This window comes from Haliotis rubra, unplaced genomic scaffold (assembly GCF_003918875.1).
Source record: "Haliotis rubra isolate DU_JTF1 unplaced genomic scaffold, ASM391887v1 Scf294, whole genome shotgun sequence".
Lineage (NCBI taxonomy): Eukaryota > Metazoa > Mollusca > Gastropoda > Lepetellida > Haliotidae > Haliotis > Haliotis rubra.
In genome coordinates, this window is record NW_025766962.1 from 1,075,679 (window position 1) to 1,219,857 (window position 144,179).

General features: G+C 40.0%; 5 protein-coding genes and 1 long non-coding RNA gene across 7 annotated transcripts; 3 read left to right on the plus strand and 3 right to left on the minus strand.

Annotated features, from left to right (window-relative positions):
- Positions 1–7,994: 7,994 nt before the first annotated feature.
- LOC124282187 lies at positions 7,995–25,974 on the minus strand. The gene is made up of 3 exons (XR_006900085.1): positions 25,964–25,974; positions 14,352–14,359; positions 7,995–8,098 (listed from the first exon to the last, which is right to left on the minus strand). It is a non-coding gene; the product is annotated as an uncharacterized LOC124282187 (long non-coding RNA).
- Positions 25,975–36,037: 10,063 nt separating this feature from the next.
- On the minus strand, positions 36,038–47,151 carry LOC124282180. Of its 2 annotated transcripts, XM_046718148.1 has the most exons (3): positions 47,012–47,151; positions 40,581–41,115; positions 36,038–39,408 (listed from the first exon to the last, which is right to left on the minus strand). In XM_046718148.1, the coding sequence occupies exons 1-3, from the start codon at positions 47,014–47,016 to the stop codon at positions 39,121–39,123; spliced, it is 828 nt and encodes a 275-aa protein (XP_046574104.1). In that variant the 5' UTR covers positions 47,017–47,151; the 3' UTR covers positions 36,038–39,120. The 2 variants fall into 2 exon arrangements, with proteins under 2 accessions (XP_046574104.1, XP_046574103.1); XM_046718147.1 differs by lacking the exon at positions 47,012–47,151 and having other exon boundaries at positions 40,581–40,822.
- Positions 47,152–51,705: 4,554 nt separating this feature from the next.
- On the plus strand, positions 51,706–55,999 carry LOC124282162. The gene is made up of 4 exons (XM_046718122.1): positions 51,706–51,983; positions 53,471–53,801; positions 55,069–55,917; positions 55,986–55,999. The coding sequence occupies exons 1-4, from the start codon at positions 51,774–51,776 to the stop codon at positions 55,997–55,999; spliced, it is 1,404 nt and encodes a 467-aa protein (XP_046574078.1). The 5' UTR covers positions 51,706–51,773.
- LOC124282179 (sterile alpha motif domain-containing protein 9-like) lies at positions 55,876–62,617 on the plus strand. Its single transcript, XM_046718146.1, has 2 exons — positions 55,876–60,896; positions 61,115–62,617. The coding sequence occupies exons 1-2, from the start codon at positions 56,058–56,060 to the stop codon at positions 61,190–61,192; spliced, it is 4,917 nt and encodes a 1,638-aa protein (XP_046574102.1). The 5' UTR covers positions 55,876–56,057; the 3' UTR covers positions 61,193–62,617.
- Positions 61,360–91,230, minus strand: LOC124282163 (von Willebrand factor A domain-containing protein 5A-like). The gene is made up of 21 exons (XM_046718123.1): positions 91,152–91,230; positions 89,720–89,922; positions 88,863–89,091; positions 87,449–87,606; positions 86,621–86,723; positions 85,907–86,014; positions 84,925–85,051; positions 84,403–84,547; positions 83,911–83,990; positions 83,474–83,588; positions 82,388–82,549; positions 81,413–81,590; positions 78,932–79,082; positions 78,269–78,306; positions 77,137–77,300; positions 76,547–76,909; positions 70,367–71,076; positions 69,876–70,001; positions 69,425–69,556; positions 68,808–68,925; positions 61,360–61,701 (listed from the first exon to the last, which is right to left on the minus strand). The coding sequence occupies exons 1-21, from the start codon at positions 91,198–91,200 to the stop codon at positions 61,360–61,362; spliced, it is 3,801 nt and encodes a 1,266-aa protein (XP_046574079.1). The 5' UTR covers positions 91,201–91,230.
- A 5,247-nt stretch (positions 91,231–96,477) lies between these two features.
- On the plus strand, positions 96,478–103,953 carry LOC124282188 (sulfotransferase 1B1-like). The gene is made up of 7 exons (XM_046718153.1): positions 96,478–96,634; positions 100,123–100,293; positions 101,224–101,380; positions 101,924–102,105; positions 102,481–102,584; positions 103,195–103,375; positions 103,771–103,953. Exons 2-7 carry the CDS (start codon positions 100,131–100,133, stop codon positions 103,866–103,868), a joined length of 885 nt encoding a protein of 294 aa, XP_046574109.1. The 5' UTR covers positions 96,478–96,634; positions 100,123–100,130; the 3' UTR covers positions 103,869–103,953.
- Positions 103,954–144,179: the final 40,226 nt, after the last annotated feature.

A 144,179-nucleotide genomic window follows, 5' to 3' on the forward strand; every position in this document is an offset into this window, starting at 1 on the left:
AGGTGGTACCATGTAGGCTACTGTAGCCTGGGTGTAGGTGGTACCATGTAGGCTACTGTAGGCTGGGTGTAGGTGGTACTTTGTAGGCTACTGTAGCCTGGGTGTAGGTGGTACCATGTAGGTCACTACAGCCTGGGTGTAGGTGGTACCATGTAGGCTACTGTAGGCTGGGTGAATGTGGTACCATGTAGATCACTGCAGCCTGGGTGTAGGTGATACCATGTAGGCTACTGCAGCCTGGGTGTAGGTGATACCATGTAGGCTACTGCAGCCTGGGTGTAGGTGCTACTTTGTAGGCTACTGTAGCCTGGGTGTAGGTGGTACCATGTGCTAGCCTGGGTGTAGGTGGTACCATGTAGGCTACTGTAGCCTGGGTGTGGGGTGGTACCATGTAGGCTACTGTAGCCTGGGTGTAGGTGGTACCATGTAGGCTACTGCAGCCTGGGTGTAGGGAGGTACCAGGTATACTGCAGCCTGGGTGTAGGTGGTACCATGTAGGCTACTGCAGCCTGGGTGTAGGTGTACCATGTAGGCTACTGCAGCCTGGGTGTAGGTGGTACCATGTAGGCTACTGTAGCCTGGGTGTAGGTGGTACCATGTAGGCTACTGCAGCCTGGGTGTAGGTGGTACCATGTAGGCTACTGCAGCCTGGGTGTAGGTGGTACCATGTAGGCTACTGTAGCCTGGGTGGTGGTACCATTGCTGCAGGCCTACTGTAGGCTACTGGGTGTAGGTGGTACCATGTAGGCTACCTGCAGCCTGGGTGTAGGTGTTACTTTGTAGGCTACTGCAGCCTGGGTGTAGGCAGCCAGGGTAGCCTAGGTGGTACCATGTAGGCTACTGTGCCAGGCCTGGGTGTGGTAGTTACAGGCTAGCTGCAGCCTGGGTGTAGGTGGTACCATGTAGGCTACTGTAGCCTGGGTGTAGGTGGTACCATGTGTAGGCTACTGTAGCCTGGTACCATGTAGGTACCATGTAGGTTACTGCAGCCTGGGTGTAGGTGGTACCATGTAGGCTACTGTAGCCTGGGTGTAGGTGGTACCATGTAGGCTACTGTAGCCTGGGTGTGGGCATGTAGGCAACTGCAGGTACTTTGTGTGGCTACTGTAGCCTGGGTGTAGGAGGTACCATGTAGGTTACTGCAGCCTGGGTGTAGGTGTACCATGTGGGCTCCTGCAGCCAGGGTGTAGGTGTTACTTTGTAGGCTACTGCAGCCAGGGTGTAGGTGGTACTTTGTAGGCTACTGTAGCCTGGGTGTAGGTGGTACGATGTAGGCTACTGTAGCCTGGGTGTAGGAGGTACCATGTAGGCTACTGCAGCCTGGGCGTAGGTGGTACTTTGTAGGCTACTGTAGCCTGAGTGTAGGTGGTACCATGTAGGCTACTGCAGCCTGGGCGTAGGTGGTACTTTGTAGGCTACTGTAGCCTGGGTGTAGGAGGTACCATGTAGGTTACTGCAGCCTGGGTGTAGGTGTACCATGTGGGCTCCTGAAGCCTGGGTGTAGGTGGTACTTTGTAGGCTACTGCAGCCTGGGTGTTGGTGGTACCGTGTGGGTTACTGCAGCCTGGGTGTCGGTGGTACCTAGCAGACCAAACCAGTAAAAACAACGTATCGGTACTATATGCAATGTATATTAGGAGCAGCAACATAATGTAGTGTCTTTGTAGTTTAAACAAGACAGAGAATCACTTCTCATTATAATATTCAATCATGATAAAGAATGTAGGAACGTTTATGAAAGGGAACAATGTTTCATAAAGTTTACCAAGAACTATATTAGGAAAACAATTTCGAAGATCTGTTATCATAACTACAACTTTAAACACATTAATTTTGTTACATTACCCCACATTTGAACACTTCTGTTGTTTTGATCCACATTACGCTCGTGTCTAATTCAGATTGTTACAAGTACCCCTTTGTACCAGGACTGTACCTGTAGGTTTTGTACATATAATTTGAAGTTTGTATTTCTATTCCATTCACTATAGCTAAATATTTAGAATCAAGGACACAAACTCATGTGAACTAAAGGATTTTACATTCTCTGACATTGTCTCAGTGTCTTTAGTGTAGTCATGTGATGTCCTCACCTACCATCACACCTTTAAATGGAAATGAAAGGAAATGAGCTGATAATACCCATTGATCTCAATGTTTACCGAAATTCAAAATCTTAAGAACCTTTCTACAGACAGTGAATTTGGGTAAAAATATATCTGAAAAAGCCTTTTAATTTCCACGTAAGTCCCCATGCATCGGGGTCGCTAGACCACAGACTGTCATTGTGGTAACGTCCTCACGTAAGAGATGACACGCGGAACTACATTTTAATTCCGCCGACAATTCACCTGCGGCCCTGTCAACTCCGGGGACAAGTTGGCAAGGCAAGATACTGTTTACCCAGCGACAGACTCAAGCACCCTGATTGCGCACAGGAAATCATCAGTGTGACCTTTCAATTGACACCCTGACCTTTGAAAGAAAACAGCAATTTGCACCTGTCGGGCGTTCCATTCACCATCTCGACGGCAACACAATGGGGCCCAGGGGGGAGACGGGAGGGGAAGGGGGAGGTGGTGAACACTCAACTGACGGCGCGTGGGAGCGGGATGAGACAGGGGAAGTGTCGCACGAGGGGTGGATGTGTTTGATTCTGAGGGTGTTTATTCAGTTTATTGAGGGTATACGGTCACGTGTTGACGGGTTGTTAGGTAAGGGTGCAACAACGCTCATTCAAATGTTTGTTATCAACAGAGGTAAATGCCAGAGACGGATCCAGTATTTTAAAAGGGGTGCTTCACATTTACGAATTCTTTCTTAACTTCAGCATGTGAGGGACGAACTCTGGCAAACACATGCGAGCAGCTGCAGCTGTTCCCCTTCTTCTTCCCATGAGTATATTGAGCCTGTATGTTAAGCCGTGCATTCAATGTCGTCAATAAATTGTCATTCCTGACCCGCTTCAAAATTTAATAGGAACTGCCTGTTATTCAGAAACTGACTCACATACCGATTTACCAACATATTTACCATCGTTATTGGTTAACACGAAAATTTAAAAAATGTATATACTATATATGTTTATGAACAAATCCATAATTAGTTTACTTTTTTTTCAGACACTGCCACATCAAGGAGAGCTGTTCTGATTATGGAGGAAAACCAAGTTATATGGATAGTCAACTTCTTTATTGCAATGAATGCCACGTTTCGGTGTAGATACTAACACCGTTATCAAGCATGTGCCTCTCAAAGACGTTATTATGATTCTGTTAAAAAAATCACAAGGAGGCCACAGCAACTTATTGAAACACTGTGAATCACTCTTTGAGTGAGTGAGGTTGCAAATGGTAAACGTGGTGGTGAGTTGCGTCGTAAGGTAGTCGAGTGTATAAAGCTTTGGCTCCTGAAGGTGAGGAACCGTGTTTAACTTGGACTGTTTCTGTATGGGTTTGCACAATAAAATTTGATTTGGGTGCAATTTCTTAAATACATAAAGCGTGGCTGAAAACCCCTACCTATTATTTTGGAGAATAATATAAGCTCCACGCATTGTAATAAGCTCCACACACTGTAATAATGTGGGGAAAAGAGTATGAAAAACTAGTTAATCCCTGTTAACAATTTGATAAGATGTCGTTCCGAACTTTCATTTGTATATGTTAATTATTCTAAAAAATGTGATTACTGAAACAGTTTATTTTACTTGAAATCAGATGCATTTTTGGTACAAATTTCTATCACATGTGGTTTAAATGAATCTATTACTTTTACTGCATCTGGTTATAGAATTGTTTCACTCAAATAACTTCATTTAAAGTAACTTTAACAGGAGACAGGAAATCAAGAAACCCATACCTTGCACATGAGATGGTTGAATATCAATCTACTGCATCATTGATACCAATCTGTATATTCGGAAATACCTACGACCCTCAACAGCACTGAGTTCGTCAGAACCAAACACGCCCTATTGACAGGCTGTTTGATTGATGGACACGGTGCAACAGGTAGGCAACAGGTGGGAGGATGGAGAAATGGGGAGAGGAGCGTTACAAAGGGAGGGGAAGGGGAATCGGACAGAAAAACATACCACCTGTCTTCCGGACGCGCTCCTGGCTTTGTGATACCTGGGAACAACCCTTGACTACTGTATCGAATAGTTGCACTTCATTCTTGCATAAGTTCCTTGCTTCTTTTCGCGAAATAGATCATTACAATGTAAGTCTACAACGGGAAATGTTGCATGCTCATGTAGTCTTCCTGGTGTAATAAAATATATTAACGATTCATTTTAAGGTGTAACGTCTTATGAATTATTCATGTGGAGAATTGTTATTTATTTGTCTGGTATTTAGACACATGCTGTGTGCCTCAGCCTGATTCCAGACGTGTATTGCCCGGGGGAACCTACACCCAACAGGAGGAGAAGGAGTGACGTCTTCTTCACACCTTTTGTTGACGTAGAGCAGGGATTTCATTCTTATACACAAGTGTGAGAATCTGAGAAATAGTTTAGAAAATATATTCTGACCGATATTACTCTGTAATGTTTCCCTTTCTATAAGGAAGCATTGTTTAGCAGGGTTTGTCTTGCAAACATCTCCAATCGTGTACCAAAGTCGCCCAATTAGGTTAGTCTGTCTCACAGTCCCTGAATCACATTAGTTTCCCTTCATAGTGCATATGTGAAGTCCAAAGGATAACATACATATATTAGATAATTTGGTGCATTATTGTTTAAATTTGTACACACGGCTGGGGGTCTTGGGCGTCTTACTAATTCTATGTTTAGTTTGGGGTCACTTGGACGTAGTTCAGCAAAATGAAGAGGTTAAAGTGTTGACAATGTCTGAGATACGGGTCTGTTTCATGTTTCACTAATCTGCATTGCCTTTAGAAGCTGGTGCTGGATCCTGACGTGAGTTTACAAATAGTCTGAATTGATTATTGACTCTGATATTAATGAGGCAAATGCTGATAAGGGCAAGTGTCGAGTTATGCATCCAGCCTCTTCCTTTCTTCACCATTGCTTTACTTTAAGTGAATGCATTTTTGAGTATCATATTGTTTGATGAGGTGACATGTTGGTAAACATTTATCACATTTGACTACTGTGTATAACAGAGGATATATCCCTAATTCAGCTCTCCTTGCCAAGGTATGAATAGTTTTGCCTTCACGTAACATAGTTGAAGTTTTCGGGCGCATACAAATCAGTGACTGTAATAAAGAAAGGAGTCAGTTCCCCAAATTTCGCTGTTGTGTAAAAGTTTAAACATACGGTGAAGGCAAGGCAAGGAGGTTTATTGTACAAAAGGCCTCCGGCCCATATACGAGAGAGTGTTATACATACATATAAATATCATACTCTTCCTCACAGGAATATACGTTCTTTTAACAGTTAGTTCCTTTTGGCTATTGCATGTTTAACGTATAGTGAACGACGTAATTCTTTGTCGTTAAAATATACACGAAGACTTCCATCGGTGGCATCAGTATAAAAAATGTTTTAATTGAAAGTTTTCTCCCTTCATTTACAAATAGGTCTAATAAACACGCCGATATTTAATTCAATGTTACCTTAAAATGTCTGTCGTGAGTACTGATAAATAAATGTCTGGTTGCAGTAAGGAAGTTTTGTAATAAACATATCGTGAACTATCTTCTTAAGTGGAATGCCATTCCTGGTAGAACATATTTACAATCCGATTTCTAAATTCTTTCAGAAACATGTCTACACTTCCAACTGACTGACATAACCATACAAAACCAATAGGAAAATAGATTTCGTATATACAATGACCATACATTTTTCCATGTTATCTAAATGTAAAATGTTATATGCTATTTTGGGAAGACATTGTTGACGCATATGAAGAATTGTTAACCAGTATTTTAAACATCTAATTTGAGAATAAATATATAATGGATATCTAACGAATTCAACATATACTATACAATTTGGGGTAGAGGATCCAACACAAAGGAATTTGTTAAGGTGGTTAGCGGAGCTGTTGTCATCTGTAAGACCGGAATCACAAACAGTGTCAGTGATCAACAACACAGGGAAGTCTTAAACTGCACGGGCCGGGGATAGCGAAGCTGTTGCTCTTCTCAGACCAATGAGACCTCTCTGTTATATTAGCAGTGAATGCCGTATGGTACGGAAAGTCCAGGTTTCAGGACTTTTCTGTTACTCCTTTACACAATAGACATGGCGCCTGTACGATATCATTCGTTCGTTTGGAGTGTTAATATTAATTATGTATCGTCCTGATTAAAGGGATAAAAAACTATATTATTTTGTGTACTCAGGTTTAGGGTTAGGTTAATAGAATATGATATGGCTTTACGCCTTGCCGTATACCGAATGATAGTATGTCGTACAGACCCTGAAGCAAATATATCCAAGAAAGCCAACGCAAGTCTAGAAAATGTGGCAAGTCTAGATTTCCTCAGCTTCAGGAAAGTCTCAGGGCTCCTTTTCATTATATTTATTTTATTTTACTATGAACTTTTTTCAGTAAAATATGTTCATTTCAGAGACTAGTTGTTAGTCTAACCGAATGACTAAGTCTATGGCCAGTCCCAACATTTCTTGTTATACATACAGCCTTCATGGAGTGGTTTGTGGGAGTTTGTCATGTGAACACGGGAACCTAATAAACCGGAGAGGCTATCCAATACAATATGTGAGTATCCCAGCCCTTCGTAACAGCGGTCGACATGCAACAAGACTCGAGCACATGGTGTTCTCGTAGCTTGGCTTCCGGAGGTGCGTGGAGTTCACAGCTCTGTATCCACATAGTGATCAGACAGGCGTTCTGTGTACTCTCCACATCGCCGCACTCCGCATTCCGCGCATCCTCACGTAAATATGAAAATGCCAAGTGGCTGGAGAGATATGGCCCCCCATAGAGCGGTGGCCAGGCTGGCGGATATATATGTTTCCGGTTTAATATAAGCGTGTAAATGGGATTTAGGAAGGTATATATAGTACGGAAGTCATAAAAGGTCTTGTCAGGAGTTGAGTTGGTTTGTTCTGACTCAATGAGGATTAGAGGCATGTGTGATTTCACACTGGTCAGTGGACAAATGGGTTTGCAGTCACAGATGTGTATAGGTGATCTGTGACCAGAATAGCTCCGGTATACTGAACCATGTTTGGGCGTTCTGTCGTGCGTGCGCGCGTGTGTGTGATCATGTGCATCTGTGTTTTGTGTGTGTGCGCGCGTGCGTGCGATATAAAAGCGTTCAGCGAGGTTGGCCACCCGACCCATCAGGTCCGCCTCTTTTCTTTCCAGATAGGTCGCTTGTGACCAATACCAACATGGTATGGAATGGAATGGAATGGAAATAAATATAAGACTGATGTATAGGCGACCCCTGGATCCGACAGTAATTATGAGCAAGGGAATACCCAGTTGATCCTATACTGGTATCTTACGCTTGCATTGAATAATACCGATGATCTTAAGATCTATACTAGACTAACAACTAGTCTCTGAAATGAACATATTTTACTGAAAAAAACGTTCATAGTAAAAAAATATATATATAATGAAAAGGAGCTCTGAGACTTTCTTCATTTTTGCAGCCAGAAGCTGAGGAAATCTAGACTTGCCACATTTTCTAGACTTGCATGGGCTTTCTTGGATATATTTGCTTCAGGGTCTGTACGAGAGACTAGATCTATACATTAGGTGTATGAGATCAGAAACAGATTTGGGCAGAAACAGATGACATCGAGATGACATCGAGATGACGTTACTGAATGTAGGTTTCTAGACTGTGAGGTTATATCATCATTCCGAGTAGCTGTAGCCCGTGGCTAGTAAAAATCCAGTCGGGCCAGTAAATCTCCACAGTCACTGGTCCGACTGGCGACTGAATTTTCATGGGGTCATTTTGTAAATATATCACTCTCTCCGACTTGTTAAGTTATAACACTTTTAATCATGCAAGATTATGGCCTGATATTAATGTTCATCATATTAGCAGCTTAACAACGAAACCCGTGTCTACATTCAAATTTCGGACTCGTGAATTATTTTGTGGGCTAGTAAATTTCAGGCAAAGCTAGCCCGACTTACTAACAACTAGTCTCTGAAATGAACATATTTTACAGAAAAAAAGCTCATAGTGAAAAAAATATATAATAAAAAGGAGCCCTGAGACTTTCTTCATTTTCAGAAGCTGAAGGAAATCTAGACCACATTTTCTAGACTTGAGTGGGCTTTCTTGGGTATATTTGCTTCAGGGTCTGTATGACAGACTAGCACACTGGCTGTCGGGTCTATAGTCCACGGCATGGCTATAGCGTGCGTCTACAGATGTGGCTATGGTGTCGGTGAGACACTTGTGGGTGAGACCCATGGATCAACAGATCAACAGACATACTGGTCGGATGGCCCTATAGGTCCTAGGACTATGTTCCTGTGGGTTTGCGTCCGTTAGGCCTGGGACCTTTGGATGTTTGTTCGAATCCAATATTGGTTCCGATTGTTGTTCTACAGACGTATTGAGTGTCCGATTGGATGAGTGAGTATGGTTTTAAACCGATTTTAGTATAGCGGTTACATCAGTCGCTTATCTCACAGGAGGCCCGTGTTCGATTCCCTACATGTATGTAATATTGGAGGACCATATCTACTGTGGAGCCCACCAGGGTAGCAACAAGTAGCTCCCCACAGTATAGCAATGGGGGAATCGAACCCATGATGGAGACGTGACCGCCCCGTTCAGGGTTGATCTGTATTTCATCCATAGTCTACCGTGGGATATAAGTAACGTTTAACAAAACATTAGCAAAGCCTCTGTATGTGGGATTACATAAAACAGAACACTGATTTGAAAGAAATGCCAGTCCGCCTATTTTTAGCAATATTCCAGCAATATCATGACGGGTGACACCAGAAATGGGCTTCACAAATTGTACCCATGTGGAGAATCGAACCCGGGCCTTCGGCGTGACGAGCGAACGCTTTAACCACTAGTCTACCCCACCGCCCCTGATACATAACTACATGTGTTGGGATTCTGGAGGACGATACCTTCTGGGTGACCAATGTTAGAAGATTTACATGTCGCCGCTACAGAAATAACTGCGGTGTAAAATAATATTCGCCCACTCATCGTAAGTACCACTGTTGGAGGGGCGGTGGGGTAGCTTAGTGGTTAAAGCGTTGGCTCGTCACGCCGAAGACCCGGGTTCGAATCCCCACATGGGTACAATGTGTGAAGCCCATTTCAGGTGTCCCCCGCCGTGATGTTGCTGAAATATTGCTAAAAGCGGCGTAAAACTAAACTCAGTCAGTCAGTGAGACCACTGCTGGACCAATACAATAATTCTGTACTACTTTTCTAAGACGTGTCACTATTTACAATTCGAAGTGAAAATACGTCTTTTTTCCAACTAAAATAAAACAAAATGTTTCTTCAGATGTGCGTATTATTTATCTGTACGCAACAACCAATGCAAAAAGGTTCCCACATCTATTGCTACTAAACAGAGCGTGTTTTCTGGAAGGCCTTACAAATAACTTTGTTCGCGCCACCCACGAATGGTCCGTATCATCTTCAACGCTGACATTAGAGGGCCACCCCCAAGACAGTGCTCCCCCTTCCCCACACCCCCATGATTGACAACATGACGGAAGTTGTGAGCGGTGAAACAACATCTTGTTAGTGCGTCGATAAAACACTGTTTCTCTGACGCCAGGTTTTGACATTTTTCTCCCCAAATTTGACAGAGGAGTGTGGAAACATTCAACGCGGGGGAGTCGTGTATTTGCACTTAGCATCTTCCAAACAACGAATCTTTACTCTCTATCCAGGCTGTCGCGAGTGGATTTGAACTGCAATATTTGTGTAATTGATTGTTATGGGGGTCTCTCTTAAACAACATAATCTTGTGAGGGTGACATATTTGTGTTGTTCGGCCTACAACACACTTAGAATGTAAAGACAATTCATTTTCCCCAAATTAAAATCTATACACTCTAAATGTCCCAGATGTGAGAGAAGACTTCAAGTATGGGAGAATTTGTGGAAACTGAGTTTTACCGGTTGCAAGCAGATTGTATAAATTCAGCTCCTAATTCATCAAAATGACTGAGTGATTAATCATTGGTTCACTTCGAGTGCAGATTCGAACTCGGATCTTTATCATATGAAGCGAACGCTTCACCTGCTGTATTGGTTTTCCGCACAGCTTAGCCTTTCAAACTGAATTACATAACAATTTAAAAAAGATGAATTGCATATTTTGTACAATTTGATCAGAGCCTTTTGTCAGCCTTTGCATAGCTGCATTGTGATGATGTTTAAACTGTTGTGCATGTTGCAGCGTTGCCTACTTTATTGTTAAATCTGACGTTCCCATCACGTGTATCTTGGTTTTTGTGTGTTAGTTTTGTTGTTGTTTGTTTGTTTGCTGCTGTTGTTGTTGTTTTTTCCCCATACACCCATCAACGCTTGCTCTCACGGTGAGTGTTGGGGCCAGAACAGCAGCCCTAAGACATTGACCCTCATCGTGGTTCTCGCTTGTACTGTTTTATGTGAACCCGACACCACGTAATACCACCACTGTGTCTGGTGATCAATGGTGTTGGTTCCTTTTGAAACCACTACTACATAATACCATCTCTCGGTGTGGTGCTGGATGGTAGCATATTACCGATGACGTTCTATCCAGGCTTGATACTTTGAGCTAAATAACGGCGGCAGCTGAGGCTGTGAGCGAGTGAGTGAGTGAGTAAGTACTGTGGAAGGATGACCCAATGATGCTACACGAAGATCATCCTCGATAATCTCCAGGGTATACGTTCCGATATGTCTCCACTATTACCCTGGATCCATCTCGATTCGGCTCGATAATTGTATTACTTCCCTTTGCCGACACCAGTAGCCAATCAGATAAGCCGTTACAACCGAGCATTCATACCTACATGTAGTTATTACTTAATCCCTGTTGATGTGTATAAGTCCGTTCTGTGCTACAGTACTTCACTCTTGCTTGACAACGGTATAAGTAATACTGTATCAATACCGAAACGTCGCATCATATATACTAAGGGAGTTGTTATCCATAAAGTATCTTAGATTCATATTTCTCACCAACCTCAAAACTGCCAATCAAACAGATCAGTGTCAACAAAGATGGCGGCGAAGGTTTGCTCGCTGTGCAAATGTTTCAGTGATTTTTCCTGAGGGTCAACTTTTCTATGTTGAAGCAAGAACAGACCCTGTCGAAGTCTACGCCATTGCTGCTTACCGAAGAAACGGAAGTGAGTTATAATAGAAGCTTTGTGATTGGTACTGTCAACTTCCTAGTGTAGACACCTGATTGGATAAAAAGACAGCAAAGGGAGGTAATACAATTATCGGATGCCGTACATGCATCCAGGGTACTAGTGGAGATTTATCGGAACGTATGCCCAGGAGATTATCTAGGATGAACGTAGATGAAACTCGTGTATATCATACTGAATTTCCTAGGCCCACAGTAAAGGCGAATATAGATTTGAATAACGATCAGCAGAGCCTTCTTGGTCATTACGTCTAATGATCTGCAGAGCCTTCTTGGTCATTATGTCTAGCGATCTGCAGAGCCTAAGAATGGCGGTGCTACCTTTTCGCGAAAACTCACGTGGTCACCACATCATCAGTGGTCCATTCACCTACTTTTCATTTCAACCAGATGGAATATTGTTTGAGGATAGCTTTGTTTTCTCTTACACTGATGTTCCATATACACCAGGCCTGCGTGTACTGCCACAACCACTATCACAATGCATTTCATCATAAAACAACACGTGAAAATCCGTGTTAGAATTGATCTTCAGTAACTCATGCTTGTCGTAAGAAGCGACTAACGGGATCGGATTGGTAGTGATCACTGGATTGTCTAATCTATACTCGATCATTTACAGACCACCGCCATATAGCTGGATGTTTGCTGAGTGCGCCATAAAACACCATGAAACATTATGTAACGCCATGAAAGTCTGCGAAACAGCATGAAACGTCATGGAAGACATTGAAGCCGGATGAAACGGGTCTACCTCAAATAACACGATACTACATAATGCATATTCTGTCAGACCATAAACACACTGTACGACCTTGACACATGATGGACCAGTCTGAAGTCCTTGGATTAGAATCGTCGGACCTGGGACAGAACACCAAGAGCATGCAATGTCAGCACGTACCCAAAACATACCTGTGTTTTTTAACACCACAGCTAATGTTAGTTTTGTGCACGTGTCTATTTACTACTACAAAATAATCACCAGGACAAATCTCCCGATAGAGCGGCGATTGTACGTGCGTTAGTCCACGCTCCTGTCCGACGCCCCTGCATTACACTGGGAGTGGCAGGTCCCGCCGCGATAACGACACCTATTTGTTATTTTTTCTTTATTGAAATTTAAAATATTTACTGTTGTCTGTCTCGCCATATGATGCATTGCACACCACCGGGAAGATAGGCTATAGGGATTATGTGTCGTCCTTCCGCCCGCTTATCATATCTGACGGCTCGTTCAACATTACAAGGCTGAGATGTCATGTCTTTCAAGCAGATGTATGATGATTATGGGCCATTCTAATTCTCAATCATATTGTATGGAAGAACGCCGATATATGTGGGTTCGAACCCAGATCCTCACAGATTACGTTTCTAGTTATGTCAGCACAGTACCCATTCTCTAGTGTTTCACTAAAGTGGCAAACATCTGAACATTCACTGGCCCTCCTCCCATTTCAAGCTGACAGGCTGTTACAGTACAACAGTGTCTCAAGAGCAGCTCAGCCAAACTCACTGATGTCGCCAGTCTCTCTCACAGTCCCTGAACCATATTACTTTCCCTTGTGCTACCTCTCTCTGCAGTGCTAAAGCCCTAAATGAAGCAAGTCTAGATTTCATCAGGTTCTAAATCTGTGGTCTCCCTGGCTCCTTTTCAATTTAACATATATTCAGAGACCAAGCGCCTATCGCCTACATTGAGCACGGTGGTATTACACGGACTGTTTGAGTCCGTAGTGAGTTAATATCCGGACCGGCATATATTTTTTAATTTACATGTCGAAATGACATTTTAGATTACTAATTGAACGCCTTATAAATAAGGCGAAAACGTTCCCTAACGCGGGACGTCGACAGAGGTTGAAACGCTTCGTAAGGGAACAAAATCTACGAGTGTGTCAGGATCAGGGCCCTGTTCCTCAAAGCGATCGTAGCGCTACGACAGTCGTAAGTCTATGTTAAAGTATGGGAGTTACGATCACCTTAGCGCTACGACAGTCGTAAGTCAATGTTAAAGTATGGGAGTTACGATCACCTTAGCGCTACAACAGTCGTAATGACATTGTTTATACAATACAATACAATTTGTACAATACCAGTACAGATTTGTACTTTTGTACAGTGGCACTCACGGAAACTGTTTCGTCTGTAGGTCTGTGGAATTAAGGTGTCCATTTGCAGAATTCACGCGACACACGTGTCCTTCGAAGCCGAACAATGACCCACTTTTAATCCAGGAAATTGATTCAGATATTATAGCTTGGTTGCTAATGTGAATAAATGTACCGAGTCTAGAATGGAATCCCTATCTCCAGGGAATATATAAATAACACATGTTCTTTTCTATAATGTTCTTAGAGTATCAGATGCATCAAGATATTTTCTTTGTTTAGCAAATCTGCCCTCCACAGTTACGCATTAATCTGAGCACGGTTTCGAGTATGTATTGACAAGTTATCTGTCAGCTGGGATAATCAAATATCTGTTTCATACAGATAAAAGATAAAAAGAAATACTCAACTTAATCCCCTCTTCTCAGAGAGAATAATGTCCACCCGTAAATACCTTTGTCGATAAAGACACCCGCGACAAAAGGTGATCTTCACTCTATCGCGAGACCTTGTGAATTCTCGCGTGATTTGAAAGTTAATCCTCTTACTGATCCTCAAAGTAGTGTGGCCATTTGAACATGTTTTTGAAAGGAAGCGCAGCTTTACGTGTTTAAAACAAGTGGTTTAACGTCATGGCGTGTGAATGATTCGATAAGAGGTGCAGATTTAGCGGCTTCAATTAGAAAAGCGAATTAGGTCGCTGGCAATCGTTGCTGAACTCTGTGAAAATGGTGAAAATATGGTATTCATGCATCGTTCACGGCTAAGGACAAAACATAATCTTATAATAAAAAAGATTGATTAAAATTTTGCTAATGAAATGGCTAACTAAATGTTCTTTTTATCGTTTAGGCTAAACAGAACATAATGGAAAATGCAGCTTGCTAAAATTTAACGAGGAAACAAGCAAGTCAGATTATGACATGGAAAACTGAATGTGCAAGTGTGATGTATATGTAATGTGTAAGTGTGAAGTATATGTAATGTGTAAGTGTGATGTATATGTAATATGTAAGTGTGATGTATATGTAATATGTAAGTGTGATGTATATGTAATGTGTAAGTGTGATGTATATGTAATGTGTATGTAAAAGTGTGATGTATATGTAATGTGTAAGTGTGATGTATATGTAATGTGTAAGTGTGATGTGATGTATGTAAGTGTGATGTATATGTAATATGTGATGTGATGTATATGTAATGTGTATATGTAATATGTAAGTGTGATGTGTATGTATGTGTGATGTATATGTAATGTGTAAGTGTGAAGTACATGTAATATGTAAGTGTGATGTATATGTAATGTGTAAGTGTGATGTATATGTAATGTGTAAGTGTGAGTACATGTAATGTGTAAGTGTGAAGTATATGTAATGTGTAAGTGTGATGTACATGTAATGTGTAAGTGTGAAGTATATGTAATGTGTAAGTGTGAGTATATGTAATGTGAAGTATATGTAAGTGTGAAGTATATGTAATGTGTATATGTAATGTGTAAGTGTGTGTAATGTATATGTAATGTGTAAGTGTGAAGTATGTAATGTGTGTAAGTGTGAAGTATATGTAATGTGTAAGTGTGAAGTATATGTAATGTGTAAGTGTGTGTAATGTGTAAGTGTGATGTATGTATGTGTAAGTGTGAAGTAATGTAATGTGTAAGTGTGAAGTGTATGTAATGTGTAGTAAGTGTGAATGTATGTAATGTAATGTGTAAGTGTGTGTATATGTAATGTGTAAGTGTGTGATGTGTGTGTAATGTGTATGTGTGTAAGTGTGATGTGTAATGTGTAATGTATATGTGTGAAGTGTATGTAAATGTGTAAGTGTGTATATGTAATGTGTAAGTGTGAAGTATATGTAATGTGTAAGTGTGATGTATATGTAATGTGTAAGTATAATGTAATGTTATGTGTAAGTGTGATGTGTATGTAATGTGTAAGTAATGATAGTAACTACTCATACACTCACAGACACTGACTCAGTGAAACCGTTTCTTTCCGAAAACAAATCGCATTAACTCGATATCCAATATCTCGATGTTTTCGTTTAGGATGATGCTACCATACATGTTCATTATCGGCCTTGTAGAGGTCCGACTAACAAAATGAGTTGCCATGAATAATCAATGAGTCTGGAAGGAGTTTGATTCTGGGAATCCTCTGCTGCATGTTGTGCTGATTCCTGTGTTTGGTCCAACTGAATGGCACCTGGTTGACAGGTGCAGGTGGGTGTGGACCGGTCAGTAGAGGCTGGTGATGGTTCAGTTTGTTTGTTGATCATGCCGCACATATTGTATGTTATGGACAATGGAGTCCAGTAAACCATCGAGTCTGGACAGGCAAACCAATGATTGATATTATGAGGAACTTTCGACACCGCCAGGGCACGATGGCCATCTTCGGCCATGTCATCGATTATGGCTAAGTGATCAAAGTAAATCTTATGGACAGGGGTTGTGAGGTTCCTGTCTTATTCCCATAGTGCCCCGACAGGTTGCCGTAACGTGCAGCTGTCCAGAGAGATATCTATTACTGATGGTGCTCACGTTATTGACCACAGGTTAACTACACTCAAGGTGAGTGAGTGTGAGTGAGTGAGTGTTTGAGTGAGTGAGTGTTTGAGTGAGTGTGAGTGAGTGAGTGAGTGTTCGAGTGAGTGAGTGAGTGTGAGTGAATGTGAGTGTGAGTTTGAGTGAGTGAGTGAGTGTTTGAGTGAGTGAGTGTGAGAGTGTTTGAGTGAGTGTTTGAGTGAGTGAGTGTTTGAGTGAGTGTGAGTGAGTGAGTGAGTGTTTGAGTGAGTGAGTGTGTGAGTGAATGTGAGTGAGTGAGTGTGAGTGTGAGTGAGTGTTTGAGTGAGTGAGAGTGAGTGAGTGAGTGAGTGTTTGAGTGAGTGTGAGTGTGAGTGAGTGAGTGTTTGAGTGAGTGAGTGTGAGTGAGTGAATGTTTGAGTGAGTGAGTGTTTGAGTGAGTGTGAGTGAGTGAGTGTTTGAGTGAGTGAGTGAGTGTGAGTGAATGTTAGTTTGAGTGAGTGTGAGTGAGTGTTTGAGTGAGTGAGTGTGAGTGAGTGAGTGTTTGAGTGAGTGAGTGTGAGTGAGTATGAGAGTGAGTGTGAGAGTGAGAGTGAGTGTTTGAGTGAGTGAGTGTGAGTGTTTGAGTGAGTGAGTGTGAGTGTGAGTGACTATGAGAGTGAGTGTGAGAGTGAGTGAGTAAGTGATTGAATGAGTGACATGTTGGTTCTATCACAACGTGTCATTTCAGTGTGGGAGGAAACAGGCGTTAGGTAGGTTGCAGATATTTACAGGTTTGGTGAAATGTTGAACGCTCACAGGCCAAGGATGCTAATCAGGGCATGTTCAGCTACTGGCGCGACCACTGCACGCAACACGGCACATCGAATTGATGCCCTTTAAATAACCCCAAGCATTTTATACTGCATAATTAGTTAAAAACAACAAAGAGAAATAGTATATGATTACAGCAACATACATATGGAAAAAGAAACGTTATCTAACTTTATATAACTTATGTAACCAAATCAGAGAGAGTTCAACCACAACTCGTCCTGACGGGAGGACACAAAGCGTTTATAGTGAGCTTCCCGCACCGAAGGCAGCGACAGCCTACCTATGACTTATCGTGCTATGAACTCAGAAACTGTACTGGGATAAACACACTGAGTCGTGGCTGGGTCATAACACAACCAACATCAAAGGCCGCCTCTTCCCAGGTGTTCCCAGGTGTGAGGAAGGTTGATTGTAATCAGCACTGGTCTGTGAGTACCCCTGGCCTGGTCGTGTCTCAGCCGATGTAGCGTACAGATCAAAGCGGAAATTGACGTGTTATAGGTATACTTGTATTTGATGGACAGTCAGTGACAAGAAATATGCGACCTCTGTTTTAGTACTGTTTTGAAGTTTGGCACACTTGTGTGGGTTCTTGTGAAATATTCTGGTGGAGTGGTTTGCAAACACTTGAACGCGTTGGTTATGGTTGCCGGATTATGTGTTTTTTTGCAGACACAACGGGAAGGGACCCCCCGTTTCATCAAGGGGGTCTTATTAGTTTTAGACATACAAGGGTCTGTGACGTCAGCAAGATGATGAGGTGTTCTTGTTCACAGAATGCTGAACAAGCGAAATCTTGAGTCTGTCCTCTTAGTTCCGCTGATTACAACCTTGATGGGTGAAACCACTTGGGTAAACTTGCGTTATATGAGCGATCCAAGTTTCAAAACTGTTTGTTTAAAACTGTATTTTCTCGCTTCCATTTCCCTACAACCAGCAATGTTTTTTCGTCCACATAACGTTAACATGGCCGTATTTCTACAGGTAACTGTCACGTACCTGTCGAGGAAACAATGCTGATTAAATAAAACATTCAGCAGCATAAAATTATCCCAGCTTCAGTTTGATGCTCTAACATGTTCAATGCTTCTCACATCGGGCGTAGCCTGACGGGAAGCGAAGAATCATACCAGTTCCCGGAGTGAGCGAATATTGCTTTGCCTAATATTTGCGCCAGAACATTTCCATCTATTCACGTTGCTGAACACAATGGCTTCAATTGTTCAATATGCTTCAATGACACAGTGACACCTATGTAGGGCTGGGACGGGTACGAAAAAATGGAATCGAGTACCCGCATGTACTTACCCGAATCGGAATCGAGTACCCGGAAATGTAAGGAATACAGCGCTTCTGTCAACTTTCTGAATATTCAATCACGAGTTGACAGAGATTATTATTGAAACCTTAAAAGGATGGCAATAAGACACTGAAACTGAACTTAGGCTATTTAATTTACGTCTATTTAACAAATATAGAGAGTAACACCATTACATGCATTCCTCGTTAAAACACAGGACTTTTCGTTACCTCTGTTACTGTAACTTGACTCCTCACTGCTCATGCTCAGATATAAACAGTCGTTAATAATGACCTCCATTAATCGGACAATACCAAGGATGCAAATGTGTGTTACATCAATAATGAAAAAGACAAGTTATTGTCTGCCCTTGCCATTACAGAGTTCTCTCCTTTTCCGGGTACTCGATTCCTAGAAATAGTACTCGATTCCAGTTGTACCCGACCCGGATTCGAGTACCCGAGTACCCGTCCCAGCCCTACACCAATGTCCAGATGATCTCTCGATAAGTCCATGTTCTACATTGTATATCATCTAGTAAAGGTAGAAGCACACCCTGAGGCAGTTGACCCTCAAACTACTCCTCTATCTCGATCTCTCATCTATCTCGAATTAGTATCTGGTCTTAACAGCACTTGGTTAATGTTTTTATTACTATTCCCAGTTATTGATACCAGCAAATGTGGATTAATTCTGAGGTGTTAACATGACTCCCTCTGTCATGAGTTAACATAACGTTCTGAAGTGGTTAATCAGCAGGAAAGCGGAAGGTAACAGAAAGTGTTTAAATAACTCTGATGTGTTAATCAGAATGCCTCTGTCAGAGTCAACAGGAAGTAGTCAGTTGGTTGCCCAGGAGATAACGGAAGGTAACAGAAAGTGTTAAAATAAATACTGAGGTGTTAATCAGAACTCAGATAAAATATATCACACACAGCTAAATAACAGGATATCGATTCGAAAGTTAGGAATCTTATCAGGTTTAAAGTGAAATATTCCTATCTTGAACTTGAACAAATCAAATACACACCAACACTCCAGATCGTTCATTTCATACCCCGACTTCTTATCTTTTCAGCAAAGGCATCATATCATTCTAAAGGAAACACTCACTTAAATATTTTCCCAGTTGGGATAAAAACATATATAATCATAAATATCTCACCGCCTCGTGGCTCCATCCCTCTTCAAAACTGAACCAAATACACTCAGACATATTAATTCCAGTTTAGCATATCTTTACCAAAAAATAAACTCACGTTTAAAAATTATTTAATCTAAGCCTAATCAGTTTTAACATTATTCTATGATATAAAAATCAGTCTCATGGCAAGTACAATGTTAAGACCGATGTCCTGCCCGCACTACACCTTTGATCAACGATCAAGATGAGGTTTTTTATCTTTCTCCGTACTATCTCCCTGACAGTATATCTACACTAATAGATTGTCTCTTCCGGTCGTTGCCAAATTGATAGACATTTTGTAGGGACTACACCCATGGTGGGTCTCGGTGCACTGGAAACCACGATGTGGATTATTTCTTTTTCGCGTCCAGACACTAACCCATGAAGAGGGAGGCTCTTAAAAGGTATCGTTTGCCTGAAAGTCTTTTTCATGTTTTGTAAAGCCCACATAAAGTGGGAATCGGGTTGTGGTGTGTGTGAATGTGTGCGTGTGCGTGTGTGTGTGTGTGCGCGTGCGTGCGTGCGTGTGTGTGCCTGTCTCTCTCTGTGTGCGTGCGTGTGAGTTCTTGTACCAGTCTGGGCGATTGCCGATGTGATAGTGGTAACCAAATCAGATACTATGCAGCAGTCTTAACAGAGATAGCCCAGTCAGCGGACTTAAAGCCAGCCTTGTTTGATCCCCTTCATGCTGAGCGCCAGGCACGGCAACAACAACTACCATTCTACCGTGAATCGAGACACCGACAGTCTCCTCTCCGGGTACAATGAAGTGAGATGTAGCTATGTCACACTTAAAGCAAACCACTTGTATTCAGTCGTGAAGGCTATGGTACCCGAGCTGCGTATGAACTGATAGTGAGACAGTGGGTGAATAATGTTTTACGCCGCATTCAGGAATGTGTCATCAAAATCACTGTGGTGGACACACGAAATGGTCATGCATCACATCCATGTAGAGAGTAGAACCCGATGTGACAAGCGAACGCATTAACCACTAGGCCAGCACATCGCCAGCATGGATACAACGCGTTTGGGTGGCCTCATGGCGAGTGTCGCGATACAGAGTGCACAAGTTCAAATCCTCATGTGTCGCAATAATGTTATAGAGATCCCAAGCTGCTGAATAGCCACAGTGCACATTCGAATAGCGAAACTGGCGATTCTCATGCACGATCTGTCGATTATGAGTTTGCAGAATGGGTTTTAACCTCACTTTGAATATGATGGCCGTCTTAAGACAGATAGCGGAAGAATGCCCCAAAATAACGCTAGTCGCAGACTCGTTCGTAAAGCACAAGAGCACAGGTATGGTGCTCATATTCACATAGCCAGAATCCTGAGAATCGAACCCATCTCACATCAGCGGATCCCGCTGCAGACCAAGATAAGTTGCGTTTTTACGTTAAACACGCAAAATATATTACCATTACCCAATTTGTGAGCTTCATACCATGCTTTCATATTATTATGCATGGCAAAATTGAAAACTAGATGATTACATCAACAATCTGTGTATTTTACTAATGCATCCTTTTCAAGAATATCTCGTTACAGATCTTCAGTGACAGGAATCTTACATCTCAACACACGACCGATGGATCCCGTTTCGACGAAAAGGGACAACAGTCCGGCAGCTCAGACCACTGGACCATCTGTGCACCACCCATGGTAATGCCGGATTTATTCAATTTATCATCCGGAAATGATGAACTCTCCTGCTTCTGACGTCAATTGCAACTTCCAATGAAATATATAATGCTCAATGTCATGCCAGCCTCTGTACCACGTGTAGTATCTGAAAGTCTGCGTGTAATGTCTATGCAATACAACCACCACTATATTTCATCCTCAATCACATACATGTTTCGGTACTCTTTATAAAAAAATACACTTCATAATAATTTTTACCAACAGTATTTAGACAAAATTTCAAAATATTATTTTATAAAGTTCCCGTAACACTTTACGACATTGCTCAGTTGTCCTATTGTTTCCGTTTCATCATACAACATTTGGACTAAAACAACTTTGTGAGAACATACCTTCTTTGCGTCTGTGATAAATCTGTGGGTCTTTACTGTACATACATGTTGTAGTTTGTAGAATATGGTCGCCATACGCCACTACGCATTAAGTATCTGATCTTAAGGCTTATATTACCTTAATGCTTTGCTATTTACAATACACTTATTGACAATTACGAATACTGACAGAGTAATGTGTCCTGGGACTCAACTGTCGATTGACAATCAAAGGGAGGTAACTCTACTTTAGAAAGGCGTTACATGCTGCATGAGTTACCTTTCTTTGTATGCAATACTCCTTATTTAATTCATTTTCCTCTCAAACTGGTTACTTTCATGCACTTAATGCACACAACATTAAACATCGAAATTTGGAAACAAACAGAACATTTACCGGTAAGAAACACCTGGACAATCAAGGGCAGATAACTCCGTTTTGGGAAACCAAGGGCCAAACGAGTTATCTCTCTAATCATTTCTCGAATATTCCTTTGAGAAAATATCCATGTTCGTGCCTATCATCTAAGAGATTCAGTTGCAGAGATATTTTGTTTCTAAAACCAAAAGGTTGTATGTTAAAATGACATAATAGCACACAAAAACGAACAAACACCCCTTCCCCTAAACCGAAAGAAACCAAACAACAAAACCAAACAAAACCATAGAAACAACTAAAGAGCAACTATATATGGTCATTGACACGACTGATAGCACTATGGGCATTCAAGCAAATATCTAACACTTCTCAAATAAACATCACTGAATGTATGCAAGAGCCACATTAGCACATTTCATGAACATACTGAACCAATAGAAGTATTGGATGCCATTACCATTCATGACATACCATTACCATTCATGACATACCATTACTATTCATGACATACCATTACCATTCATGACATTTCTGCTAAGGTCAAACTAATATTTGGAATATTATTACTGTCCAGCAATGAACTCTGAACATAGAACAATATGTTTCCGGTCTAATGTACCAAAACAAAAACAATTTGAGTTAATAAAATAATTTTCGATAACGTGCATTCATTATGTTATCTGAATGTGTAAATGGTCGATTCCAGCGAAAAGTGTACACAGCATGTTTGGGCCTATAACATTTTAGCATTACTACCTTCATTTATTTCAGGGTGCCCATCACATCGGCACAAGTGAGACGATTCGGGCCATATATAACATGACTATTTTTAATTACGAATTAGGCTTATGGGAGACAAAAACAGGACATTTTTATTCATTTTGACTTTTATTTTTTTTACAAATGTTTTGTTGAAAACATGTTGTGTGTTAAATACTTGTCAAACTGGATGAACAGAAGTTTATTAATCTGATTGCCAAATATGAATAAATCCCCTGAAATGATTTTGTCTAGGGCTTAATTCGTAATTTTATGTAATTTGTATTCAAGTGGTATTTTTTAGCGTTACCTACAAATACAGTTTTCAATGACACTGCCAATTTATGTAAATGCAACACAAGGTTATGTTTTGTATTACTTTTTACAGCATTAATATGTAAAGTACTCAAATGCAATGGCGTTACATAATATTTCTTACAGGTGAACACATTAGTGAATGATATCCTAAGGTCAAGTGCGAAGGGCCACAATATATACATGTGCTACATCTGAACACTTTCTGTGCTGTTTTTATGAAGATATCACACAAAATAACCTGTATTCGTAAGTAAATTTTAACTCCTAAATGTTACCTACAAGTACCAACAACTGATCACATTCAAATAGATTGGTGGAATGACAACACGTGACATGTGTTCCATTTGGAAGTCATCATAGATGAGACCAGACAACATATTGGTGATTAGTAAGTGTATTTTACATTTTCTGCAAGAATGTTATATAAATAAACCCATGTCACAATAACATAGGATGCATATGACACCTGTTACAGCTAACCAACTTTAATTTTAGTGAGGTTTTAAGTCTTATTATTGTAAAAAAAGACCTGAGACTCAAGTGGAATTGACATGAGGGCTTAGACTAACAACTAGTCTCTGAAATGAACATATTTTACTGAAAAAAGTTCATAGTAAAGAAAAAAAATATAATGAAAAGGAGCCCTGAGACTTTCTTCATTTCCTGAGGCTGAGGAAATCTAGACTTGCCACATTTTCTAGACTTGCGTGGGCTTTCTTGGATATATTTGCTTCAGGGTCTGTACGACAGACTAATGGGGGCTCAAATTGGTAAGACATGGTGTCCCGCTGGGATTTCCCGGTTGTGGCTCACGGCATTTGTAGACAACATGTATTCGTTTTTAACAAAATGAAATAGAGAACACAATACGCTACTATAACATAATTCATACTGAGGACAATTATTGCAGATCATAAAACTGATTAGGTACGCAGTATTGCATATTAATAGATTGAAATGATTCCTTGGAATTCCAAATGGCTACATAACTGAGCGTTCAATAAAATGTTCTATTCAGGGATGCAATGCAGTTCGTGGTATTGACTTTATTATAGTGATATATATAATGAATTCTTTTTGATTGAAATGTCAGAAAACAAGTTGATCTTGGTGATAAAAGTAAAAGTTTGCATGATATCACGGGGTAAACGGTAGATTCGTAGGTAACGTGTGTATTCGTTGGTAACATTCCGAATTTGTAGGTAACACCAGTCAATGTGTTTGAAGTTGAGGACTGTCACCGATGCACTTGCAAACATAGGAGAATTGAGACTATAGTAGAAGTAAGTTGCATGGGTTTAGTAATTAGATTTGTCAAAGGTATGTCCTATTCGTAGGTAGCTCGTTTTTGTAGTTAAAACTTTCTGTAAATGTCTATCTAATAGCAATTGTCATTGCAAAATATGGGTATTTAAAGCAGAGTTATAGTTCAGTAAGACGTATAAGGTATTGATTGTTTTAGTGACATGTTTATCTGTACATAATTGTATGTGGTATATGGTAATAGTTCAAGCGTTTTGAACATTTGAGATGTGCTTTCCTTGAATACAAATGTCAGTTGAAACATTTGGTAAATAAAATTTCAGATGCAATGATTTTAGTTCAATTTCTATACTTCTCATGAACAGTTTAGACTCACTAGTGTAAATATAGCCACTTACTTCAGCGGACTGTTTTGAACTAAATTTTGCGAAATATTGCATACTGTTTGAAGTACTGTTTACACATGAACTGATGTATTGTAAAACAAAATCGCAACGTTGAAAAGATTATTGTCATGAGTTCAATAAATGATAAAAATCAGTGAAAACGGGCGAATTCTGAACAAAACTTTACACCAAAACGAAGCTGTTCACATGTACGATATTTGCACATGCTTTTCAGCAATTTGATGCATGTTACTCGTGCAATTCATCTGCATAAGGTTTGCAGTTGGTTCCCCCAAGTTAGTGGAGAAATCAGTTTTCGATATATATATACACACACACACACACATAACATATAGTGAGTGTTTCTAGTGAGTCTAAAGCTTTGATGAGAAGTATATTTCCATCAGTTAAAATGACATTGCTACTTTCCGACATACACTGACACTGGTTGTAAACAATCTTCATTCACATGTCCTATGCATTTAGAAAATAATTTCCAAACTGTTCGATGTTTTAATAAACCAGCTACGATTTAGTTTGACACATATAAACATTTATGAAACACAAGGGATTACGTGATATTTGTTACCTACAAGTATATTCTTTTCTTTCAACAAAAATTTACTTATAGATGCATTATCAAATTTGTTGTACTTACCGAAAGTTCCACCCGTTGTCTCTCAGATCAATAAGAAAGATATGTAATAATGATTTGTTTGTGAAAAGAACATTAAGTGGTGCTATCTCACTTACATCAAACAAAGGTACCAAAATGGTTCTATTTTCGTAAAGCTTGAGGTTATAAAACATGAAAGAAACCATGATATGGCTTCAGAGTTTCTATAGTCATTAACATATTGTGCATGCAGAACAACAGTGAATTGGATGTTAGGCAACATATAACCCATATAATCACAGGATATACAACGTATGATGTTGATATTTGTAGGTAATTTAGAAAATGAGCCTTTAACTTCACTGATCCACCAACTTGTCACTTTTAGAGATTAGTCATGGCAACTGATTTTCATAAGAGGCAAATATGTTGACTTTACATTGGTAAAAAGAATTACAAGGTGCAAGCAATTCTATTTTGGACACCTTGTACCCAGCTGTGTACACTTTTCGTTGGAATCGACCAATTATGTTTTGTTTTTCAAAGTGATTCAGTTAAACTAGTTATTGTGTATCAGTGAGAGTCGTACAGTTCCTGAAACTGTGTAAATGGTCAGTAGCCCATACAAGTCAGTGATACTCCGTCGGGACACAGATCCAGAATCATTCGGATCATGTTGAAACCCCACAGGTTTTGTGGACGTTTGGTAGTTGTACTGTGGCCGTACATTGTCACGGACTCCCTACAGCGCCTACATCACGGTATGAAGGTAGACCACATTGTTGTAGTATATGGCGATGTCTGTTCGAGGTATTCATGTCTGTCGCTAAGAGGCAACTGATGTTGGTGTTTTACAAGTTTATTATGAAACATCTGCAAGAAAAAACCGCAGAGTTGTGGGTTGTATTTTACACTGTTAGGAATATTGTTTTAGTAACATCATAACAATGTGAGAGGAAAACACATTTGTAAACTCGGATACTGTGCTAACAAAGCAAGATCATGACGTAAAGTAGTAAAGTAGGATTCGAACCCAATATACACGGATCCTGAACAAAGGGACATAACTCTGAAAACGTATTTAAGCAATGGATCACCATTGGTCCAAGCAGGTAGATATTGATGTACGTAAGGAAAATGTAATACTTATGTACACTCAGTACTTAGCATATTTTAAACTACTTACTTGTGTGTAAAATGATAAGAATATTGGGGGCGGTACTATTGATCCAGCTCATAATTTGTTTTCTTATTGGGATATGGACCATTTGCCTCCTAACCCTTTAATATTTTCGAAAAAGCATACACGAGTTACTCCCCTTGCTTCCTGCGGTACAGTTTGCTACTCATATAAGCGTGGACACATAGTATACCATTTCAAACTTTTATCGTCGTTGATAGCCTGTTGTGTTTAGAGCTTTGGAAGATCTAATGTGTACAAAATGTTCGGCGTATACGTAATTTCTGGTACATTTTTGCCTGTACCGTTGCTTCTTGCGGTAAGGTCTTATACACAGAGGAAATGATGATGACATAAAATCCTTCCATGTGACAAAGAGAAAATAGGACATTAGAAAAATATTCAACGGCCATGGCAGTAAAACATCACCATAATAAGTAATACTTTAGCAAGAATGTATGACGAAATCGTTATTTCTTTTTTGCTACTTTTAAAGAAAACTTTAAAAGATTCTCTCAATCTACGTTCACAAATAATCAACATACAAATGAACAACAATGTATTTGTCCAATGCTCACATACACTGTATTAAAGCAAAGCCTTCCCCAAACCACCAGTTCACGCGTCCTATTTACCCATAGATATAACTTCAGTCCTCAACAAATCGTAAATCAGGTTGTGTGTACAAACATATGAAATACTTACTTGTCATTTGAAGTCACCCTGTCTGCTGCCCCAATACTAAATGCATTATCTGGATGGTCCATATATTTAGCACAGTAGGCCGTACGTTACCTGTGCAACATGATATGTTATCAGCTATTTCCGAGAAGCCAGCCGGTCAGGTTACAAGCTGTCGGGTAAACATAGCGACAGGGTGTTTCAGGTAGGTGTCTGCAGTAGCTGATAATGTTCATTACGATATTAACGTGTTGTTTTATTACTGTTTTTCTTTCGACATGCAGGTTTTACGTACTACGACATAAACAGCTACAATCTTGATAAAGTGTCATTATCGAGGAATCTGTCTCAGATATAGTCCCTTGCCAGTAGTGTTAGCAACACAGTGGGTGAAATTTATTACTTCAGATAAAGGTGACGCCTTCTTCGTTAAACTGTCCACATTGCTACTTCGGCCATTTTGAATTGATATTACGGGACACTAGGACTAAATACTGTATGGCCTAGCTTGTGTAAGCTGACATGTAGTTTCGGACCAATGTATTAGCTACGCTGACAAATTTTTGAATGGGGATTCCCATGTTAAATTTTTCGATAAAAAGAGGTACCCCAATTAGCGAGCTCTGCCGCGGCGAGCGACCGTCGCCCACTAATTAAACACCTCGCCGCGTAGGGTAAACACCAGTCCCGGGAAGCTAGCGAGAAAAGTACACAGACGTCGAGTCGAAAGTAAACAATATACGTACTCGCGAGAACCATAAAACATACACACATACAAACACCGAACTCATTGTATATTTCGCGATGGATACGAAACAATATCAGTGGGTTATTGTCGCCAAGCCACCACAACGGTATAGAGCGCATTTCGACGACGAAGTCGTGTTGGGATGTAGTCAACGTTGGTATTATTCAAAAGGAGAGTGTGTGCGCCATCTGGAAGAGAAGCTGCGATATCGACCCGTGGACATTCCGGACTCATGGGGAAGCCCGTGCACATTTATATATTCTCGGACAGCGTACAATCACCGTAGTCCTTACATCATAGCGGACAGGAAATGAACTTACCAACAGAAGTGGACGAAATAGACTCTGAGAGAGTAACGGCATATTTGGAATACTATCTATCGTGCGCATATGCCTTGGTGGTATGGAAATTCATAAAAAAAGTATGAGAGGGAGACAGAGCACGATTTCGATACATTTTTTTCTTACGTCTATGAAAGCGATTGACGAAGACGCGGTTATTCTGAAGTGGCGTCAGTACGTGGATGGTGATCCGTATCTACGCGTCATCTCTCCATTATATTTTCTGAAATATCAATGTAGAGACTACCGAGACACCAGTATCAAAACCGACCAATGGATGAACCATATCAAACGCACGGTTAAACGTTGGTGTGTGAAAGTATAGTCATGCAGGTTGATTATCATCAGGAATACTACGATCCCAGGAAACCAGGCGCTTTTGCGGGTGAACAAAAATTTTATGCCGCTCTGAAGCATCGTAACCCTAATGTCTCTTCTCATGGCGTACGAAGATGGATGAGAACGCAAGACGCCTACAACCTACATCGTTTACCAAAGAAACGATTTTCAAGAAATAAAGTCATCGTGGGAGGAATGTACGTACAAGCAGACGGAGACTTATGCGACGTTTCTAGGTTAGCGCAAGACAACGATGGAATTAAGTATATTCTCATCGTAATCGACTGCTTTTCGAGGTATGTCTGGGTCCGACCTATGGTAAATAAAGAATCAAACACGACTGCCAAAGCGATGAGGGAACTATTGTCATCCATGGAGAAACCGCCATACACACTAAGAACGGACAAAGGAAAGGAATTTAATAATCAAACAGTGCGACGGATTTACACTCTATTTAACGTCAAACATTTTGTTACGCAAAACTCAGACATTAAAGCGAACTACGCCGAACGTTTCATTCGTACTTTGAGATCTATGATGTATAGATTCCTCACGTACAAGCATACCCATAGGTACATCGACGTATTACAAGACCTTGTTTATAATTACAACCATCGCCCGCACAGGAGCCTGAGAGGAAGAGCACCTGTGGAAGTGAAACCATCAAACGAAGCTAGCATATGGTTGGATATATACGCGGACAAAGCGAATATCAAACCTCTACGAAACAGCAACTTTGCATTTAAAGTAGGAGACCACGTCAGAGCATCATTGGTCAAGAGAACGTTCGAGAAGGAATACGAACAGAAATGGTCGGAAGAAGTGTTTAGGATACGTCAGCGACAACTCAGAGACAATATACACGTATATTGGATAGAAGACCTTCAATCCGATCCCATTAAAGGATCCTTTTATCAAAACGAGTTGCAGAAATATCCTCACGATCCCAACGAAGTGAATTGGCGTGTTGAACAAATACTCAAAACGAAATACGTCGGTAAGAAAGGGAGTAAGAAAAGGACCAAACGTGTTTTAGTGAAGTGGTTGGGATATCCAAAGAAATTCAATTCATGGATCGACGCTGACCAAATCAAGAACGTACAAGTAGTGAGAGAATGATGTCAACGGAATGGATTGTGACTAAGAGCGACGATAGCGTCGAGTATTTTCCTGAAAATAAACCTTATAAATTTTCCGTGTACCTGAAACAACCACTCAGACTGAACGGACATTGGACCATATCACTACGAGAAGTATACGCCAGAAGGAAGAACGCCAATAAGAAAAGAGATGTTTTGAATGGAATGTTGTATATATTCTGTTCCATTTGCGAACCGATCATAGTACACGGTCAACGTCAACCTCTGTTGAGACGAGTGCAACAGTCAACAGCATCGACGTGGAAGGCTACGTTCTCCGAACCCTACGACATCGGCGTGAGAGTGATTAACGATACCGTGGAGCGGTTGGATGTTTATATAACGGACGCCTGGGGCAAACCAGCCACTTTTCTGACGGACATTTCCTCTATCACTCTACAGTTGACACCATATCCTTTAATTACATAACATTTTAGTGTTATGGACGTCGACGACGCACTACCAAACGCAGCAGACAGGATGTATGTTCCGAATCCAAACACGTGGAAGAAATATTACGGCGATGTAGCGCACGGGAAAATAAACCCCTATTTTCACCAAAACAATAACTCCAGAAACAATGTCACGACTATGTCACCAGTATCCGCAGCAAAACCGATGATTATCAACTCACCACGTGACATGTCATCTCTCCCGAAGGCGCGCGTCGAACGAGTGGTAGACGTCACAAGGGATATAAACCTCGTGAGTCCGGTAGAACAGGCAGTAGAACAGGCCAAGTCGGAGATCGAACACAACCCAGACATCGTCTCCAAGGTAGCCATAAACGAAGGTATGATGATTAAAAAAAAGAGGTCGCAAGCACGGAGGAGGCAGTTGGAAGAAGACCCTTACGACAGACAGACGTACGAACAAAAATCCGCGCAAGAAGAAAACGAAGAAAGCTCCGAGCAGAAAAAACGGGAAGACGAGGAAAATATCCACATACGGGAAAAAAGCGAAAACAGGGAAATCGCTCTCATACAGAGATATATTTAGCTAATTATGTCTACCATATTCTCTTCAGAGTCCGGGTTTTTTCAGCGAAACCCAACCACCAGAACTGGATCTATTTAGTCTACCCCCGACGCAAACGGCAGTAGAAAGAACGTATCTACAAGACTGTCGCCCTATTTCTCCCCTGTCCGGATCAGCTCCTATCGAATTTCACATTAGCGGACAAAACAGTCTAGATTACATAGATCTCAGGCGCTCGTCCTTGTACGTCAAATGTCACGTGACCAAAGCAGACGGGACCAACCTGACCCTCGGGGACGAATGCTCTCCGGTCAATCATTTTCTGCACTCACTATTCTCTCAAGTGGACGTCTGGTTACAGGGACGCCTTATCAATTCCACAAACAATCATTATCCGTACAAAGCCATCATTAAAACGTTGTTAAATACAAACGAAGTCGACGCCAATTCCAAGCTGACATCGCAATTATTCGTCAAGGACACGGCAGAAAGCATGGACGTTACAAAGCCAAACTCGACTAACAGAGGAATGTTCGAAAGACACAAGCTTATATCGGAGAGTAAGAGTTTCGACATGGAAGGTCCTATTATGCACGATCTCTTTCAGCTGAGACGCTACATCATGAACCAGATCGACGTGCAAGTGAAACTATACAGATCCCCTCCGAGCTTTCTCTTGATGGCCACCAAACCGGATGAAAATTACACGGTACACATAGACGACATCGTCCTTCGCATCATGAGAGTCGAGGTGAACCCCGGTGTCATATACGGACACAACACCGCTCTTTCTACGACAACGGCTAAGTATTTTTACCCTCGCACGGAAGTGAAAATGATGTCCATACCCAGAGGTCAAGTGGCGTTCACGTACGATAATATCTTTCAAGGCGTGCGACCCAATAAAGTGGTCGTAGGCTTCGTACCTTCCAACGCAGTAGCTGGAGATTATAGTCGAAATCCCTTCAACTTCGCCAACTACGATCTATCTCAGATAGCGCTCTACTGCGACGGTCGAAACGTTGGAGAATCGGGACCTATGAAACTTCAATTCGACAAAACGCAAGGTCAAAACATGATGATGGCATTCGCTAATCTCTTCCGGTTCAATGGGTGTTGGACGGCTGACGGAGGAGGTATCGATTCACAAAGCAGCGTCTATCTAGATAGGACGGATTTCGACGGGGGATACGCCCTATACGTCTTCCCATTGGAACCCGTCTTCGGGCGAAGCCACGAACAATCCTATCTAAATCTACAAAAACAAGGCAACCTCCGCCTAGAAGCTCAATTCGCCACTGCTCTTCCGGAAACGGTCACGTGTATCGTGTACGCGGAATTCGGGGATGGATTTCAGGTCGATAAAACCAGGAATGTCATAGTGCGATAGAGAGAATGAACAGACAGAAGGAATGTTATGTAAACCGATATATACTGAGACATTAGCTGTATTATCTCACTACTGTGTCTACCATTAAACCGTGTGCAACACAACGTCGATATGACGAGTACCGCGCGAGACAGAGGCGTCGTACGCGGTACTACAGATGATGACGTTGAAGCGACGTCGACGACCTTACCTCTACTCGCCCCGACCACTATTTTCATTAGCGGTGCTACGCAAGCGGGGAAGTCGACCTTCACCAAGAGATTGATAGAAAATGTTGACGCCATGTTCGAAAGAAAAGTAACGAAAATACTATATTGTTATTCCGTGTGGCAAGATATCTACGACTCATTGGAAAGAAATGCCCGAGAAAATGCACATCATCCGCTCTTAGAATTCCACAAAGGATTACCATGCGAAGAGAGTCTAAACGAATGGGCGAATTCTACTGAACATAAGCTAATGATAGCCGACGATCTGATCGACCAAGCATCACGTGACCCGACAATGTGTAAAGTCTATACGACTCTCGGCCATCATAAAGACATAACGGTGTGTCTTCTCAGCCAAACACTCTTTCCCTCCGTCGCGTATGGAAAGTACGCCAGGACCATATCTTTAAATTCACATTACATCGTACTGTTCAAAAATAGACGCGATACCTCTCAAATATCAACGATTGGACGACAGATCCTACCCGGGAAGGTGAAGTTTTTTCTAGATGCGTATGAAAAGGCAACGAGTAAACCGTTTGGGTATTTGATCATAGATCTGTCACCGAGAGGCGACCCGCGCTACCAGCTCAGAACCAACATATTCCCGGGCGAGGTGTTGACGGTATACGAAGCGTCCTGATAATCACCATGAACCATCCGATATCATCGGCGAGCGCGTTTCTGCATTTTATCAAAGATGCGCCGACGGACAGACAGCGGAAGTCGATACTGAACCTGATGACCAATGAGCAAATGGACGTACTGAGCGAAGTGTGTGTAAACATCTTATGCGGAAACATCCCAATTCCACCCTATCTTAAGGAGAAGCTCAGACGCAAGAAAAGTCAGTTGAGGAAAATCGCCGACAGGAGAATAGGCCGCTCTATCACCAAACGCCTCTTGTTACAACTCAGACATTTGTTGCCATTAATAATCAATCTATTGAAGCTTAAATCTGAATCTACACTCGAAGACGAGGCTTCAGAACAAGACGGGCACTATGGCACAGGAGATGGTTCTGATTCCGAAGGAGAAATATGAACGAGCGCTCAATGAGCGATGCGTTCATCAGCACGAGGAAAGAGCGAAGGATAACAACGTTCGAGTCGACGACAATGACAACTCAACGCCATCAAGTCAATACGACGAGACTACAACGGAACAACAGCGAACTGGGAAAAAAACGCAAACTCCCCGCATGTCAATCGACTATGTATTACCACGCAAAAGCGAAAAGAATGAAGACTCATAGCACCATCTACCCCGATAGCGTTGGGCATCAACAGTGGATACGGTATTGAAGGAATACTACACCACGAGCCGAACGGAGACATTATATCAGTGACTATCCTCGCACGTATCACGAATCGAATATGAGAATACAGTTTGTAAATAGTTCCGTGTACAATCGTAGCGCTACTTCACTATATGTGTATATGTATATGTATGTATTCTGTTTGCGCTATCTATGTATCCATCGTATATAGTTCTCTTGATTATATATATTTTATCCATAACCGACCTCTCAATGATAGTGAATCGAGGTTATGAGAATACAATTTGTAATTAGCTTCACGTAAAATCGTAGCATTACTTCTCTGTTTGTGTATATGTATGTATTCTGTTTCGCGCTATCTATGTATATATATATATAGTTCTCTTGAATATACGTAATTACTGGTGTTTTGTGACTATGTTGTTTCGACCTCTCAATGATAGTGAATCGAGGTTATGAAAATACAATTTGTAATTAGCTTCACGTAAAATCGTAGCATTACTTCTCTGTTTGCGTATATGGGTGGTGTACAAGTATCACGAATCCGCCGTGTGAATAGAGTTTGTAAATAGGACGATGTGAAAATCGTAGCACTATTTCTCCGTTTGTGTATATGTATGTATTCTGTTTCACGCTATCTATGTATCCGATAAATATATATATATATATATATAATATATAGTTCTCTTGAATATACGTAATTACTGGTGTTTTGTGACTATGTTGTTATATTGACGAATTAAAAACTCATGAACACAGAAGTACATAATAGTTGTATTTTATTTATATAGATATACACCAATACCAAGGATATATAGATATATATGAATCCACATTTCTGCCCAGACCAACACGTGAGATTACAGATCAACATTATCTGGACACGGGTTTCAAAGTCAAACGTAACGGTCGAGTCGTCACTCCGTCAGACATCACTGCTCGTTTCGCGTAGAAATAAGACAGTCCCGAGCGCCTTTGCTGATATGTATACATGGTATTATTTCTACTTCTGAAACCGGTATTGACAATCGATCTCGACATTCCATCGCGCAAGACAGAGCGATAGAGATTCATTGGGTCGTGAACCTTTCTCTTGTTCAACCCCCTTGCAGCTCAATTTCACACTATTATCGCTCTGACGAAGGGCATACGTTTTGGAATTCAGCGATACCATCTCATCACCCACGCTCTCAACTTTGAAAAGCCCCGGCGTGCGCTTGTCTCGCATGGCGTGTTTGACGCAACATTCACGAGGTAGAAAATGCATTTTATCGTCCGCCTCGATGTCGTCTTTGTCGCAAAACCCGTATAGCATCCTGTCATACTCTGTTAGTTTTTCGGGTTTAATCGCCAGCCGAAGGGTCTTTTCCGATAATGCGAAGTAACAGCTATCAGTATCGCATTGCAACAACTCGAACGCACTCTTGTCTAGGAATTTCAGTAGGAATTCATAATGGAACTGTAACATGCGTAGCTTGGCGTACTGTAACACGAAGTAGCCGAGGACGGATGGCATATCGACCGAGATAGACCTTTTAAGCGATATGACCTCGAAGTCATCGTCATCTAAAGCGCACAAGGACAAAAAAAATGTCTTTTATTGACCTGAGCCAAGACCGAGTTCTCTCCGTGAACGTACTTACACGTGGTATGACGCGTCTTGTCCATCAAAAGACTACCGTACGCGCTGTTGCCTATCAGTTTCCACACCTCTCCCATGATAGCGAAATCTTTGTCGGAGTCACCTAGACGGCGACTCGCGGTCACCTTTTCCACGAAGGGTTTGAAGCATTTCATTCCCTTGTATTCGACCGCGTGGTAAATTTTGGTTACCACGAGACCCTGCTGTAAATACCATCTAAGTAACGGCGTGGCTAGTAGTATTCTGCTCGCTTTCATTCCTCCCACCAACAAAGTGCGATCGCGTTGACTAAGTTTCTTTTCTCTGACAAAGTCGCGCATATGATTTCCCATTTCAGCGAAGGGAACTTTACACGTAGCAAATATTGGTGCCATTTCAGAAAAATGTTCGTACAGTTCGTCCGGAACGTGAATATCGACCTCTACCAATCCGAACAAGGATCCGGTGATCACGGCATCGAGTAGGGTCTCCTGGCTTACGGCGGTATTCGCGTGAGCACTCGTGAAAGGATACTGTCTCGTCTTAAGAAAATCTTGCAGTTCAACATCCGTTTCGCACATCTTACGGAAATCGCATTCCCACATGCAAATAATCTCGTATCCCAAACCCCCTGAGGTAGCGCGTTCTCTCTACGGTTCTGTTATATCGGAGTTTTGCTTTCTCGTTCTGCTCGACGCACGAATGACCGTGAAAATAACACCCCATAAATTCGTAACAGGTTCGAGATACGGGATCGTACCCATCCACCAGAAAAGGACCTATTCTTTTTTCGCGCCCCGAATTCAATCGATGCATCAACGATATTCCTTTCCGGTGACTTTCCCAATCTAACCAATCGTAGCTCATGGTATACTTTTCAGATTTCTTGCGATAAAACCTGTTTTTACGCCGCGTGTCCGGCAACCAGCGCACGAAATAACCAGTAGGCATCTCGAGTCCCAAACAGTAGAGATACAAGGCGTTGCAATCTAGACCGATGCACTTTTGACAGACTCTGTCCTTATCCCCGCGCAAAAATGTCTCACCAGCGCTGTGATAACGACAAAAGATAATAGAAGGCCCTCCCACTATACCGCGTCTCACCGTCTCCCACAGATCACTATCCCCCCCGGTCCGAATAGGGCAAAGTGAGCGCATTCTTTAAGCGCTGTCCTGAACAGTAATCGTCTCGCGATACCCGGTGTTGACACGGCATCTTTGAAAATATCTATGCGTGTCTCACGCCAATAGAAGCGTTTTAGTCTGTCAACAGCCTCCACGCCGGGTGACACGTCTAGATTATTATACCAAATCAAAAAGTCCCTCAGCGTTTGCATGTAATTCTCATTCCATATTTTTTGTATGTAAGCATAGTTCTCCTCCGCGCTTCTGGGGACGGTTTTTTAATTTCAAATGTGATAGTATCTCTTGGGTTGACTTATTCTTCGCGGTCTCGGTGCGCAGGAAGTCGACATATTTTTGCCAATTCACATCCTCCAGGGTATTAATACCCTTTAGGTTAGACCAAAACGCCTCTATGGAAGGGAGCTTCGTTTCCTCTAGCTTCTCGAAACTATCGAGGTACTCGTAACAAAAGAAACCCTTAGACTGAGAAACGTTGAACGTTAATAGAAACTGGTCATAGCTTACTCCGGGAGGCATAAAATTCGAGATATCTAAAATTTTCAGTCTTTGGGAAACGATGCTAATGTACTGATTGTTTCTCTTGATGATGAAATTATTATCGTCATCGATGATGTTCAATGCCCTGGCTAATTTGCTCTTCCATAAATTCAAATCGTATTTGGAACTATTGAATCCCAAAAGAGGGAGCTGATTACAATAGTCGGTCACTTTTCGTAACAAAGAAACCAGTCCCTCGAGCGTCCATTCATCACCCGGTGTCCACACCCCGCGGGGCGAGGTGGCGCGTGCTTGAACATCCGCTTCGTTGATATCTTCCCATTCATTGTAGTTGATTTTTACTGCCGTTGAGTCATCTCGCAGACCCTGCAACATGTCTCTGTACACATTCGGTTTTGATAGTCTATTGACCGTGCTCGGAGATGGTCCATCGACATCATCATCATGTCCTCGTTTTGGTGCAACGCTGTTGTTTTTCCTACCCCGTAAATGATCAATTTGCTTCCGCAATTCGACCAAGGCCGGTTGTAATTTCAATTCGGTTAATCTTTTCGCCTCCGTGGCAATCTCCGTGACATAGTCCACGACCTGAGCGAGTAAACTCTCCGTTTCTTCCGTGACAATACACTTGGGTTCTTTGTAACCGGGAACGTTGGAGCACACGGAAATGGAAACGGGATGATGACGTGTCGTCCACGACGTAGACGAAGTTTTTTGGCTCTCATCAACGCTCTCACGTATCAGGAGAGATTCACCGTCAAACATAGCGTGATATTCATAAAGTCTGTCATCCAGCGGAACGTAAATACCGCATCTTTCCTCGAGTTGATCAAATATTGTCTGCGGCGGCGAAAAGTAACCACCGGGGAATCTAAGCACGCTTTTCTGACAACAACCGCTCTTTTCGTGATTCCTCGCGTAAGTCCTCCTGCCGAAGCACATATCGCAATGTCGGCACTTGAATCGCTTAGCATAGGCTTCGAGATCGACGATGTAGGACAAGTGGTTCTCGTAACAGTCCATATTCAGAGTGGATTTGTCATTGCCTTGTTTATTCGACAGATAGACGGGTACGCAAGAATGACCTTCGTCTTGCATTTTGAATATATTGACACGAACGTTAAAAGTCCTCTCGAACAAAGGAACATCATCCGGGACGTTCAATCCTTTAAACGATAGTGGACTGATTTCCTTTCTTCCCTTAGCACGCATAAATGTTCGAAATAGCTTTAAAATGGTACTTTTCTTGGGTGTTTGTTTTAATCTACACCCTCCCGCTTCACGATACAGTTGATGATATGCTAGACATCTAAAAGCACATAGTGAATCCACTTCATGATCCCCCACTGTCATAACGCACCTTTTGTTCTTTAACCATGTAGGTAGAGAGAGGATTTTCTTGCCGAGAACGTAATTAGTACGGTACACCCTGTATGCGACATTGGTGATGAATACGGGCTTCCACTTCGTGTTCGGACGTTGTTGGAAGATGAGCTCGTCTAGGTTTTTCCTGTGAATTCTTTTCACTACGCGGTTCAGCGAATCACGCTTATGAATTAAAGGAGGTCTGTCAAAAACGAAAGTGTTCTCGTATGGAATAAAGTATCTGTATTCACCCGTTTCAATGTGACGTAAAATCATCCCAAATGATAAGTTCACTTTAAACGAATTTTCTTCGTGCTGGAAAATGTAATCCAGCTGATTTCGGAATTCGATTGCGTCCGTGTTGACGGGTTCGGTCAATGGGAAATTGAACGTGTGCACAATATTATCTCCGCCATATTTATGCGGACGCAGTATGATATCTCTGTGGGTGATGTATACGTCTTTAAGAGTTTCGTTCACCACCGAAGCTCCGTCGACTTGGTCCGTCCACGGTCTTCTCGCATCTCCTTCTGGCCATGGCTCGGGTTGTAAGAGTTCGCCATTAGCGCCGTAATGGCTTCGACGTTGATGACGCCACAATAATTTACGACTTTCAAATCGTTGGTGACATTGACGGCACGTTACCTTCTTAGTCGTTGCTCCGGAAGACGACGTCGTTGATAGATCATTGTTGTTGCGACATTGCGACGAGTGGTCGTGAAACGATCGTTGGCTTTGGAATATCTTGCCACAGGATTCGCACGAATACAAACTCCTTCTACAACATTTCTTGATATGTGCGTTGAATTTGGTGCGAGTCCGGAAGAGTTTATCGCACTTGGGACACGTGTACGTAATACCGGATCGTTTCCCCGCCGATAACATTTCACGTGCGTGTGAACACTCGTGACCGGCACCATTGTCACAAACGAGTCCGCAGGACTCGCACAAATAAACGTTGCTGGGAGTACGTTGATTACCGTCCTCTCTATCATTAGTTTGCAGGTTACTACACGCGTCAATATGACGAATAAGATGATTGCGCGTGTCAAATCGAGTCTGACACAGTCTACACTCGAAACAACGTCTTTGCGCACAGGCACAATCTACGACATGTTGGTTAAATGCTTGACCCTTCACCCGCTGATTACAAAGTCTACACCGCCGATGTTTATCTTTTCTGTTCGTATTGTTGCTAGCGTACATCCTACTCTCTCTGTTTGATGTTTAGTTTTCTTTTCAAATATTTGTTCACTTTCAGGAGATCCTCGACGGGGAAGCATATGCCGTTATCTTTTTGGTAGAGCGTACCCTCTTGTCCCTTAAAGCGACGAACATCCGCGTACCAGTAGTTATCAATCTTGGTGAAAGTACAACGGTAGAACGGTTTCCTGGACACGAGCAGTTGAGCCGCCTCTCTCACGTCGTGATCTGATTTGTGTTGCTTCACTACCACGCTGTACGTGTGTTTGATGTCCCCGATCTTCTCAAACAACTGTAAATAAAGAAACATAATAATTAAAAAAAAAAAAAAAAAAAAATATTTGTGCAATCATCCAATGTTCCTTTAACACGTGCCTAAGAGATAATTGCCCTGATAAAAATGAACAATTGCTGCGAGCGGCGAGCGTTTGTGTTTCATATACCGTTAAATATAAAGCTAATATATATATATATATACATATGTCATACATCTTAAGTTTTCCCCTACCCATGCCCGCGCAATGCACACACACACACACACACGCACGCATTACGCACACACACATTAAATGGAGAGAAAAAAAAGTTAATAAAATACTTGGGCAACCCGTATTCGTATTCGTTTGTTTAGATACGGCTTTGGATTTGTTTGGCTATCCCAAACCCTGGGCGACGTTAATGCATTTATCAAACTCTTTCGTACCAGGGCTATTGATGACTTTAAAACAAGACTGGTATTCATCTTTATAGGAAAAGTTCAAGTTATGAATGTTATCGTGAGTTTAAATCTTTACTTGAACCCGAGTCGTATCTATACAACTTACGTAGTAAAAGCTTCGTAATGTTTTCATGCGCCTGAGACTTAACCTAAATGTTTTATACATCAATCAAGGAAGATATTCATCTATTATAAAATCACAAAGGTTCTGTCCATTTTGTAATACTGTAGAGAATGAATTACACTTTCTATTTCTTTGACCTGCATATAATGATTTAAGGCAACTGTATTTTCCACAACGGCTAGAAATCAAATATTAATGCTACAAAACTGTATTCAATACTTTCATGTAAAGCATTCCTATTACAATATAAGGTAGCTCCATTTATTTTATCACGCGCTTATATTGAGAAGAGATTCAATGTAACGTGTGTGTGTGTGTGTGTGTGTGTGTGTGTGTTACATGTTGTACATATCATACATATTTATTCTGTATACGGGCCTCTGGCCTTCATGCAATAAACTGATATATACGTCAAGCACGCTCCCCCCCCACACACATTCGTGCGAAACATAGGAAAATAGTGACATTTCATATACCGTTAAATAAAGCTACAATATAATTATTACATCATAAGTTTCCCCCCTACGCATGCCCACACACACACACACACACACACACACACACACACACGCACGCGCGCGCATTAAATGTAGAGAAAAGTTACATCTTAAGTTGTACCTACCTTTCTCGCTACATTTTCCGGGAAGCGCAGGTTTCTCGCTGATGCAAATGTATATTTTTGGATGTAGATGATACCTCCATCGATCTTGATTGAAATCTTTCTGGAGATAGTGTCCTTTAAAGTGACATAGGACACGTTTGGGTTGCCGAACCCGTCGTAGTCATCGTCGCTGTCATCGCTTAACAGGATAACATCGCTTTCGGTTTCGCTGGTAGCGTCATCGTCGAGTTCTGATCTCTGTTTTTGAGTAAGATTACTCAGCGCGTAGACATCGTCATCATCATCATCGTCGTCACAGATCACGATATCAGTATCTTGTGAGGAGCATTCGGGTTCGTTCTTCCAGTTCACCGCTGGTCGCTTTTTCGTTTTCTTCGAAGAAGAACTCGATTCAGCTACTTGGGATGCCTTACGTTTCACACCCCTCTTCTCGACTTCGGCGACGTCGGCATTGCTGCTAGTGTTGATAGTCTTCTTCTTCTTCAAGATGTCCATGTCGGCGGTGGCGGCGTGTTGGGGTGGTTGGCTGTGTGGTCTGAAGAGAGAATCGGATAGCTTTTATATCGTTACACATAATACAAACACATGAAAAGAATAACAATTAGCGGTGGGACGCGAGAGAGAGAATAACAATAAGCGACGGGGATGCGCGGTGCAGGAAAACATAATTGTTACTAGGGTGGACGGTTTCGGGTCAATAAGGAGGAGCTTATGGGACGTAGGTGTTTGCACGTGTCTACAGAAAGGAACATAACGAATACACTTACTCGCGCACGATGTAGATATATTCGGGAAAGATCAATATCCTTTCTCATTACACGTCTCGGTATCTCTTCTCCATAAACAACTGAGGTTTAACGATGTGTATCGTCAAAAAATACAAGTCCTCTCGAGGGTTTGAGTTAAAGAACCACTAAACTTTGTTTTTTGTTACTCTTTTAACCATTACATATGAAAGATTTGTGGTTAATCTTATGCGGAACACCAAATTTATTCTTTAAAAACTTGTGGTTAATTAATACCGAGCGATTAAAAGTGGCCAAAAAGTCGCCTGCTTCCCTCTCGCCCGCCAACGAAACCACAGACAGGTTACGTAACTCTGTCGCCAGAGCACTGCAGTGACGTCATATGAGGAACGATTTTCAGTTAGGTGTATAGAAAGTGTGTAGCACGCTCATCATTTTGATGATTTCTCGACATGAACGACGACATGCCGAATCGTTGCTTTGTCGTCAATTGCTCCTAGGGGTCGGGTGATGGTGTCCCCATGCACAGATTTCCACAGGACCCCGCAGTTCGTGCTAAATGGGTTATGTTTGTGAGTGCGAAGCGAGCGTTGTGGAAGACTGAAACGATATCTTACTTGTGTTCAGATCGCTTCACGGAAGTTAAAGAATCAAAACTACTTACTAGTTATAGTAAAATATGTATATGATTGATGACCATAAAGATTTTCCATAACACAACTTGTAACATAACGATTTCTTCCTCGGAAGTGAGGTTGTGGTCGAAGTAACAATAATATTGTAAGTAGTATTATATTGACACCCACCTCGCTGCCAGGAGAGAAATTGTTATGTTATACGCTATCATCATGCAAAATCCTATTGGCCATCAATAAAATACATATTTACTACCAGTAGAAAGTAGTTTTGATTTTGTAACTCGGTGAAAACAAACCTAAATAGCATTTATCCACAGACTGGCGGATGTTCCCGACAGGGCGCCGCCATTTTTGAAAATTGTAGAGTCTGTTAGAATTAATGAGATTACAGTTTGTTTTCATCAAGTTAGAAAATCAAAACTACTTTCTACTCGTAGTTAAATATGTATTGGAATCATAACCAAAAGGATTTTGCATGACACAAGTTATAACATAACGATTTCTTCCACGGAAGCGAGGTGGGGGTCGAAGTCACAATACTGCGCGCTAAATTTCTTGCTACATTCACATGGTTAATGTCCACTCACCAGTATGTAGATACTAGTCAATGTGCGTCTTTATATTTGGTCTTATAATCCTAATTAGTTTATTATCATACTTTTATGCATTTTGAAACTAAATAAAAAGCTGACGATCTGCTGATACTTATAGTGAATTTATAACAGAACTGTAATATCTACACATTTGATAGTTTGCCAATGTGAATCATAATTCGCACACACACCCTAGTGTATGTTGTCTGTCTCATTACACTTCACGGCGAAAACAATGATTCTGTTGAATGCTACGACAAATGAATAAAAACAAAATGCAAATATTAAAATTAAAACAGATTAAAGTTATAGGAACAATATCAGGCCATTACCTTGTTTGAGGAATGTATCCATCAATATCCACAAAACTGTTCCAAATGATGTGTCTTTTAACAGTTTAATATACGAAAAAGTGATAAATCTTTTCAGGTATTGGTGTATAGTCTCATTGGTCACCCAAGATAGCACACCTGGCAACTAATTGCATAATGTCCGCCTTTCTTTAAAAACAGTAATTTAGTTAGCCAATAATGGGCAATCAATCAATGTATTGCCGGTTAATCCTTTGAAAGAAGGACGTTGTTTTTACGCAGACACCGACACGGCAGAGTGTATTCAGTATAGATTAGTAAATCTACATACATAAACACTACCTTTTGACAATTCCGCTGTGTAAGATAAAAGTAATTAATCAATCAGCGTGTTATCGGTTAATCCTTTGATCGATGTTTATAATGTTGAATATTTACTCCAGACACAAGAAATGCCAAATGGGAACCTTTGTCGGGTAATCTAAGTGTGTTACCACTAATTATACCTGTTATAAATTCTTTAACTGACCATCAAGTGAATGATGACAAATAACATGTGTAGGTTTATACCACCGAACACGGGTTACAACAAGGGAGTATTAATTGCTGTATTGCATGTGAAAACTTATGGGCCGACACTGTTTTGAGAATACAAACAGATTTTTACATGACATGATTAAATATCGAGGTAAAAAAACACAGAAATGGGATCAATTTGGATCAGTCATTATACAAATAGTATAACGACACCAATCAATTGTGACAGAAGCGTCTATGGAAACAAGTTGTAACTCTGAAACTAGGCAAAGCAGGAGACAAAATTAAATGCCAGTAGATTGTGAGAACATATAGCTTTCATTTTCCACAACAATTGTCACGATTTCAGGTTTATACAAGCCTGTAAACAAGATAATTTACCCCCTAAAATGTAGATGAATTCTGCATCGGCCCTCAAAGCTATTCCTCATATGACGTCACAGAGTCGCGCCGCTCTGATTGGTTGAAATTTCGTTCGCGGGTGAGAATTGTGCACTGTTGTCAAAAAGGTCGATTTAAGTCAATTAAAGGTCGAAATGAGTAGTTTTAATGACGGGGTTTCATTTATAACGATGCCAGTTAGTGATTTATGTATGTTTACCCCCTAGGGTTTATGTGACCTTTAATTAATGCACGTGGTCACTTCAACGCCTCTAGATGTATCGTCAAAAAACACGAATCTACGGGTGTGTATGTGATAACTATACTTCCATGGTTTACTCTAGTTCGAGCAAGGTGGGTGAGCGTTATTAGACGCTACATCAGAGTAACCAGCAATTTGCTAGTAATTAACAGTGATTTCCATGACTGACCGTGTTCTCTCTCCAAGCGCGCGATGATCCCTAATTTGTTGATTGATGCGCATCCGAGGGATGACAATCAAAACCGGGAGACGGCTGTATTTACACACCCTCAGTTAAATACTCGTTAACGACGTATTTTCAAAATTCGTACAATTAACCCCGACAAGTGTTGATAAAATACTACTAGATCCACCTCTCGTCACTGAGCATAGACGATCTCGCACTGGTGCAGCACGCCGCCATCCCCAAAGACTCCATCGATCTACTCGACAAAGTGTACCGCCAGTGCGTCTTACGTACTATTAACATCAACCAGCATTACCTAGCTCTGTTTTCCTAACGTCGTGTTTATAATACGTGTGTGTGTGGGAGAGGGAGGGAGAGAGAGGATGTGTGTGTGTGTGCGTGAGTGTGTGAGTGAGAGAGAGAGTTGCGCGCGTGAAAACTAGATTCGTCTACATTCATGTATAATTATCTTATGAGTGTTTATTCATGAATCATTATGTGCGTGTGTATACTAGATTCATGTTTATTCATGTATAATTATGTGATGAGTGATTATTCATATATCATTGTGTGTGTGTGTGTGTGTGTGTGCGTGCTCGCGCGTGAGTATGTGGATGTGATTTATAAGTAAAACAAAGTAAATAATAATAATAATAAATGTGAATTCTTACCTTCAGACGATGTTGTTGTTATTGTAGAATATATGGTTACACATCCTGTATTAGTATCGCTTACATTAGATGAATACACACCCTCACCGTCTATTATAATCTACGACTGCTACTTGATTCCATGTATATCTACAGTTCATCGCGAGCGATGCGGTGTTGTATTGTATGTACCCACTCTGATAGCTGCTCCTTTAATTTGTTCAGATTTGTTTCCACTGATATTGTTAAAGGATTCGTCTCCTTTTTCTCTTTTAAAGTCCTGTATGAATGCCGAGTATTCATCGCGTGAGCGATATTGATATAGTTCGAATTGCTTAATGTTTCGATCTTCAACTTGATCTGTGAGAGTTTTCATGTTGGTCCATACTGACAGCGGAGTATCCAAAAAGAATACGTAGTTACAGTTCCATTGTGGAAAGTTTAGTTTAGCTTCCTCTGCTTTACTCAAGACGTAACGCTCACTGAATGGTGTCATGTTGAGCATTTTGTATAGGGTTTTGGTGAATACCTTAGCCTAATGGATACCTTTCTCCATCAAAACGACATCATAATCCTCTATGGGATTCTCACGATATGCTTTACCGATGGAATCCAGTACGTGCAATTGAAATGCAGTGGAGTTCAGTTGAGGGTGTGTGTAGAACTGTTCCAATGGATTCCATTCACTTCCCGAAACAAATATAAAAAATCCCGAAATGTTGAAAAATAGTCTCTACTGGTTCGAACAGACATAATGTTCTATTCGTGCCTTGACTGATATCATCCGTGTAGTTGCGTAGAAGAGTGCTTTTACCGCTTGAAATAATGCCGTCGAGAGAAATAACTATAGGTCGCGACATGGTGAATCGCATAAGTGTATTGAACTTTTCAGTCAGTGTCCCTTTCCAATGACATCAAATTCAACTTCTTCATTGAGATAGCGAACGTGTTGATTTCGGTGATAATCGGTCTCGTCTTCATTATACAATTTAAACCCACACTACCTGCACTTATGGGATGTTTTTTGTTTTGTTTTTTCGCACTGGTCGATGTAATACTCTGCGGTATTGTAGGGGGCGTATTGTTATGAACTCATTGAATGCCACAAACCACGTCTTCTGAGGATGAATCGTCTTGCGTAGATGATATTTTATCCGATTGTTGTTGTGTCTTCTCCTTGTAGTTTTCATTCAACATGATGAACGTATATATCTTAGGTTTTGATTTTGTTTTACGTTCGGTGTAGTCTTTATTTTTTTTTTTTTTTTTAATAAATACTTTCTTAAACGCGTTAATATTCATAAAGTCCAAAAACTAATCATCACACGAAAGTGGGGATTGCTATCTTGTGTGTTAGTAGGGTTCTCCACTCGACATTTGTCATTCGATTGAGAACAACGAATTCTATACAACACTCGCTGAGAGATGGGTAACCATGTGGGGATGTGTTTGTCTTCGTTACTTGGTTTACTATGGTGTTTGTCGTTTACCATGACTAGCAGTGTTTGTATTTACTCAATACTACTTCTCTTCAACGCGCGAATGTTCTTTGAAATCTAACTAATGTCGATTCGGGTTGAAGTGCGTGAGGTGTGACAACAGAGACATAATGTGTTTGTAATTAACCGCAAGTAGGAAATTGGACCTTGAAGTTTTAGCGGGAGTAATGTTACCCATTCCATTGTTGTACTGATTAGTACGCGTGGGGGTTTATAAGTCGTGATTAGCTCGATACTCTTCCTTCGCTTCATTCTTGTTGTGATATTCGTACAAATCATGGACCACAATCTCTACGCCAGCGACATTTTTCATCTGTTTGACAGAGAGCTCATTTTGTCAAACGCGTACCTGTGTTCTCAGATGGGGGAATATCTACGTATAGGATTTAATTATTCATGTAACATAATGCTCGATTCAACTCACACGTCTTACACACACACACACACATAAACACACCGATTATCATCTCTTCTACTACAGAGGTTGGTGATATTAATATATCTAATAAGGTAGTGATTAACGCGATTATTCGAATATTGAATATATCACCTTCCCTTGCATCGAACATTTCTTCTACTATACAGACTAATGATATTAATATGACAAACGAAACTTCTCACATTGCGTATTGATAAAATATGTCTTACCTCATCTTTTTTCCTGTGTCCCATTTTCAAAGCTTTTGTGATTTTGATGAGCGCTCAATCCCGTACTCTGGTATTCGTCGTAGGGTTCGGTTTTCCCTGCGATCTGGTTAGGATCCGTGTGTATATAGGACATTGCTTCAGTTGATGGCTTTGTGGGAACCCATGCATGATAAGACCTTTGAACCTGTTTCTTGTTTCCTTACAGCGTCCCTGATGAAGACCCTGCTTGGCGTTCTTGACGCTTTGAGATGTTATAAAGCATAGTTAAATGCGTCAATATGTCAGTCTATTGTCTCAGTTCCGACACAAAAATTTCTTGTATATCAGGATTAGTCCGTGTAGTGCACTCTCTTACACGTGCATGAGTGAATCTTAGAAGATACTTTTTTTTTCTTCACGGTACACTTTCCGCTATGCGTCAGAAAACGATGGTACGTGTATTTCAATTTGGTTTTGCAATACACACAAGTAAATAGTCCTTGGTAATCTTCACCGTTAGCGTCCACTGGTAGCAGACCAGAACACGTATCACACAGGTAGGTCATTTTAAACTAAAGTGTAAGCGCTCTAGAATGACATTGGCGCACGCACAACACTCCTTGACGAGATGTTCAAACTCATATGACTCGACTTTGTCAGTGCTAACGCATGTTCCATCAACGGTGCCGATCTGTACGACTTAAGCTAATTAACTGCCATTATCATTCACATTTAATTGTCGTTTTCAAATTCTACAGTTTGGATGTTCTGTTCATACTATAAGAGCACGTGTATATGTAATTAATTAACTGCGGTCTCATTAGAATACTTTTAACTACGTCTCGATGCCGGACGTCTGTGTACTTTTCTCGTTCGTTTCCCGGGGGTAGGTGATTGTCATAAGCAGCGATGTGTTTATTGTACGACCGGACATCTGTGTACTTTTCTCGCTAGCTTCCCGGGACTGGTGTTTACCCTACGCGGCGAGGTGTTTAATTAGTGGGCGACGGTCGCTCGCCGCAAAATTTGGCAGAACTCGCTAATTGGGGTATATTCTCTTTTATCGAAAAATTTAACATGGGAATCCCCATTCTAAAAAATTTGTCAGCGTAGCTAATACATAACTACTCAGCCACTAAAGTCTGGAAATCTCTGCCCCAGTACCTGAGAGACTGTGAATCATTGTCATCTTCTAAGACCCAACTCAAAACCTTCCTGTTCGGACTTGCCTTCTCTATGTATCGTTTCCCCAGAAATTACTGAGAAAATCTATGTTTCCTAATGCTGATAATGGAATTTATAATAGGTGTTACATGATGTAGTGAGATACTCAATATGGGAGGCAACTCTTGTAGGCTTAAGAGTGAATCTTACAACATAAAGAGTTATCTCCCCTGGCGCAGCAGACGGCTTCCTTTGTTGACATGGCAGATTTGACAGTAGGAGAGAAAAGAAAATGGTTCTAGATGCTTTTGAAAGGTGTGAGACTAATGCAAAAAGAGTTAGATGGTAGACATGACATTCCTCTGTCTACAGTATGCAGAACATCGAAGAATATTCAGTCAGGAGTTGGGATTGAGCACAAGACAGGGACAGGGAGGTAAAAAGTTCAGTATTACGGGTCGCCGACGACTTGGTCAAATTGTGACATCTTAAATGATCACATCCTTCCAACGGCCTGAACACTGTATGAACATAATTGGATTTTGCAATAATAATTGAACGATCCAAAACACATTTCGAGCCACACAAAACAGTGGTTGTCGGAAGAAAATGTTCACGTTTTAGGCTGGCCCAGCAATAGCCAAGATCTAAACCCTATTGAGAATGTGTGGGGACTAATGAAGGACAGAATAAACCAAAAAGAACGTATTGAGGATATGAAGAAAGAAGTGGTTGAATATTGAGATGCGATGTCAGCTATTTGCTGCAAACTTTAATTGGTTGTGTCCCTAGGCAGATTCAGTCGTGTATTGCAGGGCAAGGAGGTCTCACAAAGTACTTAAAAGACACTTGGACTGTAAGAGAATCATATCTCAACATATTCATTTAAGTAAAACTTCTATAGTTTATATACATGTATTAGATATTTGCCAGAACCACTTTCTCTTTCTGGTAAGGCTCATCATTAGCTCAGGACCCTTGCCCCCTCAGGACCCTTGCCCAGACAGCGAATGGACGCTTCCCAGTCGAACCCACCAAAAACTTTCCGGAGAATATGTAGGTTCCCCAACACTGCAGCCTTCTGCATTACCCAGAGTGTCAGAAGGGCTGTGCTCCCGGTGGAGAACCCGGGCAATATCCTGATCTGCAGCAAGAGTTCAGGAAGTACCAAACCAAGGGCACCGAGAACAATGGGGAGTCTGACAACAGTATACTTGGACATTTCAAATGCACATATTTAGCATGCTTTTCCCGATCTTGCCAATCACGTTGCTTTCAAAAGGGACAGAAAATTCAATGACATAGATAAATTCTTTATCTTCATCAAAAAGGCCAAGATCAGTTTTTGGGGCTGGAATTCTTCCTAGGCTGTATATGGGCTTATTCCAAAGACGTTTAAAAGCATCAGCTTCCATGACGCCCTGGACGTGTTTAGGGTCGTATCATGGATGGACCTCGGAGTCAAAGCAATGGCCACAAGCATGGCGAAGACGATAGCAGAAGCATGTCGGAAACGGCCCCATCGCTAAATTCCATGAGAAGCTAATTGATGCTACTAAAATGGAATGGATGTTCCGATTCTGCAATTGGAAATTATGCACTCAACTAGTACAAAACTTAGTGCGCTCTATTACGTGTAAATTTGTTTTGAATTGAAAGTGTATCAGTTTATTCACGTTTTTGATCAACAAAAACACAGAATATGTTTAAATTAGAGATTTATAGAAAACTCAATTTCCGCATTAACTATGAAGTAAAGCCGAACAATTATTTCGGATTACTCACATTTCTTCGGATTACTCCAAATTTTCCACAGCCATGTTTATTAGCCATTTTGAATTGCCAAAAGAGGCTAAGTACCATTGGCTGAAAGTTCATTTAATTCTAACCCGGATCTTCACGAGATAAATAAATGGGAGTGGTGTAAGACAATAAATATCAACGGCTGGCTAGAACCACACAAATCCATTCACATCAATTCACGCAGAGAGTCATTTTGTGCACATGCGAATGTCCATTCCAAGTCGAGTTTAACATGTCCCAGCATCACAACACTATCCACATAAACAAGTATGTAGAATCGCAGATGAAGGTTTTATCCGTCTTACTAACAGATATCCTATTACTGGATTCCGTGGTATCGATATGCTGTTACTTATAATGAAAACATGGTCTAAGAAGATATTCCTTGGGTCGTACTAAGTAGTCATTTATCCTACAGTGGAATCGGTCAAATCCAGACTCTGTGTAATCCGGTGTTCTCCATAATCCGGACTACTCTCTGAGTTACGCCAAAATTGTTCTTAATTTATCATTTAAGCGTGCTTTATAATCCGGACCCTCTCAATTACGGATTACAGACTAAAATAACAGTACCGACAATCAACTTGCAATGAGAACAATGCTTTGTGACCCGGACGTAGCTGACTAAAATAACAGTACCGACAATCAACTTGCTATGAAAACAATGCTTTTGTGACCCGGACGTAGCTGACTAAAATAACAGTCCCGACACTTTTTAAACTTGCTATGAGAACAATGCTTTGTAATCCTGTCGCAGCTGAATAAAAAATAACAGTCCGTTGAATAAACATCTCTGTTACTTCTGTTCACAATGGTTGACTAAAAACATTGTATTACGTGGACATTTACAGAGGCAGAAGCAGTTCATGTTAACAGACTTCTTCCAATGAAAGTATAAATAATATATTGAGTATAAATAAAAAACAAAACACAACGATTCAAATTGTTGAATGTCCTTAACAAAGGGAGGTAACTCATCGTGGCAGAGAACACGGTAACGGACAAAAGTAACTGTTGTCTAATCCGGACTGCTTTACAATTCCAGATTTCACCGTAATAGACAGATTCCAGTGTATTTCTGTACTGTTTATATTGGTATAAATTAAGCTTTAAAGAAACCGTACTACTGTTTTGACAAATATTGATTTTTGAAGTTATATTTAGAATATTAATATAGATACTGTTCAAGCATTAATAGGGATCGTGGAATGTTTCAAGTTAAACGTTTGAGGCTTGAATGACATAAAATCATGAATAACGAATGACAGAAAGCACATGCAGTGATTGAGTCAACCGTGATGCTTGAGAGCATGGCGGGCAGGTGCACTTGCATGTTTCGAAGGTTGTCAGTATTGTAGCTGCAGTGTGCTAGGGATTCACAGACACGCTACTGAGCCCATAGTTGTGACTGCTGTTGTCTCACCACCTGTATGTTCAGGCGTGGCCCTCAACGACCACCTAGGTTTAACGTAAAGGCACTTCAGGGACAAATCCATTGTTATCAGATCAACTGTCTCTCTAACAGTACTATGTGATTCGTTGTAAAGCATCATGTTACTTATGTCATTAAAAACGCAATGGTCCTTGGCAAATATTGTACAGTATTCACAGATACATACATTAATATTATGACACTGGCACTCGAGCAACAGAAGGGTCGACAATCGAAATCTCCGTAAATACAGTTATGTGGGCACTGTATTGACCTGTATTAGTGGTATTGTCACCTACATATAGCTGTTCATATCTTCCAGATTACCTGGTTCAGTGCGTGGACTCCCCCTATGAGACTCGTGAATCTACTGTTAACCGTAACATGGAGATGACATATGAGAAGTACAGATCAGAAAAAGACCTGTTTTGGTCTGATATACCTCACGAAAAGGCCACAATGGTGACCAAGAAGAAGAAAACTAAACGCAAGAACATGCACTTGCGGACACCTAAACTGTGGGGCAGTTTAATGCAAACACCACGACATGCATTCAGGAAGAAGAAAAAAGTCACAAGTCACCATGTCCCAAAGGTACACACACACACACACGCACGCACGCACGCACGCACGCACGCACGCGCACTCACACACACACACACATACATACATACATACTTCAATTCATCCGTGCAGGTGGATATGGGGTTGAAACGACGGCGAGTCGTCAAATTGCACTTAGCTGTTGATATGTGTTATGTCGACAGTAGTGAGTGAGTGAATTAATATTTAACGTCACATCGACAATATTTCAGCCATACCGTGACGTGAACAATCTATACATTAAACCTAAATAAACCTTTACCATAAAACGCTGTCGTCAAAGGACAGTTGTAATTCCTCAGTATGAATTCATTTTTCAACATATTTGATGTAAAAAGATATTCTATTCTTCATATGGCGCAGAAATTTGGGGTTTACATACACTTGGAAAATTAGAAATGGTACATTTGTATGCCTCTACAAAGTTTTTGGGTGTTAAACAAAACACTCCAAATATCATGATCTATGTAGAATGTGGCAGGTTTCCTTAATATCTATATATACTCTTATTGGAAAGCAATTCGGTATTGGATACATTTATTAAACATGCCAACCTATCGCTTACCCAAAAAATGTTATAGAAAGATGCTTTTATATGATAGAAATGGACAAAAAACTGTATGACTGATATAAAACAATTATTATTTTCTACTGGATTGGGATATATTTGGCATAACCAAGAAATTGGAACACATCCGGAATTCATCAAATCATTTACTCAAAGACTAAAAGATATGTATTTTCAAAACTGGCAAAAAAGATTATCTACTTCAAGCAATATCCATACCGAATTCTATCTGTCATGTTTAAATGTAAAAAAGCATAGGGTAAGTTTAAGATGCTCATCTCATGAACTTTTAATTGAGAAAGGTAGATATGTAAATACGAACAGAGAACATAGAACTTGTCAGTTATGTTATTCAAATGCAATTGAAGACGAGTATCATTTTCCTCTTGTAGGCCCTAACAACAATAATCTTCTAAGCAAATATATATATGCCCATCAAAACAGGCTTAAGTTTTCACTACTTCTAAACAGTTCAAATACTGAAGAAATTGAAAACCTGTCCATGTATATTTTCTACGCATTTGTACATAGAAAAGCGAATTTGTTCATTGAACGTGTATAAAGCAATTGTACATAGTGTACTATAGGCCTGAGGCCTTTTGAGTACCAGAATAAAAGATTGACCACCAGAGTATAACATTTGGTTTAAAACCATGTCATAATAAAATGTATCATCCAATTCAACCTATGCCTTTCCGTATGAGGCGACGTAGCAGATCGATGGTGACTTGGGAACGTTTGTTCTTTTTGTGACTGACCGTGTTTGTTGTTTAACGCGCCCCTACCTCATGATCATTGAAATAGCCTGTTGAGATTTGATTAATTCTTGTCATATAGCTGACATATTGCGCGATGAGGAGTTAGCCAAACATTTGTGTCAAACGTTGTGAAATTACCATTCACATTTCAGAAAATCTGTTCAGAAGAAGACACATCATTCCTCGGTCATGTTAGGGATGTGGTATATAGACCAACTGATGATGACACATTCCCTTTGTATGTGAAATCAAGAAACACATACAAAATATGTCTGAAAGGAAAACTGAATATGGTTCAGCTCAAAGAGGCTATTGAATACAAAGACAGCATTCCTGCAGATCTACAGATGCTGACTCATCATGGCAAACTGATACGGCCATCCACACTGAAGAACGTGCAGCCAAATGACACAATCCATGTCATTGTAAGGAACAAAGGAGGAACGAAAGGCGCTGAAAAGAAACCATTACTTAAGAAAAAAGGTGATTGATGCACTTCTTCATGGCTGAAATTTCAAATGCTTTTTCGACCAATGAACTCCAACATAAAATTTGTTTCTGAAATTCCATTTCATTTAAATACCTTTAAACGATTTGGATTTTTTTCTTATTCAAATGGAATAGATGTAAACGTTGCTTAGAAAGTACGAGGGTCAATCAAAAAGTACCTAGCCTAACTATATTCTCGATGTCCAATGTTTGAAAAGCTTCCATTATATTTCGAAGGAATCGTTACCAAAGCCATATCCAAACTTGAGTAATGTGTGGGTAATGTGGTTAACCAGATATTTGTCATCACAACACATTGGTGTACAGTATTTCTAACAATATTGCAGAAAATGAAAAACGGTAAGCCCTCAGATAATGCCAGATAAAATATGTTCAGTATAGTATTGGATGACTTCCCGTCATGATCAACAATCAAAGATTTGGACTGCCTGATTTATACTTTGTCGGGGGCTATCTCTTAAGGACACACCCATTTTAATCTTCAAAAACATTGTGTCCAGATATTCAAGCTGGCACTTTTTACAATGTATTGTGAGCTGACACTTGAGTGACCATTCAGTATTTAGTTTGAACCCTTGTCATCATGTATGCATAAGTGAAAACATTAGAATAATGTCCTTATGATTACGTCATCTGAAAGGTAGTGTCTCCAAAACAAGCTCTTTCGGTCAACATGAAGGGGGGTGGGGGTGTCACTTAAACCAGCGATTGTATTTTCAAATTGCTTATTTATGAACTTTAATATCTAAGTGTCATTCTAGGGGACTTCTATCAATCTCAAACACACAACATATTTCCTGCATATTTTGTTTCCTGAAGTTTTTCATGCATTTATTGTAGATTTTGCGGTTTTTGAGGGTACCAAGGGAAAAGGTCAACCAAAATGGGGATCGTGAGACTGGAACATAGCAAAACAAAATTGCTTGTGCTTGACAGATAATATGTAGAAAAATAAAACATAAAAATAACTGCATTTGTATCGTTTTCTTGGTGATTCTACATACGTTTTGATCGCCCCTCGTACATGAAGTTTTCTACAGTTATATATTAATTCTTGCACATTTATATAATGCGAAAGAGTATGGAAAATTAGGTACTTATTATACATAACAGTTACTACTATTGTCCCTAAATTCACTTTTTGTTAAGTGTCCAATTTGCATATTGGAGGTGTACTGCCGTGACACTTTTATATTTAATTCATATATAATATTTTTCACTACTTCTGTTTATGTTAAAGGACCAGGCTTGCCCAATACTGCAACAGAGGAAGAGGTCCAGGAGTGGCTATTACGCAGCGTGAAAGTACCTAAACAGTTGATTAAGGATGAAGTGAAATACGTAAATGGGGACATGCTCAATGAATACACAGATTCCAATGAAATGAGAGAAGAACTTGGACTTCCCATGGGACTTTGTAGGAAAATTCTATATTTGAACACCAAAGAATTTGATGATAAAACATTTGGATTGAGTAGGGAACAACTGGAATCCTTTACACCAAATCACATATGTGATTTTGCAAGAGATTCTTTTGCGGAAGACAAAAACCTCGGTAAGATTATTGAGGCTATTAAAACTGAACATATTGATGGTTTTGTAATAATGTTATATGAGAATCATGAAATGCTTGCTAAGGACTTGAATATTAAAAAGGTTTTAGGTAGGAAATTATTACTGTATGTAAAGAAGAGGATGAAGGATAGCTCAATGACTACCACAACAACAATGCACTTAAATGAAGCAAGTGACACACGACATATTCCATCCCTTGGTTTGAATCAGAGGAAGATTCCATCAGCAGCTGATACAACAAGAGAACCTTTCGCAGAACTACCTAGTCATACCCCTAATGCTTCTTCAAGTACTTCCTCACCAACTGTGGAAAGTCCTTCCATTACCTTCATACAGGAACACTTAGGATTAGATATTAAAGAATACGTTGGTGAAGATAATCCGAATGAGTACCAACTACTTGCAATTCACAGTTCCTGGGAACCAAGTCATGAACTGGCTCAAATGTTTTTATTCTGGATTTTATGCAAAGGAAACGACTTTGAGGACACGTCTAAGAGAAGGAAACTTTGGAGTTTGATTGTCCAGAATACATCGACTTGGTTACAAACTTTACCTGATAAAGTACAATCTGATTTCAAGAAAGGGAAAGGTGAATATCAATTTCAGTTCAAAGGACGAAAATCGATCCGTCTGAGCCAAGTTGGGGAAAAGATGATCAAATATGAAAACATAACTCTCAAACAAAGAGATCACTACAAAAATCATATTCTTATTTTGCCTGGAAGTACTGCTCCAGTCCAAGACCATGTGTATAGAATATATGATGGAAATTACCATTTGGAAGCTTCAATAAAGGATATCACAAACAAAATGTTTTGTATTGACGATACATTGACATGTATCAAACCTTTGAGTTTTGACCCCACTCCCTCAGAAGAAGGTGAACACCAAGAGAAGGATCTTGGTCTAACTTATTATGGTGAAATGAAGGAAAAGTATGGAATATCAACACATGTTTCTAAAACAACTGCTAATACAAAAGCCCAGGATGGAGTGTCATTTCAGAGACCAAGGCCATTTAAACTGGACAGTCTTTGCACAGTATATTTCAAGGATTATGTTATGGATGTGACAGAAAGTGGAAGTGGAATGATAACACCGTCCTTAGAATTCAAATACTTTCGATCAAGTCTTGATACTGGTAACGAAAACAGTCCAATAGAAAAATTTCTCACAGAGACTTTGCGTTTTGCCTGTGGTTGCCTTAACAGACGTCGAAATGGAACCATCTATTTTGGAATTGCTGATGAGAAACCTGTTGGTGGAATTACACGCAGGCATGGTCAGATAGTGGGGTTCCCCATCATAGAAGTTGACATTGACAGTAAAATAAAGTACGCAGATGAACTGAATGAGGCCAAATCAAAATGTTTTGACTCACCATTAGCAAACAGCGCTGCAAAGGAATGTATCAAAGCACCCGTTTTTGTGAAGGTTGCCCCTTCACCAGACCAGGTTCCATTGTTTGTTATGGAGGTTGACATAGAGCCTGATTCACGTTTTTGCGAAGGCATAATTTTCAAACTGGATTTATCGAAAATATGTGGGAAGAAACAGAGACCATTCCTGTTTGTTCGTGATGGACCCGAAACAAAAAAGATTGGTACTGATGCAGAAGAACTACACTTTGTAGACAAATTGAAGGAATGGGACAATAAGCGCAAATTTGAAGAAGAACGGTCAGTTGATAGACATTGGTCCGATCAAAATGATCACAAATATTTGGCTGAAAAACTCTGTCGTAAATTATGCAAAACTAGCAACCAAATTGATTCTTCACTCTGGCCAATTCTAATTTCTAGCAAGCCACCAGATGCATTAAAGTCATCACTGTTTACTTCTCTTAGTTTCATCTCAAGCATTCCTTGGTGTGCAGTTTTTGATTTTGATGAGGAATCGTTTAGAAATGGGATGTGCAAGCATTTTTTCAACAGTACACAAACAACTCTAACAAACGGAGACATATTCCGAGATGTTGAGAACAACAACATTTTGAGAGAACGATTAAAACTCCCAGAAAACAATGTGCTGATATTTTGCAATGGGCGATCTGAATTTCGAATGCCTCACCTCACAAAACATGAGTGGAAAAAAGAATACTCCCCAAACGTTAAAGGAGCAATAAACTTTTTTCAGCAAAAATCAGTTATTCCACCTGGAAGAACTATTGCGGTGTTTTTACTCTTTGCAACGGATTTTCATGGTTTCTTGGATATCTTTGGAGAGATGACAACATTCTTTGGAAGTGAAAACATTGTACTTATTTGTGAAGAAATAGGCGTATTTCAAGAATTTCAACGCATGGCTTTAGTTCAAGAAATTGTCGAGAAAGAAGACATTGAACGGAATTGTGTTGTTGGCATGACGTGGGAGCAGACCAGTACTTCTATCAACAATCTAATAGGTGTTGACAAACAAACTGTAACATCTATACCAACCAGCAGTGGAGCACCTGTAACAGCTGAACTAAAATTTCTAGAAAGCATCGACAGTTTACAACTTTTGAGTTACTCACAATGCGAGGACAAAACATTTGAAAAACTATCTGATAGACAAACATTTAGTAGAATGAAGGAATTGAAGTTTTATCAAGGTAACAGGGTTGAGTGGTGGAATTTCTTTTTTGACGGACATGTCATGGAAAGACATTGCTTTCGTAGACTGAAATCTAAAGTTTTTGATGCCCTCAGTGGAGAAAAAGCAGACAAAATATCAAGAATTGTGCCTATATTTCTTCATCATGAACCGGGTGCAGGCGGTTCAACTTTAGTAAGGCATGTCCTTTGGGAGTTTCACAAGGAGTTCAGATGTGCAATCATCACAAAACTGGAGGAAAAGACTGCTTTAGACATACTTTCATTGTGGCGTTATAAAGAAAAGGACATCAAATACGCCAGACCTCTGTTGCTACTTATTGACTCAATAGTGGAGCAAAAGTTAGAGTTGCATGACATCCATCACCTCGTGACAAAAGAATCTTGGAAAGTTGATAGCCACATGAGATCCCCTATATGTGTTTTCCTCGTTTGCAAAAGAGATGAAACCCTAAATATGCCTCAGCGAACTCTACGACAAGAGGTATCTGAGAATGAATACCTGCTGCAGAAGGTAGAAGACGGTGAAAAAGACTGGTTGACCATGAAGATACAGCAACTAGAAGACACAAGCAGGGATTTGGGTCTCACACATTTCAAAGGAGAATATTTTATTTCCTTCATGATTCTACATTCAGACTTTAAACAGGATTTTCTCAGAGATACAATTCGCAGTTTGATGAGCCGAATGGAGTTTGAGGACAAGTCATTCAAGCTGCTGGCTTATGTTGCCCTTATCATATCATTTGTAAGTCCCCCAAATGGGGGTGCAGCCATAGCGATTCCTGTTGAATGTTGTAGTGAACATATGGGATTTAACTCCAGGATGAACAACCAGTCCAGAAATCTTTCCCTTTGGGAAAACCATCTTGAAGGCCCTTTAAAAATATTATTGATAATTGAAGCAAAAGAAAATGGCAGCGGAAAACAGATACGAATGGCTCATCAAAATCTGGCAAAAGCTGTGATAGAATGCATTCAATCTAAATATTTTAAGAATGATCTAGCCAGTATTGCTACTGCTTTCCTTGACTCAGATCTACTCAAAACTTCTTCCTTTGCCAAAAAATATTTACATCGGCTATGTGTTGAAATGCTCATACGACGAAAAAAGGAAGAATATGAAGATGGTGAAAATACAAAGTTCAGTCCACTTATTGAAAGCATTATTAGTGAAACTAAACTGTATTCAAAGGGTGCAAACGTTTTAGTTAAAGGATTTGAGCTGATGCAAGATGGTTTCATTGCTCATCAACTGGCACGTTTACATCTTCATCACAAAGAATACATTTTGGCCAAAGAGTGGGCACAAAAGGCAGTGGCACTGGATCCAAAGAGATCCACCTTCTTACACACGTTTGGATGTGTCTACAAACATCACTTTCTGAATCTGAAGTTGTGGGAATCAACAGATAAGAGAAAACCAGACGATCCCAGTACGACAGATGCATTAGATATGGCACTAGGTGCATTAGGCCATTTCCAAAACGCAAGCACGTGTGACAAATATGAGAAGAACCTCTTGGCATATTTCGATACTCTTTCAACAGTCAATTGCATTGCTAGATTTCTCTGTGAAATTGTTAACATTGGCACACCTGATGTTGTTCACAGATATTTGACTGAAGACAGTTACTCTCCAGAATCTACTGCATCCTGGGAAAACTACCATTCAAGACTTAAGGCTTTGTATGACACAGCCATGGGTGCAGTCGGTGTGTTAGATGAACATATTTACTACAGTCAATGTTCTTATGTATCTAAATATAGCCATCAACAAAATGAAGAACACAGAAATTCGAGGATTATTAAGAAACGTCTTCCTGACTCCTTTCAGGATTTTGTAAAGTTCTTTTGCCAAAGAGAAAACACAAATGATCCACCATCCTATATCAGATCGGATGTACTCATGGACGGATGGCATAGAAGGTGTGTTGTGGCTCTGCATGGAAAGAGGCTGGTAGATGTCTTCAAAATTGCCTTCCCTAAAACTGAACAGATACACGAGAGTGTGCACTACAAGGGGAACGCTAAGAAAAATAGGAAAGGAGAAAAGCCTGTTCCCTCTGATAGCCTATGGAGGATTCAAACACATTTAAAGAGCATAAAAGATAAAAGTGCGGAAGACTGTTTGACTCTTATAGCTGTTAACCTTGCTCTGGCTGAACTAAAAGCTGCAAAGCAAACAAGTGTTTCAGAACTGTATGGGTATTGTCTTCAGATAATACGCACAGAAAGAAGAGGAATCGCGTTAAGCATGGCCTATCTTTATATTGTGATGTTTCTGTGGCCACAGGTGAAACAAGTAGTAGCATATGATCACACACTGATGAAGGAGGCTATGAAGTTCTTGTTTGATGAATTCAGAGCAACCAAACAGCGAAAACCAAGAGGTGAAAATGAGTTATTCAAACGAGAAAACAATATTTTTCAGAGCATTGCTCTATTCTATTTAGCTAAAGGTAGAGGTCTGTCATCATTTTCCTATCACCTCTCGCCCCTGTTCCTTAAAAGGAAACAACAAGAAGAAATGTGGGAAAGCTACCAAGTTAGAGAAAAGCTACAGTTAGTACGAGGCTACACAAGACTAAAACCAAACAGTGGCACAATAAGTGTTATCGTGGACTTGAAAGACTTTGACATAGATGAAGAGCTAGAATTACGAAATTTCAAATGCAGGCGACCGGAAATGACTGAGAGACCGATTTCATTCTACCTGGGATTTTCATTGTCTGGCCCTGTCGTGTGTTACATATGCCCTGAAGAAACGTCTATGGATCAATGGCAACTTGCTTCAGCCTATGTCGATTATTCCGTATTCCCAGAGGAAAAGCTTCGGCAGTTGCTGAAAGACATAGAGAAAATCAAGGCAAAAAGAATCCGGCGCTCAGAGGAGGTAAATATGCACTCCATTTACTAATTAACAATATCATTATTGTTAATACATCCTTCATAAAAGATATACATTCACTATGTGTGATATCATTATGAGAAACTATATTTTTGGAGAGAGATGAGATAGTTTTATGAACTTTTATTAAACTCTGTGTTGGACGTGTGAATCTACATATGCTGTGATATGTATATGTGGCATCGTATCCCTCCTAATTTCAGACAGACCTCTTGAAGGACGAAGCAGCAATCAATGAAGCACTATTTAGATATGAATCGGAAGAAGCCATCATTGACTAAAACCTGTGACATATAAAACGCCTGGATGATATGAAAAACAGGTTTTGTACTTAATTCCAAGAGTGTGCAGTTTGGTGAGTGAGTGTCTTTAATTCCTCCCTGATAAATAGGAGATATAATGAGGTGAGGCTGGAAAATGTTTGAGTTAATGAGGTGAAAGGGAGAGTTTATGTCTGATGATGTCCAAAATGTCCAACCTTGATCGCAAGTGACTTGTTGTCAAAGTGAAGTTCATGTCCACCAAGGAGAGCTAGAGTTTGACTCTCAGGGTCCATAGTGTCCAGTGTCACATATGTGTCAGGTCTAAAGACGCCAAGTACGGACTTCCACATGATCTCTCTGCTCAAGAGAACAGATGTAGGGCCAGGTTGTCCAGAGTCACAGTGAGGACACCAGCTTGCAACTATGGGTGTGGCAATCAGGCGAAGCAAGCGGTAGTATTCACTTCTGTGTTTTGGGTCGTACTTGCTGAGGACCCACAGATAGTGGGGAGAGAAGTAGCTGTGTAGCTGCGAGAACACGTGCAGGTCAGGGTCGTCGTTAAGTCTATGTCTCGGCGAGTTGGCTTCAAATGTTAGCACTGCTTCCTTAGCGCGATGTTTCCAGGAATGTTTAGAAACTCTCAGACCGTTGTATGCAGAGTTCAGAAGGTTAGAGATATCGTAATGTCCACAGCCGCGCTGATCTGTGTTGTTCAGGTGGCAGATGGAGAATCGAAAGAGGACAACAGCTTTAACTGTGCACGGACTTGGATAAGTAACATTTCGGCCAAAGAGGATGATCTAACTGATTCATTCTTGAGACCAATGTGCGACATGTCATCATTCATTGTTAACGAAGAGACAATGGATGAAAACCAAAACTGTTGTATTGTTAAAATATGTTAGTCAATTATGCATAATATTTTGAAAACGACTTGATAATGAGTAAGTGAAATTCGAAAAACTCGTCAGAACTACCGTTTGTGAGCGTTTATTTTCGCAGTCAAAAAATATCATGCACTATGACAATTATTATTGACAGTGACATTTTGTAATTTAACAAACATTTGGTGTTTATAGATTATCAATTAATATGGGTTTAAACAAACAAGGGCAATGTGTTTATTGCAAGTATATTATCAGTTGTTTTTTGTGTATATCATAGAATTATAGTCATCGACCTCACACAAAGTTAATGCATTCGGTGTCACTATTCCTCTCAAAATCATTGAGAGATGACAGTGTTTAGAGTACATTTCGAAAGTGCTCAGTGTAATCATTATTGATATTGTGTTTGCGATAACATCTATAACATCATCATTACTTCGTTATGTAATGTCTTTCTCTTATTGAAAATATAAATACTCTGATTCCATTATTGTCAGAGCATCTTGTCTTTAAGTGTCCAATATCAAGAACATTTGTTTCTTAAAGAGCTTAAAGATGTTTTCGCCATGAAGTACAGTAGCAGCCTAATGCAGTGTCCTACTGGTGTAGAACAATGTAAAGAATTTTCATTAAAAGCAATTTGTAGACAATCACTATTTCACACACACACACACACACACATATACAGGGAATGTGTGAAACCACGGATTTCACGTAATCCCTAAAAGAGTCAGTGATTTCATGAAATCCCTGTTACCCCCAGGGATTTCATGTATTTCTTAAAATTTCCAGGCATTTCATGAAATTACTGAAATATTAGCTCAGGGATTTCATGAAATCCCTGTAAGCCTTTATTGAAAAAGAGAACACCAAATTTATAATGCGAGTACAGAGTATATGCGGATAAAATTTATTTGTTTGGACAAGATAGACTGTTATGATACAAGCTATTACACTTCAGTAGCACTTTAAACATTTACAACGTATAGATTTACATTGGTTAGGATCACAGTTACATTTCTGGAAACCCTGACCACCACAATTCGACTCGAAAATCACAGCTGCGTGGAGAAACAGTTCTTTGTCCATTGCCACAACATTCGTAGAGTGAAGACGCTGAGGACAAACACGAAATATGTGCTTTGACAAAATACCTTTTCCTTCTCAATGGCCTAATCTGTTTATGCTTAAACGTCTATTTTGAATAAAGAAAAGCATTTTTTTTTTAAAACCTCGCTAAATTTTTAAATGCTATTTCACAGTAAAATGTTGAGCCTTTCCGTACGGAATTATGAGAGACACCTGTGCCACAATATACAGAGTATAATATAAGAATATTAAAAAATGCAATGAAAAGGGTACAAGTTACATTAAGAAGATATATACAAATTTGTAGTACGCTTTTAAAGAATATTGAGGCAGGTTTGGGCGGATAAAAACGACACACCTGGACAAACTAGAAATAAAGATTAACTCTTTCAACATACACAGATTGAAAAGACTTGTACATTAGATAAAAGTTACAATCCCTCATCAGCATACAAAAGACAATGCAATAAAACATGACACTCATCTTCAATAAAATCTTTACAGTAAAAGCAAATTCTTTCAGTTTCGATTCTAAGCGAAATCGCTAAAAACAACCTCTGTAACTTTTGAAACTACAAAAGGAATATTGATACTCAACGTTGATATCCTTATATCAACACCCAACGACAAATTATTAATCATAACAATAAGATGCACTAGCAAGTGTGATGCCGCGATTTCAACACAATTAGTGCCAGTTAAATTAGGAAGCATCCAGGAAATGTGCCAACAAGATTAGTGCCAGTTGAAATAGGATTAACAGGATTAAGTACTTTCCCTGCCTGGTCATTTAAGTTGTTCTTGTAGGACACATCCCATTCTGCATAATCTGTATTTCATTGGTTATTGTAGGTTACACCCATTTTTGTATCAGTCAACGAATCATAACCTCTTCCTTGTTTCAAATTTAGATATATTGTAACAAACTCCAATTATTTGTCAGTAGGGTTTAGACTCCCAACACAGGTCAGCTCAAGCCCCCAGCCCAGAGGGTTGTACCGACTCTCTGTGGCCACCCCATGTTATTCCATTCTTGTAAATAAAATTGTGATTAGATTCTTGTGACTTCGGACTCTTTGCTGAGTCAATTCCCCTAAGCAGACCAGCACGCGAGTTAGATAAGGGGTTTCACCAGAACCCTCACTTGGACCCAAGACCCTTATCATAATATTATAAAAGATAATCTATACAGATGTCATTTGTCAAAGCATCAGCTGGAATATTATCGAAACCCGGTGATTTCCCTCTCTTAGCTTGACATAGTGTCATCAGTAAATAGTAAAGTTTTCAACTCCTAAGACCTAAGGGATGAAATGAGACTCAACAGTAAAGTCGTAAGTAAATCAACTTGCTACCCCGACTCAAGGTAGTAATTAGCCAAAAAGGTCATCGGTAAATTGTCAAAGTTTTCAACTCCTAAGACCTAAGGGATCAAATGAGACTCAACAGTAAAGTTTTAAACTACAAACATTAATTTCACACATTCACTGATATCCTAACAGGGAATGTGTGTAATGAGACACCATGAAAATCAGTAATTTCATGAAATCCCTTGAAATTTTAGGGAATACATGAAATCCCTGGGGGTCACAGTGATTTCACGAAATCACTGAATCTTTTAGGGATTACGTGAAATCCCTGGTTTCACACATTCCCTGTAATATATACACACATATACACAGACGCAAGTGTTTACGCGTGACATATACACTATCAAGTACAACAGTATCCCAGTGAGGTATATATTAGCAAGAACATGTGCATCTTAGTGAACTATCTATCATCAAAAACCTGTTTATCATTTTCAAGAACATTGATCCTGTTTCCTTACGATGTAGCTTGTTATTGAAACAAAAAGAAGTGTTTTGAAATAACCAATCATTGGCGTGCCATTTGACACAGGCCCCAGGTTATGGCGGTAACAAAGACATACAAAATGCTAAATAAAACGAAACAGGTAATCGTTGTTTATCACAAAGTTCTTACAGATTACACACACTCGAGATTTGATATATATTACATAATAAGAACACGATCATCATAACAAACTAAAACAGGGTTTAAGGATGATTTTGAAATCAACTCCTTGTTTGGATGAAAGATTTAAGTTTATCAGTTTGTTTCAACATCTGATAGAAAGGAAAAAGTCGACCAGGGTGTAGGTGTAGTCAAATGTTATCTAGGTCAGTCAAAAATGTATGTGATACATTCAGAAACATATTTGGATATAAACTGTTAAGTTTGCTAATAAGCAGTTCTGAAATAAGTTCTGAAGTTATTTAACAGAGATCTGAGTATAAACATTTAATGTTGTCATTGTTGGCTTGGTTTGAAAATAGTTACAGTTTTGGTGACCGCCTACGTGGTGTAGTGGTTTGAGCGTCCGCCCGGAGAGCGGAAGGTCGCGGGTTCGATCCCCGGCTGCGTCAAACCAAAAGACGTTAAAATATGGTACTTGTTCGTCCCTGCCTGGTGCTGGGCATGAATGGGTAAAACAAGGATTGGTCGGCCCTGACTCAGTATAATGTGTCTGGGTGGGGTATTCATGCTTAACTGCAGCATGGTATCTCAGTGAGCTAGCACTAAAAACCCACGACATTAAACCACATTTCATCTCCCTCACCTCAGTTTTGTTGAGTGTTAAGTCAAAGACAAAATACTTCGTATTTTATGCTTATTTTGTCTCTGTAGTACTGTTCGTGTTCTCGTAGAGGACCAACCAGACCTACATAGTCATTTACTGGCATTGATTCATGAGGTTTGTGGCTTCCACCATAGGACAAAATTCATTGCGCAAAAAAATTCAAAAACTTTCAACAATCATTGCACAAGGCTTCATTTTATTTGGATAGCCTTTAAGCTACATAGACTATGGACTATAGAATGTTACATATTATTCCCACTAAGTGGGAAACATAACTGACTGATGACTGGTGACTAATTCTTATCTTGGCCTTCAGATGTGATTTTACAAATTGTCAAAAGGTTCAAAACTCTTTAATGAAAAACTTAATTTTCTCAAGTGTTATTCAACTATTTGTAACAAATGATGCAAATTACCGATATTGACATCTACACGGAGGAAGCATTTTTACATGATAACGTTTGTTTCTTTTATGAAAATGAACCAGAATCATCGATGCATGTTTAAACAGAATGCGACTCATTTTGAACATCTCGAGAACACTGTCCTTATAATAGTTTGCCTTTTGAAATTAAGTTTGATGAATTCCAAGTACATTTGGCTCTCAGTGACAAGACTCTAAAGAATAATTAATCATAATTATTCGTATAAAAGACATTTTTTTCAAAGAAGTAACCTGATCATTAAGACATATTCGTAATGGGCGCGGTGGGCCAGCTGACTAAGGCGCCAGTGCTATTAAATCCCAATCAAATTTATTAAATATGGAGGAAAATAAAAGAATTCATGGCTGAAAATAAACTTAATAAAATGTTTACATATTTAGTTTGGCATGCACTAGGTCTGTATTTGTCCGGTTTTTCTGCACAAATGAGTGTGCTTCAAATGTTGTTTTTAAATAGAACAAACCATAATTCAAGGGAGTTTGTGACTACGATCCTGATGGAAGGACTGAAAAGCTACATTCCTCTGTATACCAGTGGGGTCTTTTATGACTTTTTTTTGTGTTAGAACATATTCATCAGGTATACCCGCGTATTTAACTCATTTATTCACGTTTGAGACGAAATTGGATTATCTACAACGAATTTGTTTTGTACAAAGACTCGTGTTTTCAAACGTAATGCTTAAGTAATAAGAAAGACTGCATGTATTTGTACTTTACGTATCTAAGTAGCGTAAAATAATTTTCCTTCGAGGTGGGTTTGCAAGTTCCAGGTCATTCAAAGAATATTTATGCATTCCAGTGCTTAAAGCGTAGTTGATTTGCCTTCTTTAAATTTTGATGTAATGTACCAAGCTTTGTCGCGGGCTGAAGGGTTAGTATGCATTCTGCTTGGGAACCATTTAGATAACAGTTTAAGTAACATAGTTACCTTAACTCGCTTTGGTTCCTTGTATGGTGACTTATGTGCTGGTAATCTATAGTCTGTTTCTAAACTGTTTTGCTATGTATAGTTATATCTTCTTAAGGGTACATATAAAGTTTAATACCCTTGTCGACTTTGTCCTATACACTTCTAATGTAAGTATCCATGGACCCTAGTATGGTGATCTACCTTCAGTTGTTTGTGATCTATAGCCCGTTTTTATTTTGTATTGTCTATAGTGATTTAATTTTATGATAGCGTACTAGTTTGTATATCTGTGATGCTCTAGTATTTTTACTGCCCTGCAATGACAGTTTTTAACGTTCTACATTTATTGATTTTGATATTGTTCTCTTGTATTGACTTGTTCTCGTCACGATATGGCTGAAATATCGCCCATGTGACGTTAAATATCAACTCAGTCACTCACTAATATAAGTATCATTGTAAATAACGTGTTCTTGTAATAAAGTATCCCTGAGGTGACTTAAAACGACTCACTCAGTCACTCCAGTGATCATTTCAAGGTATAAATATTTTGTTTCTACGCATATTTCGATTCTTGTTCCAGTATTTGTGTTTGTAATTAAATATGTTAATCTCCATTGATTTTCTTGTGATTTCTTTCTCTTATAACGACACGGAGGCTGAGAAGGATTTGGTTTAAAATGACGACATAATTCCTTTTGGAAATTAAATTTAAATTATGTGAAAGGAAAGGGCCTTTGAAATCTGCGTTTGTACTCAAGAACTATTACAAAACCTACAGAATTTGTTTTTTTCTAACAAGACGGTTGGGTGCAATATGTACTGAGAGTAACAAATATAGGAACACATGAAAATTCAAGTGTTCCTTTAATATTTCCTAGTTTTCATCACCAGCTTTGAATAGCGTTGTGAGAGGAAATCTGAGAACAAATAAAGGAAAACTGCCATGAAGTGGTGTTCCCTTATTTGTTTCCCTTAGTATATATAAAATTGGAACATCCTCATACATCAGTGCTCAAAGAGCGCAACAGACCATTTTTTTCATTGACTCGTAGTATGATATGAAAACAAAAATTAAATCTACTGTTTGTTTTTGTTATATAATCCCGCATTTGGCAAAAATACCTGTACGACGACTTCTTGTAAATACTGGAATCTAACGGACCAGACAAACCAGTGATCGATCCATTTTGTCTCCTCTCACAACCAGCACAGATTGGTGAGCACTTATTCAGGGCCACTCACGCACGTACACACACACTTACAGGTATGTCAATGCTAAGGCGCAGTATTTTTTAAAGCTACGTTAAAATCCATTTCGCCGCTCTTCACTTAATCAATGTGATGCATTTTCGTATGTGTCATTGCCGAGCTGGGTAAGAACGAGTGCCATCTTTTAACGTCTTTTGGGGATCCAGGTTCGAACCGAACTTCTGCTCTCCTATCAGATCCACTATCCACTAGATCACGGTCACTTTGCATGTACATATTAATGTTTGTGTTAAAAGACGAGGACAACATACATGCCAAGAAATTTATTTCTGAACCCCTGTATAAAATTAGAAAAAAGAATTTAAACAATATTCCTGCAAATTTCTGTTTTATGAGCACTGATACGTCTTGCACGTGCAGGCTGTTGGCATTAGCATGGTTACCTTGGTGATCCTTTCACCGTAGGCCAACCCAGCACAGTACGCCCACACCCCTGTCTGTCTGTAGCTGGCCTCACAACGGCTAATTGTACCATAGCTTGCTTTGGCCGAACACCCATGTCTGAAAAATGACAAAATACCTTCAGCTTCTATATACATACAAAAGAAAACACTTGTTTGATTGGTCGGTTTATAAAGAAACTGCTAATTATATAAATTATTCAGCTACACTCTATCTGTCTAGATCCTACTGGCTTTGCTATACACTGGTTGGTGTGATCAGTCATCTAAATTTCACATCTTTCTACAATTTCACCAAAAAGGCCTCTTCCAGATAAACAATATTTCCCTGCGTTCAATAAATGTTAGGGATCTAATTAAGTCAGATCTTTAATTTCAATACAACTCTGTCTACGTTCTCATCAGACTCCACTTCCAGTTCGTGTTAGGTAAAAAAGTGGAAACCTAGATTTCTCACTAGCTCAACTTGAGTGCCAAATCTCCCTCACTAACTTGGAACACACTGATTTTCATACAAAACCATGTCTGTACAAGTATGGCCCTGGAATGTTTAATGCTGCATTTCTTTTATGAATGTGAAGACCAAAGCCAACACCAACCCGCAGTTGTAGAAGCTGACGTCTTGGTACACGGGGTTGATGACCCAGCAGTAGTTGTTGTAGGAGTAGAAGCGTCTCAAGGTCAGGGACTGTCCTTGGCAGCCATCAGAGTAGGCTGCTTGACGTTTAAATCTGTAATTGTGAACACCCAAGTTGAGACGGAAGGTTGTAGTGTAATATGGATATGAAATATTTACACAAGATATTCATGCAAATGAAGTTCGTCGAGACATATGTTGGCCTATGAGACTCTAAAAATCAATTCGCATAAGGTTAGATGAGAATTTCTTACCTCTGTCGCTGTCTTCCAAACATCTAAAACCTGTATTTGCACACTTAACCATTCATCGGAATAAGCTAAACTGGCATGCACATGTATCTGGAAATGTGCATCATATATATTTGTTCTTTTTTATTATTACTTTCTCGTTAGGAACAAACACAAGCATACCTTTGTCCATGTATGGCCATGTGTGGCTGGAGGTTGTATTTACCCCTGAATCGACCACCAGTTCCTAAATCAAATATGGCGGCTCTGATCTTTGGTCGTTGCTCAAGTTCGAAGATGATATCATGTCTGAAAATTAAGTACAATCAATAGCTGCAGCTGGGCATTAACAATCAAGTCTGGAACAGATAATCACTGGATTATCTGGACTGAGACAAAGATGACAAAGAATCAAAATAAAACCATAATGAACTTCTTTTTAAGCGCAATAACTCTGCAAAGATAACAAGAGAGAAAGGAAAAACTAAGTGAAATATACGAATGCTGTTGAACATTAACATTCTATAGATAAATGTGGGTAGTAGTGTGTTCGGCCTCTTCGTGGTATTCCAGCCGAATCAAACTATGGTACCCTAGGTTAACGCGTCACGCACTGGACCCATGTCAGGTGTATCAGAGCTGCGAAGATGAATACAGCGAGGTGTTTCACTTACTTTGGGTAGCTGTAAGACAAGTGAGAGAACTGATACAGAACATAAGGCTCTGGCTGGAGGCCGCACTTGAGGATAGCAGCGTTGACAACAGGGGCTGAAACAACAGCGGTCTTTAGACTAGGAGACGTTGTCAGGGCGCTGGATGAAGCGGAGAACGGCTCGGGAAAATCTGGATGTGGCATAGCAGGGAAGTCGGGTTTAAGGGAAGCTGCGCTAGGTATAATGTCCTTGACAATACCAGAAGCTGGAGGAGCTTTGGGAAATGTGGAGGCTGGTAAAACGTCATGGACGATAATGTTTGAGCTTGGGACGACGTCATGAACAACGTTTTCGGAAAATGATTTAGGTATGATGTTATGGATGACGTCGTGAACGATAGCATCAGATCCGGATTCAGGTACAACGTCGCGAACAACGTCTACCACATCAGATGATAAACCTGTGACAACATCTACCACACCACTATTGCCGGGATCGGGAACAACATCTTTTACAACGCTGTTTGACTGTGGATCGTGGACAATGTGGATACCGTCACCACCATGGACATCGACAGGGTCTTTAATAAAGTCGCCATTTCCACCTACAGCGGAGTGATCAGGCACAACGTCGATGACATCACCTGGATTCGGTCCAAAATGTCCCAAGTCTCTAGGATGAATCTGGGAAGACACGATTCCAACGAGGACAGACACCAGTAGAACGTATGCCTGCAACAGTTTAGGGATAACAATCATGATTTTATTCGAGACATTGAAATCTTGTAAATTTGCATTTTGTGGAAATATGAGTTGTAAAATTGAGTTAACTTGGTGTGAAATGTTATTGCAGTCATCCACGCCGGTGTTGTCAGTGCCGGCCACAGGCTCTCTAGACACTGTTACAACTACACCATGGAGGCGATCGTATTGTTGTAATATTCTTCCTATAGGAACAGAAGGTTTGTTACTTTGAAAACGCGATCAAATAATACACTATATAATTCAGACTTGTAAAGGTCAAAGACTGTATCACTGTTTTCCCGCCACTACCAAGCTACCACGTCATCTGATCAAAGCGGGGCGGTGGGTAGCCTAATGGTTAAAGCGTTCGCTCGTCACGCTGAAGACCCGGGTTCGATTCCCCACATGTATGGGTACAATGTGTGAAACCCATTTGTGGTGTCCCCTGCCGTGATATTGCTGGAATGGGGCTAAAAGCGGCGTAAACATGAACTCACTCTGATCAAAGCGGCGTTTTACACATATGTCAGCTGCATTTGGTCAAGCATTATCAGTGTTAGAAACGCTATTTAGTAGTGTGGCATTAATAATGCTTTCTCACCTTTTTAACATTGACAAAAACTTTATTTGTCAACAGCCTCTAAATGACGCAATACAACTAAACAACACGTCTTCTCCATTATAAGATACATAATTATCCAAAACACGTAAACCAAAATATGAACATTATTTAGGAACTGGAAGTGGCCACTCATTAAACGGTGGGGTCACCAAAGACATGCATTTGGGACAGGTATAATATTGTAGCGAATCTTCAGTCGTTTATGAAACATTTAACATAGTTCGTCGTAATTACATACTGCCCTAGGCATATAATTAGGAACGATAATCTAACCTTTGGTCGTTTTCTGATATCTTAAACACGGATTGGGGCACTTATCGCTGTAATGCGGGTTAGTTTCCATTAAACCAACGGGTTTATTCTACGATGTTTTAACCCAGGTGGAGGAATAATCAGATGTGTGGTTTATTGTATCCACCCTTTAAATACTTATCTGAGAGGTATGACTTACTACATGTCTGTGCGCTTAATATCATTCTGTTAATGAATCTACTCAATGTATTAAACCATTCATCAATTTCTGCATGTTGCCCTTCAATAATCATCATCCATCGTTTCACCATGATGTTTACCTTTACCCGTTATTGCTGCTCTGTCACGCATGTATGGGTTTAGTGGGACATTGCTTGAGACAGAACATTCTTTCAGTTAGCGTTTCGAGAGATACTATGCTATATTTCATTAAAATGATGCGTCAACAGCCTCACATTTTTACAGATCACCCAAAATGTCCCTGGAAGGATGTTTCTTCAAAACACTTAAGGAGAGCTTTTGCATCCACGGAACAGATATTTGAAGTTAGAAGTCATGACCGCCCCTCGTGCCATGACTTGTGGCACGATAATAGCTACACGAAAGAACCCTGCGATTACTAGTAATGCTATTTCACAAAGGGAACATTGAAAATGCTGAATGATCATACCATGTGCTTTTCAGTGATCTGTTCGCATATATGTTCACCGGTATTATACATTTCCTGCCCGACAGATTCTGTTTTGGTCGGTATTCTCAGGTGGACACGTTTTAAATACTTATTAGGTCAATCTTTGCACACATGGAGCTAGTTATTCATAGAAATTCATATGATTATTTAGTAAAAATTATCAATAAAATAAGTAGTTTAAAATTATTTTACATGTTTCCGAATGAACAAACTCTCACAAAAATTCTTTGAGAGGCATTTTAGAAGTTCTAAAGATGAAGGAAAACCAGGTTCTATGGATCGTCAACTTCTTTATTGCAATGAGTGCGACGTTTCGGTGTAGGTACTAACACCATTATCTATACCTACACCGAAACGTCGCACTCGACTATGCATAGAAATCAAACTTGGTTTTCCTTCATATGACAAAACGTCGCACGCTGTTGCTTCTCAACGCAGATACAGTTTGTCGTGGATCCTTACCAAACTAAATAAAACAACTAGTTTAACCCAAACCCAACAATGTCTTAGCAAAGTATATCATGTAGCAAAAAATAGATATGTCCTACAGATGTACTAAAAACGGAAAACCCTGAAAGAAATTTCACACTACTGGCATTGATTAGTAACAGTGTTTAACTTTTTCCTAGGCAAAGGAACATGTTTAAAAGGTGCGTAACCATTCCAAACACTGTTGCGATAATATACGAAGTACGAGTGGAAAGTGTGTTATACAAACGTCACACATCACATTACTTACAAACACTGTTGCGATAATATACGAAGTACGAGTGGAAAGTATGTTATACAAACGTCACACATCACATTACTTACAAACACTGTTGCGATAATATACGAAGTACGAGTGGAAAGTATGTTATACAAACGTCACACATCACATTACTTACAAACATTGTTGCGATCATATACGAAGTACGAGTGGAAAGTGTGTTATACAAACGTCACACATCACATTACTTACAAACATTGTGGTTGTGGGGACACCTCCAGCCCAAGCCTCCACCTGAAACAGCGCGGTTCGGTCAAATGACTGTGGGTCAACGTGAAACTTAACCCACCAGACACCATATAACGGTTCATTAGATGTGGGCCAGGAGTGAAATATACAATGATTATACCGCCATCATAAACACCTACGGTCAGCCATGCTCCCCGCAGAGGACATATTCACTGCACCATTGCACGACTATAGAGAGTTTTTAAGAGAGCCTTAATCCAAGCTGGACCCAATCTCTGTTTATTGAGTAAATGCTATAATGACTCTTAAAAAGGGTTTTATTGCTATCACACGGTTCTGATGTCGCGGGTATTTAAATTTATAAATTAGTCTTTGTAGCCTTAATTTGCATATTTTCACACAGTTGCCTTTCATTATCCATTTAATGCATAATGAATTCTAAACTGTATTGTGATGCTTTTATAAACTAACTGTCTCTAACTATATTGTGTCGAGTTACGAGATGCAACACAAAATTTCATTGGTGAATCAGCCTAGTTGTTGAATATGAAGTCTGTGTTACGTCCTATTGATCAATATGAACACCTTGAGTGTATCGTCAATCTGCCCATACCAGAGACCATATAATAGATTATATGGTCCCTGCCCATACCAAGTCACAGTCATGAAACGTATCAGTCAGTGTAGTTTCTTTGTTGTGCTCCAGGTAGGGATGTCACTGACCTATGGTTGTGGATCCGAATCCAAATCTCGCTCAAATTATACCCCTGCTTTCGGAGTAACGGGGGTATATAACGTTCATTCTGTGAGCCCTTCCGTCCTTCTATCCGTCCTTCCGTCCCGAAACTTTGTCCGGAGCATGTCTCTCAAAGTTTACGTGTATATAAGGTTTGGTGGAGCCAAGGAGAAAGTCTTGTGAGCTGATCCCCACATTATATACATTAGTATCATTCATTTCCATGTCCCAAGGTGGGAAGAGAGGGACATCTCAAACCTGCATTAGATCGTCCCACATGAAGATAACATACTCTGATGTACCTGGGGAACACTGTTCGAAGCGGCGTCAAATACAACTACATCACTCAATATGAACAGAATGACCCGGACACGCCATGGTCCCTAGTTAGAAGGTATGAGTCAATTCGCGCACCTGCTACGGAGTATATACTTACTCCTTCACCATGATGGAGTAACAATACATTCCAAGACGCCGTGTTTCTCAAAATAAAGACATCCATATATTCCATGTTATTCAAATGTTTGTTAGATTGCGTTTACTTATTTAATTGATAGTAGTAATGAATATAATCGCCCTTCCAAATCTTCGAAGATTTTGTTTTATGGTAAAGCATGTACAATGTGAATGACCCCCCCCCCCCCTAAATTTATGTACAAAATAAGTTTCTCCCTCCCCATGCATGTCATGTACAAAATCAATGACACTTCCTCCCCTCCCCATATTTTTGTAAGCATAATTTTTAATAATAATTGTGTACAAAACTGCTGACTCCCCCAGATGACGTGAACAAAATTGATGCCCCCCTACCTCCCCAGAACAAAACATGTGACACCCCCTTAAAATCATCACCCATCTCTCTCACACTCACACTCACACTCACACACACACACACTCACACACACACACACACACTCACGCGCACGCACGCACGCACGCACACACACACACACACACACACACACACACACACACACACACACACACACACACACACACACACACACACACACACTACCCCGATACCCGTTATGCTAGTTCCTGACATCAAATTTGCAAGAAATGGCAATATATTCTTCAGGTCGGAGGCTAAAATTTCGAGTTTTTCAATATCTTAATCATGTATTATATTCAAAGGAAGTGACTGTAACTTATGTCTAAATCTTCGATACAACCTTTTAAATTTTTAATCATGAAAAAAAATAACATATTACATTGTTTAATGTATTGCATGTCACATTATCATAAAGGGTCCGGGTATTGAGACGGGTACCCGGGTCCAACTCATTACCCACCCGTTCCGGGTATCCGGGTTACCCGTCCCAGCCCTAGTCCCTAAACAATACAAGTATGTGCAGGGGCAAGAGACGACGGAGAGAAAATCGTGACATGTGAAGGTCTGCAGACGACCAAGGAAATCACAAATCTTTTAAAATATACAAATATTAATAAAATGTCCTTGCACTATGTGTTATTAGGTGATCGACTTTATTAGCCATAATTAGGGTAACCATGATTCATTCATAGTTACATCAATAAACACAAAATATATAAAAAGATGGAGTTTTCCTTTTTCACATAATCAACATGATATAAATCATCTGCGGAATACATTTGTCAGTGTTGTTACCGTAAATTTGAATAGTCACATGCCAACAGACATTAATGATACTTTCAGAGCAACAATATTTGTGTATTGCTTTGTCAACATTGATCAGAGTGACGTTTGAACATCACTAAGTGAGACTGTTGGAGTTGTAAACAGTAGTGAATTATAGGCAGCATGTTTGGTAAATGTGGGAGGAAATCCCGAAGTATTGTTGGTCACAGACGTCCACCACACCGGTGAAAGCCAAGACCAAGGGTACGCTGCTGACGACCCAACACTCATTGTCAGGGAAGGTCTGGGATTCAAATCCAGGATCTCTGAATCCTTGTAGGCTCAAGCGCAATAACCCAGGACAGCGAAATGCGTGATCGGGTTTCGTGTGCGCGTCAGTATTCTCTGAATAACTGTTTGACTGACCTCCAAATGGTTTCAGCTGAAGTTGGACAACAGTATCAACAACAGGAAGAGATCCACCGCATGTGGTGTCGTCATTGTCTAAAAGTGTAACGACAGGCAAGAAGCGCATTAGACTTTGTGGAGTCTAAATTAAAAGGCATATATTACACCGGGTTGCCACTTTTAGAACTGACGACTTCTCTATGGGAGACGTCCTCGTTACTGAAACTGCCGTGTATCACGTTGTCAGCGGAGTCTCTAAATGTATTCACTGGGAATAGTGGACTGCCTTGTGAACTCGTCTCGGGTGTACAGGACATTGATGAAACCTCGTCCTCACTCTCATTCAACATAATGTGCTTGATTTCGTCGTCTTCGTCTGTGAACGCAGCGTCCTGAACATCCCTGAGAAACTTGTCCAGCTCCCCCTGTCCTCCAAGCTGCTTGTCCAGCCAGTCTTTGGCCTTGTTTACCCCCAAGTCCCACACTAGACGTTCATTTGGGCATTCCAGTGTCAACCAGCAAATCGCCAAACCAGTCGCCCATACCTTTAAGTCCTGAACAAAAAGAAGGATGTGTATGTAATACTATGTATGTGTTGAGCTGTTATTAAAATCGACTATTTTTGTGTCTAACATGTCTTAGCCGCCAGCCAGTTCACCTGAATGGGTGCTGGGTTACAGCTGGACGGAGCAGTAGGTCATTACTAGTTTCTTTGCTTCCGTCCACATTTGGTTATATAAAGAAAACTTAGACAGGTAGGGTATTGATTTAAATCACTCACAGTGCACACTGCTATCTTTATCAGTCTGTACCGATGTACATTGATGAGACAACAAAGTGCCTCACTCAGCATCCAAGCGCCGTCATCCTCCTGCAGTGTCACCATCTCACTCGCTGTGGGCGAATCTGAACAACTCAACACGTCATGGCTGATACACGTTGGATCTGAATTATACCAAAGGAAAGATCAATGGTAAAAGTTAAAGATTTGTATCCTTATTTGTCGTACATGAACATATTTCAGATGTATGCTCCCCAGGGAGTTGAGATTGACAATACGATGTGCCGTTGAGATTGACATCCAGTGAACGAGGGAAAAACAAAGCGCCTTTGAGCAGCTGAGCTGAGCTGGATATCGGCGCTATACAAATGTTAGTATGTATGTATGTATGTATGTAAATAAGCGAATAACAGGCAAATAACCCACACCACCTCTGTGACATGTCACATGTTTATGATAGTCAATGTTCAGAATACTGTTGACGAATGAGGTGACGTATGTCAGGCCATGTCGTGTTAAGAAATAACAACCGTACATCTGTTTGATTTCTGGCCATGATCAATACATCTGTAACTGAAAGAAACAGTTGACATCGGGGATTGTAAGTGAACGACTTTCATAATTCCAGTTAAAACATGGTTTCACATGTTGGATGAAAGCCTAAAGACCATCCCTTCTGTGATCCCAACACGTACGAGCTGCCACACCAGAGTGCATGACCAGTGCAGATTGAACCAACGTGTATTGGATTCAGTCATGAACAACAGATACAACAAATTCCGACACCTTAGACGACCTGTGTGTTAAACCATCAGGCGACTGCTGTCAACTTCGGGTAATGTCAAAGCCTACACTCACAGAAATTATTGTTAAACAAATGAGCATTGTATAGAGCCGAATACAAGATTAGAAACAGAATGTGTATTGCAAATCAAAATGTTTCAAATATATGATTCTATGTCACTCATTCTTTACAACGTTAACTGTATTGTATTGTAATAAGTTTCTGCGTTATAATACGTTTGAAATACGAAAAGCAGTAAATGACGATGGAAGGCCACGTGTATGATAAAGACAGGTTGATGTTGTCACCCCTGTATTCGTATACCGATGTAGCCAGGTTATGTATTACCTTCATCAGTGGTCTCTGCTACATCAGCTTCAGTTGCACTGCAAGAGACATCCATACACTTGTCTGACTGTTTAATCAGCGTAACATACGACTTACAACAAGTTAAAAATACCGGATTCTTCATAGCATGACATAATTATGTTTTATTTATAAATTATTCATAATTTATTTATGATTATTCTTTGGTTATTAGTTTGTACCATATTGCCTTTTACACTTACAAGACCAGGTGTACATATTATGATTATCATTATTGTAACGGAGATATAGTGAAACCTTGTTAAATCGGACGGACTAGGCTCCTTGTGACTGACTGACTGACTGAGTTTGGTTTTACGCCGCTTTTAGCAATATTCCAGCAACATCATGGCGGGGGACACCAGAAATGGGCCTCACACATTGTACCCATGTGGGGATTCGAACCCGGGTCTTCGGCGTGACGAGGATCCTTGTGAAAACGTTAAGAGTAACACATTTCGGGAATACCGGGACACTTGCATTTAGAAGCCATCCTTTAACTGTCGCATATTGGATAACAAACAATTACCGAGGTGCCACAGTAGAAGTATTTTTCACACAGTTATCCGAAAGTTAAATAGTAATTATAAACAAAAATAATCACGATTATGGACACGCCAAACCTTACTCGGGAATCGTTCATACCTCATGTCCGTACGCGTTATCTGACGTGTAGCGGGCTGGGGGTGGTCCTCGGTGGTCAATACGTCCACACCAACGAATGACGTGTACTTTGAAACTACATTACCCGACATACTGGCAGCTACTATCTCATCCTTCTTCACCCCGCCGAACTCTGTGAAATAAGTCATACATACATGCTGACTATTACTGCTACTAATACTAAATATCATCTGCATAAAACATTAATTGATTACAAACAAGTTCGCCAGAGAAACACCCTATCCATCATTTAATACCTAATATTCGTATCTAAGTGGTGCTGGTATACATAGATGAGAAGACGGGTGTGGAGGGGCAGAGTCGAGGGGTGAGGTACGTTGTGAATATGCTCATATTTCCAGGCGATACTTACAGGGTTGAATAGTTGTTCCATGCAATACTATTGTTTTGTTTGTGTGTTGTCTCAAGCCTCACTCAGAAATATTCAAGCTATATGACGGCGCTTTGTAAACGTTTGATGTACGTTTTTTTTAAAAATAGATAATGTGTTTGGTTTTTTGGTGAAATAAGGTGTGGTGTGTGGAGTGTGGAGTGAGGTGTGTGGAGTGTGGAGGGTGTTGTGTGATATGTTTGTCATGTGGTGTGATACGTGGTGTAGTTGGGTGTGGAGTGTGGAGTGAGGTGTGTGGTGTGATATGTTTGTCATGTGGTGTGATACGTGGTGTAGTTGGGTGTGGAGTGTGGAGTGAGGTGTGTGGAGTGATATGTTTGTCATGTGGTGTGATACGTGGTGTAGTTGGGTGTGGAGTGTGGAGTGAGGTGTGTGGTGTGATATGTTTGTCATGTGGTGTGATAAGTGGTGTAGTTGGGTGTGGAGTGTGGAGTGAGGTGTGTGGTGTGATATGTTTGTCATGTGGTGTGATACGTGGTGTAGTTGGGTGTGGTGTGTGGTGTGTGGAGTGAGGTGTGTGGTGTGATATGTTTGTCATGTGTTGTGATACGTGGTGTAGTTGGGTGTGGAGTGTGGAGTGAGGTGTGTGGAGTGATATGTTTGTCATGTGGTGTGATACGTGGTGTAGTTGGGTGTGGTGTGGTGTGTGTGAGTGAGGTGTGTGGTGTGATATGTTTGTCATGTGGTGTGATACGTGGTGTAGTTGGGTGTGGAGTGTGGAGTGAGGTGTGTGGAGTGATATGTTTGTCATGTGGTGTAGTTGGGTGTGGAGTGTGGAGTGAGGTGTGTGGTGTGATATGTTTGTCATGTGGTGTGATACGTGGTGTAGTTGGGTGTGGAGTGTGGAGTGAGGTGTGTGGTGTGATATGTTTGTCATGTGGTGTGATACGTGGTGTAGTTGGGTGTGGAGTGTGGAGTGAGGTGTGTGGTGTGATATGTTTGTCATGTGGTGTGATACGTGGTGTAGTTGGGTGTGGAGTGTGGAGTGAGGTGTGTGGAGTGATATGTTTGTCATGTGGTGTGATAAGTGGTGTAGTTGGGTGTGGAGTGTGGAGTGAGGTGTGTGGTGTGATATGTTTGTCATGTGGTGTGATACGTGGTGTAGTTGGGTGTGGAGTGTGGAGTGATATGTTTGTGATGTGGTGTGATACGTGGTGTAGTTGGGTGTGGAGTGTGGAGTGAGGTGTGTGGTGTGATATGTTTGTCATGTGGTGTGATACGTGGTGTAGTTGGGTGTGGAGTGTGGAGTGATATGTTTGTCATGTGGTGTGATAAGCGGTGTAGTTGAGTGTGGTGTGTGGTGTGAGGTGTGATATGTTTGTCATGTCGTGTGATACGTGGTGTGTGGAGTGAGGTGTGTGGTGTGAGGTGTGATATGTTTGTCATGTGGTGTGATACGTGGTGTAGTTGAGTGTGGAGTGTGGAGTGAGGTATGTGGTGTGATATGTTTGTCATGTCGTGTGATACGTGGTGTAGTTGGGTGTGGTGTGTGGAGTGTGGTGTGTGGTGTGATATGTTTGTCATGTGGTGTGATACGTGGTGTAGTTGAGTGTGGTGTGTGGTGTGAGGTGTGATATGTTTGTCATGTGGTGTTATACGTGGTGTAGTTGGGTGTGGTGTGTGGAGTGAGGTGTGTGGTGTGAGGTGTGATATGTTTGTCATGTCGTGTGATACGTGGTGTAGTTGAGTGTGGTGTGTGGAGTGAGGTATGTGGTGTGATATGTTTGTCATGTCGTGTGATACGTGGTGTAGTTGGGTGTGGTGTGTGGAGTGTGGTGTGTGGTGTGATATGTTTGTCATGTGGTGTGATACGTGGTGTAGTTGAGTGTGGTGTGTGGTGTGAGGTGTGATATGTTTGTCATATGGTGTGATACGTGGTGTAGTTGGTTGTGGTGTGAACTGTGCAGTTTCATCTGTTTGTGAGGAGTGTGAGGTGTTGCAGTGTTTTGTTGTTGATGGGACGTGTTATGATGTGATGAGGTGTGCTGTGATGTGAACTGTGCGTGGTGATGTATGTGTTCAATGCCGTGTCCTTGTACCTGCGTTATTACCTTTGTCGATGACTTCCAGGTGTTTGATAAGAGCGTTGATGGCCATCCTGTGCATGTATGTTTCAGACGTGGTGACCGCGTCCCTGGAGACGTCGAACGTCAACGTGTGCGTGAACCCCTTCTCCCCAATCCTGCCAGAGACTCTGGCTGTTCCGATAGATGGCGTGTGACGATCAATCTGTGTAGAGAACGTGAGTGAGTGAGTGAGTTTGGCTTCCCACCACTTTGGGTACTTCTTCAGTAATAACCCGGAACATCTGCTTGATGCGGAGGAAAGTCTGAAGTGATGCAGTTCTTAAGCTTTCACCATGTCACGAGTGTTCACAAACCATAAATCGTAATAGGGCGAGTGTATTGTCATATCTTGTCCCATCCTCCAGTGTAGGCTTTCTTCATTATGATAAATACAATAGACCCATTCAAATATTACTTCGAAAGTGACTTCTCAATCTCGTTTTTCTCGTCACCTCCCGCTCATGAGAATAATATGATAATTGTTTATAATGTCATCTCCATTAAACACAGCTGGGGTAGCGAATAGGTTCATAAAACACAGAACGAAGATAGAGACCCTGGCACATCGATGATGGTATGGCATGGATTCGACATCCATGGTTTGTAAGTGCATGCATTACTGGCATTGGTGTTGCATAACATCTGCTCACTCAATTACTAAAATATAGAAGCACCAAGATATTATTACAAGTATTTTATAATATCGGTATGTTCATACTCTTGAAACAGCACGCTGGTTTACCGTCACGCCAAAGTCGTGGGATCGATCCTCGTCTTGGTTAAATTCACGAAGCCTCCTTTTGATATTGGTTCTATATTGTTAAAGCAGGGTAAAGCCATACCCACTCACTCACTGTTACAACAGTTTCCCTTGACACATACAAGCAACACGAGATCTGTTTAATCTGAATCTCTGCAACCAAGATGGTAATGACAACATACAACACTGCCATGTCTCACCTCCCCATCCACAATAGCATAAACTGTGTATCTCCCTCCATTGAACATCACTGGGCAATCTCTCGGCAGTCTCCATGTCACTTTCAGACCCTCGGGAAGGTCAAGTGTGAGGTCAAGGTCGGTTACGATGGGTTGCAAAGCGTACCTCAACAGCTTCATCACCTTCAAACAGTGAAATATGTGTTATTACTTCAATCATGGTAGTTTAAGTAACACATAATGAGATTTATCTTGCCTCACACATAAATGTCTTTTTCTGATTGGTTGAGAGCTCTTCTATTATTTTCAATGTACCCAGCTTACAAGCGAGTAACATTGTCTATGTACCCCGCTGGGAATGCCAAACTCATTTGGTACTTCGTAGTAGTAATTCGTTATCTCGAATTACATTGAATCACGCGCATAATGTACGGAAATTACCGATATTTTGCGAATGCAAATCGATGGAAGGGAGATAACTCTAAATTTGATTTTCTTGTCGTCTTGTCGTCTGGTACTCCATCCTATGATCCGATACCCGTGCTTCAAACAGTTCAAAATTACCATATAGGTGTTCGGTAAGATAAATACGTTGTTCACATAAAGAAACATCGAGGGTACTCCAGCCCATGCCCCCCTCGAGACCAGTGAACAACTTATAATATTATGAGATAACATATCATGAAAGAAATTAAATACCATTTTGTTAATCAACATCAAGGATAAAATCCTATGAAAAAGTATTATGTTTCCGGTGATAGTTGGTGTCAGCCGTGTGACATATGCCTGCATAATTGTGTGTGTTATTTCATATGTACCAGAATACTTTGGTATAATTAATTACTGTTCTTATATCTAACTCATTGTCTCAGTGACATGTTGTCATTCACAGGTCTTCACTCCATAACATCAGACGTTAAGGGCCTCAACTACCCAACTTCACTGAGTGTTGTCCATATGCTAAGTCCATACATTTGAGGAAGCATCAACTAAATTTGTATAAAGTTCCATAAATAGAGGTTACAAAACTCTTTATATTGTCATAAAAACTCTACACAAAGGCATGGTCGATTGTTTCTTATGAGTTTCACGATATACTATATTCACCTTCTTATGAAGATTATCAGCGTCTCTCACAAACTCCACCAGCCCACCTCCGGCCTTGGCGACTCTCCTCACCAGCGACGTCGACAACGCAGCACCGACACTCACTGTAAAGACCCTGGGTAGAGACAGAGTTTACAATCGTAGACACCTAGACACTGTGCCTGACAGTGTTAATTATTAAACATGTATGAAACTTTTACATGGCGCCTGAAATAGCTCGAAATGCGTTCCTTGACGTGGAGGAATATTGCAACATGACATCAAGCTTATCATTCTGCTTGTCCTATATACGTAACTGGAATGATGCTGAAAGCCAAGTTGAACCCGACAGTTTTACCTGACATTATATACGTATCGTCATATGTAACACTTTGACGATATCAAGGTACAATTGTGACACCTAGCCCGAAGTAAATAAGATTCCTAGGAAAGCGCACCTGCACGATCTGGCTTTCCTCCTGACCAGGGCCACTACGTGACCGACCCTGGAGACGTCTCCGTCCGTCAGAAGGAACACCTGCAGCAGAACACTGATACATAACATCCACAGGAGCGATATGTCGCATAATCTAACGAGAATTTTTACTGGAGGAAACACATCTAAACCTTTACGATAAATTTACAATTTCACGAACGACGATACTGCTACTGCTACTGCTACTGCTACCACTTTTATTAATGCTACTCCTGCTACTACTACTAATGATATTTCTACTACTATTGCCACCACTGCTAATCGTTAGACTACTGCCACGAATGACTGTGACCATCACTATTCATGAAGCTGACAATAATTCACTAAATATAAACATTTTTATTGTTACTGTACAATATTAACATTTTCGGAAATGAAAGTTAAATTGACAAATGTAAACAGAGTAGTTCTCTGGGGGTATGACACATCCCGCTCTGATAAACAGAAGTCCTACCTGTCGTGAGTAGCCGGGGATTTCTCCTCTCTCCAACACGAATTGTATCGGGTTAAAAAACTCACTTCCTCCCATATCCGCCCTCAGATCCTCCTGGAGCTCCAAGGCTTTTTTCAGGGAGGCTGGCCCGTAACGCTCGCTCCCCCTTCAAAACATGGTTACACAGGTATTTTGAAGGATCACGGGGGAAGGGTTCGCCCACCCAAACCCATTCAAAAACATAAAGGACCCCCTGGCAAGAGTAAGAAACATAATTGCATACATATTCCTTGGTCTTATTAAAGAAAAAGCACCCCAAATATTTTCGATTTTAAATTATTTTGGAATTTCAATTACAAACTTGCGTGTACAATTGATTAATCAATAAAATACGAAATCGTGTTTCTGTTTTGAACTTTTGTGTGAATATTTCCCTCTATCCCCATTTAAGTTATCAATTAAAAATTATCTTGATTGAATAGAAAATCGTGATTCTGAGTTATGGTGTTAAAATGCACTTCTGTATTTATTAAATTCCTTTACCGAGGGAAAAGGGGAGAAAATCCGGTTCCAAAGCTGATGACATTGAAGTAGCAGTCTGTCGGAAGACTCTTCAGGAAGCACAACAGAAGGTCTTGGGTTCTTCGTATCGGTTTGCCACTCATGCTGCCTGTTGTGGAAAGAATTGCCAGTGTCAACACCACCAACTGCATGGCTATTTTGCGTGATGGTTATCATTGATACGGTTCGTATGCCCGGTAATTGATTCTTTGTTTATAACGCCATAACAAACAGTATGACACGTTTAGGAATATGGTCTGTAAATACTCAAATCTAGACCAGACATTCAAGGGTAACTTTCATATAGTGTGGTATCTTATTAACAAAGTAATATGTACACACATCCTAGAATAAACATGCAATTATTTAGGTTTAGCCCAGTGACCAGAAACAGCAGCAGGAATTGTCTCCCTTAGTTGTGCCAGTATTCGAAGGAATATCTTGACAACTATTCTAGGCTTGTCATCACATATTAGTGATTTGCACAAATGGATAGTACCTATATCTACACCATATTAACCTGACACGCCACAACATATATTGCCGAAAATATCCACCATCATCATAACCATTCGATTTATAACGAACGCGTTAATAACGAACTGGCTCATATGAGGAACTGTGTACTTTGGTACCGGTCACTTGCGGTCGAAATGCTTGTAACGAACTACGGTTGTAAAGAACTAAAGTAGTACCTTTGTGTTCGTTAAAACCGTATTTCACAGTAGTTGTATATACGACGGCTGGCTACAGAATCCTGTATGCATATGATCATACAACACACGCATCAGGCAACACACGCATCAGCGCAAACACACGCATCATACAACACACGCATCAGGCAACACACGCATCATACAACACACGCATCAGGCAACACACGCATCATACAACACACGCATCAGACAACACACGCATCATACAACACAAGTATCATACAACAGTACAAGCCGCCTGCACGTACCTGATCGGTCTAAGATGAAGATGAACTCAGCGTTCAGAGGCCCCGAGATGACATTTGGGTGCAAGGACATCATCAGTATGTCTCGCCGAAGGAGGGATGAAGATGCACCTGTGTATGACAACAGAAACGACTAACGGAGGGATATATTCGAAGCCTGGCAACTGACTCAGCATGCTTGCTCTTAGTTATCGGTGAGTTTCTACTGAAAACATGGTCCTTTCATATCTATTTGTTTTAAATGCCACACTTAGTTATATTCCAGCTACGTCTCGACTGAAATCAGCCGTCAAGAGCAAACAAGATGTCCAGAGTATACAATCCGCCAAAAGCATACAAGATGTCCAGAGCATACAAGATGTCTTTAGCAAGTGGAGTGATTATTGCAATGACAGGACCGACACACTCGTTGCCTCTCACAACAAGGGCGTGTTACTTTGAAGTCAGAATCAGGACTTCAATGGCATCAGTAATATATACCAATAACAATCAGGCAGCGGGGTATCCAACAATGAAACCCCGTTAATCAGACCCACCATAACCAGTCACTTCTGGAAGTTAAAGACATTAAAGTATACATTAACATAATATCAGATAGTTCTAATGCAGATACGTCGTCGTATGCGCGGACGTTACGTGGTTGCCCGTTTAAGGGGTTTCCAGACTAAAGGGGTTCCTTCTAAAAGGGGTTTCCTGTTTAGTGATGTACGACGGTACCTTTGTCTCCTTTCTCCAGGGAAGTCTGGATGTTGTAGTCTTCCCCATATAGAATGTTGAACGATAGGTTATGTGTTGGACTGAATGGTTCAGTGAGACGTATCTGAAATGACACATCGTTCACACATTGACGTCAAAGCTACATGTTAGATGTATGGACTATATAATGGTGCCTGCTGCGTACAAACGCCACTAACATCACCACCACCACTACCATCACCACCAACAGCTGATCCCTAAGGATTTGTTCTTTCTTCTTTATTACGTATTACATTGCTCAAATAAATTAATAATTAAGAAGTCGTATCATTTCATCAATTTTCCAACGATGCTAAATGTGCCTCTGTTCACAGAAATCGATGATCTTGTTGTATGTTGTGTGTCCCCTCCGTGGTATTGCTATTTGACAACACTTTCAGTTGCACTCCTAGAACCTGCATCTTGTGACGCTGGGCGATCACGGGAAACATACCGGTACCAACTTCGTATAGCAGGTGTGCTGAACATTATAGAATTCACAATAATGTCAGACCGAAATATTTCTATTTTGACAAAACAAGACGTATACACAATCGAATTCAGGTTACTTTGCAAAAAAATATGTATTTTGTTATAAAATAATACAGGATTCTGACAATGCTGGAGGAATGATGTGGATAAGGGGAAATTTGCTGAGATACACTCTTACTAATCGTGTTACGGATGGGCCTGTTTGTGTGTGTGTGTGTCTCTGTGTGTGTGTGTGTGTGTGTGTGTGTGTGTGTGTGTGTGTGTGTGTGTGTGTGTGTGTGTGTGTGTGTGTGTGCATGTGTGTGTGTGCATGCATACCGTCACGGTCTTGACGATTCCGCCGTCCACAACCGTGGTCAGCCTGTCTGTAGTGGACCACACCCTGACTATCTCGTGCTTAGACACCACGGTGCCGTGGAAGGTCAGATTGTAGCAGGTTGCACTCACATCAGGCACAGTCGCATCTTCATCTGCATCTACGGTAACAGAAGACCATCAGCTTATCGCCTGTTTCGGCAATATCCATTGACTATATGAAGAATGGCTTTGACATTGTATTCATGGATGGTACATAGCGAGTCTAGTTAGTCGGCGTGACGAGCAAATGTTTTCATCACTAGGGTCCTTCACTGCCTCTGTATGTAGTTGTCATTACTAAAAGATGTAGTTTTCTTTGGGAAAATCTTGTAATTGAGCGACATGTCAGATGTTCATTAACGAAGTTATTTTTCGTGTATTTGTCAACAAACGTAACAATAAAGACACATTGTCGCAGTTTCAGACTTATCGATCTGATACGCTGAATGGTGCAACTAGTACAGTTTATCATAAATGTTAAATATTGAACCAAACAAGGACTACATACCTAAATTTAATGGAGGAATTGTTCAATGAGAGAGAACAGCAATTTGAACCAAAGAATTATAAAATTTGGGTATATATTTCTATTCCTATTCACATTGAACAAATCCCCCACACCCCGAAAACAACAACAAACAAGGAAAAAAAACCCCAAAAAACTAAAACTCTTCTTAGAAGCTGCGAGATTTTTTTATACTTCTCTGTAGTTATACACATGTGATAAATTGTTATTTTGCATTTATAGTACTAAACTTCGAAACCTGTCTTAATGACAATTTTCTGATAAAGGACACATCGCCTTGTCATCTCATTATATACTATCACCTTATTACACATACTGAGTGCATACAGTAAGGATGCCAGCTAATATCTTGCTTCACACATAAATGTCGTTTTTCTGATTGGCTGAGCGCTTTTCTATTATTTTCAATGTACCCAGCTTACAAGCGAGTAACATTTTCTATGTACCCCGCTGGGAATGCCGAACTCATTTGGTACTTCGTAGTAGTAATTATTTTTCTCGAATTACATTGAATCAGGTATGATGCACGGAAATTACAGATGTTTTGCGAATTCAAATCGATGGAAGGGAGATAACTCTAAATTTGTTTTTCTTGTCGTCTGGTACTCCATAATATGATCCGATACCCGTGCTTCAAACAGTTCAAATTACCATTGAGGTGTTCGGTAAGATAAATACGTTGTTCACTGGTCCCTCGGGGCCCATGGGTTGATGTGACCCTCGAGACCAGTGAACGACTTATAATGCCCGCCTGGTTCTGAAACGAATTAAGAAGTGAAAAACACGGAGAAATCAACAGTCGTAGAAAAACAAATGTCAAGAAAGAAATCGTCGTTGATGTTGCCTTACCTTCCGTGCTGGGACGTTGTCTGGGGTTGAGGACCGTGGGGAGAACAAACTTGAGAGACCCATCAATCTCCTGAGCCAGTTCCGTCACGAAAGAAAACTGGAGTTTGGCGTCGGAATTTGGTGGTAGATTACCCAACTTGCATCTGAAGATGTCTCCTGAAGCTTCTTGTTCCTCTCTCATAAAAGGAGGTCGACCAGCAACATCAGCTTTTGTGTAGGTTTCTGTGACCTTTATGAATGACAGAATGTACTGTGATATGTCGTCATGCAATGTTGTAACTATCTTACATTCCTTCTGTTACAAAGCACCAAATCACCAACAGTTCTTAACACTGTTTTATTTCATTTAACAAACTGAATATTTAGTTGTCGGCTATGTATTACTACATAACGTAATCAGTGATGTGGAAGTTACTATATTTATCAAGTGTAGTCTGGAAACTTCTAGAAGAGTATAGCCTAATCCAGCTTAACAGATCTTTCCTGGAGGTATTAACACTATACAAGTGGGCTCGCATGTCTCTTTCATCTTAAATTACGTTACGATCAGCGGTTATGTGGAGATTACGTTTTCACCCTGGATACCCAGCCTGTTGCTACCATATGTTTTAACCATTAGGTTTTACCGACACGAATTATGTATTTTAACAACTCATTACAATTCTTAAACGTAATTGATCTGGACCAGACACATGACTATTATCAACGATTCATGGTGTCAACAGACAATCAACGACGTCATGTCAAACAGATCCAAATCGCTTCGTACCACAACCAGTGTTAACATAAGCTGATGAGGCCAGGGGATGATCGAGGTGTATAATCATGCTCATGATTAAGTTTGTTTTATCCCCCACCTGTTGTTTTTCTTGAATCTCAGCTTCGTAGTGTCTGTCGTCGATGTCGGCCACAAGTTTGTACACCACGCTGTTGTCGTCCATGGGGAAGAGAAAGGCCACGTCCACTGTGGTGTCGTGGACATTGCGATACTGGACACATGCGTCAACGTTAGCCAGGAAACCCTGAATACTCACTGATACGTCAACACTCGTCAGAGGCACTGAAACATGACAGTGAGCAGGCGAGTGGGGTCTATCTCAGAGCCAGTGATAGTGGGCACAGAGTTGATAGAACTCTTTAGTCAAGCATTTCCCATTCCATTTGATCACTTACCACTTACAACTATGCCGGGACCAGTGAGGATTGCGGACTCATGGGTTTGTATCGGAGTCATTCAGGCAATGGTGCCATAAAGGTTGACAGAAAAACAAAACAAAACACACACAAAAACAAACAAACATCGCTGAGTCAGTTTACGATCTTGCAATGATTTTAGCAAATTAACGTCAGTTGCACCACTTGATGGTGTGAGTGTTTATGTTATTGGAGTTCTTACACTTTCTTACAAGACAACCTAACCATTTGCCGGAACTGGCTGTAATTCATCATCAGCTAAGATAGCTGTGTGTATACGCCACTATTATATACCCACTTATATCAACTTAGACTTTAGAGAGTGTTCAAAATGGGCAATAAATATATCACAAAGTCTTGTAATCATATTTATTCTCAAACCCATGAACGTGTCATTGAAATACAGTCGTAAGTAACCGTATCCAACTGAGGTTCGTTGAGCAATCGACATGTGTAAATATAGATGCGATGTCCGAGATGCGATGCTATATCCCACCGTCCAAGAACTCAAAGTTTTCCTCCACTTGCAGCAGCAGTTCAACAACATCACAAAAACCGAGATGTAGGCACGTGGCGAATCAAACCCGACACTCCGCCATGACGAAACTACAGACTTATTTTTTGCGTGCAAAGGGACTTGAAAAGAAACGTCATTAAACATTTCACTAACACGTGTCACGTCGCTTGTAGGTTTATTTGTTAGATTGTTGCTTAACGTGACACACGGCAGTCCGTAAATAGTGGAGTCTGGACCAGACAATCGGGTGATTGACTTGATGACATGACGATCTTGGAACCAGACCCCCCGATCCCGTTAGTCACTTCTTACAAGCACGGATTGCTGAAGAACAATTTCTTTACTAGTCTAGCGCTTGTTAGATGTACTGATGTTATTAAAGTAAATTTTGAGACAAAACGTAGGAAAACTAACACCGTTCACCCGGCGTGCAATGTTTGGCTGACGAATGGTGATGTACACATACTGTCTCAAAATGATGGAACGGTTTCTTGAACATACAATAATAACGATAAGGGAAGAAATGTTTCTGCCAGTCCAGTAAGAGTGGACGAGACAGGACACGGTCCAGTACTTACCTGTTCGCCCCTCTTGTCCCCTGATCACTAGACCGGAGGGAATCGCCATATTCTCCACCCTACAGCCACACTGACCCCAATACACTACTAACCCGCAACTGCCACCCCGACCCAACAGCTTGTATACCAACGCCTTTATTCCTCAACACACCGATGAGTGACTGGACACAAAGAAGTGTTTTCAATGTTTTTCTGTTGCACTGAGAATATTCTGGCGCGGTGAATCGTATGATTCCATAAAGGAACTCCGAGTAATTTCTTTGCCTATTTATCCAGCTCATTGAGTGTTAGACAGTCATAGTGAATGTTCACAGATCATATTGTATACAAAGATATGCGGTATTTGTGTATTCATTGGCTTGTAAACAGGTTAGTGGTTTTACTTTCAATGTGCTATCTTCTGATTGTGCGCAGGACGTACTCTAAGGGAGCGAGTTCCAGTGTAGTACCGATCACCTTGTGTGAAGGGGCACTGGCGGCCCTGTTGTAGACAGTGCCGTAATGACGGACATAGTGAGTTCCAGTGTAGTACTGATCACCTTGTGTGAAGGGGCACTGGCGGCCCTGTTGTAGACTGCGCCGTAATGACGGACATAGTGACGTTCCTGACAGAAACGTTGGGTCGGGAAATCAGATTCCAGATTTATGTTTTCCTTAGTCAGCACCAGACCCGTTGTTGTAGATCTCAACAATGTGGTAGACGTGTCAGATCTCATTTCAGAATCACATCAGAGTCTGCCATTCGAATATCCTTTTCACCTTGGACTGACTCTCGTGCTTCAAAACAACGAAATGTCACCAAGAACATGCGTTTTGAAATACACTCCGTTGGAATAATGGTTAGAGTATGTTAAAGAGGGGGAAAATGGATCGCTTGTTTGCTCGTGTTACTACACCCAGAAGCTACATTCCTTCCACAGGTCACGATGACGGGTGGTTATATGTGCAACAAGAGTTGTCTCCCTTTGGCGTCGAAAACAGAGCGCGCACTATTGAATTGGTGGTTCAGTCAAATCAAGTTATAACTGAAATGTTTATATAATACGAAATCGATTTTCTGAAAATTGCCCAATTTGCGGTTGTACGTAAAAGTTAAAAAAACTAAGAAGCCGAGAACATAACACCGTGAGATCGGGACACTTGATCAATATTTGCGGTAGAGGTGTTGGCCACGTTTTTGGAGAGTATTGCATAGATTCAAAATCCTTTTCACTAAGCAGACGATTGTGAATGCAATGAATACATTTTTATGCATGTCAATACAATCAATCGCTTCAGTATGTCTATATGTAGACTCTATTTCTGTCCCAAGTCGCCCCTATCCTTCTGGATGCAAAGTGTTATTTTTTCTTAAAATCTAAAAAATTGAACGTTGCGCGACAATTACACATAACAGATATGTACAATATTAATTCCCTGTCCGATGGAGAATATTGAAGTGCAAATACTTATGCGGTTTGAAAAGTAGACTCGTTAAAGACAGGAATACTTTCTCCGTTTTTCATCCTACACCGAAAAGGCACTGTGTGGAGATATTACATATTTGGCATCTTCAGGGAAACTGCGAGCGAACAAATTAAAATACTGAACGAACGATATCGGAACGACACATCAATATCTCAAATAGACTAACGGGCAAAAGAAACGATACCAAGTCGAAATCACTGATATTACAAACCACCATTGTGAAAAAGGACAGTGAATTTTAATAATAGGTGTATGGGCAACATGAACTCGGTCATTTCATTGGAGTAGCAGCAATAACAAGTCCATTGAGTCAGTGTATAAATGAAGGAATGAAGTGTCCAGTATTCGATCACAGATGTAAACAATACAACATACGTGGTCAGTGTCTGGTATGCCCACTGTGGGCATCAACTCTACGACGTGCTGAGAACGTCAGACGCCGTATACCTTGAGGGGTCCTTTGCCATTCCTCTTGAAGGGCTTGGACAAGCTGACGTCGGTTATAACGGCCCCAGCACGAATCTGACGATCCAAATGGTCGCACAAGTGTTCAATTGGTGACATTGACGTGGAGGGCCAAGGAAACACATTGATGTTGTTTCTTTGTAGAAAATCCATGACAATATGTGCTGTATGAGGACGCGCGTTGTCCTGCTGGAACATGATCCGGTTACGGCGTTGGCGTAGGAATGGTAGCACAATCGGACGCATAATTTGATCAATGTATCGTTGAGCAGTGAGATTACCATCCACCACAACAAGATCTGTCTTCATACCGTCACATATGCCGCCCCAAACCATGACACTCCGCCACCAACGGTTCCACTGCCTGTACACAGAAACGTTGCACACGTTCTCAACGGCGTCTGTTGACACGAGCCCTACCATCATTCCTGAACAGCTGGAACCTGCTCTCGTCTGAGACCATCACTCTCTGCCACTATCTACTTTCTGTTTTGCCACTGGCGAACTGTGCGTGCCCATCGAAGACGTTGATTTTGATGTTAAAGCGTCAGCCGTACACCACGGTAGGGTCCGTAGGCGCGGATACCGTCGTGCTGCTGTTCGTTGACTGATAGGATGTCCAAGCCCAGTCGCTGCTGATGACGTCACAGGTAGGAAACGGTTTCTTCCACTTCTTGGCCAGTCTACTGTCCGCCCTGTTTGCCTGCAGCGTGTCATCAGCCTCGTGATGGCTAGACGTGTACAGCCCAAGGTCGCTGCTACATGTGCATGAGTGGCACCCATCTGTACCATCCCAATGTCTCTCTCTGGATTCCTGCGATAATCAGGGCATGGTCGCTGAAGTTGACTTGAAGGTCTGATGTCGAGGAAGTTTTGTGTGCACTCTTATACCCCAATGATGCACGTGCTTCAAGCAATCCGTTCACGAGACTTTCGTGCTTCACGACCTGTTGTAGTGACTTGATTGTTTACAGGCCACTACAATATGGCTGGAATATTGTCATAGAATATGAGTCCGGGATAGAAAGGTGATTGAGTGAGTTAATATTTAACGTCACATCGGCAATATTTCAGCCATAGCGTGACGAAAACAATTCATACAATAAAAAGCGAAAACATTTTGAAGATTAAAACCTGTCGATGATGAACAGTAAAAATACTAGAGAATCACAGATATGCATGTAAAACTAGTGAGTTAAACTAAAACATGTTTATTAAAGAAGACAATACAGAATAAAACACGGGCTATAGATCGCCAACAACTGAAGGTAGATCACCATACTAGGAACCATGGGGACTTACATTACTTTTGCTACCTGCACGGACCCTAGCTGGATGGGATAGAAAAGGGCTCCAGCAAAAAGCAGTCTAAGCAAACTTAGGCTCAGTATTATTCGTTCGCCCAAACACAACATTTTTCATGACAAATGTCAGGGAAGCGTTGTGGCGATTGTTTTAAGCTCATAACTACTTACAAAATTTGAGTTCGAGTCCAAATTATCAAATTCAATTTTAGTGTCGTTTCTTTTGCCCGTTAGTTTAGATTTGTATGCCTATGTTTAACGTTATACATTCAGTATATCAAATGGCTAAACAATCAGTATAAAATATGGCTTGCCATAGACGACGAAAATTGATTTTCCGCTATAGTGTCAAACGACGACAGAGAGGCCACACGCTCATAAAGATAAGGGGGCATAACTCCGCTGTGCTTGACACTTGGTCGTTGTACCTGAACCAGAGTATTCCTATACAACGATCTACACTGTAACTGGATACGTTTTGCTAGTATCACAAACTATAAAAATGATGAAATCGTACAATATGAGAAAGGGCGTAATAGCGAATTGAATGGCCTTATCGAATAGGTAAATTACCTCTTAGATTCCCATAATCTCTTGTTTTGTAAATGTATCATATTGCACCATTAATAACAGAATAACAGCCTTATCATCACGTGTAATAACATTGCTGAAAAAAACGACACCATTTTAGTTGACGTGAAGGCTTGTTTTATGTATTTGGCAAGGTCGGAGAAAGACGACATTGGTATGTTGATATATATCTTACCTAATTTTCGTTCAAAGAGTCAAAGGCTCATCTGTATATATCAGTATAAACCTTTCACAAATAGTTTGAATAATACTGAAACCTTTTGAACACACTTCTCCAAATCATTACATATTACATCATGCGATCATTTCTGTAATGCTCGATGTCATTAATGTCACCTCCACCTTGGACAAGGACGCATCAGAGAACCAGTTTTTCCAGTTTGTGAAAAAAGCTTTTGTCTGCACCATACCCGTGTAGCCTACCCATGAATAAACTATTATGTAACTATAAGGTAATGGGACACAGTGTGAGATCCGTCACATCCGGGCCTAAGTCAGGCCCGTTCAGAGGAAGAATAACCTAAGTCTTAGCTAGGTCTTTTTTTTGCATAAATCATGCATATTCAACACGCTGTAATTCTGAAAAATATTAATGTATCAACGTGATATTTCACCACAATCTAGGTCTCAACATGACGTTCAGTGGGTATTATAATGTCAAAACAACCTAAGTCTCACTTAGGTCGTTCTGCTTCGCAACCCTTCATATGTATCTGAATACAACTGTGTCACAAACATGGTGAAGAGATACACAGAGACGTCCGGGGGATACCTGTGTGTAAGCTGTGAAGGTAGTAGATTAAATTCATTGTCTTGTATATCTTATACAGTCTTCACTCTTACTAGTACTCATCAAGAAATTGAACTTTGTGTTTATTACACTTTATCATAAGTCAGTGTTCCTCATTGTGTGGCAATGTTCCAAGTGTATAACATCGCGTAATAGGGGTCAGTGGTATGCTATATTCTTGAAAGTACTGGAAGATCTTCTATTGTCTTTTTCGTAGGCACGTGAGGGGATCTATCTTATGACAAGCATTGTGTGTGTGATGATACTTATCCCCTGGACTACCTTGCCTAGGTCCTCCTTGGGGGTTGGTTGCTGTCGCAGAGAGGTGGATATTTTCATCACTGGCTTTACTGCCATGATTTTTGCTTTCGTATTATATTAATTTCATTGAGAAGATGGACAAACCTTTACAAATGCCATATTACGTTACATGTTTTTGGAAATTGGAAATATTACAGATTAACTGACCACGTTTCACCATCTTAAATCTGCCAAAGGTCACACTGATAATGAGCATCGGACATAATCGAAGACCAGTATCCCTTAAGCTATCAGAGCCAAGATGCAAAGCGTTTAGCTGTATTGTATGTTTATATTCCACGTTGGTCAAATCACGCTCGTGCCAAATACACCTTCGTGGCATAATCGCACCTGGATATTGCATTCACATGCACGCGACTGTGAATACTGCTACACTCACTCGGACCACGAACATGGATTGCAAGGCACAGATACCAAAGGTAAGTCACCATCAGCAGAGTCACTTGAAAGATGACATGGTACCGTCACAATACTCTGAAGCTACTGTCAACAATTCTACAGTCTCTCAGACAGCCGACGTGTTTTGGTAGTTACTGCTACACAAGGTAAGTGACCAGTACTACCCAGTTGAAAAGCTATATTACTAAACTGGAAGCTTGAAAACACATTACATAGATAGAGGATACTAAACGACCTTCAGTGTAATACCATATTTATTAAACGAGTTAAACATTTGATTCTAAATCTTTCACGAGCTTAATAAAAATGGTATTTCACGGAAGTGAGTTTAGTATTCTGTTTATCACTCTCCAACATAAATTGATAGAAACTGCCAACGTAGTGTTATGACTCTCAGCTTTCCACGAATCAAACAAGGTCTAATACCATTGTGACAGAGGTATTAGCATTGTGAAGTCATAACTGTAAACCATTACGACGTCATACGTCTAGCGGTATTACACTAGTGTAATATTGCTGTAACAAATATCACAGTGCAGTATCACCCACGGGCGAGTAATAAATAAAAAAGTAACAGTAAAATCGAACTATTAAAAATATGTTCCCTATGAATATATTTATGTTCTCTATCTTAGTAGGGACCTTCATGTTTTAGCATGAAACCCACAATGTTTCTGTCAGACAAACCCAGACTAAACACCCCCACCCCCACCCCTTGTCCACAAGTAATTAGATATCACTAGCTAATCTACTAAAAAAAGTACTGTAGGAAATAGAAAAAAAACTGTTTTAGGCTGTTACTCTGTATCCCTACAATTTACACAACTGCAAATAGCATATGGCGAAATAACCCACTTCGGCCTAACTTGGCATTCAGTGGGATGCGTAATAGGATATCCAGAAAAGCATGTTTACTCGTAAAATCGGGCAAAACTTAGAAAAAGTACGAATAGATGCTGAAAACAATAGATCAGACTATCAGATGGCAATTAGGTCGCTCAGCCAGATATGACGACCGACCGTCGACTCACCTGGCATGAAATGCATGTGCTGCCTACAGGCACAAGGGGTCATCTCAAAGGTATTTTGTGCTTATCCATGTGTGTTGACTATGCCTCATCTATTGATTAACATCTTACGTGTCTTCCTTTCATAAAGTTTATGTTGAGATATGTATAAGAGTATGATACCTGATAACCATAGAAACACATCGTATTAAATGTCTCAAAATATATAGTGTGGCATGACCACCCGATCGCGAAGATCGACAGGACTGGATATTATTTGTAAATTGTTATGACATGCCGTGTACTTCCCCAGTATAATTGCCCTAAAGGATTATCTCATCTTAGCTGATATCTCTATCCCCCAGGCCGATCCAAACGATCGTCTGCGACACCCGTCCAGGTTTTGCTTTTGAGACGAACCCTCCTATCTGTTTCTTTTTATGGTGACAGTGAAACTCCATGGTAGCTACATCCTTAATAGTTTCAGCATGAAAGTTATTAATTTTTACACCAGCTATCGTTTATAATGAAGCTACGTCTAATTTCAAATTGGGCATTTAAGCAGTGTCCTTTGTAATACAATATCGTCGCACACTACTTTGCATAAACCCATGGCCTGTTCCAAATAAATCGTTTTGGACTTAGAAAAACACCGCTTTGCTCATTTCTGCACTCATCTCTCCTCAGTAAAGTCCTTTTTCTACGTGTCCTATCTCCCTCCACTGAGACTGTAGTTAGGCCGAAATTAGTTTAACAGATATTTCACACTTTCACATTTCCGACAGTACTTTAGTGATTTAATGACATTGTGTATTAATCTCAAACGTCCCTCTCAGACAGGTGAGCGTAGCTCTAGTGATTAAATGGCATTGTGTATTAATCTCAAACGTCCCTCTCAGCCAGGTGAGCGTAGTTCTAGTGATGTAATGGCATTGTGCATTAATCTCAAATGGCCCTCTCAGCCAGGTGAGCGTAGTTCTAGAAGAACAAGGCGTAACATGACACTGAAGAGAACATGTTAGCGTGGCATTGTAAGGGCGCAAACAATCCAGACAGATGACATAGATTGGGAATAGTGAAAGTTTGAGATGACATGATTAGTTGTAAGTCATGCATTGAAAAACATTCGTATATGCGGCATGGAATGGTCTGAATTAATATTCCGATTTCAGGGAGTATACACTAAACGCCAAAAGAAATGTTACCCTCCTTCCTTAATGACGGAGGTACCTATCTTCAGCTGGCGTTGTGATGCATAGACGTCCACTGCTTGGTCTGTCTATGGTGACCACAGTCTGTCTGTAGCGCTGACTTATAACCGTGACACGGTGGCATCCGAGGACGGTGGCAACAGGATTGCATGTCGACTCCATCTGCACGATCCCAATATCTCTTTCTCTCTATTCAGCTGTTAATCTTCGGGCTCAGGGAACATAAACAAACATCGAGGGTACATCAGCCCATGTCCCCCTCGACACCAGTGAATAACCTATAGTTTAAACAGAAAATGGAAAAAATGTTACTTTGCTTGCAAAATTGTTAACATTGATAATTTTAGATGCTTTTTCACAATATTAAAGACACGTTTTACTTGTTTCACTAATGCAAATCAGCAGAAAATGTTTTCAAAGACTGAAATTATAGGAATGATTCTGTTACAATTTTATACACTCTACAACAGTTGTTTCTTGTTTTAATAGTTGAATAATGGTGACTTAAAATGGTTTATCTTTGTCTCAAGCAGAATTTTATTTCAACTTTTCTTTTGGACATCTGTTAATCACTGTTATTGGTTTATTTCGGCATGGTCGAAAATAGGACAATTTAAGGTGCATTTCACCTAAATATAAATGCATTTGAGAATACTTTTTTGTGATTTGCATAAAGCTGTGTTTTTACGGCCTTCTTGTAAACTAATGCCTTCAAACATATCTTTGATAGTTTTTAAGTAATTCATAATGGTAGGAGGGTAACGTTTCTCTTGGCGTTTAGTGTAGTTCACTCCCTTTGCAGCGCCTTACCAAGTATGGCTAACGTACCTGCAGGTGCCTATGATCTTTTGTCCCGGAGTCACTATGTGGCTGGAATAATGCCATTGTGACGTAAAACCCAACTCAAATGAACTCTTGTCCCGCACATCGTCCGTGGTGGGAAAGACCACTGGGCATGGTTGACCAATGCGCTCTCTCAGTGTCTTACTGGTAGAGGTGGTCAGTTACGTGACGTCAGGCACGAGTGTTATCGTCTGACAAACAGGTAATGTTTCCGGTGTGCTGGGGCGAGTCTTGGTAAGTATTAGGGAAGCAGTCCACCATATATGCTCTCTAACTGTTAGCTTTGTCAAACTAGAGATGTGTTTCCAAACGTTTAGCCTAATATGATACTTAGCTGTGCGTTGTTGCACAAAAAAGACAAAAGCAACCTACTTTTGAGCGATAGTTTCCTTGTCCCAGACAATTTTTAAAATTTTTGATGTTGTATGTCCAGTTCTTCTCATCTGAAAAATGGTAAAAATCTTGGTACTTTATTCATAGAAATATTTCAAAGGTTTCATTGAAATTACCTGTGTTTAAATTATAAGAATAATACCTTGGAGATGTTCACATTATTCTTAACGGGTGTTCCAGGAGAGGACATGTCAACTCGAGCTGAAGAAGGGATGAGGGCTGGCTTCAGTCTAAAACTGACTATGTTTGAAGATATGGTGGTTCCATGTGGTATCATCCCCATTCTGTCCTCCTTCAGGACCCGTGAAGTACGAGATGACGACATCTTTCTGTGTACATATCCTAAATCAGGTAAATACCCGTGACTATATATATTCATATGTTGTGTTTCACGATGGAAGGCACTCTCCTACCCAGAGTTCCATGCGGCAAAAATGTGACGATTCGTCACATCTTGCAATGTCCATTCAATATAATGTACACATTTCGTTTACACTTTATTTGTGACGAGTCTACACATCTATCTAAACATCTTTAATAGAATGGTTTAGTTTCACTGAGAAAATATCCAAACACATGTAACACTATTTCGATTTTCGTAGCGATCCTTTGTTTACATAGGTTGTACGGCTCCACGTGCTGTCATCAAAGCTGATGGAGAGCAAACGATGCAGCCAGTTTGATATCTAAATATGTACCGTCATAGACCTTACTGTCGCATTTGTGGAAGAATATATATGTAACAATGTAAAACATTATGAAGAGAGAGCCGAAAAGCTTTCGTGAGTCCAGTCTCTTCTTATTATGAATATGCGCGTTTGTTTACAAACAAGAGAAAAGTCCGGTCACGTGATATGCAAATTAACCTGTGGCAGTGATGTTATGCGAAGTCATCGCTGTGCCGGAGTGTGGATAGAAGGATTAGATGTTTCTTTTCTACTCCAGACCTAGTCAAACTAATTCAAATAATGTGTTTTTTTAGTCTTAGTCAAATCAAATGAAACAATGTGGTTTCCATCGTAGCAGAAAATACAGCTGACTCAATTTAACAAAATGGATGTATAGTTCAAAACCATATGGCACAGATACGACGTGTGCCATAATTATTTCAGGGAAATTGTTGACATGAAGTCAAACAATAGGTCTTCACACAGTAGAGACCACGCACGTGTGGTTGTAATGCTATGTCGTATAACATGTCAGTTTGCTGAGGGTCACATAGGATGACATACGGCCTAATGCAGTGTGCTGATGCCTATCATCCAGTTCTCAACTCTACAGGTACCCACTGGACATGGGAGATTCTCAACATGATCGTTAAAGGCGAAGCGAAGTACACAGAGCATTGGCTGGGTTCTTCCTATATTGACCAACGCAATGAAGATGTCATAGATGCCATTGCTTCTCCGAGGATCTTGACAACCCACATGATACCACGGTGACTATAACATTCATTATGAAGTTCCTTTGATATAAGCCTTTGAAAACTGCTGCATCAAAGATAGTTATGTCTCATGCATACGAGATGAGTCTTCAAGTGAACCTGTTCATACAAAGCGACATGTACACTCAATCTGAATCGTGTAGGGGGTACTTGCCTTGACTAATTTGTTATTGTAAAGGCTGTATTTTACGTGAGTGTAACCTTACCTGTGCAGTATTCTTAACATAAAGGAAATGTTATGTTACTGTTTTATCCGTCGTATAAAAAATATTTTCAGCAGGTTCTTTTATTATGGTCTCGTTACGACTTTACACGGAATTCAATCACGTGCAACCTCTCGCACGTGAAACATATTGTATGATCTAAAATCTAAAGGATCAAATGTTTTTCACTTATCTCTAAGGGTATCGCTGAGGCCTTAGGATGGTAACTTATGTTTTAAAGTGATGTGTGTTGATAATATATCGGAGCCAGATAGTTTTATCACTTTTCTTGTTTGATAGTTTTATCTCCATGGCAACTGATTGATTGTTCCAGCATTCTACCAAGAGCAATTTGGGAACGAAAGTGTCGTATAATCAACGTACAGCGAAATCCGAAGGATGTTGCAGTGTCCTACTTCTTCCAGTCAACTAATCAGAACTGGATGAATGAATCAGCAGGGCCGTCTTTCACTGGTTCCTGGGATAACTTCTTAGATGCATTTATCAAGGGAAACAGTTAAGTTCAATGTACCACAACCACAAACCAACATCTAGGCTCTGAAATGAACATATTTTACAGAAAGAAGGGTTAAAAATAATAATCATAAAAATAATGAAAATGAGATCAGAAAGTTTCTCCATTTTAGGAAACTGTGGAAATCTAGACTTGCCACATATTTCTAGACTTGTTTCGAGGTTATCTATCACCAGGGTCCCGATCCACAAAACGTTCGTAGCGTTACGACATTTGTAAGCCTATGGTTAACGACAGGTCGTAACGTTGCGAACGCTTCAGCAAACATCCAAAAATTGTACTAGAAGTATCGGTTCCTGTTGAGGCCCATTGTTCTGTTTTGTCCGAAAATATAATGTGGGCTACATAAATTTCAGTACCCAATGACTCTGCGTTTGATCACACCCTGTCATGGAACAAGGTTCCAGGAGATTACCCAGATGTTCCCTTTCTTCAGCTACATTATGAAGACTTGAAGAAAGTGAGTGATGTCAAATATAATGACAACATATATCATACTTTTCATGGTTTGGCACACCATTCCGTCAAATGACAATTTACTCAGGGTCAGTCCACAGTTCGTTTGACTTTCTAAAAGCCCTTCTCCAATCGGCTATTCATTCAAATCTATCATCTATCATGAAGTTATACATCCTTGGTAATCACTATCATGTCATAAAGCCATTAAATGACACACATTGTCAGATGGAACCTCACACAGCAAAGCCCTTCACCTTAAAAAATCATCCTCTGGGTCTTTGACTTTGAACTTTAAAATGTGACCTTGAACTTTAAATGTGGCAAGAATACTTAAAAATCGAAAGTGTTTAACCACACTATTTGCATCTGCATTTCATGTTGACATGGCAACGTTTTCATTAATGTTTATTATTGAAGAAAATGTCAAAGTAGCCTGATAATGTTTATGAAATAGGACTACGAGATTGAACATAAACTTTCTCGCTTGATGCCTCAGCGTAACATGTACAATGTTTCATCAACCATTATGTCGATTATTTAGATGCACAGCGACTGAATTGGATATTTTAAAACGTTTGAACAAATATTTGTTACAATAAATCGTTTTTCAGAATGCAGTGAAAGTGGTTAAACAGTTGGCTGAGTTCATTCTGCATCCTCTCCCTGACAAGGTTTATGAAGAAATTGCAGAAGCATGCGGGTTTACAAAGCTGAAACACGCCCACACGTGTCTGAAAACCCCAATGTTTTCTACCCCATGGAAAGAAGGGTCTCCTGGTCATTTCAGGAAAGGTAGGATCTCTTAGAACAGTGTGAGTGAGTGAGTTATGTGTTCTGTGTTTTTCTGATATTGCGTTTACTAATTATGAGTTCATTGGAAATAATATTCAAGTAAAATAACTTTCCTCTAAGGAGAAGTGACATGTAAAGATTTATCCATTCTTTCAGGTGAGACCCGTGAAGGTCATGGTTAAAATATTGATCTTCAGTAACCCATGGTTGTCGTAAGAGGCGACTAACGGGATCGGGTGTTCAGGCTCGCTGACATGTCATCAGTTCCCAATTGCGCAGATCGATGCTGTTGATCACTGGACTGTCTGTTCCAGACTCGATTATTTACAGACCTCCGCCATATAGCTAGAATGTTGCTGGGTGCGGCGTAAAACTAAACTCACTCACTCTTTCAGGTGAAACTGGCGACTGGAAGCACTGGTTTACAGTTGCTCAGAGTGAAAGGTTTGACAGAATCTACCAACAGAAGTTTCATCGAACATTTCCATACTGAATGTTACTCCTCTAGGTCTGTTTTCGTCCTTCACATCCACCCAACAATTGATTTAGCTACACATATACATCATTCAGTATCTGAGTAAGTTGCTGATCTACACATGCATTGTTACCGTAATGTAATGAGAATGTTCATGTGACAGCCTAAAAATGTGATGATATAAAGTGATGCATTAAAATGTCAATATATAATAAATTATTAAATATTGTCTTCATTCAATGCTTACACGTGATGTCCATCCTTCTTCCCAGCATTGTTAGCTGGTTCAGGGGTTCAATGTTCAATGTCCAGGGGGACAGATATTTGATTGTCATTCAATGTCCACAGACTACTAATTACAGACGAGTGATTATAACTGTAATAATCATAGATGAAATTTCCATTATCAATATTCAATAATTTGCTCATGACCAGATCTACACCATTAAAGGATAACTGTTCAGTGTCCAGTGGCACGCTGTAATAACGTCACATGTATTCGACATCATGAATGTGTTTATTCACTATGTAAGATTAATTTGTTGAATTAGTGAATGAAAATATAATTTTAGTTCGATTGCAATGATCAAACTGTTCTACATTACACATTACATTGTGTGATGTGCAGAATGAGGCAGATTAAATGCTTGATTTGCATTTTAGAATATGCTATTTGATGAACATAAAGAGGTTTCTGGATTTTCTGGATTTCATCTTCTTTTATTCTTACATGGGTAGATTACATTTGTGATAGCTACGTTTTAGAAAAATTATACGGGCCTGCAAGTGTTGAATAATTGTCTTGAGAGTAAAAGAAAAAATATACATTTGGCTTACATGATGTTTAAGCATTTCACTTTACGGCAAAACGGATGTTAGCCAATCGCCCGTGTGTGGGGGCATTACCAGTACATTCGTTCCGAGGACATATACTCTTCATAAAAAGTAGGGGAACCTCAACTTTCAATTTGGATAGGCAGTATGAGCGTTAACAAACTTTTCAAAGACAGACATCTTATGAACGCACCACCATTTCTCTTTATCACCGCCCCTAAACACAACGCATGGGATGCACGCGCACAACACAGTAGCCCCACACACGTGCATGATTTTGACAGTTTCCAAGAAGGTCGATAAATCACCGTAGACCATTAATTTTGACAATCATCTTGCATCGCACAGTTGTTAGTGTTTGTTTAAATGAAAATCGTACACATGCAAATTTCACGTCATACACTAATCATCTTTCAAGAGCAATTACTGTACAAACAACCAAGGTCATAAGGAAGTGCAAGTGGTGATGAACTCTCAAAACATTCATCATCATCATATCAGCATTGATTGACTCCGATATATCACCCAATTGTTTCAATCGTAAATTAAAAATGAAGTTCCCCAACTTTTGTAAGAGTATAATACAAGCAGACCTGTATTGTGATTGAACAAATTATACCATGTATCATTTAAACTCATTCTAGATGTTTCCACTTAAGACGCAACTTGATATTTTTCGGCATTTTTGAGAAATGGGTACACTGTGTGACCCCAATTCCAGAATTACCTTGGTCCGCTATGAGTGTGTCGCTTAACATAGATAACACACAAGGTACAACTGTGTGAAAACGAGTATGTTGTGCACACCAGACACAGGCAGTTTTGGCTCGAGATTTTGCAGAACATCTTGCTGTTGCTGAGATAACGATAACTGCCGTGTTCAACAACACTCAAACCTTCCATGCTGACCTGCCAGTTGAAATACACTATACATAAAGAAAAGCGAAATAAACTCATTCTCAAAAATTATAATCACAATAGCAACATATTCACTCTGCCGTTCACTGAACTGCAGCATGCACCACAAGTGTATGTCATGCCAAACGTCTTCTTGTTGACTCGCTTGTAGTAATGCACCTTGTCTGATCCCTGATGGATTAAACGTTTTGTGCATTTATGATGAATACATTCTGTTATATATTATTGTTTATCATTGCGCTGAATACAAATGCCTTCCCTTAACTTATCCAGAATTCGGTGACGTTAAAGATCTTAGCATTTGCCTCGTTTTGTCATTATCACCTGGATTTCACAATAACACCAACCTGTGAAGTCTGTGAAAACGTGTTTTCTCCTTCCGAGCGAAACTTGACGGCGTGATTCAATATTTGAACCACAGATGGTTACAAAAGCATGATTAACTGTCGCATGGTCATGATACAAGGTGAGCATATTCCTCCCCACCACTGGGTCCGGTCACAGACACATGCAATAACAAATCAGTTGTGTACATGGTAAAAACATGGTATCACTGGTGAAAGTCAAAACAGAGAATAGCATTAGACAGCATTTGTATAATTACATTAACGGGTTAAATTTGGATATGTCCTCACGCCTGCCATAAAAACCTTTGAATGCTTTGCAGAGGCCGTAACTTTTGCAACCGTGTTGCAGCTCAAAATGTGCTGAAAGTCGACAGCAAAACTTGGAGCTGATGAAATATAGCCCGACATAAAGAGCATAGAGGTTGTAAGAGTTTAACAGTGATTCTGTTTGTTCTCTGTTTGGCACAATAACTTTTGCCTTTCTGTATGATTCCATTTGTTTCAGATCCTTCTTTTGTTACGTAAAGCATTACGGTTGCTCTTTAAGATTTACGTTTAGTGTACATTTGTTGGACCCAGCAATATCTATCTTTGTGCAGAATTTGTTGGACCTTCAGGAACGTGGAATTACCTTGTATTCAGATTTGAGAGTCACACGGGAAGGTTATAGTAGTGATACATGGTATACCGGTTTGGACAGATTTCCGAACGAATAGAACGAACGAACCAACAAATAAATCGTTTGGGTGACAAGAGGTGATACTACCAGCATTGTGAGTGAGTGAGAATGGTTTTACACCGCTTCAAGCAATATTCCAGCAATATTACGACAGTGAACACCAAAGATGTGCTTCACACAGCACCAATGATTCAAACCAGGGCTGGAGGTCACGAGAGAATGAATAAACATAAAAAAAGAAAAACCTGTACTCAAATGACAGTTATAGTCCGTTTGATTTCATTTTAGAACGATGAATTGCTCACTATCACAGAATCCAAAAGTTGCAACAAAACCAAATTTTGCACAGTCACATGAAATCGACAGACCAACTCTGCTTTGTATCGTGATTTTGGACACCCACGTGTGCAGTGAAATTTCAATTTCACACGTGCAACTCGCACACCTGGCCGTTCTACCAGCAAGTTGCCCCCGTAAAATTAAAACTACATGTACTTTGAATGAAAAGGGGCTTACGTACCCTCTCAGTGGAACAATTATTTAGGGGTTAACAAGTGGCTATAATGTATGGATAAAAAGTGGAAACGTGCCCCCAAAAACTACCACAGATTTTTCTGAAAGCTTTACTGATGTTCAAAAGGTCCAAAAGGTTTACAATGGAGAAGAGTTGGACTAATCTTTCCAGTGTAAATAGGCTACATGACAACGAATACACGATATCCATCGGTATCTGCTAGATGCCTTTATAACCATTACTGGACAAAGTAGTTTCAGGAACTATCATGTTGTTATGTGTTGTTAAGTTGACATCTTTAGTGAGTGAGTTTAGTTTTAACGGAGGGAGGTAAGAGGAACACCCACGCGCAACATAACGGGGCAGGAAATGGCAGCATACTAGGGGTCGTCTCATGATACTTATACTGACATCCTGAACAGTGTACCGCACTCTTTTACTGTTGAGATACCGTGGTTATCAAATGAAGAATATAAAATGTGTAATCGCATGATAGTCAAAACAGGGTGTAGGTCTAAAAAGAGTGTATTTGTGAAACAGCGCGCATGTGTAAAACAGGGTGTGGGTAATGAAACAGGGTCTAGTTGTAAAACAGGAAGTAGGTGTGAAACAGGGTGTAGGTGTAAAACAGAGTAGGTGTAAAACAGGGTGTATGTGTAAAACAGGGTGTACGTGTGAAACAGGGTGTATGTCTAAAACAGGGGTGTAGGTGTAAAACATGGTACGGGTGTAAAATAAGGAGTATCTGTAAATCAGGGTGTTGGTATAAACCAGGGAGTATGTGTACAATGGCGAAAAACAACTGAACATAGATACTCAACTCTGGCACAGCATGGAAACAATGGCGAGAAAACAACTGAACATAGATACTCAACTCTGGCACAGTGCACAGACAATGGCGAGAAAACAACTGAACATAGATACTCAACTCTGGCACAGTGCACAGACAATGGCGAGAAAACAACTGAACATAGATACTCAACTCTGGCACAGTGCACAGACAATGGCGAGAAAACAACTGAACATAGATACTCAACTCTGGCACAGTGCACAGACAATGGCGAGAAAACAACTGAACATAGATACTCAACTCTGGCACAGTACACAGACAATGGCGAGAAAACAACTGAACATAGATACTCAACTCTGGCACAGTGCACAGACAATGGCGAGAAAACAACTGAACATAGATACTCAACTCTGGCACAGTGCACAGACAATGGCGAGAAAACAACTGAACATAGATACTCAACTCTGGCACAGTACACAGACAATGGCGAGAAACAACTGAACATAGATACTCAACTCTGGCACAGTACACAGACAATGGCGAGAAAACAACTGAACATAGATACTCAACTCTGGCACAGTACACAGACAATGGCGAGAAAACAACTGAACATAGATACTCAACTCTGGCACAGTGCACAGACAATGGCGAGAAAACAACTGAACATAGATACTCAACTCTGGCACAGTGCACAGACAATGGCGAGAAAACAACTGAACATAGATACTCAACTCTGGCACAGTACACAGACAATGGCGAGAAAACAACTGAACATAGATACTCAACTCTGGCACAGTGCACAGACAATGGCGAGAAAACAACTGAACATAGATACTCAACTCTGGCACAGTACACAGACAATGGCGAGAAAACAACTGGCAACATAGATGAACATAGATACTCAACTCTGGCACACAGTGACAATGGCGAGAAAACAACTGAACATAGATACTCAACTCTGGCACAGTGCACAGACAATGGCGAGAAAACAACTGAACATAGATACTCAACTCTGGCACAGTACACAGACAATGGCGAGAAAACAACTGAACATAGATACTCAACTCTGGCACAGTGCACAGACAATGGCGAGAAAACAACTGAACATAGATACTCAACTCTGGCACAGTACACAGACAATGGCGAGAAAACAACTGAACATAGATACTCAACTCTGGCACAGTACACAGACAATGGCGAGAAAACAACTGAACATAGATACTCAACTCTGGCACAGTGCACAGACAATGGCGAGAAAACAACTGAACATAGATACTCAACTCTGGCACAGTGCACAGACAATGGCGAGAAAACAACTGAACATAGATACTCAACTCTGGCACAGTACACAGACAATGGCGAGAAAACAACTGAACATAGATACTCAACTCTGGCACAGTGCACAGACAATGGCGAGAAAACAACTGAACATAGATACTCAACTCTGGCACAGTGCACAGACAATGGCGAGAAAACAACTGAACATAGATACTCAACTCTGGCACAGTGCACAGACAATGGCGAGAAAACAACTGAACATAGATACTCAACTCTGGCACAGTACACAATGGCGACAATGGCGAGAAACACAACTGAACATAGATACTCAACTCTGGCACAGTGCACAGACAATGGCGAGAAAACAACTGAACATAGATACTCAACTCTGGCACAGTGCACAGACAATGGCGAAAAACAACTGAACATAGATACTCAACTCTGGCACAGTGCACAGACAATGGCGAGAAAACAACTGAACATAGATACTCAACTCTGGCACAGTGCACAGACAATGGCGAGAAACAACTGAACATAGATACTCAACTCTGGCACAGTGCACAGACAATGGCGAGAAAACAACTGAACATAGATACTCAACTCTGGCACAGTGCACAGACAATGGCGAGAAAACAACTGAACATAGATACTCAACTCTGGCACAGTGCACAGACAATGGCGAGAAAACAACTGAACATAGATACTCAACTCTGGCACAGTACACAGACAATGGCGAGAAAACAACTGAACATAGATACTCAACTCTGGCACAGTACACAGACAATGGCGAGAAAACAACTGAACATAGATACTCAACTCTGGCACAGTACACAGACCTCAACTCTGGCACAGCACACAGGCTCTGGAACGTACCTGTTTTATCCCATAAATCGAACCAATATGGCCACCTTTAAACACCTTTAAAAGACCATCCACCATGCTAAGACGGGTTATACATGTTATCATGCATGTTGTTATACATTTAGGAACCAATAAATGACACACAAAATCACAAAATTGATTTGGAATCATTTAATGAATATATTCTAGGAGTAATGAATCTAGTTGGTGTCTGACATCATTAAACACTTCACTGCAGCAACTGTAGACACGATTACGTATTTAATGTAATCTCTATCTCATACACACACACACACACTCTCTCTCTCTCTCGTTTTTTTCTCTCTCGTGCACACACATGTGTGCGTGCGTGCGTGTGTGTATGAGGTAGAGACAGTGTGTGTGTGTACGTGTGTGCGATGTATGGTTTACGCCGTAGCAGTAATATTACAGCTATTCGCGGCCCTCACACACAGATCCCATGAAATGATTGATGAGGGAATCAACGAGTAACGAGTTTGGATGCTGGTCGTCGTTTTCTGTAGCCACTGTCAAATCTATATTATTTAAGAAAAGCACATTGTTCTCGAGCCCATTAAATGCGTCCCGCTGGATCGTGTCGTATATGAACATCCAACAATCATCCAGAAACCCTATCCTCTTCCTGCCCTTGAAAGCATGAGTCCCGCGTATCGCTACTTTTACCCCAGGGGCACGAGCAACTAACGACTTCACAGATCGAGCAATTCGTTGCATGTGTGTTCTGAAAACCTCTGGAGGGAAGGAGTTAAAATGAAGGTACATATGAATGAGGAATATATCCCTTGAGGTATTGGGAATGTCATCCAGATAGGCATGAGTTGCTCTGTTGTAAGCCAGTTTGTCGAACCTGAATCCATGGTAAAAGGGATACTCATGAGGCACAAACATTAGCGTGATGTTCCAGGACTTGTCCATGGTTACTGCTTGTTTGTACCACTTGGAATTGTCCCATTCCTCTGTAACCAGTTTCAATCCTAAACGCTCTTTTAAAGTAAGGAACCACGCTCTGGATGTTGAATCGCCATGGATCCAAAGTATCCGGTTTTTCAGACATTCCCTGTATATTTTCGAATCAGCTGGAATTGTGTTTTTACAAGTTAGAGACTTCCAGGAATTTTTGTAGAAGAAGCCAACAGGTGTTGATGCCTTCCAGCTTTTCCTCAGAGGGGTTTTGTTACATGGGACACTTGGCAAAGAAACTGTCTCTTGCTCTGCAAACAGAGATCATTGATTGATGAACCACGGTCACACAACGTTATATCGAAGTTGAAGGGACTTACGAAAACTACACCTCGTTATCTGATGTTCGACATAATCGCAAAATACTGCCTATATAAGGAATACCCAGGACCGAATCTTTCACTTCGAAACAACCCTACGTTCGACACATCCAAGTCTGACAGTGTTTAACTGTATTCAGTTTCAACATAAGCAAGATAATATCCATAACGTTTGAATTCATTCATATCATATGCATGACATTTTACGTGATAAAGTCCGCATACTTGTAGAAGAAAGAATGATTACTCAGTTCTATTGGCTGCTCAATCAAGCCTCTGGACATAATTGACAATATCTAGGACCAAAATCTTTAGATAAATAGTGATCTGACACAAGGTGTGCGAGTTTACATTTTCTAAATTCCATACATTTTAAGGTATATTCTTTATGTGAGCCGTTTGTGGCGTCAAAAACAATTAAAGATGACATCAAAATGCGGGCTTACATCTTCTATTGACCAATCAGCATCCAGAGTTGCTGAAAATGCTGTCCTAAGTCTCTCTCTCTCTCTCTCTCTCTCTCTCTCTCTCTCTCTCTCTCTCTCTCTCTCTCTCTCTCTCTCTCTCTCTCTCTCTCTCTCTCTCTCTCTCTCTCTCTGATACTTGGTCTTGTAACTTTCATGAGCTTATAACGAAGTGTGATACTTGGTCTTGTAACTTCCATGAGCTTATAACGGGGTTACTTTCATCCGCTTATTACGGGGACATACCTGCTGTCACTGTAATCGCGACAGCTGTGGGGATGTTTTGATGTAACAGCTGTCTGAAACAAAGCATGGAATGTATTTTATGAAACACTCAGTTAGAATAATAATATAGTTTTATTTCGAATAAGTTTGATTTCGAATTACAAATGATATTATTTCAAAATGATGACAAATACAGTTATAAATAAACATTGTTGTCTGAACGCTTCGGAGCAAACCACCCTGAAAACCATTATACTGGCATGAGTGAGTGTGCTTTTAGGCCGCTTTCAGCAATATTCCAGCAATATCACGGCGGGGGATACATTGTACACAAGTGAGGAATCGAACCGTGGACTTGTGCATGACAGCAAACGCTTTATCCACTGGTCTATCCCACCATCTCAGTCATGAGATTCTTGAGAGGCATTCAGAAGTTGGTGAATATATAAGACGAGTATATGGACGGTGACTTCTTCTTTATTGTATAGTCACGATATGGCTGAAATATTGCCGATGTGACGTTAAATAATAACTCACTCACTCACTCTTTATTGTATAACACGACGTTTCTAGGCTCCTTCTTTATTCAATATACCATATACTCGTCTTAAACATCCCAGTTATGTTGGAATACACATCGTATCGAAATGATCAGTCTGTTATATCAAGGTAACCATCATACTGAATTATCGTCATTAATCGTATAAGGTCATATTTGTTGGCGTTCATCAGCTGATGAATACATTGCCTTACTTGAGGAAATGCCATCATGCGCGAAATATCACTAGTTGAGCAACTCTCCGCTGGACTGACAGCGTTATCATGTTGCACAGTGTACCGACATTCATCGGGAATTCAACGACAGGTGGCTTGGTAGTGTGACCACCCGCTACTGTCTACATCATATCTAGATAACCATTATGTTGAATTAACATCATATCTTGATGACCATTGTGTTGAATTAATTTCAGATCTTGATAATCATTATGTTGAATTAATATCAAATATTATTAATATAATATATATGTTAATATTGATATAATATATATGGGACTTAAACAAATTAGATATAATAAATAAATGAATAAATTGATAAAAGTAGTACTCTTTGAAGAACTTTGCTTCGTGTGACGTGAACAGAGTCGGCTGATAACTGTCAGCACGCAGTTCTGTTAAGTCGTAACACAACAATTTCCGGTGTGATGGTTTCCCACAATACCATGGGAGACCGTAATTCTCGGCCGTCAAGTTACAGACATTCGTAAATCCTCGGATTTTTGGGATCGGCAGGCACAAAGTTTCTTCTTTAACGCCGTCGCTCTCAAACCTCGCCGATATGTTCCTCAGTGTGTAGTAATCGAGATATATCCTATAGAATATATCCACGTTTTCTTTACGACTAGCAATGGTGGCCTCGATTTTCGGACTTCCGGTCCAGAGAGCTCGGAGAGTTCCTGTGTAGGTGCCGTCTTTGTTGTCAGTGACAACACCGGCTGCGCGTGCTTCTTTTGACTTTTCGCTCATCCACACTCTCACGTTATCACCTCCCTTGGTTTTACGTCGCTTGTATTCGTCGAAAAGTTAGATTTTCACAGAAACTGTGTCCCCTAGTTTAAAGTCCGTTTTAGATGAAGAGAGTTGCATCTTTGAATTAGGAGCATATGAACAGCTATTTGGGTCCGTCTGTGCAATGGTACTCGCTAAGGGGTTTCCTATTACTGCCTTCAAATCAGATAGTGTTTTCCAGTCCACAGACATCGGGCCCTGCCAGTCACTTGAACGTCGAACATCGTCCCTGACATTTGGCTTTGGAAGAGACGAGTTCTGTCTGAAAACAAACTAGAATGAATTGTAGACGAATAGGATCAAAAGAAAAGAAAATCTAAGAGTTTTATTGTCTGTAAACGTAAGCGATATGCATTACTTGATATTACGATATTACTTGAAGCACAATTGGAAGGTTGAGTGCGGCTGTGTAGTGTTTTTCTTGGGGTTATATATTACATGTAACCACCACACCTAATATTCACAATTCCCTAACAAGGACTAACAATTTTTGCAGGCCCTTTGAAATGTAAACGCGTTAAAATGAAAACAACACATTAATTTGTGGAAACAAGATCCCATGATGGCAAAACATGAACTGAAATAAAAACCTAGTCAACTTAACTTGGCTACAAAGTACAACCTCCCCACTCAACTCATGACCACTGATAAATAAAATCCTGACGCCAAATGGTGAGATCGGATTCATGAGGTAACGGTCGTCTGCTCCCCGGTTTTGTAAACATAATAACCCCAAAACATAGATTACAAACAGAAAAAGGTAGATGGCAAAAAATTGAAGAATTTGTACTTTATGCAGTACTTGTATCGGAGATTATTTTAATTCCCTACTTCAATATCCATCTTAACAAAATCTGAGACAGAAATATCTTCCTTATTATTACTGTAAATGTCCATCTATAGAAAAGTTAAATTCCCAAATGAATTGTTCGTATGTGCCCTTACTGATGAGAATGGCCAGATATATAAAGCTGGCCTAGCAATGTTTCATTTATTTGGAAACAGCACAATAAATTTTAGCAAATGTGTATATGTATGCTCTATATCAATGTTCGTGATTCATGAGAATAAACTCTGTTCTGTTCTGTTCCTGCGATCGACGAGCGCTGAAACAAAGGGAGATTGGCTGACACACCAATTTGCACCCCGTATTTAAAAAAGCTCTGCTGAAGTCTTGGAATTTAAAAAATCAATATGGTACATCTTATCAAATTTATTGAAGAGTGATGTTAATTGTAACACAGCAAACATGTCAATGTTGTCACTTTCCTTTTAGTTGTTGCAGCGCTGGCGATATCTCAAATTGTTGGAGTTTTAGTTGGAGTAGCTACATCTTAATGATGATTATAACACACTTGAGTTCATATTGCCATGACTGCCATACTATTAAATATTGCCGTGATTGTCATACTATCTATTATTGCCATGACTGCCATACTATTAAATACTGCCGTGATTGTCATACTATCTATTATTGCCATGACTGCCATACTATTAAATACTGCCGTGATTGTCATACTATCTATTATTGCCATGACTGCCATACTATTAAATACTGCCGTGATTGTCATACTATCTATTATTGCCATGACTGCCATACTATTAAATACTGCCGTGATTGTCATACTATCTATTATTGCCATGACTGCCATACTATTAAATACTGCCGTGATTGTCATACTATCTATTATTGCCATGACTGCCATACTATTAAATACTGCCGTGACTGTCATACTATCTATTATTGCCATGACTGCCATACTATTAAATACCGCCGTGACTGCCATACTATCTATTATTGCCATGACTGTCATACTATTAAATATCTGCCGTGGATTGCCATACTATCTATTATTGCCATGACTGCCATACTATTAAATACTGCCGTGATTGTCATACTATCTATTATTGCCATGATTGCCATACTATTAAATACTGCCGTGATTGTCATACTATCTATTATTGCCATGACTGCCATACTATTAAATACTGCCGTGACTGTCATACTATCTATTATTGCCATGATTGCCATACTATTAAATACTGCCGTGATTGCCATACTATCTATTATTGCCATGACTGCCATACTATTAAATACTGCCGTGACTGTCATACTATCTATTATTGCCATGACTGCCATACTATTAAATACTGCCGTGACTGCCATACTATCTATTATTGCCATGACTGTCATACTATTAAATACTGCCGTGATTGCCATACTATCTATTATTGCCATGACTGCCATACTATTAAATACTGCCGTGATTGTCATACTATCTATTATTGCCATGATTGCCATACTATTAAATACTGCCGTGATTGTCATGCTATCTATTATTGCCATGACTGCCATACTATTAAATACTGTCGTGATTGTGATACTTTCTATTATTGCCGTGATTGTCATACTATCTTTTATTGCCATGACTGCCATACTATTAAATACTGCCGTGACTGTCATACTATCTATTATTGCCGTGATTGTCATACTATCTATTATTGCCATGATTGTCATACTATCTATTATTGCCATGACTGCCATACTATTAAATACTGTCGTGATTGTCATAGTATCTATTATTGCCATGACTACCATACTATTAAATACTGCCGTGACTGTCATACTATCTATTATTGCCGTGATTGTCATACTATCTATTATTGCCATGATTGTCATACTATCTATTATTGCCATGACTGCCATACTATTAAATACTGCCGTGATTGTCATACTATCTATTATTGCCATGACTACCATACTATTAAATACTGTCGTGATTGTCATACTATCTATTATTGCCATGACTGCCATACTATTAAATACTGCCGTGATTGTCATACTATCTATTATTGCCATGACTGCCATACTATTAAATACTGCCGTGATTGTCATACTATCTATTATTGCCATGATTGCCATACTATTAAATACTGTCGTGATTGTCATACTATCTATTATTGCCGTGATTGTCATACTATCTATTATTGCCGTGATTGTCATACTTTCTATTATTGCCATGATTGTCATACTATCTATTATTGCCATGACTGCCATACTATTAAATACTGCCGTGACTGTCATACTATCTATTATTGCCGTGATTGTCATACTATCTATTATTGCCATGATTGTCATACTATCTATTATTGCCGTGATTGTCACCCTATCTATTATTACCGTGATTGGCATACTATCTATTATTGCTGTGATTGTCATACTATCTATTATTGCCGCGACTGTCATACGATCTATTATTGCCGTGATTGTGATACTATTTATGATTGTCATACTAATCATTACTGCCGTGATTGTCATACTATCTATTATTGCCATGATTGTCATACTATCTATTATTGCCATGATTGTCACCCTATCTATTATTACCGTGATTGGCATACTATCTATTATTGCTGTGATTGTCATACTATCTATTATTGCCGCGACTGTCATGTGATCTATTATTGCCGTGATTGTCATACTATTTATGATTGTCATACTAATCATTAGTGCCGTGATTGTCATACTATCTATTATTGCCATGATTGCCATACTATCTATTATTGCCGTGATTGCCATACTATATATTATTGCCGTGATTGTCATACTATCTATTATTGCCGTGATTGCCATACTAGCTATTATTGCCATGATTGCCATACTATCTATTATTGCCGTGATTGTCATACTATCTATTATTGCCGTGATTGTGATACTTTCTATTATTGCCGTGATTGTCATACTATCTATTATTGCCATGACTGCCATACTATTAAATACTGCCGTGACTGTCATACTATCTATTATTGCCGTGATTGTCATACTATCTATTATTGCCATGATTGTCATACTATCTATTCTTGCCATGACTGCCATACTATTAAATACTGTCGTGATTGTCATACTATCTATTATTGCCATGACTACCATACTATTAAATACTGCCGTGACTGTCATACTATCTATTATTGCCGTGATTGTCATACTATCTATTATTGCCATGATTGTCATACTATCTATTATTGCCATGACTGCCATACTATTAAATACTGCCGTGATTGTCATACTATCTATTATTGCCATGACTACCATACTATTAAATACTGTCGTGATTGTCATACTATCTATTATTGCCATGACTGCCATACTATTAAATACTGCCGTGATTGTCATACTATCTATTATTGCCATGACTGCCATACTATTAAATACTGCCGTGATTGTCATACTATCTATTATTGCCATGATTGCCATACTATTAAATACTGTCGTGATTGTCATACTATCTATTATTGCCGTGATTGTCATACTATCTATTATTGCCGTGATTGTCATACTTTCTATCATTGCCATGATTGTCATACTATCTATTATTGCCGTGACTGCCATACTATTAAATACTGCCGTGACTGTCATACTATCTATTATTGCCATGATTGTCATACTATCTATTATTGCCGTGATTGTCACCCTATCTATTATTACCGTGATTGGCATACTATCTATTATTGCTGTGATTGTCATACTATCTATTATTGCCGCGACTGTCATACGATCTATTATTGCCGTGATTGTGATACTATTTATGATTGTCATACTAATCATTACTGCCGTGATTGTCATACTATCTATTATTGCCATGATTGTCATACTATCTATTATTGCCATGATTGTCACCCTATCTATTATTACCGTGATTGGCATACTATCTATTATTGCTGTGATTGTCATACTATCTATTATTGCCGCGACTGTCATGTGATCTATTATTGCCGTGATTGTCATACTATTTATGATTGTCATACTAATCATTACTGCCGTGATTGTCATACTATCTATTATTGCCGTGATTGCCATACTATATATTATTGCCGTGATTGTCATACTATCTATTATTGCCGTGATTGCCATACTAGCTATTATTGCCATGATTGCCATACTATCTATTATTGCCGTGATTGTCATACTATCTATTATTGCCGCGACTGTCATACTATCCATTATTGCAGTGATTGTTATACTATTTATGATTGTCATACTATTAATTACTGCCGTGATTGTCATACTATCTATTATTGCCATGATTGCCATACTATCTATTATTGCCGTGATTGCCATACTATATATTATTGCCGTGATTGTCATACTATCTATTATTGCCGTGATTGCCATACTAGCTATTATTGCCATGATTGCCATACTATCTATTATTGCCGTGATTGTCATACTATCTATTATTGCCGCGACTGTCATACTATCCATTATTGCAGTGATTGTTATACTATTTATGATTGTCATACTATTAATTACTGCCATGATTGTCATCCTATCTATTATTGCCGTGATTATCATACTATCTATTATTGCCGTGATTGTCATACTATCTATTATTGCCATGATTGCCATACTATCTATTATTGCCGTGTTTGTCATACTAGCTATTATTGCCGTGATTGGCATACTATCTATTATTGCTGTGATTGTCATACTATCTATTATTGCCGCGACTGTCATACTATCCATTATTGCCGTGATTGTGATACCATTTATGATTGTCATACTATTAATTACTGCCGTAATTTTCATACTATATATGGTTGCCGGGGCGGTGGTGTAGCCTAATGGATGAAGCGTCTGCACAAGGCCCATATCTGCTGTCGCCCACCTATTTCTGGTGATATTCCTGGCGTTTTGTCAAAAGCGGCGTAAAACCATACTCACTCACTCACTCATCATTGGTATATTATTCATTAATGACATGGTTGTCATATGATTGGTATGTAACGTCATCTCTTCGTTGCAGGGTTGATATCCTTAGCTGTGAGTTCGGGCAAATTCCCAAACATACTGTTGACTGAGAGATGTTATCCTCGGAGCGGTCTCTCTGTACCAGGCGGCTATGAGGCTGGATGGCTCAACTCGGTTTCAAATTTTCTATTTTCCATTAATAGGTCTGTTTGTATTAGGTTTGTTTGTTTGTTGTTTAAAGCCAAACTCATCAATATTCGACCTATATGGCGGCGGTCTGTAAATAACTGAGTCTGAACCAGACAATCAACTGCATGAGGATAGCATTGGGATACGATGACATGTGTCAACGAAATCAGTGAGTCTTACCACCCGATCCCGTTAGTCACCTGTCATGACGACCATGGTTGGTTGAAGACCAATTCTAACCCGAACGCCACTTTGCTTTCTCCTATACTCCATACTCAAGATATGCTCGATAGCGTAATTGCAAACAGGAACACAATTCGCAATGATATATTACCATGCTCATGACAGAGCGAAGGTGTTTAGTTCAGCTGAAGAAAATTTAGGGCAGCATTCTATAGACATGATTTGGTTTTCATTTGATTGTTTTTGAGAGAAAGACGACACCAGAAAAGTGGTCAATGGTTTTTGCTTGTGGTATATAACTGCATAAAAAGTAGCATTGAGAAAAATCAGTTTTCCGCGATCATATTTGATGATTGTCACAACGTAAAAGATGATCAGTTCAAGTGCTTTCACTACGACGTAGGTGAATGTCTTGGCAGTGAAGATGCTGTCTTTGAGGACAATTACAGAAATAAAATGATTGACTATTTAACTGACATTTAAATTTTATAAAGATTCCAAAATACGAGCTATATTTGGAATCGTTCGTTGGATGTATTTTTAGTAATGCATTTCTTATGCTTGCGGGGATTTTAATTCTACATGATTCTAGCATCAACATGATTAAATTATACATGTCAAATATACATGTTGTTTCATATTCTGTCAAATGTAGCAGTTATACGCAGATACCGTTTTTCTCCCGTTCGGTTTCGGCAAAACACGATGCTGACAACTCAAAAGGCGTTATACAGATTAGTCGATAGGGTCACATTCAACCACCTCCTGGTATCATCACTATCTGTATGTGTCACCTTGAAGTTTATACTATATGTTTCATCAATCAACACGACTGTCACACTCAACCACCTCCTGGTATCATCACTATCTGCCAATGTCACCTTACAGTTTATACTATATGCTTCATCAATAAACACGACTGTCACACTCGACCACCTGCTGCTATCATCACTATCTGTCAGTGTCACCTTGAAGTTTATACCATATGTTTCATCCAACACGGTGTCATCACCTCCTGGTATCATCACTATCTGCCAATGTCACCTTACAGTTTATACCATATGCTTCATCAAATTAACACGACTGTCACACTCAACCACCTCCTGGTATCATCACTATATGTCAGTGTCACCTTGAAGTTTATACTATATGTGTCATCAATCAACACGACTGTCACACTCAACCACCTCCTGGTATCATCACTATCTGCCAATGTCACTCTTACAGTTTATACCATATGCTTCATCAATGAACACGACTGTCACACTCGACCACCTCCTGGTATCATCACTATCTGTCAGTGTCACCTTGAAGTTTATACTATATGTTTCATCAATAAACACGACTGTCACACTCAACCACCTCCTGGTATCATCACTATCTGTCAGTGTCACCTTGAAGTTTATACTATATGTTTCATCAATCAACACGACTGTCACACTCAACCACCTCCTGGTATCATCACTATCTGTCTGTGTCACCTTACAGTTTATACCATATGTTTCATCAATAAACACGACTGTCACACTCGACCACCTGCTGGTATCATCACTATATGTCAGTGTCACCTTACAGGCTATACCATATGTTTCATCAATAAACACGACTGTCACACTTAACCACCTCCTGGTATCACCAATATCTGTATGTGTCACCTTACAGTTTATACTATATGCTTCATCAATAAACACGACTGTCACACTCAACCACCTCCTGGTATCATCACTACCTGTCAGTGTCACCTTGAAGTTTATACCATATGTTTCATCAATCAACACGACTGTCACACTCAACCACCTCCCGGTATCATCACTATATGTCAGTGTCACCTTACAGGCTATACCATATGTTTCATCAATAAACACGACTGTCACACTAAACCACCTCCTGGTATCACCAATATCTGTATGTGTCACCTTACAGTTTATACCATATGCTTCATCAATAAACACGACTGTCACACTCAACCACCTCCTGATATCATCACTATCTGCCAATGTCACCTTACAGTTTATACCATATGCTCCATCAATAAACGCGACTGTCACACTCAACCACCTCCCGGTATCACCACTATCTGTCTGTGTCAGTTTACAATTTATACCATATGCTTCATCAATAAACACGACTGTCCAACTTAACCACCTCCTGGTATCACCAATATCTGTATGTGTCACCATACAGTTTATACCATATGTTTCATCAATAAACACGACTGTCACACTCAACCACCTCCTGGTATCATCACAATCTGTCAATGTCACCTTACAGTTTGTACCATATGTTTCATAAAAAAACACGACTGTCACACTCAACCACCTCCCGGTATCATCACTATCTGTCTGTGTCAGTTTACAGTTTATACCATATGCTTCATCAATAAACACGACTGTCACACTTAACCACCTCCTGGTATCACCACTATCTGTCTGTGTCACCTTACAGTTTATACCATATGCTTCATCAATAAACACGACTGTCCCACTCAACCACCTCCTGGTATCATCACTATCTGTCTGTGTCAGATTACAGTTTATACCATATGCTTCATCAATAAACACGACTGTCACACTTAACCACCTCCCGGTATCACCAATATCTGTCTGTGTCACCTTACAGTTTATACCATATGTTTCATCAGTATACACGACTGTCACACTCAACCACCACCTGGTATCATCACTATCTGTCTGTGTCAGTTTACAGTTTATACCATATTCATCAATAAACACGACTGTCACACTTAATTACCTCCCGGTATCATCACTATCTGTCTGTGTCACCTTACAGTTTATACCATATGCTTCATCAATAAACACGACTGTCACACTCAACCACCTCCTGGTATCATCACTATCTGTCTGTGTCAGTTTACAGTTTATACTATATGCTTCATCAATAAACACGACTGTCACACTTAACCACCTCCTGGTATCATCACTATCTGTCAGTGTCACCTTACAGTTTATACCATATGTGTCATCAATCAACACGACTGTCACATAACCACCTCCTGGTATCACCAATATCTGTTTGTGTCACCTTACAGTTTATACTATATGTTTCATCAATATACACGACTGTCCCACTTAACCACCTCCTGGTATCATCACTACCTGTCAGTGTCACCTTACAGGTTATACCATATGCTTCATCAATAAACACGACTGTCCAACTTAACCACCTCCTGGTATCACCAATATCTGTATGTGTCACCATACAGTTTATACCATATGTTTCATCAATAAACACGACTGTCACACTCAACCACCTCCTGGTATCATCACAATCTGTCAATGTCACCTTACAGTTTGTACCATATGTTTCATAAAAAAACACGACTGTCACACTCAACCACCTCCCGGTATCATCACTATCTGTCTGTGTCAGTTTACAGTTTATACCATATGCTTCATCAATAAACACGACTGTCACACTTAACCACCTCCCGGTATCACCACTATCTGTCTGTGTCACCTTACAGTTTATACCATATGCTTCATCAATAAACACGACTGTCCCACTCAACCACCTCCTGGTATCATCACTATCTGTCTGTGTCAGATTACAGTTTATACCATATGCTTCATCAATAAACACGACTGTCACACTTAACCACCTCCTGGTATCACCAATATCTGTCTGTGTCAGTTTACAGTTTATACCATATGCTTCATCAATAAACACGACTGTCACACTCAACCACCTCCTGGTATCATCACTATCTGTCAGTGTCACCTTACAGTTTATACCATATGTTTCATCAATAAACACGACTGTCACACTTAACCACCACTCCTGTATCACCACTATCCATATGTGTCATCAATAAACACGACTGTCACCTTACAGTTTATACCATATGTTTCATCAGTATACACGACTGTCCCACTTAACCACCTCCTGGTATCATCACTACCTGTCAGTGTCACCTTACAGGTTATACCATATGTTTCATCAATAAACACGACTGTCACACCTAACCACCTCCTGGTGTCAACACTATCTGTCAGTGTCACCTTACAGTTTATACCATATGTTTCATCAAATCAAATTAGACATTTGTATAGCGCTACATACCCAGACTCCTGCTTATGTGCGCTTAGTCGAATGTTCGTTTGAAGAGGATGGTTTTGAGACAAGATCGGAATATTCTGATTTTCTGACATTTTCAGGTAATCCATTCCAGAGTACAGCACCCGCTCTGCTAAATGTTCTGTCCCCGTATGTTGTGCTTCGGACAGATGGAACATCTAAGCTTTCCTGACTAGCTGATCTGAGTGACCTTCCAGGCTTGTGAATGTTGACTAGTTCCTGGAGACAGAATGGAGCAAGCCCATTAATGGACTTGTAAACAAGCACAAGAAGTTTGAATACAACTCTGTCTTGTACAGGGAGCCAGTGTAATTCCTTCAGGACTGGTGTTATGTGCACATGCATATGTGTGCGTGTTATGAGCCTGGCAGCTGTGTTTTGAACACGCTGTAACTTGTCCATGTACTTTTGCTGTATTCCATAGAGTAGACTGATGCAGTAGTCTAGACGTGATGTCACAAATGCATGGGTAAGGCATTTTACTGATGGTGTGTCCATGTACCTGCTAATCTGTCTGATGTTCCTTAGGTGGAAAATATTCAGATTTGCAGATGTTACTGACGTGATTTTCGATGCTTAATGTTTAGTAAAAGATGACACCTAGATTTCGAGCAAACGTGTCTCCAATTTGAACTCGAGGAACCTTGAACTTTGATTTTGTCTGTTTGGAGCTGATGATGAGAATCTCAGTTTTGTCAACGTCCAATTTCAGAAAATTACTGTTCATCCAACATTGTCATCAATAAACACGACTGTCACACTCAACCACCTCCTGGTATCATCACTATCTGTCAGTGTCACCTTACAGTTTTATACCATATGTTTCATCAATAAACACGACCTTACGATAAAGTAGGAATCGTAGCATCTGCATTTGGAAACGTCTTGTGATGATACAGTTAATAGCATTCAGTTTTATGCTTAATCAACAACACGACCTTACGATAAAGCAAGAATCGTACAATGGCCAATAGAGATTTCTTTTGATGATGGAACTCGTGCTTGTTTCTTAATACATGTTACACCTTCATACTATGAGTTTTTACTATTTTCAAAATTAACGTGATACTATCAAACCGGTCTAATTATTCACTATTCTACTATTCCATATACATGTATAACATTTTTATAACGGATTTACCAAGTGCAGTTTATATACATATGATTATTCACAGGTTTGTGAAATTGAAAGAACATAATCCCATTTGTAACAATGGAAAACATGCCTCTTTGTGCCCTCTTTTTGATTTAAAGTGTTGTGCTTTGAGTGGAGTCAAAATATGCATTACAGCTTCTGTGCACTCTACATACATTTCGAGACTACCTTTTCAAACGTTTAACCTGAACCGGTTCCTCGAGTTCTGTGCGCGTCGTGACCTTATATTGTACTGAGAAAAGACAGATTATTTCCACCAACCTGATAGTTCCTCTGCTGGCCTATTGTGCAGGTCATTGTCAAGCTTCCATACCACTGTACGCGGCTATTACTACAGGAGGACAGCTTAAGATCCGTCAACCGACTAAGGATTATTCATTGAATATTACTTGGATAGTCAAGAACTCACTGTACTAGCCTTTGCGATTATGGAGGCATAACGATAAAACGATAAAGCGTGTGGCATAAAAAAGTAATTTTTCATTTATTGTTTATATTTGTACTGGATGCTATGCAGAACACGGGGCTAGACACTGGGGGTGCAGAACACGTCTCGCAGGAAGTCCGCTAGTGGGCGTGGACAATTGGTTTTGTTTATGGAAACATACATTCACAAATAATTTGTTAACTTTTGCGTTGCAAAATGAGTTGAGCAGAATGGATAATGGTATAGTTCCTGGACTGTAAGACAGAAATATCCAACAACCTTCGTACTCACCGCAAAATTAGCACAGACAGACATATACTGAACAATCCCAGCATAACCACAAAGCGAAATTTGACCTCCGTCCGCATGGTGGCCGGTGTTGACTGGAACGGCAGTTGGGAACAATTGACTCAATATGTGGCATTGTCGCGTGTCGCATTGTCGCCCTTTTCGATTACCGGTGCGCATGCGTAGAAAGTCAAATAGTCTACGCATGCGCAGGTAAAGTTATGCTCTGACCTGTCCAGGCAAAATTGTAGGCATTTTGATTGCGCATCTGCTCAAGAACTTTGGCACTTATTAGATCAGTTGTTTTGCACATACTTGCTTTTGAAATTGAAATTTTTAAATTATTTTATATTATCTGCCCTTTGCTATTGGGCCTAGAGCATTGAGATTTTAATGGGGAATATCGTCACGCCCGGGTTCGAATCACCATATGGGTACAATGTGTGAAGCCCATTTCTGGTGTCCCCCGCCGTGATGTTGCTGGAATATTGCTAAAAGCGGCGTAAAACCAAACTCAGTCAGTCAGTCAGTATAGCAAATGTATGCACTGATACTGGCTTCAAGCCATAAAAACTACAGTACTCAGGACAAGTTTCATTGGTAAAAATCACAAATAGCGGAATGTACATCTGTCTTAAAAGTTAATCTTCAAATATATGTACTTTTAAGGCAATGTATGTATTTTTATGGTAGTGTATTAGCATACTGATCATACTGTGTATTATTATATATTCATTTTAGTAAAATAGTGGGTTAAATTCATTGTATTCAGCAATATAATTGTGTGTGTTTTTATGTACAGATCATTTGACTCCCCATGTTTATTTTAATCATAAACATTTCTGAATAATATTGGTAAAACCTTTTCATGTTGTTTTGCAAACCGATTCAGACAACATTCTTCGAAAAAAAGTGTGTACATGGATGGATCTGTTTAATTTTATTACAAATTATATGTACCAAAGTAACTCAAGATAAGAAATATATTTTTCTGTATTATGTTACTGAGAGCCGACAATTGTACAAGCACATCCGCAGTTAAAAAAACAATGGTTTGAACTTTATCAATTATTTCCTCATAATACATTAGAAAAGAATTAGATAATAAATGGCTTTTTCAGTGTCGAAGCGTTAGGGCAGCAGACCCTGGGAACCAGGCTGAGCCGTTTTCTGTTTTCGAGTCATTAAAAAATCCACGGAAACAGTCGATGTTTATCTAAGAGAGGCCAAACAGTGGTGATAATACATACTATAGTCAATATTTTAACAAAGCGCGACACGCGACATTTCATCAAAATGTGGCGTTGTCGCATTGTCGCGTGTCGCGTTTTAGTCAATACGTTATAATACATACTATATTCAATATTTTAACAAAGCGCGACGCGTGACAATGCGACAACGCGACATTTCATCAAAATGTCGCGTTGTCGTCATTTTAGTGAAATACGTTATAATACATACTATACTCAATATTTTCACAAAGCGCGACACGCGACAATGCGACAACGCGACATTTTGATGAAATGTGGCGTTGTCGCATTGTCGTGTTGTATTAGTTACCGCGGAATTTCAAACCTATTACAAGGATGATTATGTTTAGATGTTTTTAAAGGGCTTAGATACCCAGGGGTCGAACTCAGAGATATAATAAATGTGTCCGTGAAGTCTGTGATTTAAAAGTTCTTGGTTAATGGAATGGATGTATTGAAACTGGCCATATTGCTGAAACTTATTATGATTGAGTAGGTGTATGTTTGAAACGATACAAGTACATGTGTATCGCTGGGTATAGTATCGTATGAGAAAATTATCGATATATTGTGAATCATGACATGTGCAGCATTCATAATATATAGGATTCAAATAGAATTAAAAAACAGACATCACAACATTTTACTGTAATGAAATACCTTGCTAATTTACCAAGTTCCCTAAACCTTGAGTGAGTGAGTGGAGTGGAGTGGAGTTGAGTGGAGAGGAGCGGAGCGGAGTGGAGAGAAGAGGAGTGGAGCGGGGTGGAGAATAGCGGAGCGGGACGGAGCGCAGTGGAGAGGAGCGGGGTGGAGAATAGCGGAGTGGGGCGGAGCGGAGCGTAGTGGAGTGGAGTGGAGCGGTGTGAGAGGAGTGAGTGAGTGAGGGAGGGTTGGTTTCTGGCACTCCAAGGGTACGCAACTCTGCCAAGCGATTTCATCGTTTCTAATATGACAATTATAACAGTCCATTTGTATGGCGTTTTCCCAAGAAGAATATCACGTTCAAAGCCGACCTAAACTGTCTTTGAGGTGCTGGATGGTTAAGTGATATTACCATCTCATTCTACCTGGTATCCATCCACTGCTGGCTGAACAGAGGCAGATGTCGGACAAATTCATCAGCGTCGGACAGGACTGTACCAAGAAACTCTGTCAGGAGCCACACTGTCGAACATAGTGACCCATTCGAGGATTTCAGTTTTTTCACAACCTGTCAGCTTGATATGGGTGAAATGTCCAAAGTGATGAGTGTGTATGGTGCTGGGATTCGAACCTATGATCATAGTTATCTAGTGTGACTAAGAGACACAACCCTGCACAGCAAATTGCCCCGCCTTGAATGACAGGGCCACAGTGTGCCGTCATTACAATGAATAGTAGCGCTAGTAATTTGCCTGGCTTCTAAAACACACTTGATTTGCTAAAGACATTTACAATATATAAAATAATAAAGCAACAATGAAAGATTTGCATTAAGTTCCAGAAAAGCAGCCCCATTGCCATTATGAGCACTACTTCATTGTAAAAACCATTGGAGGTAACAAAAGACCAGTGAAATCTGAAATAGAATATAACATTTTCTGCGCATGCGTAGACTAATTGACTTTCTACACATGCGAACCGGTAATCGAAAAGGGCGACAACGCGACAATGAGACATTTATTTTGTCGCATTGTCGCATTGTCGGGTTTTAGTCATATGTTATAATACATACTATCACAGCAAAAAAGTCAAGGTTTCCAGATTTCCGGAAACCTATATGAAACTGGGTAATGTAAGAATCATGTAGGATTCCGCTCACGGAAACTAACCTTGTTTGTTTCCGGCAGTTTCCTGTTAGGAATGATTTTGTTGAATGCTACAACAAACATAAGAAGACAATACAGATAACAAACTAACGTTATAGCAGAACTATTAGGCTATTACCTTGTGGGTTGTAGTCAAAAGGCCAAAGGACAAACAGGCCAAAATTGAAAAAGTCAAAAGGGCCAAAGGAAAGTCAAAAGGGCCATAGGTAAATAGAGAACATGCAAACTAATATGTATTATATATGTTTTATTATATTAATATTTATTATTATTATTTGTATCAATATGTAAATAGTAACAAAAGTAATAATTTATAGTGTGACCATCATACACTCGATAGTTGATATTTGATTAAATATTTATGTAATCATTACGCAAACAGTTGTATGGTTGACTATACTCATAACATAAACACTTTCAAAACCACTACTGTTAATCTTGTTTTGATTACTGACTACTTGTCATCATTACACAAACAGTTGTATGGTATAAAGTAAACAATTAACCACTCTGAGATGTTTTAAATAAACAACACTAAGACGCTCTGAGATGTTTTAAATAAACAACACTGAGACACTCTGAGATGTTTTAAATAAACAACACTGAGACACTCTGAGATGTTTTAAATAAACAACACTGAGACACTCTGAGATGTTTTAAATAAACAACACTGAGACACTCTGAGATGTTTTAAATAAACAACACTGAGACACTCTGAGATGTTTTAAATAAACAACACTGAGACACTCTGAGATGTTTTAAATAAACAACACTGAGACACTCTGAGATGTTTTAAATAAACAACACTGAGGACACTCTGAGATGTTTTAAATAAACAACACTGGACTCTCTGAGGTGTTTTAAATAAACAACACTGAGACACTCAGAGATGTTTTAAATAAACAACACTGAGACGCTCTGATATGTTTTAAATAAACAACACTGAGACGCTCTGATATGTTTTAAATAAACAACACTGAGACACTCTGAGATGTTTAGAATGTTTAGGATTAGAACTACTGCAACAACATGTAGTGAATTTCTGTTTATCTTACTATTTTTTTTAATAGTTTGGTCCTTTTGACTTAAGTCTATGACACTTTTGACTTTTCTTTGGCCCTTTTGACTTTTTCAATTTTGTCCCTTTTGGCCTGTTCCCTTACTTTGTTCGAGGAATGTATCCATCAATATCCACATAAAGGAACGATATGCCATTCATCTGCAGCTGACAAAAAACTGTTCCATGTCACGTGACTTTGTTTCAGGTTTTTTTCACATTGGTGTATGTTCTCATTGGACACCTAAGATAACATACCTGAAAAATATTTACATAATGTCCAGAATTCTTTTTAAAAACAACAATGAGCGATCAACGTATTGTCGTATTTATCCTTGAAGGAAGGTCGTTATGTTTACACGACAGAATGTGGGTGTATTCAGTATAGGTTAGTAACTCTATAAACATAAACCCTACCTTTTGACATATCTGTTGGGCAAGATAAACGTAATAAATCAATTAGCCTGATATTCACCCTAACCCGGGACCAGTTAACTCAGATTTAAGTATTGTACATACTAATGTTTGTAGTCTTACTGATAAAGTAGACTTAGTTTACGCAGAACTCCATGAATATGATGTTATATGTATATCAGAAACTTGGTTGCATGATGGTATTTCAAATTATGACATTCTTATGCCTGGGTTTCATCCGCCATTTCGTAATGATAGACAAACTAGGGGAGGTGGGGTTGCAATTTATGTGAAAGACTTTATTTACTGTAAGCATAGGCCTGATTTACAACTTCCAGGACTAGAGGCAATGCTAATTCGTTGAATAGAATAGATCCTAACATTGAACGTATTAAGACAATTTATGGCATGACGCAACTGATAAATGAGGCGACACGTATTACTCAACAATCGAGAACACTTATTGACCTAATATTTGTATCGTGTCCTGATATTGTAAATTCCTCGGATGTTACTCCCCCATTCTGCAGTGACCATTGTTCAGTTAGCGTGTCGCTGAAATCTATTAAACAGATGAAAGAAGCCTATTCAAGATTCATTTATAATTACGATAATATTGATATAAATTCCTTTCGGCAAAATGTGGCTGATGTTAATTGGGATTTTCTTACACAAAATGATGATGTTGATGCCATTGCTTCAAAATTTGTTAATACATTAACAGACTTATGTAAATCAAATATTCCAAATAAAACTGTTGTGATTCGTCCAAATGATGCTCCGTGGATGAACGGATTTATAAGAAAACTTATGCGTAAGAAAAATAGAATTCATAGAAAGGCTAAACGTAGTAACTTGCCTAATGATTGGGAAAAATTTAGAAAAGTCGAAATAAGCTTATCTCAGAGATACGTAAAAAGTAAGTCATTGTATGTTGAAAAACTTGATAATGTTGTCAATACAGAACATGGTAGTAAATCTTGGTGGCGGATTGTTAAACATTATCTTAAGAAAACAGATAAAGCTAAGATATTTCCACACATTGAACACAATGGTGTTGTTTATGAAGATGATATTGAGAAAGCAAATATTTTTTAATGACTACTTTGTGAGTATGGCAGCGGTTAACAGTTCTTCTGATGATGTTAATGTATATTCTGATATTAACGTGGAAAATTGTCTCACTGATATAAGATTACAAAGCGTTGAAGTAAAGGGATATTTTACTGTCGCTTGATGTCACTAAAGCAACTGGTCCAGATCATCTTAGCAATCGTGTCTTAAAATGTTTAGCTGAACAATTGTCTATTCCACTTTGTAACCTGTTTGATATTTCTTTGTCCTCTTCTCAATTTCCAGATATATGGAAATGTTCATCCGTTGTTCAATTTATAAGAAAAATAATGTTCATGATTATACTAATTATCGACCGGTTTCACTTACTAGTTGTCTTTCAAAAGTATTTGAGAAGTGTGTTTTTAAATATGTGTCAAATTTTTTCTAGATAATGGAACTATTACTTCATTACAGTCAGGTTTCACGACTGGTGATTCTACATCATACCAGCTCACTCATTTGTATGACTATATAGCTAAGGCGATGGATAGTGGCAAGGAGGTACGCGCTGTATTCTGCGATATAAGTAAAGCGTTTGATAGGGTTTGGCACAAGGGTCTTTTGCATAAGTTATGGGCTAGTGGAATTCGCGGATCTCTTTTATTATGGTTTGAAAGTTATCTAAATAATAGAAAACAGTTTACAGTAATAAATGGGTATAAGTCAAATGTTAAATCAATTGAAGCTGGCGTCCCTCAGGGATCAGTCCTAGGACCTTTACTCTTTTTGGTTTATATCAATGATATTGTTGAAGATATACAGAGTAATATTAAATTATTTGCCGATGATACATCCTTATATGTGATAATTGATGACCCTATGGTATCTTCCAATATGTTAAACGATGATTTAGAAATAATAGCTAAATGGGCCCAGACATGGAAAGTAAACTTTAATCCCAATAAAACTGAATCTATCATTTTTTCTAGAAAGAAAACAGTAACATCAATGCCAGATCTTATAATGAATGATATACCGATAAAGTCTGTTGACACTCATAAACATCTGGGGCTGACTTTACAAAGTGATGGCCACTGGAATATACATATAGATGATATTATTTCTAAAGTCAGTCCTATGATCAATTGTTTAAGAAGTCTGAAATACCGCCTTCAGAGGAAAACCCTCCAAACCCTGTATAGTTCATTTGTTTTACCACTTTTTGACTATTGTGATTATATTTGGAATAACTGTACACAAACTCAAGAGTTATTGTTAGAAAAACTTCACTTAGATGCTTTAAGAACCATATGTGGATCAGTTAGAGGAGTTTGTCATTCCAAAATCTACCATGAAACTGGTTTTTCATCATTAAGGGAACGTCGTAAAAACCACCAAATGTATGTATTTCATAAAATGTTCCATAATAAAACTCCAAAGTATTTATCAGATCTAATTCCAATAAACATATCCTCTGTATCCACATATGGATCTAGATCTAGTAATATGCTTCAAGTACCATTATGTCGTACGGAAACATATAAAAAATCTTTTTTACCATCCTCTGTGATGGAGTGGAACAAGTTAGATAATGATATAAGAAACATAGATTCCGTTGCCATGTTCAAGAAACACTTTGATCGAACTGTCTCATCCAACGTACATCATGTCTTCAGAAACACTGGTAATAGATTTAATCAAATAATTCATTGTAAGTTAAGACTTGGCTGTAGTGACTTAAACGCACATAAATTTGACCGTTTTCTTCAAAATACGTCTACTTGCACTTGTGGCCATCATTATGAAGATGCCATTCATTTTCTATTTATCTGTCCAAATTTTAATACAATTCGATCGCAGTGTTTCTATTACATAAATGGTTTTAATATTCAATCTGTACTATGTGGAAGTTACTCATATTCTGACGAAATCAATGAAAATATTGTAAAATCTGTACATGACTATTTTACCTTAACAAAACGATTTTTTACCTAATTGATTAATTATACTACTGTCTTTTTCATTAAGTCTTTTACTCCTCAAATGGTGTGTTCTCTTGTCTGTAATGATGAATGTATATAAAATGTTTCCCATCGCATTGTATTCGGAGAGGTATTTCTATAGGCTTATAGCCTGTTTACCAATCCGTTCATTTAATAATGAATAAATATTGTTTAAATGATTAGGTTGGAGAAGTTCTGCCAAGGTGAACAGCTGCCCGGTCCCTGTGTCCGTCCCGGTCGATGGAGCAGGTGCTGTCCACCTGGCCGCCAGACCACGAAACCGGAAGCGCATGATTAGGAGTGAATAAGGCCCCGCGAGATGTGATGGTCATTGTAAACACAAACAATTTACATAAACACATTTTGCAGCTATCAGTGTTTTTTCTAAGGGCCTGTTCGATTATTGCGAAACTGGTTTTGGTTTTTGAAACTGGTTTCTCCTGTTATAAACGAGTGTCTAGTTTCGGATACATGGTTTCAAAGTGAAACTAGTTTCTAGTTTTATATACGAGTGGATGGTTTCACCATCCGGTTTCAAATGGATACCCCCAAAAATGTCTCAGCTACTGTATATGTGGAACGAATTGGATGACAGCATATGTTCTTCATTTTATCAGTGAATTAACAAATAATAAAGAAATGAGATGCTTTTGGAGGTAAATATTTGCGTATATGTAATTATACTCTTACAAGTAATTATATATATACAAGTTACATAAAATAGTCATGTTCAATAGACTAGTTTTCGGTTGATTTTTATCAATATTTTAGTTCACAAACTGCTGCTCTATTTTGCCACCAAGATCAGCTGAACTTTGCGCTTTCGTTTCCGCCATGTTTGTTGTGAGAGAACGCGAAACTGAAACTGCGAAACCTGCCCTCGGAGATGGTTTCGAAGTTTCAGAACCCAGTCTTAGGTTTCGACATAATCGAGTGCATGGTTTTCCCGAAACCAAAACCGGTTTAGCATAATCGAATAGGCCCTAAAACTGTGAAGGGTAAGCAGACTATTGGCATGTTTACAATAGAATTTAAAAAAAAATAATTGAGCACCCATAAGTCTTTGTTTGAAATGCCGCCATCTTTGTTCAAACGTACAAGCACGAGACTGGAAATACTTCGTAATTCTTGTTTTAAAGTAAGGTATATGAGAGTAAGGTAGTAGAAATGGCAGTCTGTATACAATTGAGCGGTCTCAACGGAAACCCAGGTCAGAGAAATTAGATGTACCCCGTCCTTGTCAGGTTGGTTTCAGATGAAATTGAAATCAGTTTGCATCGAATTAAACGTTTTCGGTAGCAACGTTATTTTACAGTAACTGTTCGCTCGCATTTCGATTTCCCTCACGTCTTTATTATTGCTCGACATGATAATAATATATATGTTGGGTTTTAACTTTGATAAGATTACGAATGTCATTGCCTCCGCCATTTTACACATAAATACAAACCAAAATTAAAATTGTCATCAACTCGTGTTTTGTTCACAGTTGGGTTAATCTAGCATCTAATTATTTCATTCTATCAATTAGCAATATCTAGTAGAATTGACATAGCATACCAAAGCATTGTGTAGTGCATAATTTCTACTTAATCATGTTGACCATCTTAATAAAACACTTCTGATACCCTCTCAGTAATGCAAATACCACAATTACTTATTACTTGGTTTGATAAATGGAGTATTGTGTTGTCCTCTACAGTTGAAATGTTTTAGATTTAATTACTAGTTTTACATTCATATCTGTGATATTCTAGGTTTTTTTTACTGTCCTTCGTTGACAGGATTTTATATTCTATCTTGTTAATACATATGTTGTATTAGTCACGATATGGCTGAAATATTGCCAAAGTGACTTTAAATTTTAACTCACTCACTTGATGCATGGTGAATATGATAATAATCAAAATAAGTGTTGTCGGATTGTAATAATATATTATTGGAAAAATCAAAATGAACGCATTTGCTTTTCTTAATAGGAGCCTTTTGGGGAACCTGGAAGAGCAAGAGGAACCACCGACATGGCAGATTACAGGAAAGAATCAAAATCACACGGGAGATGCTAAAAGAAACAAAAGAATCCGATCTGTAAGTTCCTGAAATTGGACTATATAATACCATTTGTACCGGTTTATACACTTCCTGACACCAGAGTTTGAAACACCCTTAGTCATTTAACTGACATGATGCGCTACATATTATCACACCACAACATAACTGTAAAAAAATTATCTAATTAGACCAAGTGCCTCTCTCAAGAATACATGTTGGACATAACTTTCCGAATGCATGAATTGTATTTTGTCCGCTAGAAACTCCAACAGCGCCCAATGAATCTAGTAGTATTAAGTGACTGACTGACTGAGTTTAGTTTTACGGCGCTTTTAGCAATATTCTAGCAATATCACGGCGGGGGACACCAGAAATGGGCATCACACACTGTGCCCATGTGGGGAATCGAACCCGGGTCTTCGGCGTGACGAGCCAACGCTTTAACCACTAGGCTACCCCACCGCCCCTAGTAGTATTAACTGGACTGAGAAAAGAAAACAGAAGGTGGCTGCAGTCCTAACCCCAGAATTGACATCGCCTGTGGTGTCCGACGAAGAGGACTGTAATCTTGTCCACTCTGTTGGATTTACATGGGAAAGCGAGAAGCTGCTACACTATAAGACTTTACTGGACGATTGTGGGACAAAAAACCCTGTGGACAAAAGCCCCTAGGACAAACACCCCTTAGGACAAAAACCCATAAGGACAAGCTATTCGCCTCGAAGTTTCAATTATCGATTTCAGGTAAGTCGTAAGGGATAATAAGTCTTTTATTGAATCAACAGGAAGCTAAAGTGAGTGCATATGTCCCAATATATACACAAAGAACTTAATTAAGCACCCCCTGACATATTTCAAGACGGAATGAGCCCCGATTTTAACCCTTTGGAGCATATCTGGGGCATGACTGGTCGTCGTGTGCAACAAAGGGATCCTCCTGTCAGAACCTGGCCGAATTGGAAGCTGCTTTACAGGAGGCATGGCGTAGACTTCCCCTTCAGAGGATCAGGAGGCTGACAGGGGTTACGAGGAGGAGAGTGCTGGCTTTCATTGCAAAAATACAGAGGCTGCTTGATTAAGTTCTTTGTGTATATATAATATAGGCCAAAATATTGTCGAAAATGTGTGACGTTGTGCCTTTAAAGGTGCATTACATCTGTCCCACTCACTCACTCGTCATCCATGGACCAAATGAGTATGAATATCAGTCCAAATGAGAATGTTCCATCCAAGAGATGTTTATACCCCATAGATGGTGTGTGTATATAGGTTACTGAATATACATTCAAATTTAATGTATCGTTTCCAAATATACTACTCACACTTTGCTAAGGATACAAAAATTCGCAACTTTACTTAAACCAGGGATACTCTACAACTTTATATAGTCTCCCTGCTTAAACGTAGTTTTACAATTTGAAATTGTATCCATTTAAAGCTATATTAATAATGATATCGTAACACATATTTAGGAAAACAGCCACTTTAAGCTTACCGTATGCACTTGATACATGAGTAACCATAAAAATGATTTTCATGGCACCAATCAACGATTTTGCAAACCATGGCTCGGGTCATTGACAAGTACACAACACCTGTCAATAGCAGGTAGGGGATCCACAAGATGCAGTGACTTGGATCCATGCTTACAATAGGCTTAGATATTTAAACTAAATTTGACTCCACACCAGTTTTCTGTTGAATCAATGATTTGATCCTTAGCAAATTGTGAATAGTATATATAAACTCTTTAATCGTCCATTTGCTCTTCTGTTTACCATCTATTGCATTAGGCTAAATTGTGGACATTTGGGGGTTCGTTGTAGCCGTATGACGGATCTCTGTAAATAAGTGAGTCTCGACCAGATATTCAAGCGATTGACAGCACAGGTCGATGAGATGAAGAAGACAATTCAGCGAGCTTGGCAACCCTTTGGCCACGTCTCGTAAGAAGAGACCCATTTTAACCAAAAGATTCCGGGCTAGTGAGACGTATTTTCCTGGTCATGATAAACAGTCGTTAAATGAAGAGCCAAACTAGTTGATCCATCTTCAGCGTTGCTGTTTTCCAAGAATATCTTTAATCTGTTGGCTGAATTATTATGATAATATAATATGATTAATAAAAACATTGATATTGCATTGGGACCCGACAAACTGCCAGGTGTGAGGAATACTGGGGAATTTACCAAGAGCATAAAGGACATCTAACATTTATATGAATGAAGATTCTGATGGACATGTCCAGCTGAAAAGGAGGTATATAGTGGTGATTACACTACTCACCGAAGGAGAACAGGACTTGTCATATATACCCACCTCTTCAACTGGCAGACAAAGAATTTGTCTTCAATGACTATATTCATTGACTATAATAATAATGCTAATTTTTTTGGCGCCTAGAATCCAACACGATGCTGCTCCCTGGCGATACATTACCCTGACGGAATTGTACTTTCAAAGCAGCTACTAAGCCAAACTAGTATAGGTCCGTACATCCGCTTCTCAGGTACCCATTTTAAACAGCTGGGTGGACTGAGTGCAATGTGGACGAAGTGCCTTGCCCAGGGACACAACACAGTATGAGACCCAGGTCACAAATTGTGGTGTCTCCACCGGGATTCGAACCCGGGCCTTTGGCGTGAGAGGCCAGCATGCTAACCACTACACCACTGTGCTCCACAGGAATTTGTCTTCAATGACTATATTGAAAGTAGATATAGTGCCATTGTTTCCTGGATCTGGCGTCCCTCAAGTTACAGATCGTGATGACAGTTTTTTAATGTTTGCGAAGAAGAGATCTGAATTCATATATTTATGAAACGTGTTGACCATGACTAACTCATAATAATCCCCGTTATAAGACACTGTCTTCCATATAAAGATCCGTTTAATCTCTGTCTTTTCTAATCTGTAGCGGAGGCTCGTAAGGCCCTCGTACCGCGCACGTCGCCAGGCTTCAAACAGTAAGTATATCCTAAAAAACAATTATGCAAAAATACAAGGAAAAAGGAATTGTAAAGTAGAAGTCATACATACAATAAATTCAACTTCAACATATCTTGGGACAATATAGGACAATGCATTCAGTTACCGATTGGTCAGAGTGGACTGTCCAAACCACGATTAGCATGCTTCGATTGTGATACACGAATACCATCTCCTAATGTTCTGGTTTAGAAGGTTATACGTGTATACGATTGCATTAGGTTAGACATTTTTTTATGTCTTACCCTATTGGATTTTCTTCATTGTGGTCGTCCCTCTGGTGTGTGAGACTACGAAATGCACCAAACATTGTTGGCGGTTCCAGAGGCTCGCCATTGAGGAATCTAAGTCTGTGAAAGTAAGGAGATGTATTAGAACCTGTAGTCCATACAGTTAAACTTTATCAACGTGGATGCTCATTCGTACATTGAGTCAGTCAGTCAGTCATTCAATTATAGTGTTATACATACATTGTAGATGTATTTCTATTCATATGTTGTAGATGTAAATGTTAATGTATCCTAACTATTGCTCAAGTTGTCCAACTGTATACAAAAGTAGTTATCAGGCATCAATGCGACTGATAAATGGTTGCCCGATTTCGTGGATGACTTCCTCCAGAATGTATACCGCGATACAAAGACAGCAAAGTTTCACACACAATCACAAAAATCGTCACATAAATATTCATTAGTTTCATCCTTATCATGGTTCAACCCACTTGAACATGATAATGCACTTGTAGTAACTGATGACGTCATTACTGACATTTATGATCATGAAACTGTCTTCATGCTCTGTTTGTACATACAAATAGTGTGATTACACAATGCCATTTAGAAAGTGGTCAAATGCAACATATGTTATATTTGGGATTACACTTTCTTAGTAAAGTACAAATTCTAGTACTTTTTGAGTTGAGCCCCATCCGGGATTCGAACTCACACCCTCAGAGTCAGGCACCTAATCGCCAGCACACAAAGTCAGCCGCCTAACCCATTCAGCTACCGCGACTTCCACACGGTAGTCGCGGTAGCTGAATGGGTTAGGCGTCTGACTTGTGTGCTGGCGATTAGGTGCCTGACTCTGAGGGTGTGAGTTCGAATCCCGGATGGGGCTCAACTCAAAAAGTACTAGAATTTGTACTTTACTAAGAAAGTGTAATCCCAAATATAACATATGTTGCATACAAATAGTGGACGAAACTGTATGTCTGTCACTTCCATTCTATGTTTTCCCTGTGTATTCCGATGCAGTCGTGTACGATGGGAGGATGTTCCCTGTCAGCCAAGACCAGTCGTGTACGATGCGAGGATGTTCCCAGTCAGCCAAGACCAGTCGTGTACGATGCGAGGATGTTCCCAGTCAGCCAAGACCAGTCGTGTACGATGCGAGGATGTTCCCAGTCAGCCAAGACCAGTCGTGTACGATGCGAGGATGTTCCCAGTCAGCCAAGACCAGTCGTGTACGATGCGAGGATGTTTCCAGTCAGTCAAGGCCAGTCGTGTACGATGCGAGGATGTTCCCAGTCTGCCAAGACCAGTGGTGTACGATGCGAGGATGTTTCCAGTCAGCCAAGACCAGTCGTGTCGATGCGAGGATGTTCCCAGTCAGCCAAGACCAGTCGTGTACGATGGGAGGATGTTCCCAGTCAGCCAAGACCAGTCGTGTACGATGGGAGGATGTTCCCAGTCAGCCAATACCAGTCGTGTACGATGGGAGGATGTTCCCAGTCAGCCAAGACCAGTCGTGTACGATGCGAGGATGTTCCCAGTTTTAAAGTCTTCACAAGGCGCATAAACGACATACCCAACAATTCTATTTTTAAATCGAATCAATAATTATGGAACGCGTTCTCTGGTTGTTTTTCAAATGGTGCACCAGAAAATGTCTGCTCAGTTAAAAACCAAGAAAAAACAAAACGTATTTTTAATATCAGTTTCTTCACTGATTCTGTTCGCTAAGATATAACATTTCTCGAGTACCTTTTGAAAACATCGTTGTCTTCAAAGCCCCAACCAAAGTAAAGGTTCGAGTATCCATTGATGGCTTCAAAAACTTTGGGAATGCCAAAACCCCTCCTGCGTAGAATGGTCGATAGCTGCAACAAAATAGAAAAGATGGTTACGATCCGTCTTGGAGATGAAGCACATGAATGAGGAACACAAACTCCATTCATCTTGGGGAAACAGAGCTACAGCATATGTGCTGCATCGTAGACACTAATGACTCGAACTGATGCCTTAACCCATCAATGTTGAGCACCAATAGAGCTATTTTGTAACTAATATTGCCATTACACATCCAGGGCGATACCTTTGCACAGATGCATGGTGGGCGTGATGGTGGGATCCTAGAGTTACCTTACAGTATCAGCACTATGCACGTGCTCTGTCCATTCATCAGCAAGATAAACATCTTAGAACTCACCACTTCCGTGTTTCCCCACCATGAGGCTGACCAACTGATAGAACTGAAATAGTGTTCAGTGCAATAGTGTACGATCAACAGTCACATGAATAATCAACCTATCCCATTTCCAGTTGTACAAGTTAGCCTAGTGGTTAAAGCGATCGCTCATCACGTCGAAGACCCGGGTTCGATTCGCCACACGGGCACAATGTGTGTCCCCCACCCTGATATTGCTGGACTATTGCTAAAAGCGGCGTAAAACTAAATTCACTCACTCACTCGTGCAATGAACATAAATTACAAATGAACTATTCTATGGCAGAATAACAAGGTTGAAGAGATGGAAGACCTTCGCTTGTAACATTCAGTTTAAGGACATATCGCATCAATATTTCACAGTCGTGGAATTAAATCAACAAATCTTTTAATTGACATAATTAAAAACAACAAAACCAAAGATCAGTGAAGGGAAGTAATCTTTAACTTGACCAAGAACGACTGAAATAATGATATAGTATGCCTTTGACCGAATATTTTGAAAACTTTGCGTTCCTGGCTAATGTGTGAGCCAAGTGATCTGTTCTGTAATCAAGATACTATTCTGATACTATACCTTGACATGGACTGTATAGACCAGACTGTACTCACGTGTAGTTGAACGCTGAGATAGAGGACGACAGGTGATATGAGCGGTTAGTCAGACACTCGTAGGGGACGAGGTTGCTCTCTGGTACCATGTCCACGTCGTGGAAAATGAAGCAGTCAAAATCACCGTGCTTTAGAGCATCTTTGAAACCAACGTTCATTATCATAGCCCTATTGAATTTGACACCGGCCACCTAAAATAGACCGATTGACATAATGGTTCAAAATACAAAATGTAGACAAAATATGTAAGCAGACATTTACGTCATTTTCAGCAAAATGCCGTCCATATTTATGTGTGTTGTAGGCTTTCTAGACAACGAGGCTTCATTGTGCTGCTAATGTCTACTGTTTTCTGTTTACCGAAATTCATTTGTTTTGCACAATGATCCAGTTTGTGGCAACCTATTCTACAGCCCAGATGGGTAAAGTACATTTCTGGTGTCCCCCGCAGTGATTTTGCTCGAATATTGCTAAAAGCGGCGCAAAAACATAATCACTCACTCACTCTAAAGTCTAGACCAGACCCACCAGTGATTATGAGGGCAACAGCCAGCAGTCCTTGGCTGCAAGGAAATGTTGGACATCTGATACAAATCCAATCATCTGACCCCTCGTACATCATATCAATATCTACCAAAAGAAAGACATACAAAGAAAGGTCACATGACTACAGAAACAGTCGCACCCGCTTCAACATAAGTTCAACACTTTGTCTGTCATCAAGCCCTGAACAAGTATATTCCCATGGTTATGCCATCGCTGTCACAGATCCATGCACTGTCACAATACTATCTGTTTTGTCGGATAATGAAAACGGACTTTCGCTAAATCGCTGAAAGAGAATTATTGAGAAATACCAATTCCGTGACGAAGATGGTGAAGTCCAGGAGTTTTTTGACGAGACGGGGGATGAGGCTGTTGAGGAGGATGCCGGTCTCGGAATGGAATTATGATAGCAATTTTTTGCTTCCTTGTACAATTAAGTGGCTGCGAATGGCCATCTTTTATGAAATGCATGTATTTGGTTCCTAAAGTTTCAAGCGAAACATCTCTTTCATCGACTCCAGCATTGTGGTCTGAAAGAGAAGATTCAGTGTTACTTTTCAAAACGTATGTAATAATTAGGTTTAGAGGCACAGCTCTGTAGTGTTAACAACTGACATGTTTATAATGCTGATTACACGAACGGTAACACACACTACACCCCAAGCTCGCTATGACTTCCACCTTTATAATCTGGAGGACAAGGGTAACCCTGCTTCTTATAAACTGGAGTAACCCCAAAATAACCCCATAATATTTGGCTATTCGTTGCTTTTTCTTAATACATTCATTGAGTGAATGAGTTTAGTTTTACGCCGCACTCAGCAATATTGCAGCTATATGGCGGCGGTCTGTAAATAATCAAGTCTGGACCAGACAATCCAGTGATCAACAGCATGAGCATCGATCTGCGCAATTGGGAACCGATGACGTGTCAACCAACTCAGCCAGCCTGACCACCCGATCCCGTTAGTTGCCTCTTACGATAAGCTGGGTTGTTGAAGATCAGTTCTAACTCAGACCTTCACGGGTATATATTTATTGACAAGAGGCATACTGATAACGACAGACATAGCGACACGCCCTAAAGGTGGTGGTGTAACAACTCAAATATCAATATCTGATATGACTACCGTTTGTTTTGATACAGGCGAGGGAGCGACTGAAGACATCACATATTTTGAAACAAACTGAGGAATGGTTATGTTGAGTTGTTGATGAAGCAACCACCTGTTAATGTGGCATGTTGGTATCGATACACCAGCTTTTGTATCATTACTGACGGTTAAACGGATTTGAAGAGCACCTAACAGCGAAGCAATTTGTTGACATCCAAAACTACGCGTGCTCTCTCTCTCTCTCTATATATATATATATATACTCACACACATACCAAGTGGTCACACATACCATCTACTCACACACACATACCATGTACTCACACACACATACTGTGTAGTCACACACATACCTGTACTCAGCAACATACCGTTTTAACATAAGCTTCAGTGTACCATTGAACCTCTCAACTAACCCGTTACACATTGGATGGTATGGTGTAGTGGTTAACTGCTTCAGCGACAACAACCTACTGACCTCCTTCATGACTGCTGACGTAAACTGAGAACCCATATCAGACAACATCTCCTTTGGAACACCAACCCGACTGAATATCTCCAACAAAGCCTCCGCGACATACTCCGTCTCTATCCTCGGTAGAGCTACCGCCTCAGGATATCTAGTCGCATAATCTACTACTGTGAGAATGTACCTATTGCCTCTATCACTCACTGGATACAAAGGACCTATTAAATCCACAGCTATTCTCTCGAAAGGAGTAGAGATCAATGGCATCTGTCCTAGAGGAACCCTACCAACTTTCCCCTTTGGAATCGTACGCTGACAAACATCACAAGACAAACAATGCCTCCTAACATCACCTTGAATACCAGGCCAATAAAATTGTGAAGTGGCCCTATCTAAAGTTTCTTTTGACACCCATATGACCTCCCATCAAAGATTCATGGCATACCTTCATGACCTCTGACCTCAACTCGGTAGGAACAACAGCCTGGACAACAGCTACACCATCACTTCCCACATATTCCCGGTACAACATATCATCCTCACTGTAGTACCTGGACACACCCTTAGCCGTCATCTTCTGCTTACCCTCCTGAACCAACTTCCTGACCTTATCTAACTGAGGATCACACTTCTGTTTCTCAATA

Excerpts from the sequence above, each read along its gene's own strand:
- LOC124282180 (XM_046718147.1), bottom strand. The coding sequence starts at position 39,119 with ATGTACGCTAGCAACAATACGAACAGAAAAGATAAACATCGGCGGTGT.
- LOC124282162 (XM_046718122.1), top strand. The coding sequence starts at position 51,774 with ATGGAGATGACATATGAGAAGTACAGATCAGAAAAAGACCTGTTTTGG. Across the intron at positions 51,984-53,470 it reads CAAGTCACCATGTCCCAAAG|AAAATCTGTTCAGAAGAAGA; the intron begins GTACACACACAC and ends TTCACATTTCAG. Across the intron at positions 53,802-55,068 it reads ACCATTACTTAAGAAAAAAG|GACCAGGCTTGCCCAATACT; the intron begins GTGATTGATGCA and ends TTTATGTTAAAG.
- LOC124282179 (XM_046718146.1), top strand. The coding sequence starts at position 56,058 with ATGATCAAATATGAAAACATAACTCTCAAACAAAGAGATCACTACAAA. Across the intron at positions 60,897-61,114 it reads GAATCCGGCGCTCAGAGGAG|ACAGACCTCTTGAAGGACGA; the intron begins GTAAATATGCAC and ends TCCTAATTTCAG.
- LOC124282163 (XM_046718123.1), bottom strand. The coding sequence starts at position 91,200 with ATGGCGATTCCCTCCGGTCTAGTGATCAGGGGACAAGAGGGGCGAACA. Across the intron at positions 82,550-83,473 it reads CTGATAATCTTCATAAGAAG|GTGATGAAGCTGTTGAGGTA; the intron begins GTGAATATAGTA and ends CACTGTTTGAAG. Across the intron at positions 68,926-69,424 it reads GTCAGCTTCTACAACTGCGG|ACATGGGTGTTCGGCCAAAG; the intron begins GTTGGTGTTGGC and ends GTCATTTTTCAG.
- LOC124282188 (XM_046718153.1), top strand. The coding sequence starts at position 100,131 with ATGTCAACTCGAGCTGAAGAAGGGATGAGGGCTGGCTTCAGTCTAAAA. Across the intron at positions 100,294-101,223 it reads GTGTACATATCCTAAATCAG|GTACCCACTGGACATGGGAG; the intron begins GTAAATACCCGT and ends TCAACTCTACAG. Across the intron at positions 101,381-101,923 it reads ACAACCCACATGATACCACG|CATTCTACCAAGAGCAATTT; the intron begins GTGACTATAACA and ends TGATTGTTCCAG.